Source organism: Pectinophora gossypiella, chromosome 17 (genome assembly GCF_024362695.1).
Source record: "Pectinophora gossypiella chromosome 17, ilPecGoss1.1, whole genome shotgun sequence".
NCBI classification, from domain to species: Eukaryota; Metazoa; Arthropoda; class Insecta; order Lepidoptera; family Gelechiidae; genus Pectinophora; species Pectinophora gossypiella.
Window position 1 is genome coordinate 3,957,715 of NC_065420.1, and position 102,702 is coordinate 4,060,416.

A 102,702-nucleotide genomic window follows, 5' to 3' on the forward strand; every position below is an offset into this window, starting at 1 on the left:
TGGAGCTGGATGGATGACCTACGGGCGATGGGCTGTCGCTGTCTGTCACCATAAGGTCCATTCACCATATGCGCGGAGAAAGATTGCTAGAGACAGGGCGAAGTGGAAGCTCAGAGGGGAAGCCTTTGCCTAGCAGTGGCATCATCATCACCAGCCCATTAACGACCCCACGACTTTGTGACATTTACTTAGTAACATAAATATTATAAGATCTAGATTTCGATGAACTTTGTAATGAGCATAGTTGGAGTCCTAAATCAGGGGAGTTATAAAAGCCACATCAAAACAAATTGGGTCGTGTACTAGGTTCAAGATAAATTATGTGATTACTAAATAAAGACAGATCTAAAACTAGCGAAAAATATTTTCTTTTTTCTATTTAACTTCATCATCACCAGCCCATTAACGTCCCCACTGCTGGGGCACGGGCCTTCCCTATGGATGGATAGGGAGATCGGTCCTTAAACCACCACGCGGGCCCAGTGCGGATTGATGGTTATTAACGACTGCTAATGCAGCCAGGACCAACGGCTAAACGTGCCTTCCGAAGCACGGACGAGCTCGCGATGAAAACTTTTTTTTGTGGTCACCCATCCTATGACCGGCCTATGCGAAAGTTGCTTAACTTCAACAACCGCAGACCGAGCGCGTTTACCGCTGCGCCACCGAGCTCCTCAGTTTAGCAGTGGCATAATCTAGGCAATATTTTAAGTGTATTTTTTTTTATAATAGAAGCTTACCAAATAGCAGAAGACTCTCGCCCAGTTGAAGCCTCGTTCTCATCACACTCAAAGGTTCCCATAGCGCATATATGTATAGTGAGTGGGTCAAGCAATGGTGGTCGAGTTTACTTTCTCCAATGGTTGATCTCGTTCGGAATGCCCGCAAGTCGCCGGGCGCGTCTACCACGCTGGAGGGCACAGATTACGTCACTTTCGCAGATGCGTACGTAGGTATAATATCTGAGTATTTAAAAAAGCAAAAACCTTAACTTATTTATTCAACATTATAACTGCAACAGACCTTAAAACAGAAAAAAAGTGAGCATTGAAGACTTTTCAAGAGTCAAGTGGACGAAAGAGAGAACCAGAATTATAGCAAGTGGTCTATGAATACAAATAGGTATCATCTTATGTAAGTATCTATTTGTGTACTTATAAAGAAGGAGCAAAATTAACAATTAAGAAGGAGAAAATACAATTTTGGTGCTAGACAAGTCAGCCATGGATCTACTGACTACAGAATAAACACGTCACAAAACTTTGATTCCTAATAAGTAATAATAAAACATCAATGGATGTTATGTTGGTCTTTAAACTTTGATTGAAGGCTACCTACCTTAACTAGGTAATTTACCTTTTTTTTTTGCCGCAGATGGCATTAACTACTTGGCCGGACAAATGGGGAGCGCTGAAGGCTCTCACCCGGTACAACGTTTAAGACAACAGGCCTGAGGGTGCCCAGTTGGGCGCGAACCTCGGCTCAGGGCGTCGTCTGAGAGGAAAAATATTTGAAAGAATTAATCGACCCTAGTGGGTCGATAGCGATAAGCGCTGAATGAGGGAAATCGTCGACCACGCCGGCGGGGTCGGTATCGGGGACGCCGGCGGGGTCGGTATCGGGGGGTAATTTACCAGGGTTCCACGTAAGTAATTGAAAAAAATGTGTTAGAACCGCATAGAAACACAACACGTGTAACCACAATCCGACTCTATCCATCGTTACGCATTTGTCTACTCTATGACAAGTAACCGCAAAGTTGGCGGTAAACAACCGAAGCAGTCGCCCGCCAGACCCCGCGCGCGCCGTCAGTGCCTCCCCGCGACAGGTGCCGTGCCATTAAAAAAACAAAATTGGAAAAAAAAAACAAGATTCGTTCGTTCGAAAAATTAAAATCGAATTTCGAAGTACCGTTGCGTATTACTTTTTCTGTCGCGTGTGCCAGTGATGTGTGCTTCGAAGATTATGCAGATACAACAAGAAAGTTGTAAATTAAGGCCCTATTCCGTGGAACCGTTGTAAATTTGGCTAAAGAACCTCGTTTGGATTACTGGAAACTGTATTCTGAACTTACACACCGCTTCTGTTGGCTTACCTGTACCTACCTACCTTAGTATGCGTGTTAATAACTTGTATTTAAGTAAGTAGTAAACTCAAACGAGCACCTACTAATGCAAAATAGCACTTATTAGCGTTTAGTAACAAGCTTATAGTAATGTTTAAAGCAAGCAAAGTAACAGTAAAGTAAACGAAACATGGATATTACTTAGTTTAACATAAGTTTTAATATAACTGTAGTTATACGAGGCGTCGATGTGAGTTAATTGAAGCTAGCGTACCGTTCTGGTTGCTCTATGGGAGAGTTGTTACATTCTATGGGATTGTTTTCCATACATAAACTTACATTTCCTCGTACTAAAGTAGGCAGGCAGAAAATTGTAGGAATTGTCTGTAAATCTAGACCTGCTATTGGTTTAAGTGTAAGTATTGTACCTAATCTAAAATGTAATACACATATTGGCACTCTTATCTTGAATATTAAAGCATACCTCAAAGCCTTCCCTAGTTTAGGAAATAACCGTTTTTATATCGCCTGCCAATTTACCATAAATAATGTTGACCTAAGGTACTTATCTGCCTTCTACACAGCATCACGCCAGTATTCCCGAGGAGGTAGGCAGAGGTGTATAGTAGATACATCCACTTCTTGCCAGCTATGTTTTAAGTCCCATGTACCTAAGAAGGAGCGAACAAACCCTGGAAACTACGTGATATAAATAATTTATGACCCAAAGATGAATTTAAGCTCATAAAGTTTAAAGCCGGGATTCAAACCCGTGACTATACCATGCAAGTCACGCGTTCTCCGAACTGAGCTGTCACGGATCCCACTTTATACCTAATATATAGGTACTTTACAATATAATTAACAAGTGTCAAAAAAAAACTTCGCCAAGTGTGTGTCGCCTCTACGTGACAGGGACCGCTCTAAAGAAAGATGCAGGATCTGGCAGGAACGGGTACACCTCCCAAAACCTTTTGTTCCGCCGTCCGAGCGACCTCCGCCAGGTCTTGATTTGCCTTGGCTTACCTGGAAGTCTATAAAAAGACTTCGGACTCAGGTGGGCCGAAGTAAGGACAATCTGTTCAGGTGGGGTTTCTCGAATGGCTCGGACTTAAAGTGCAAGTGCGGCACTGTTCCCCAAACGATGGAACATCTTACATCGTGTCCTGCGTGCCCGAACACCTGTACGTAGGAGGATCTGATGAGCGCTGCAGATAGCGCCATACTTGTTGCCAAGTTTTGGGCCGATACAATTTAGTTTGCCATCGACACGATAAGAAGAAGATTAACAGGTTTGATCTCATTCGTGATGGAGTAGGTATGTGTTGATAAAAATAAGCCCAATATAGATGCAGGTACCTAAACACCAAAGCTGTTGTTTCTTGTACGTAATATAGGTACGGTCACTTTGATACCATGTCACATTAGCTTTTTTGACAAATTAAACAGTAAGTCTCATTAAATGTCAAATATGATAGTGCGACAGGGTTCTAAAGTGGGTACACGATATTACTCATCACTGTACTTATCGTTTGTACCAAGTTTAAATATGCTAAACACCCCCATTCGCCGTACATAAAGTTGGTCGCTAAAGTTTTTAATAAAAATCGCCATGGTAACAACAGCACGGTTAAATAAACTAAAACACTATTTTGCTGACATATTTTATTTGCATATTTTGATTGAGAATTGAGAAAGTGATGCTTAGATGGTGCAGACGTGTAGAGAGTGTTTGGCTCTTGGTGTGTGTGGACTTTAGGTCTAGTAGATGGTGAGAGTTCGAGGATTCTAGTTCCAACTGCAAAACACCAGTTTGATCATTGTCACTATTTAATAACTTTTGTAATCGTTAAAATACACTTTCGCGGGAGGCGTCGCCGTCGCCCATTCAATTCCGTACAATATTGCCATGCAAAAAATATTATTAATTATTTTATACTTGTGTTGCTAGCATCAGAGAGAATGAATCAAAAGAGATTTACGAAAAATATTTATGACGCGGGTGTAGCGGGTGGGTGTAGGTGGTGCGGGTAAAATTGGAAGAGGAACTTCTAGGTGTTTTAAAGGAAGGCCAAGTCAAGATTACTCTAAACCGGCGAGCATGTTTAAACCACTGAACCGATTTTGATTAAATTTGGCTGGAAGATAACTTGAATTATGACGAAGAACATAAATTAACTCTCTCTCTCCTTGGCATTTATTATTCCCATCTGATGGTGGGGTCTACCTTCTTCGTACTTCTCTTCCACTTCGCTTTATCAGATGCGTCGTTTTCGGAGACATTGCACATGCACAGGTCCTTTTTGACCACATCCGCCCATCTTGTTTCTGGTCGTCCTCTTGGTCTAAGCCCTGGTACGTTTAGATTAACGTTCGAAGAACATAGATTACCGTGCTATCTAAATTATCCAAGCTATCTACGATTAGTTACGGCAAAGCATCTCATTCCTGTTTGCTAATAAATCACACTGGTTATTCGCGTATTACAGTCGAAATGCCTGTAGATCACCTTCGGCCGCGTGTGGGCATACGACATACTGCAGTGTGCGCCGGCGCAGGAATTGGTTCACGATTGAGATCGCGACAAGTTGTATGCTAATCGGGCTCAAGGAGATATAAATCATCGCCTTATAGTGGAAACCACGTAACCGCCTTTTTTAAAATTCACAAACGAATGTGATTTTCCATCAAATTTTAATGAGTGATCTGTGTGTATGCCTGGTGAAGTACTATTTGATGATACTCAATAAAATTTAACATCTATTTGTCACCTAAATACCCTGCACAGAAATAAATTTCATTTTTTTTATTTAACAAAACTAGCGACCCGCCCCAGTTCGCTCGGGTGCAATGCTGAGGAAAAAATCAAATTATTTACGACATCACATTAAAAACCCCAAAAATAACAGTTTTTGTCCAGTATTTAATGCATGTTATTATACATATAAACCTTCCTCTTGAATCACTCTATCTATTAAAAAAACCCGCATCAAAATCCGTTGCGTAGTTTTAAAGATTTAAGCGTACATAGGGATATAGGGACAGAAAAAGCGACTTTGTTTTTTTTTTATACTATGTAGTGATGTCGCAATGAAAAAGCTAGTTTCAATCCAGATAAAAAACTAAATGTGATTAAAACACATAATACCGGGTTCTTACCGCGTTAGTCCGGGATATGAGACGCGGTAAGAACCCGGTATTATGTATTTTAATTACGATAATAACCGCGTAAACCTCAAACAATGAAAAAATTGTGGTCTCAATTTTTACCCGTAATGAAATTAATTGATACAAATCTAGGGATCAACAGCTTAACTTGCCTTCCGAAGCACGGTTTGCATTTGACCAATCTCACCGGACGGAAAGTGAAGATGTGGCCAAAGGTGGTGTATGCTTACCTAGTAAATGTTTATTCACGCTAGTTATGTTGATTCTAAGATTGTAATGAGAGGGAAACATACAGTCTTCGGCAGTTCATTCCATTCCTTTGTCGTTCTTTTGAAAAAGAAGAATACAAAGCGCTTCGGGTCGATTGATGGGATATCCACAAAGAATGGATGAAACTCCTGGTGATGTATGGGTGGGTTATCGTCGATGGAATGGCGTGGGTGATATCAGATCGTGAAGTAACTGCGCATAATACCCGACATCTTCTTAACTGCACGTTGCCAGCATCCAAACTGCCCACAAACTGCAACTCCTTAGCAATGCAATTGCAGTTAGTTAGCAGTCTCTACTACGGCAATTATTGAGAGCCTTTAGATGAAAGTTTTTCAAGGACAGTTTTTAGCCCGTAATGTAGCTGTAAATTTAAGATACAGTATTAATGCTGTATAAATAATCATAATGTAAGTGAGCAATATCATGTAGGTACCCACTTTAGAACTCTGTCGAACTGTCATATTTGACATAAAATGAGACTTACGGTTTAATTTGTCAAAAAAGTTAATGTGACATGGTTACAAATAGTACTCGTGACCATACCCATTTACCTATCACATCAAACCATCGGATATAGAACCTCTTTCTTAATTTCAACTTGACAACCTAGTCAAATGAGATACTTTTTACGAAACTTAAAAACAAGAAAGTTTTCTTTGGCGTTTGTATAGAAATTGTGTTCTGTGACGTCATCAATAAAAGCTATCAAACGTCGTACTCATTGTTATTTAATTCGTAAATAAAATTCGAAAATAAGTAGAAAAGTAAAATCAGTTTGATTTTTGATCATTTTAGACTGGCTTATATTTCTAATTTTATATATTATCTTTGACCCAGTCAAATATCCAAATACTTAAAAAAAACTTTAATTAAAAAAAACAACCAGAAATATCCAAGGAGAATTTATTTAAATCACTGTAAAAAAAACTCCTATCAAATACTCATAACCAAAGAGAATATAATCACTACGCGTAACCTCAAAACCTGTTGTTGCAAATGCTGTCAAAATATTCGCACATAATATTTGTTACTTGTTATCTTTGCGGCATTATTTTGCACCTTGCTTTCCTTGGAACAACTGCTTAGGTGAGTGAGTTCAATTCAGAAGTATTTCCATTCATGCGACGTATATAAAAGTGGCAGTCTACTTCATTGAGTAACCGGAGTAAAAGTGTTCGCTCAGCCTACGTTGTACCCACGCTCACCCATATATTATCGATAGACCATTGACCAATGCTGTCCAAAACCCTCACCTACATGAACAAACAAACAAATACACAAACAAAATAGATTTTCGACTTTAACGCTATAAATTTTAGAAGAAATAGCGTTTTTTCAACGGCAAAAGTAAAGTTTGTGCGCCACCCGTAGGCAGAATTTTCGTATTGTAAAAAGCATTTATATAGTTGCGAAATAATACTAAAGAACTTTTATGGCGGCCATTATTATGTAAAATTGTCTTATCCACTTTTATTTGGTATTAACTTTTGTATATTTTAAATATTGTCGACTTCCTATGAGTCAGTGTGAACAAGTTGAAAATTGTCAATCTCCTTTTATGATTCGTTGGATGCTGTTGATATGGCTTTCAAATGTTCCACTGATGATGTCATTGGATATTATATCTTAAATAATTATTAGTACTTAAGTATCAGATACGTGTCTTGATTTATGCTACACGATCGTTGATTTTATATCTGATTAGGAATTTAATTTGCTCTTAAATAACTCTATAGAGCACATAACATAATATACAGGGTGTTAGTGATATCGTAACTGAGGGATTATTTAGACCATGATTCTGAGTGATAAAGTGTAAAAAAAAGATGAATTTTGTGACGGAAAATTCTACTTGATATTAACTTAGAATCAGGGAATGAATCTTCCCACTCAGTATTAGTTACGATGTCACTTACACCCTGTATAAGACAAACTCATCTACAGATTCATCTTGTTTAAATTTTACTAAAATCGTCATAATCATATCGGTCGTCATCGTTTTTGTAATTTTAACTTGTTACGAAATACGCCTATAAGGGGTTTATATTATAATAAAATCAATAAAATTAAAATTTCGCTCAAACCACTTTCGAAAAATCACTTGCTAATGTTGCTAATAGGTCGCATCTGAAACTCATATTAATTACATAACACTGTTTTAAAGGCAAAATGAGTCTTAAAATGAGGTAATCATGGCCATTAGTAATTAGAAGCCAACCCGTCGGCACTTCTGAATATTTCGGAATAAAAACGATCCTATGCTCTGGGGGGATTAAAAACGCCACACCGAAGCAAATCATCTAAAAAACAATGTTGCAATTTGACATTTGCGCATATAAAAGTAAATGCGCAATGCACACGAAATGTCAAATAGCAATATTGGTTTTTTAGACGAATAGGCCAGTTTCCAACTAGTCAAATCAGTTACTATTCACTAAACGTCTAAACACGAAATGACTATGGAATTTGTATGAAAAAGCACACTGTGACGTCATAGAAAAACGTGATAAAATGTCGGACTTATTATTACGTTCTTCTTCTAATAATTCATAAATAAGTTAAATAGTGAGGAGCTCGGTGGCGCAGCGGTAAACGCGCTCGGTCTGCTATTATTGAAGTTAAGCAACTTTCGCAAAGGCCGGTCATAGGATGGGTGACCACAAAAAAAAAACATCTCGAGCTCCTCCGTGCTTCGGAAGGCACGTTAAGTCGTTGGTCCCGGCTGCATTAGTAGTCGTTAATAACCACCAAATCGCACTGGGCCTGCGTGATGGTTTAAGGCCCGATCTCCCTATCCGTCCATAGGGAAGGCCCGTGCCCCAGCAGTGGGGACGTTAATAACTGGTGATGATGAAGTTAAATAGAAAAAAGAAAATGTTTTTCGCTAGTTTTAGATCTGTCTTTATTTAGTAATCACATAATTTATCTTGAATCTAGTACACGACCCAATTTGTTTTGATGTGGCTTTTATAACCCCCCTGATTTAGGACTCCAACTATGCTCATTACAAAGTTCATCGAAATCTAGATCTTATAATATTTATGTTACTAAGTAAATGTCACAAAGTCGTGAGGTCACGACAGGTGATTTTCTAATGACAATCATTATGATGATCTCCGCTTGATGGTCAGCACACTTGTAGCACTTACTCTAGTATATTATGTGTTTTGCATGTGCTTTCTATTCTAATGTGGAGTGAAGACATAATTTGAGTCGTGCTTTCTTGCCGATTTCACACACATAGACCCACAGCCACAGTTATTACTTCTTCTTCTATCGTGTGGGTTATGAGGTGGATTACCAACCTCATCAACCTTAGTGTCAGGGTTACAATTGCGCCGCCAAAGGCCTCTACATAGCATGTCAGGTACTGTGATGATGAGACCTTTTCCAGGCACATCTCCGATACCGACTCCGCCGGCGTGGTCGACGATTTCCCTCATTCCGCTTATCGCTATCGGCCCATTAGGGTCGATTCAATATTTGAAATATAATCCTATCAGACGACTCCTGACGTTTTAAATTTTGTATCGGGTCGGAGAGCCTTCAGCGCTCCCTATTAGTCGGGCTAAGTATTTAATGCCGTTTGCGGCAAATAAATACGAATAAAAATATACAATCTGTACTAGATTGAAAATTATAAATATTATCTATCATTACAACTCCTGTTAGCCTCACTTGCAAATGCTTGCCTCCGATTTGCAAGTCACGATTCATAACACATAATCTATTCTCAAATAAGAGAAATATGTACTTACGCCTGTCTTCAACACGTTTTCTGCTAAGTGCGGAACCCCGTACACAATAAGACTAGAAATTGAACAAGTTAAAAATATAGACATGAAGTAAATAATTGTACCGGGCGAGAGCCCTCAACGCTCCCCATTTGTCCGGAAAAGTAATTAATGCACTTGGCAGCAAAACTACAACAAGTCACGTTAAAAAAAATGTTAAAAAAATGCTGGGTATTCTCATTGAACTACGGCATAACCGTCAGCATAGAATAAAGAAATCTATGTATAGAACGGCAAGTCTTCGCTCCCCACCAGCCGCTGAGCTAGGTTTACCTCACGCCCCCTCGAACATAGTTTAGGCTGCGTTTCCATTGACGCGGAGCTGGGCGGAGAGGAGCGGAGATGTGCAAGAATCCACCAATCACTGTAAAGGAGAGAGTGACAGAGCGTCTACGTTTTTCGCTCTCTCGAACGCTGTGATTGGTCAAATCCGCACATCCCCGCGTCAGTGGAAACCCGGCCTTAGACTTGAATCGTATGACGTCAGACTTCACATACACAGATGCGCGTGTACGATAACGTCAATGTGTGGTGTCTGTGTAAACGAGGTTGTTTGTATGAAGTGTCCCGGGTATGCCGTCAGTGAGCGCACGCGTCGTTTCGCTGCACCGAGAACTGCAAAATTAACGGTTGTTCCACAGTATCACGACTCCGTGCTCTATTGCCCACTGTTGGCCAACTAATAATCTGTTAGTGTAGAAATAGTTTAAAATTAATGTATTGCTGCCAATTCCCGATATCATTGAGTAATATAATAGACTAGCGATCCGCCCCGGTTTCGCACAAATAAGTAGTGTAATATGTGAGTTTGGAGTCAATAGCTTTAGAATTAAAATATTTTCCATACAAACTTTGCCACCCCTTTTTACATCTTTAAGGGTACAATTTCGCAAAATTAGAATTTAGTGAGCACTTGCATTCTAAAAGGAACCCACATGTCCAATTTGAGATTCCTAGCTCTTATAATTTCTAAGATTTCGTGATGATTGAGTCAGTTAGTAATCTTTCGCTTTTATATAATGCCTATAGATATTATTTAAATAAATATATCATCGTCATCATCATCATCCCTTTAACGTCCCCACTGCTGGGGCACGGGCCTTCCATATGGATGGATATGGAGATCGGGCCTTAAACCATCACGCGGGCCCAGTGCGGGTTGATGGTTATTAACGACTGATAATGCAGCCGGGACCAACGGCTTAACGTGCCTTCCGAAGCACGGAGGAGCTCGAGATGAAAACTTTTTTTGTGGTCATCCATCCTATGACCGGCCTTTGGGAAAGTTGCTTAACTTCAACAATCGCAGACCGAGCGCGTTTACCGCTGCGCCACCGAGCTCCTCAATAAATATATAACGACTATATGCTTACTAATTCTTAGACAGAGGCCGACTGTAGAACGTGCCCTACGAAGGGCTACATTATCTAGCTTCACATGTCCATGTGATTATAATAGGGTATTTGACTGGGTCAAAGATAAATTATAAAATTCTAATCTAGAAATAGAAGCCAGTCTAAGATGATCAAAAGTCAATCTCATTTTACTTTACGACTTATTTTCGAATTTTATTTATCAATTATGCAATGAGTACGACGTTTGACCGCTTTTATTGATGACGTCACAGGACAGTAATCCCACACAAAATCCAAAGAATACTCATTTTGGCGTTTCGTAAAAAGTATCTTATTTGACTAAACCAAAATCTTCTGACCGTTAACAGTTGTAATTTATTCATCACGCACCTTTATTGATTCGCGCCACCCTCGGCATTATTATTCCTTGTCCAGGGAAACCCTAATGTCCAAATATTAACAGCTGAATCACCTGTGTGATTCAAACCACCCCTACTACATACATTTTAGAATGTGTCAGGAATGTATTTATAAACACAATGAAGAATTTGACTTTGAACAAAAATGTTTTACTTAGATATGATGTCAAATTCAAAAACTATTGCTTTATACATACATAAACTCACGCCTATTTTCCACCGGGGTAAGCAGAGACTATGGAATGCTTCAATGCACTTCTCTTGCTTCCTCCGCATTCATCAATCGTTTCATGCACGCACGCCGCGCCGGTTCAGCACTAAACTTTTTCTAAGGACATCTCCAATTTGGTCAATGTGGGACCTAAGTCTATCCCATTTTTCACAGGATCCGCTTACCTAACCTGAAGATTTGATAGGTCCGGATTTTTACAGAAGCGACTGCCTGTCTGACCTTTCAATCTGAAGGGAAATCCAGCCCAATACAGGTTAGGTCACATACCTCCGAAATCACATTTCTCAATATGTTGGTTTCCTTACGATGTTTTCCTTCACCGCAGAGCACGTAATAAATAATTAAGATCCAAATATGAATTCAAAAATTCAAATATGGATTCGAACTTCGAATTCAAGCGTTCTTCTAACTGGACTGCTACGGCTCTCATTGCTTTATATGCCAATAAAAAAAGAATTTCATTTGTTCTTGAGTATTGATTTTTCATCGAAAAAAGTCATACCTTGCCAGTTTGTTGCTAAAATCTATGTAGAACAGACAGTGTTTGATGATTCATTTAGTTACAAAAGAAAATGTTCCCAATTGCTAATCTCTGTTCCCAATCTGTAATCTCATTGTAAAATTCACACGTTCTCATCAGCTGTACCCTCAGAGGCCTCTCTCAATTAAATATTTTCAAAAAGAACCGTTATACATTATATAGCTACATAACATCACGTCCGTAATCTCTAATAGGGTAGTCAGAGCCACGAGACATCAATAACAGTACAATCAGAATGTCTCGTATTTTTCTCTAGTACGGGTTGTGTGTGAGGTCTATGACTGACGACAGAGATTGTAGATTTGCCACAGATGGCATTGACTACTTGGCCGGACAAATGGGGAGCGCTGAGGGTTCTCACTCAGTACAAAATTTAAGACAACAGGCCTGAGGGTGCCCAGTTGGGCGCGAACCTTAACTCAGGGTATCGTCTGAGAGGAAGATTATTTGAAAGAATTAATCGACCCTAGTGGGTCGATAGCGATAAGCACTGAATGAGGGATACGACATCAACCGTATCGGCGCCCATGATTTTGATTGTTTTTTTTTTAATTCAATATAACAATACTTTTCTAAAAATGAAAACGAACGAATCTTGTTACAGCATTACCATCAATTTCTTACCAATTACTCTAAAAAAACATAAAAATAATCCGAAAAATTATTTGCAGGCACAATGAAGTGAAGTGCGACAACTATGACTGCGACTAGTCGTAAACCAAAAGTGTAAAGTGAAAGTGTTAGTGTAAAGTATGACTTGACTTTGGCACGTACTTTGGAACCATGTACCGTCCGAATTTCTACGAAAGCACATGCTTTAGGTGCAATGAGATTGTGTATCAAGTGGACAGAGTTGGACCGTTGAAGGACTTCACGTTTTTCCATAGTGGGTGCTTCAAATGTGCTGTCTGTGGCACCAAGCTGACTTTAAAGGTGAGTTTCCTAAATTTTATTTAAAACTTTTTAGCCTTTTTATATCCCGAGACTATGCCGTTAAAGCATAGAATTACGTATAGAACGGCAACTCCCCGCTCCCCACTAGCGGCTGAGTTAAGTTTACTTCACCCCCCTCGGGTCTTACTTTAGTCTTCAATAGTACGGGCGTCAGACGTCACACACACAGATGCGCGTGTACGATAACATCAATAGACACGTCTGTGTAAAAGGAGGGATTTTTTGTATAAAGTGTTCAGAGCGTGGTTTCAGGTAAAGTTACGAAAATATTGCATCAGATCTAGGTATGTTGATAGAAAGGTGTGTAAAATAATAAATGAGGTATTTAGCTACGCTACAAATATAAAACAAATATTGACTGAAAAAATCCTGCGAAGAAATAAGTTTCGTGTGGTTGTTTGTGTAGTGTTATTTTTTTTTTTATTTTTAAGAACTCCACGATGACTATGAATAAGCTTTTTGTCTTCTAAGTGTAGTCATCGATACATTTATGAATAATTCCCCTGCGTTAGTTACACAAATATTTTCCTTAGGTTACTTATAGTATCATAGACGGATTTTTCCAAGTAAAATATGTCAAGTAAGTATTTCTAGGAATAATATCTTTTATTCTCTATTTTTATTGACTTCGCTCGCCTCATTCGATGTGCTCTACGCTAACTTAACCTTAAAAATCTTAACATTAAAGCGTTAAAACTTATTTTTTTTTTGAGAAATTACAATTTTAGAGACACGTGCCATTTTCAAATTAATTTCTAATTTTTTTTTTTTGGTTTGTGTAAACTTTATATAAAAATATTTTTGTTTCCGAATATATATTAAATTCACGCTTCACCAAGTATTAAAATACACAGACCTAATACTTCCTTTATATTTACCTGATTCTTCCTTATCTTTATGACTTGCGAACGCTAAAAGCTTATAGCACACAGAATAAACACATACGGTATGGTCAGTGATATGCCGTTTCCGGGAATTATCCCACTTTAATATTCCCGGCAGTAAAAATGGGCAAAACCTTAATTCAAATAAGATCAGAGTACAAGAAAGAACAATTTGAAAACAAAAGCAACCAGTATCCTTACTATCAAAAGCGAGCCATTTGGGCGATTTACAAATTGGGACCCAAGATGTCACTTAGAAATAAATTTAAAGAAATTAATATTTTAACTTTGGCATCACAATATATCTTTGAAAACTTAATATATGTAAAAAAACTTATAGGATTATTTGCAAAAAATAGCGATCGGCACATAGTTAATACCCGGAATAAAAATAAACTTGCTTTACAAGTCAGTCGATTACACAAGGTTACTAAATCTTTTAAGGGGCAATGTATACGTTTTTCAATAAGGTTCCCATTGACATTCAGAATTTGCCTTTCAACTGTTTTAAGACAGTAGTTAAACAAAAACTTTACAAAAAGGTTATTATAAAGTTAGTGATTATTTAGAAGATATGAATGCATGGGATTAACTGTCTGAGAACTGATACTAGGCAGCTAAATTACTCAATTGTATACCAATATTTTATGTTTATTTTTATTTTTTTAAAGAACGTCTAGGGCCCTGTGCCGAGGTTTTTCTTGCAGCTTCTTTTCCCCGGCTATACAGGTTGTGAGAAGCTGCAGTAGTTTTAGGCGGATGAGACGTTCGTTATGTAAAATTGACGATTCAAAGTGTAACTATGTTACCTATTGAATAAAGATATTTTTGAATTTGAATTTGAATTTTATCAAAGAGTTTTTACAACGGGAACATTCCCGTGAACGGCTCACTGGGTATGGTATGTTTTAGAAGAAAATTCAAATTTAAAAATATCTTTATTCAGTAGTAACAAGGTATGAGGAGCTCGGTGGCGCAGCGGTTAACGCGCTCGCTCTGCGATTGTTGAAGTTAAGCAACTTTCGCAAAGGCCGGTCATAGGATGGGTGACCACAAAAAAAAAAGTTTTCATCTCGAGCTCCTCCGTGCTTCGAAAGGCACGGTAAGCCGTTGGTCTCGGCTGCATTAGCAGTCGTTAATAACCACCAATCCGCACTGGGCCCGCGTGGTGGTTTAAGGCCCGATCTCCCTATCTATCCATAGGGAAGGCCCGTGCCCCAGCAGTGGGGACGTTAATGGGCTGGTGATGATGATGAGTAGGTAACATATACGTAGTTACACTTTGAATCGTCAATTTTTACATAACGAACGTCTCATCCGCCTAAAACTATTATAACTTCTCACAACCTGTATAGCCGGGGAAAAGAAGCTGCTAGAAAAACCACGGCGCAGGGCCCCAGACGTTATTAAAAAATAATTGAGATTTGATTTTTCACACGTCACATAATGCTTCGGTGTCATTCAAGTGCATTGAACAAGTCCATTATAGACGGCGATACGGCTCACCACCTGTTACGCTTGCGAAGATAAGCAGCGAATTAAAATAAAAATGTTTTTATTCGCTGCCCGTTCAGCATTGAAGTTATCTAACTGCAAGTATATATATCACAGACAACGCTATAAGAGACAAATAAGCCACGTCAAATGTTATAAATGTCAGACGATGCAAGGTCGGTCACAATACAACACAACGTGTAACCAAACTTAATCGTTATCGCGTCTAGGAAATTAACTGTAAAGTTCGCAATAAAAACTGATGTATTTTCTTGATGTTTAATTTGACAAAAAAAGAAAAAAAAAATCTTTTTTCTTTCCTAAAATAATTATAAGCTCACTACTATATCCCGATTGGGGTAATCACAGTGTCAGAGGTATATCCATCGCGAGATGACCTAAGTATCCGTACTTCACCGAGCTTTATGTTAAACTAACGACTTTCTATTTGTCAATTTAGAAACGAACTTCCCTATTAGACTGGAAGTAAAGAAAAATAAAACATAATTCGTCCAAAAAACCTAAAACTAAGCTATGTCGAAACCAACTAATGGTTTTCTCTTAAAAAACTAGTAAGTTCTTTAAATATATCGTAAATCACAATATGCATGTAATAAATGTATGTACATAAATATATTTTAAACAAAGAATATCTGAAAATGTTTAATTAACTCGCGAAATAAAGAATTGAAACAGTTTCATTTTCACTATGTTTACCATAATGAGTAACACAACAAACACAGGTGATTCACAACCACAGAGCACGGAACCAAATCACGCTTGGCCGCTAGAGGCGCCTTTACCAGTATATCTCTATAAAGTTGTCATTTAGATACGCTGTGGTACGACCGCTACTAGACATTGCCTATATTATAAGCTAATAGTGTCGATTCTGACAAACACAAACTAATCTAATACAAATTATATTTAAATTTGACAGTTTTAATGCTAGCTTTATCTTTCTGAGACGTATCGTAAGTCAAGAACGGAATTATTTTTAAGATAAGTATATCAAATTAAAATGGAATTAAGTTTTCCCCGGTGTCGCCACTACCATGAGCCGTTACATTTTTTCATCTGTCGCTTCTAGCAGAAGCCGAGCGTAATATGGTTCTACGCTCTGTGGACAATGGATCAGATGTTACTCCACCAAACCACTGCGGTGTATATAGTTCACTTTGCCATGACTCACACTGCCATACCGACTGTTAAAACTGCATAATATGCAAATAACAGTACCTACAACACCTGGTCATTGTTATCAACTAAAAATGCATTTGAGTGTACTTATAACACTGTACTCTATAGTCTCACTAAACGGCCTCGGTGGTCCGGTGGTTGAGCGTTGGGCTCACGATCCGGAGGCCCCGGGTTCGAATCCCGGTGGGGGCATGACACAAAAATCACTTTTTGATTCCTAGTTTGATTAGGACATTTCAGGCTGAATCAGGTGATTGTCGGAAAGTAAAATGATCCGTGCATCGGAAGGCACGTTAACCCGTTGGTCCCGGTTACTACTTACTGATGTAATAATGTAGTCGTTACACGAGTCATGACAGGGGCCTTTGGCGACTCAATAATAACCCTGGCACCAGGGTTGATGAGGTTGGTACTCCACCTCACAACCCACATGATTGATAGAAGAGAAGAGGACGATGGCAGTCTGATCACCTTTCACCATACGGTTCATTATTCCTTTTATGGACTTCATATCAAAACTTGCAGTAGTTTTTTTTGCCTTCCGATTACTTGTATCTCTCAGAGTTTGTCTATGTATGTATCGAAGCAATTCATCTAAGAAAGCGATATTGCTATTTGACATTTGTTTGCATTGCGCACTTACTTTTACATGCGCAAATGTCAAATTGCAATATTGCTTTTTTAGATGAATTGCTTCGATGTGGCCTTTTTAAACCCCCTGTTAAATGTTTATGCTATGTAAATGATGAGAAATGTTCGTTGCTGGCGCATTACGAGTACAGTTCCTATTTTCACTCACACCATGCACTCGCTAACTTCATAAATACAATAATATCATTGTCACAAATTAACTGAGCATATCGCTGTGACATTATTAAGTTAATCTTTTGTGCATTTACCATTGTAATTGGACCTGTGTAACCCTTTTATTCGCTTGTAAAGTTCGGAACGAATTGATGACTATGGACGGGTCAAAATGAATTGGTTTATGATCGCATTGTGTTTTATGGTATTGAACGATGATTCGACAGATATAATTGCATCAATGCAGTGTAATTGAACGGGTTTGTATCGACAATAGAATGTTTATTGACGCTCAATGCTTTGGAGACTGGCTGGTAACAATTGGGTATGTAAGGTATTTTTTTTTTATTTTTAAATGAAATGTTATGCTATTACAAAAAACTAATTTGAATATTTTAGCTTTTCATGTAGTCGGTACTTTTTAAACTTTTTTAAATATCTCCTAAAGTAGGCTGAATGACGTTTATACCTTTGCCCCTGTTTAGTTTGTATTAACATTTTAATATTGACATTTTGTTAGGGTAATGCGCCCAAACTATGGGCAGTCCCTAAGAATACTCAGGTCCAATAAGATAGATACTTACAAGTAACATTTTGTTAGATTTTAATTTCTTTAATTAAGTTTCTATAGTTTATGCGTCTAATAAACATGACGGGAGTTAGTGATCCTCATTATTATTGAAGTTATTTCATTAAGTTTGTTAACCACACACTCGAAGGACTCCTTACCCTAGTGATGACCACAGATTATATTAAATTGTATTTATTATAAACGGTATTTGGCAACGACAATTTGGGTAAACAGTAAACAAGTAACAGACTACCTTTAGAGGTCACATTAGCCTCAAATAAATACACTATTATTGCTAAAATTAACATCATCTGGCTCTCTTGAGAGCTAAACATAGAGAAATAAAGCTAATTAGACGAAATCTAGAAATGGTTTTAGAATAAGCGTAACTTTTTTACCTTACATACCAAATTGGCCGGTTTTGTTTTTAATTATTTTTGAACGGAAATTTAGAATAGAATAGAATAGAAATAGTTTATTATGAAAGGACGCCACACACAAAAAGAAAGACAACAATATCATATCAAATTTCCACTAAAACAATTACAAAAAAGCAAGACGGATGTTAGTCGAAATGATCATAAGGTGGTGGTGGACGTCCTGAGATAAAAGGGCCTCACTCAGCACAAGTCGCAGCGCGAACCACGACGCTGGTATTATGTGGACCCTATTGGTTATTAATTTATGTATTTTACATATTATTGTAACGTAATATTAACAACAAAGTAACATTACTAAAGAATAAAGGTTTTACCTACTTACATACCTATCTTAAACCACATAAGTAACCAAAATAACCACCACCACCATCACCAGCCCATTAACGTCCCCACTGCAGGGGCACGGGCCTTCCCTATGGATGGATAGGGAGATCGGGCCTTAAACCACCACGCGGGCCCAGTGCGGATTGGTGGTTATTAACGACTGCTAATGCAACCGGGACCAACGGCTTAACGTGCCTTCCGAAGCACGGAGTAGCTCGAGATGAAAACTTTTTTTTTTGTGGTCACCCATCCTATGACCGGCCTTTGCGAATGTTGCTTAACTTCAACAATCGCAGATCGAGCGCGTTTACCGCTGCGCCACCGAGCTCCTCACTGAGGAAAATAAATTACATTCTTGTAACTCACTCCTCCTTTCCAGACATACTACAACAACCAGCACTGGACGGAGGACAAAGAGGTATACTGCTCGAGCCACGTGCCCAAGATAGGGCCAGGCCACCTGGACAACTCGTCAGTGGGCATCCGGTCAGCACTGAACGTACCGAAGAGCAACAACTACGTCAACGAGCAGATCCGGGGCATCGCCAGAAACAGTCATGACACTGAATGTGAGTATCCCTGACACCGACCCCGCCGGCGTGGTCGATTTTGTCCGGCCAAGTAGTTAATGCCATCTGCGGAAAATCTACAATAAGTCACGTCAAAAAAAAGGCGTGGTCGACGATTTCCCTCGTTCAGCGCACGCTATCGAACCACTAGGGTCGATTCATTCTTCCTTTAATCCTCTCAGGCGCCGCACTAAGTCGATATTCATGAGGTTGAATGAGTAGTATTAAACACGTTTTGTTATCCTGCTCAGTACATTATCGATTATCATATTTCAATAAGAATTTCACAATTGTCTCGAAGCTCGGTAAGAATTAGATCTGTCAAAATACGTAAGCTAGTGTTGGGAAGTTCATTAGCATAGTCAATATAAGGTCGGTTGACTCTTTTCTATCTATCAGTAGGTAAGTAGATACTTCTTTTTGGGATTTACAATCTGCGTTGGGATTCTCTGACTGTTGCAAGTCAATATATTATACTTTAGAAAACATTATAATATATATGTACACATAGATATATAAACTCGACTATGGAATTTCATTTGCTTCGATCCTGATCCTGACACACTTCTCTTACTCCACATTCATCAATCGTATAGGCATTGTGTGAAAAATAACTTTAAACTGATTTATAGTACTTATCTATCAGTCAATCATTGTTTATAACATAACACAAAGTTGTTTATATTTAGACAAACGACGACAAAACCAAGCCTAGATAAAGGTCATGCAATGTTTACAATGCACAATGCCGATAAATACTCCTCAAGGTCCATATTGATTTGCCTAATCGTTTTTCTGTGAGGAAGTGCCAAGATCAATACTAATAACAATGAAATAAAAAATGTTATCTTTCTATAGATCACACTTTTTGATATAGCTGAGTGACCGTTAGGACTTTAGACGATTAATTAAGTACATAGGACAGTAAATAATTAGGACTAAGGAATTTTAGGACAAACAAATATTAGGAACATCTTGAGGACAATCGACTTTAGGACAACTGGGCGCCCTCAGGCTGTTGTCTTAAAACGTTGTATCGGGTGAGAGCCTTCAGCGCTCCCCATTTGTCCGGCCAAGTAGTTAATGCCATCTGCGGCAAATCTACAATAAGTCACGTCAAAAAAGAAGACTTTAGGACAATAAACATTAGAGTATTCAACAGGCGCCCATACCCCCTCCGGTTGATTTAAGGGAGGCATGTGTCCAGCAGTAGGCCGATATTGGGCTAATTATGTTTTATGTTATATTAAGAAATCCTTTTCCTTTTTTATTTTTCACGCCATAAAAAACTTCAGCTTTATGCTTTATGGATGTTTCTAGACAACACACGAAGTGGGTAACATCTTCACTTTACTTTTCAACCGACTTCATCACCTAATATTCTGCCAAACAATATTGCGAATTTCTATAGAAATTTCTAAAGCCGTCAATCGGCCCGAAGACCCGTTAAAACACCTAACAAACATGAAGAACGCCGGCGCAGGAATCCAGTCGTACTTCCGAAGAAGGCACGGTCACGAAAGCTCTCGCGCTTCGGGTCACCTCGGCAACCTTCGGCCGTGTTCGGGGAAAGGGACAGAAGGTCATAGGTGTGAGAGAGAGGGCAGAACTTGTTGCAAAACAGGCGGCCGCATTCCACTGAGCAGCCCAGTGACCTAAAGCATACTGGACCCGCAGGTTAGAACTTAGGTTAACGAAATAACTGAATTCTTGTTGGCGGTCTCAGACCTGTAAGATTTTCCTTAATAATTAGATCTATGATACAAAGGGCAATAGTATAATCGCATGAAGAAGGAGGATCGCGATCGAAAGGCTGGGTCAATAGCGTCGAGCGCGCAAATACTAATAAAAGTGATCGAAGCCAAAAAATGTGTCAGGAACGTATCGTATGAAATGAAAGTAAATAGTTTCTTCCTACCTGTAGTCATAAGCTTGTTGTATTGTGTAACTTTAAAAAAAAATGCAGGACTTAAGTAATGACTGTTTAAACCGCAAACAGTTTACTAAGCTTGGTTAAGACGGGAAGCACTAAACGCTTACCCGGCAGCTGTTTTTACAATCTTGCATAATCCAATACAGAGTAGATAAGATACCTACATAGGAAATTCCACAGAGCATTAAGCCTCCTACAGGCTGTTTCATTAATCAGTCGTTGCCCAAGCAAAACACCAAAAAAAAGGTGCTTTTAAAATGAGAAGTGTACGATTTTACGCAACCTCCGTGTTCTTACGTAATAATATGCGCAGATGCGACATTCTCTATGAAAATAGAGTCATCCAATTGAATGAAAAGTGAAAATGCAGGGTGTTAGTAACACCGTACCGAATACTGAAGGGGATTATTCAGCTCATGCATAGGATTATTCTGAGTTTATATCGAGTGAAATTTTCCGTCGCAAAATTCATGATCTATTGTGTTTTTCTTTTTTATAAATTATTTTCAATTCCATGTTTTTGAGATTGAAAATTCCACTTGATATTAACTCAGAATCATGTATTCGTTACGATGTAACTTACGCCCCGTACAAGTATGTAGGTACGGTCACGAGTACTGTATGTATACAATTTGATACCATGTCACATTAAATCTCATTAAATGTCAAATATGATAGTGCGGCAGGGTTCTAATGATACATGATATTACTCATGATTGTACAAGTAGACGGTAAATTCCACTTGATATTAACTCAGAATCATGAGTCGAATCATCCCCCTGAGTATTCGATATGGTGTCACTAACACCCTGTTTATTTGTTTTAAATACACTTCTCATCAAAAAAATCGAAACACCTTGCAAGTTTACGTTTTGTCAGGATTATCAGAAAAATGTGTACATTTAGGAATAAATGTTAAATGTCGTTTAATAGTGAGTAATATGAGCTTATCAAATCTTAATGTTAATGTTCTAAATTTAAATGAATTTTTCATAGGTTTCGTATTTTGTTAAATGAGTCATTTTTATTCCGTATGGAGTATAAAGGAAATGGATAAAACAACACACGTAAATGAAAAAAAAAGCTAAAAAACGTTTATTTAATAACTTGTATTCCCTCCCCGAGCTCTAATTACTGCTTCCATACGGTTCTTCATCGATCGGATGAGAGTCACGATCACATGCTGTGGTATATTGTCCCATTCCTCTTGGATTGCATCTTGCAGCTGGCTAAGTGTTTCTGGGGCAGGATCTCTTGCTCGAATTCGTCTCTTTAATTCATCCCACAGATGTTCAATGGGATTCATGTCCGGGCTTCTTGCTGGCCATTCCATAATAGAAATATCGACTTCGTTAAGATAATCTCGTACGACGCCCGCGGTGTGAGCCCTAGCATTGTCGTGCATGAATATGAAGCCGTTGCCAATAAAATGTGCATAGGGCATCACATGAGGCTCGAGACACTCTTCGACGTACCGATGACAGTTTAGTGCAGGCAGACGTGGCCCAGACACGAAAGCAAGCTCTGTCTTACCGTCGGCGCTGATTCCTCCCCAAACCGTCCACGAACCGCCACCATAGCTGACCTTTTCTTCAATGCAGCATTGTGCATAGCGTTCTCCGTCTCTTCTGTAGACCTTGTTCCTTCCGTCGTTACCATACAGCATAATTTTACACTCATCAGAAAAGAGAACTTTGCTCCACTGTAGGTATGACCAATTTAGGTGCTCACGTGCAAAGTTAAGGCGCGCTCTTCGATGGTCTGCAGTTAATTTCGGCCCATTTGCTGGCTTATGCGGTACCAGTCCACGATCCTTCAACCTTCTTCTAATTGTAGAGTCACTTACAGCCACCCTTCGTACAACACGAAGCCGCTGCTGCAGTTGAAAAGCGTTAAGGCGTCGATTTCTTAAAGAAGTTGTTACAATAAATCGATCATCTCGCTCAGAAGTGACCCGATTCCTGCCAGATCCTGAACGGCGCGTGAACAAACCAGTCTCCCGATAACGTTTATAGACTCTATGAACAGATGACAGGCTTAGATGCAGTCTTGCAGCCACAACACGCTGACTAAGGCCAGAATCCAGCAATGCCACAACTTGGGCGGCTTCTGTGGGCGAAGTATCCATACGTTTTAGAAAAAAAACCTTTTTTCAGACGTCCCAAAGTCACAGTATTGAAATAAAAAACAAAAAGTTTAAGGATAGGCGCCAATTTTTAGTTTTTAAACGCTAAATGTACTCCAACCCTAAACACACATTTGTCTCAAAACAGTGATTCATTTCGTTTATAAGATAAACAAATGAAATTCTAATTTTGAATTTAGAATTTTCGCTTATTACTGTAATGGCCAAACTGCCAGCTATACATTTATGTATTTTTTTTCATCGTATGAATTCTTTTTTGTGTTAAATTCGGACAGAAACAATGAAAACGGAAGTGTTTCGATTTTTTTGATGAGAAGTGTAATAATATTATCCTTCATCCTTGTACTCAATCTTGTGTTAAATGTTACATCCTTTTATAGACGTCGGAAGTAAAGAAGTCAATCGAACGAAGATTGTTATACTTATTCGGGGACCGGATTCAAATCATACGTAAATATTACATTGACGATTATGTAATTCGTTTATAGATTGAAAATTGCTTATGTAGGCAGACTGCTTAAGATCAAGTCACGGTAAATAAGTAAAAAAATACGCCGTTAGTAACATTATAAGTGTGAACGTTACTTTAAATATTGTAACAAACTTACATAGTATACATTCCCGATCCCTAATGGTGTAGACAAAGCCACAAGTAATCAGTAGATAAGTTTCAGCGACTTTTAATACGAAACCGAAAGACGGATAGATTATGGTGCATGCATCCATATACAGGGCGTTAGTGACTTTAAGGGATAACAGAGTATGATTCTGAAGTGATATCAAGTAGAATTTTCGGTCAAAAAATTCAAATGTTTAAGTGTTTTTGTTTTATTTTCGCTGAGTGTGATGGCGCCCAGAGTAGTCTTTTTCAAAGCCGTACTAGGACTTCTCTCCTCCGCATCTAGTACTGATAGTTACTGCTGCCCTCTGTCAGGTTCCAGGTTACAATCCCTGTGACTCGCCTCTTCCGTCCTGCATTGCTGTGACGATGGTATATGCAGTATTATGGTTTATGCCTAAGCCCTAACGTACACTAGTACTTTGTACACCAGTCTAATCCAGTGTCCATATTTAGCGTGAAACAGCACAAGCTAGGACGTTACGCAAGTCTCGTTAGGCCCTGTTTAGGTCATTATGTGGATTTGTGGAATATTGCGACACTACTGCGGGAAAAACTGTCGAGCGCGGCTTAAGTAATGAGACAGTACTTACTTGAGTTTGTTTAGGGCAGGACTCCATGGTCTAGTGATTAGAGTGTTAGGCTCACGATCTGGAGGCCGGGTTCGATTCCCGATGGGGACATTTTCGAAATCACTGTGAGACTGTCCTTTGTTTGGTAAGGACTTCTCAGGTTTGAATCACCTGATTGTCCGAAAAAGTAAGATGATTCCGTGCTTCGGAGGGCACGTTAAGCCGTTGGTCACGGCTATTAGCCGTAAAAACACCTTCACCAACCCGCATTGGAGCAACGTGGTGGAGTATGCTCCATACCCCCTCCGGTTGATTAAGGGGAGGCCTGTGCCCAGAAGTGGGACGTATATAGGTTGTTTATGTATGTATGTATGGTATATACCGGTATCAGCACCATTATAAGTAAGTCATTTGTTTACAGGATTCTTCTCTATATCCCTAGTATGAGATAAGATACTCATGAACAGATTTACAGTATCCTTTAGTACATATAGTTATAAATATAACTTTATCAGGAGTTACGACCTAGCTCACAGATTTCGCTTTCGACCTTGAAGATGTCTTTCGACCTTGAAGATGTTAACTCTTTACTCGAGTTGAGACGTAAAGGTGGGTATAATGTGTTTTGTGCATCTTATTCTTCGCTTTACTTGTTATATCGAAAAAGATTCATAGTTATAAAGTTTCTACAACATGTCTGAAAGTTACTGTGGGGTCAATGATCGACCTCATCAACATTACTTATTTTACTAAACCTTAACATACTTTAAATATTATTTAGATAATGTTGCATAACGCCTGTGATGCCTAAGGGGTAGGCAGATGTGGTTACTCCACCGACAGCTCTTGAATAAATTAAGTTTTATTTAAGGTTTCTCAGACCCATATTTAATCTTACGGCTTAACTTATCTAAGATAAAACACAAAGGTAAAATATAAATAATAAATAAATAAATAATAAAAACAAACATTTATCTAATAGCTACAAGCTGTTTTTTTTTATGGATGGCTAATGCCTAAACTAAGGAAACTTGTAATATAAGACATAAATAAAAACAAAAACACCACAAAACATATATTCACATACAGCGTGTTAGTGACATCGTAACGAAAACTTCGAGGGGTGATTGAGGCCATGATACTGATATGATATCAAGTGGGATTTTGGAACTGAAAATAATTAAAAAAAACACAAAAATTTTCAGGAATATTCAGACTGAAAATTCCACTTGATATCAACTCAGAATCATGGTCTGAACCATCCCCCTCAGTATTCGTTACGTTGTCACTAACACCCATACCTACTTGTATGGCTACTGTATGTACTTGTGCGGGGTGTAAGTGACATCGTAACGAATACTAAGGGGGATGATTCAGCTGATTATTCTGAGTTAATATCAAGTGGAATTTTCCATCGCAAAAGTATAGAATTGAAAATAATTTAAAAAAACTAAAAAAAACATGAATTTTGCGACGAAAAATTCCACCTGATATTAACTCAGAATCATGGTCTGAATCATCCCCCTGAGTATTCGTTACGATGTCACTAACACCCTGTATATAAACACATACATATATCTGTAAAAATAATGAGTGAGGAAGAAAAAATGAGACCATAATTTTTACCCGGGTTGAAACTAATTTGTAATATTGCGAGATTAAAAAAAAAATCACATCCGAATATAATATTTAGTAATAAGACGACGGTATGCGGAGTCCCACAACATTACAATACCAGTATAGAAATGTTTATATAATCATTTTGCAATGATGTTGGAAGATGTAAATTGTTACCAACTTCGAAACATGTGGTCAGTCAAATACTGTGTGACTTATGGTGGTTGAGGTCGTTGCCACCATTCCACCTGGGTGCGGTGTTTACTATCCATTTTACACGTTATACAGTATGTTACCAACTCACACTCACGCAATAAAATAATTGAGTCGTGTACTAGGTTGGGCGGAAGGCAAGAGGGAAACCACTGCCCTATTTTTCCCTAAAAAAGTAGCATGGAAAATGCTGCACCGACAAGAGTGTGGCTCTTAAATTGATGATGATGATGTACTAGGTTCAGATAAATTATGTAATTCTGATTACTATATAAAGACAGATCTAAAACTGAAGAAAAACATTTTCTTTTTTCTGTTTAAGTTGTTTGTGAATTTTTATCAAGAAAAACGTAATAATAAGTCCGAGATTTTATCACGTTTTTCTATGACGTCACAGTGTGCGTTTTCATACAAATTCCATAGTAATTTCGTATTTTGACGTTTAGTAAAAAGTAACTGACTTGACTAGTTGGAAACTGGCCTATTCGTTATGCAGTTCAAATTCAAAAATATCTTTATTCAATAGGTAACATAGTTACACTTTGAATCGTCAATTTTACATAACGAACGTCTCATCCGCCTAAAACTACTGCAGCTTCTCACAACCTGTATAGCCGGGGAAAAGAAGCTGCAAGAAAAACCTCGGCACAGGGCCCTAGACGTTCTTTAAAAAAATAAAAATAAACATAAAATATTGGTATACAATTGAGTAATTTCTGCCTAGTATCAGTTCTCAGACAGTTAATCCCATGCATTCATATCTTCTAAATAATCACTAATCATCAATAATCACTAATCAGTCAGTATCTCGAAAAATGCATATTGATGCAAAAATGTCTGCTCCCAATCGATATAAAATTGGTAATGGTGCTAATTCCAGTACACACCATCTAATTTTATTTTTAGTTATATCTGTCACTTTCTTATCCGCAGCAAATGAAAGGGATAATCGAACGGCAAACAATTTATCTGGAGATCCTGGGTTCTAATGACTGTGGGGGCTATATATATCACAATAAATACTTTATGATCCCTGGTTTGGTTAGGATACTAACGATTGTCCGAAAGTAAGACGATCCGGGCATCGGACGATACGTTAAGCCGTGGGCTCCTGTTACCTCCCTCATTCAGCGCTTATCGCTATCGACCCAGTGGGTCGATTAATTCTTTCAAATATTCTTCCTTTCAGACGACGCCCTGAGCCGAGGTTCGCCCCAACTGGGCACCCTCAGGCCTGTTGTCTTAAATTTTGTACCGGGTGAGAGCCCTCAGCGCTCGACCAAGTAGTTAATGCCATACCGCGGCAAATGTACAATAAGTCACCAAAAAAAAATGGTCCCTGTTATTACTTACTGATAAGTAGGTAGTGGGTAGGTACATGAGCCATGTCAGCTTTTGGCGGCTTAGTAATAAACCTGATCAGTGTTGATGAGGTTGGTAATCAACCTCACAACTCACACGATAGAAAAAGAATTTCTAAACCTTAATAAATTAAAATTAAATTCTAAATATTTAATATATTCTACCAGCACCTTGTATAATGAAATATTTGTATTCAATAGTATGATTATGGTGGTCAATGGTTTCGTGTTATAGGAACAGGTTGACGGAAATTCCACGTACAGTTGGTCGCTTATATTTATAGGCTTATAAGCTTAGGCTATAAATAGCCTATTGAAACTTGTTTAAATATTTTACCCAGAAAATATCGCAATATACATATTTTAGATTTAGATTCATTTCACGATAATTAGGTATGTTAATTTGAAGAAAAAGCTTTAGATCATGCCTATAGAGGGCTTTGGTGACATCGTAACGAATACTGAGGGGGATGATTCAAACCATGATTCTGAGTTAATATCAAGTCGAATTTTTCCGACGAACCGAAAAGTATTGAACTGGAAATCATTTTAACAAACACCAAAATTGACATAATTTTGACACACTGTATATATAATAAGTATATTTAATAATTACGAATCTTGATTATTACAAAGTTTAACACTTAAACTTATGGATAGATTTATGTATTATATTTCCTTCCATTCGCCGTCACTGAGATGTATACTATAGTGTACTTAACGGCGTATCAGTCATTTTTATTACTTTAACATTAGAGTTAAGCAAATCATATAATGTAAACCATGTATCGGTAGCAGAAATCGACGCTACTTTTTATTAAATTAATTTCTCATTTCAAAAGAATAAAGAACACATTACATAGTGGCTTCCCCTTAAAAGAGACGGTAAAAAAGTGTTAGTGGACACATTCTTGCTCTCTTAAACTAAGTTAAAATTAAGTTACTCTTTAAAAATTAGAAAACCAGCCCAATACAGGTTATGTCACACGTGTAAATACATCCGAAACGCATTTCGGGTTTTGTCACGGTGTTCTTTTTCATCGCTGATCACGTGATAATCAATTACGATCCAAACGTGATTACGAAAACAAATTTTAAAATCATTGGCCCGTGCTGGGAATCGAACCTTCGACCTCACAGTGAGAATCAATCGTTCTTCCAACTCGGCTACCACGGATCCCCATTTGCTCTTAGCCACTTTTATTAACATAATCAACTTACATCTACATCACTAAATAAGCTTTATTTATCTTGTTCCCAGTTAATATGCAATTAATTATAGACCATTATCATATAATTATTCTCAAGGTAGACAGGACTGGAGTTTAGAATTCACAATGACCTAAACGGTCCCACACACCTCCTTATAGCTGTAGGACATTCATTATTATAACCATTTTATTGGATAAATATACCTATATGGATAAACGGAACTGAATCGATCGACTAGGAACGAATTTGCCACGCACATGTCACATCAGGGGTAGACCTAGGATAACTTTATGAAACAAATAAAAGAGAAGACCAAACGATGACCAAATTGGAGATGTCCTTAGAAAAGGTTCAATACGATCTACTCTGAACCGGCGTGCGTGTATGAAGCGATTGATGAATGTGGAGGAAGCAAGAGAAGTGTGTCAGGATCGAAGCAAATGGAATTCTATAGTCTCTGCTTACCCCGGTGGGAAATAGGCGTGAGTTTATGTATGTATGTAAATAAAAGAGAAGATGCAGATCGTGTCGTATCAGGAGGTGAAGGTTTTGGCGGGAAGAAGAGAGGAATGGCGATTACTCCACCGACAAGAGCGGAGCTCTTAAATAGAGAGAGATGTCACATCACTAATTTCCAGTTTGACAGTTCTATCTCCCGTGTGCATTGAAGGTTTTTGTAAAAGTTGACTGTCAAATAGCGATTGAGGTCACTATGCTCCTGTGGGTCACCAGCTTGCTTCTCAAACGGGGAGCGACGATTCGAACCCCGGATTTGCACCAATGAGTTATTAATTTTCACTAACACAGTTGGCTCGATCATTATAGACGGCGATACGGCTCACCACCTATCACGAAGCTCGGTGAGGTATGGGTAGGTAATTGGTTCATCTTGCGATAAATGTACTTCTGATTACCCCAATTAAGATATAGTCGTGAGCTTATGTTATGGATAGATAGAACTAAATCGATTGACTGAGAATATCGCTAGTTTTAGCCATGCGCATGTCACATCACTATCATGCAAGGAGATCCCTCCGTATCACAGGAAAGCTAAAAACCTTAGCATTGTCGGGTATTTATCAAAAAATACTTTTGCATGCAGTATCTTACGAAAAGTAATGTAAAATTACAGCCTGTCACATAAAATATACATTGCCAGTAAAGTGGCTATGGAATTTGAGAAGCAGTAGAGCTATTGTAGTTGTCTGTTTGCAGCCGAGTCTGCATGACGACCACGCCGAGCGCGGCGCGAATTCTATTGAGCGCTTGAACCAATAAACGATAGGAATGTGAGATATCCTATCCATATTTCTATCCATATTTTTAACGATAAATGTAATTAACGCGTGGTTTAATCGAAATACTTTCGATATAGCTGCGTCGCCACTGAGATATCCTTATATAACCGCCGTATGTATAGGGAGTAACAATGAAACGTGTATTACGGATCACGCCATTTATTTCTCTGTCGAATTGTCGGTAGCTCGCAAAACATCTATAAATAAGTACCATATCATTATAAAATATACTACAGAATGCTATCTACGTATCTACGTAGATGGATGTCAAACGGCTATTGGTCGAAGGCCTCGATATAATTCGCGCCGCGGTTGCCGTACGGAGCCCACAGGAGTAGTAGTAGGAAAAGAGAGCGGGGTGGAACCGGCGACAGCGGTTCTCATACAAAATGCGCGTTAGGGCCTTAAGTAATAGAGAGAGGTTGGAACCTCTCTCTATTCCGTGGTATATAAAGTACGATATAAAGTCATTCTAGTAGACTTAAACGCGTTACCCAGTGACGCGTGCGAATGAACGCTAATCATACATCTATTATACCATTCGCGTTACCGTTGTATGGACCGCGATAATGTGTAATGATGTTAACGTTTAATATGCTTATAACGATCGCTGAACCGAGATAGCAATTGTTCGCTTTGAAGAAACGAACGCGTTGATGTCTTTTGTATGGAAAATAATTTACTGTTAGATCGTTTATTTAGGATTGATGGGTAAACGAGATTAGTGTTTCTTCGTCATTTGTTAATGGTAGACTCACGCCTATAATTCGTATCGGGGTTGGCAGTACCTAGCTCGTAATCCGAGTGCCCGATTGAATTAGGAATACGAATTAAGTAAACAAAAGTACTTTTGTAACTGCCTCCGTGGTCCAGTGGTTGGGCATTGACCTCACAATCCGGGGGTTTAAATCCCGGTGGGGACATAATATTATCACAAAAATAACTTTGTGATCCCTGGTTTGTCCGAAAGTAAGATGACCCGTGCTTCGGAAGGCACGTTAAGGCGTTCCTTAACGCTTTCGGAACTTACTGATGTAAGTACGTAGTTGTTACATGAGTCATGTCAGGTGCATTTGACGGCTCAATAATAACCCTGACACCAGGGTGGAAGATGTCGGTAATCCACCTCACACCCACTCGATAGAAGAAGATTCGTATTACTGTGTTATATGTTCCTTCTGTGCAATAAAGTGTAATAATAATATTATATTGTATACACTAACAGTATCTTTTTCTGCCCGCAGTATCGCCAACCCGCGCGACAAACGGCGGCAGCGTGCACGCATCACCTGCGCGGGAGTTGTCGCGTGACACGCCGGACTACCAATACGGCAGGTTCGACGCGAGCGCGCTCCACATCGCGCATGCGCTCAAACAGACCGAGCTGCAGAAGGCCTACCACAGACCCAAGGAGAAACCCATTGATTGCTACTTGGTGAGTGATTTTTAGAGAAAAATGGTTGAAATGCGACATTCCATAATTAAAGTCTAATATTATAACCATTTACTGTCCGTCAATGCTTATTAGCAGTTAAGTTTTGCGAATATGAACTAAATCCTCCAAAAATTAAGAATCTGTCAAATAGCGGTAAGACACCAATATTACGAAGTATTCAATGATGCAGTATAGTAAGTACTTATATAAAAAAAAATGCATTATGTATCTTGTGTATGTGCGTCCGCGCAGGTGAGCTAAGATCGCGTGGACATAGTACAGGCGTGGTCGAGCAATATCAGCACATCTGATTCGCATTCTTGCCTCCTGGACTAGAACGCTCGCGTGTGCAAGCGGAATGCGCAGGCTTTATTATAAGCTGAAGCGGATTTGTTTAATTAAACGTGTAGATGATTCTATCTAGCAATATGGGCTTGACATGTCACCTTATGTCCATTCCATGGTATAATAAAACAAGTGACAGCTAACATTTCAAGGTTACCGCGCTAACGTCATCTCACTCTCCGTTGCCATTTGTAAAAAAACCAGAAGCCAGATAATCGCTGAGGTCGCTAACTGACGTATCTGAATTTTTTAATGCTATTGTTAATAAGACACAAATTGTTTTAGCAAAAATGCAAATACGTCAGTCACGACACGGCGGTATGATTTTGAAGCCCCCCGTCCACAGATTTTCGTTACGTCATTTTTGAGCCAGAAGAATGCTTCCATGTTCATTTCCGTTTACCGATCCTTAATCTCCGCAGCCCCTTGTGTTACGTGACTTCTTGCAGTCTTCCGCACTCCCTCCTTCCACACCTACATCACGATTTCTTTATTAACATTCCATCAATGACATGACAATAAGGCTGCAGGTACTTATCACCATAAATACCCTTTGCCATGCATCTTGTTTTCTATTCTTATACTATACCATAAACAATCGATTTATCATTAGTGAATAGCTATTCACAAGAACATACACGTCATCTTCACTAATTTAAAAGCACGCTCTTGTCGGTGTAGCATTCTCCATGCTACTTTTAGGGAAAAATATAGCAGTGGTTTCAGTCTTGCCTTCCGCCCCGCATTACTCTGTCTGAGGCGAGTGGAATGGCGCCCAGAGTAGCCTATTTCAAAGCCATACAAGGAGGTCCTCCGACTCTGAATAGTACTGACACACTCGTACTTGGCATAATTTTATGGTCATCTTAGAAAAAAAATACAGTGGAAATGTACTAATTCGAGTACACATCATCTAATTTTATTTTATTGTTATACCTGTCATTTTACAGAATTAAGTTGACAGCACACGTCAAACGGGTTGCATACCAGCGAGATACCTATTTGATTCGCTCGGGTTATTCTTTCATTCACTCATTCATTTTAAAATTAACATCTGTCAGTCATCTGTACCTTTCCTATTCGGCGGATAATAAAATGACAGGTGTAACTTAAAATAAAAATGGAAGGTGTCTGCAGGAATCGGGGGCAATGCGTCTATATTCTTATACCATGCACCAAACAACTTTATTGGTTCCGAAGCCATCGCTCGATGAGAAATCGCACCGATTACGCGATACTCTGTAAACAGACAACAGTACCAATTCATGTTAAAATAATTGGAGCAGAATCATTTGTCATGGCGTTATTATTATTAACAACTCTATCAAAACCACGCGGTTTGTTTTATAATGATGCGCAACATAGCCCTAATCGTGGCCGCGAGGTTTCATAACATTGCATTGTGTCTAATCTAAATCTGCGTGAAAAATTTCATTAAGTAGATATGATTATATCTGCTTCAAAGATGAGCATGCCACCTGCGACATTGTTTTATCTTAACTAAACCCTGACTACGGAAACATACATATATACACATAAACTCACGCCTATTTCCCACTGGGCTAAGCAGAGAATAAATATAGAATTAAATTTGCTTCGATCCTGACACACTTCTCTTGCTTCCTCCACATTCATCAATCGCTTCATACGCGCACGCCGCTTCAAAGTAGATCGTACTAAACCTTTTCTAAGGACATCTCCAATTTGGTCAACGTAAGTCCTTCTAGGTCTTCCTCTGCCACCCCTACCATCAACTTTCGCTTTATATACCGCTTTCGCAATTCTATTACGGAAACATGACGCTCTAGAAGGTATAAAACAAGAAAATAGGTATATTTCTCTTAAATTCTTTCATCTAAATCGGTTTAGCGATAATTAAAAACGAAAGTTTGTGAATGTATATACCCCATATAGAGCTCGCTAAAGGTAACCACATCCGAATACCAATATCGGCCCACGTGGTCGACGATTACCCTCAATGCTTATCGCTATCGGCTCAGTAGGGTCGATTAATTCTTATAAATATAATCCTCTCAAACGACGCCCTAAGGCCTCTTGTCTTTTTTTTTTACCGGGTGAAAGCCTTCAGCACAAACCTACAATAAATCACGTCAAAAAAAAAAAACACTGACCGCAACTGTCACTGGCTGGTGGGTTTACCGTACTGCGATTGAGCAAGTTCAGTCTGCCAATACACTTTACCACAACCACCTTGCTTATTGAAGTGAAAATCCATCAGCTGTCAATCAGCGATGAATCAATGTACGTATTGTAAATTCCACAATTCCTTCGGTATGTTAGGAGGAAGTTTCTATCGCAGGAGGTCCGGTTTTCACCTGTCGACTGCCAAGAATCGTGGTCACATTGGATTGATGCGCACGCGCCTGTGTGTAGGTCAGTAATGCATTATTCAGAGCGTATTGTCCTTACGCTTACGTTCGGTCTTGAGATGTACTCTGTATGTTATTAAAGGAGCTTGTAAAATTAGATTATATCAGTGGTTCCTAACCTTTTTAATGTCACTACCCCTGTGAACAAGTATGGAAATTAAGTTTACCCCTAATTTAAAATAAAACCACACAAATTCGAACGAATATATATTTATTATGTAAGAAGGAAAATGCACGTTTAGTTAACTAGTAAAGTAATATATATAAATCTCGGAGTTAACTAGTGTGAAGATTGGACAATATTAGTTCGGTTTCACTCAACGCGCATCTCATGTCATGCTCAACATTCAGACGGTCTCTGGCTTTTGTTTTTAATGTAACAAGAGTTATAATACTATTTCGTGCCACCCCGTGTGGGTAACACCCCTAGAATCTCCATTTTACCCCTGAGGCGGTAATTACCCCAGGTTTGGAACCACTGGATTAGATTAAACATAACATAAGCAAGTCAGAGGTACAGTCATGAGCAATATCATGTACCCATTTTAGAACCCTGTCGCACTATCATATTTGACATTTAAAGAGACTTACGGTTTAATTTGTCAAAAAAGTTAATGTGACATGGTTTCAAAGTGTATATATATTAGTACTCATGACCGTACATCCATCACAAGATGAACTAAGTACCCACGCCTCACCGAGCTTTCTGTTCGACCAACGTGATAGGTGGTGATGCGTATCACCGTCTATAATGATTGAGGCAACTGGTGCCATTGGTGCAAGTCCAGTACCGGGGTTCGAACCGACGCTCCCTGTTTGAGAAGCAAGCCGATAAACCACAGGACCACAGTGACTGTGTTCAGTGATGCAGTGCATGAAATATGGCCAGTAAAGTTCCCAAAAGTTGTCCAGTGGTTGAGCGTTGGGCTCACGATCCGGAGGTCCCGGGTTCGAATCCCGGTGGGGACATATCACAAATATCACGTTGTGATCCCTAGTTTGGTTAGGACATTCAGGCTGATCACCTGATTGTACGAAAGTAAGACGATCCGTGCTTCTGAAGGCACGTTAAACCGTTGGTCCTGGTTACTACTTACTGATGTAAGTACGTAGCCGTTACATGAGTCATGTCAGGGGCCTTTGGCGGTTCAATAGTAACCCTGACATCAGGTTTGATGAGGTTGGTAATCCACCTCACAATCCACACGAGAGAAGTTCCCAAAAAAAAAAGAAAACTAGTCTTACTTCGCGTGTAGATTAAACTGTAACCTGTAACCCAGTTGACAAGCTAAAGGCTGTGCTCACAAACACCGTTAACCATACGACTAATAATAGGTGCAGTTACAAAACGCGTGTTAAGACAAAACGGTGCAAGAGTTCCCGACTCAACATTAGGCATTATATCGGACGTAGAGCGTATCGCAGGCGAGTGCCAATGACAGGGTTTTGTGTTTAAACATACCTTCAACAGATCGCGTCCTCAATGCCTAGGGTGGACAGCCCGGGGGGGGCGACGTGGTTATGTGGGACTCCCCGGGTGTCGCCACCCGGTATACCCACTAAAACCCAACGGTGTTCCTCCTTGCCGCCGTGTGGCGGGGATACGGAAACGCAATTGCACACAACCGCGTCCCCGCTGGCGGATGCTCTTGCGGGCCCAGCGCCCATGGGAGCGCGTCAAGCGCCTCCCCCTCCGCCGAGGGCTGCCCGGAACACTGGGGAGCCCTACGGCACGGGACCTATGTTGTGGGCGGCGCTCCCCCAGGTGGACAGAGCCTCAAATAATCAGAAGACAACTTACACGCCACCTTTGAAAGGAAGTTTTAAGATATATTTTTTTAAAGACTGTTATAAATATCTGTCGACATTTTTTTTTCTTCCATAAACAGTTCTTTCTTTACCTCTCTACAAATAAGTGTACAATGTGTCTATTTACACAATATTGTGAAACTCGACTAACAAACCGGATCGCTTATTTAATAACACCTATTTTCTAAACCAGAAACATCTTTGTTTGCGATTAAAAACGTATTCAATGGTGCGATAGTATCGAACCCATAGTTAAAGTATCTAGTAGTGAAGCTCGGTTATACAATACCGAGGCTCCCATTGTCTGTCTTCCTCATGATAACGTCTTTTGTGCAACAATGACATGCTCTATCTCGCTCTCATCTCATTGACTGTTCTGCGCCTATTAAGAGTTGCAACATGGTTTCGACTGTCGAGTTTATGTTGTTGGTATGGTATGGCACTATTTTCCGCATTTAGACACATAGATGGCCCATTATGCGTGTAATAAGTCTTGGCTATACTAGCCAACCTGGTGTAGCGGACCCGACTAGTTGGCCACCTAGTTCCGCTCACATGCAACAGATGGCGCCACATTCAATAATGCAGTTTTCAAGCAGTCGTGAAACGCGATATGGAAGTTTTCACAGCAAGACGCATATATACAACTTTCAACATAACACCGTTGGATCGTCGATCCCTAGTCACACTACCAACTTGTGGCTAACGGGGTACTATGCTCTGTTCGGTACCCCGAAAACATCCTTTGGCGGCAGCACACCCTCGCCGCCAAACTAGCTCCTTCCAGAAGCTCAGAAACCTCCTGGGGCGCTCGCAGGCTTCACGGAGCGACCTTGTTTTCTGTAAGATTTGTGCCCGTTATGCTGCAACTCCCACGTATTCCAGGATGACGTGAGAGGCAGTTTCCTCTGCCTCCAGACAGCCTCTACAAAGTGGGCTGTCTGGAATGCCTATGGTGAATATATGTATATTAAGTGGGCTGTGACCAGTAATAGTGCCCACCACTATTCGGAGGAAACTAGATCATTCTAGAACACTCTGGATTATATTAAACTTCTTTGCAGAACTGGTAGCGAATAAAAATACTTTATGTCGCTCTCATCTCATTGACTGTTCTGCGCCTATTAAGATTTGCAACATGGTTTCACCTGTCGAGTCTACGTTGTTTGTTCCTTTTTTTTATTGGAAATGAGTTCCTGTGCCTCAGTGGTCCAGTGGCTGAGCGTTGGACTCACGATCAGAAGGTCCCGGGTTCGAATCCCGATGGGAAATTACTACAAAAATCACTTTGTGATCCCCAGTTTGGTTAGGACGTTGCTGGCTTATCACTCAATTTTCCGAAAGTAAGATGATACTAATTACTTAAGTAAGTAAGTAGTCGTTACATGAGCCATGTCAGGGGCGTTTCGCGGTTCGATAATAACTCTGTCACCAGGGTTGATTAGGTTCATCAAACCCACATGTGAGAAGAACATTAATATCAATACTCGTATAACCTTTTAACACAAATCAATAAACATAGTTTCATGTCTAAAACCAATTATGCGCAATTATGGCTATTTGATGATATGAAATCTGATGTTTTAACGTCAAATAATGAGAAACGAGCGAAAGTTGCTGACGGTAAGAGTGATGGAGATTCAACACACTGATAGTAACATAAATATTCATTAATGTAACACCTGAACGTGAATATTGATATAAATGCGCACGATTTTACTTTTTTAGTTACGAATTTAATAGCCGTCGTTGCTGCAAATCGTAAGGTGTTTAGGGTTGTGGCTACATAGCTACTCTTAATAGCCCCACTCTAATGCGACCGATGCTATCGGGTATTTAAAACAAAGTTCGGTTTCACCAGCTACATAAGAGCATATAAAACTTTTATAAGAAACAATTTCCATTCTATTCTATTCTATAAATGAATATCATTATCGGACACGAGAAGGAGTGGAATAGTTATTGAACTTAGATTAGAGTATAGTAAAATTAGAGTATAGTCCTCAAATACAAAATACAAATATACTTTATTGCGCCAAAATTAAAAGAAATAATTACAAAAAGATATATGCGATAGCTAGACAGTTGAAGTTGTGACAGACGGACAGACAGCGAAGTCTTAGTAATAGGGTTTTTACTCTTGGGTACGGAACCCTAATAAAAAATAATTTATACTTATAATCCAAAATTCGTATCAGCAAAATGCCCTGTATTTAAATAAGGTGAAAGTCCCCACAAAACAGTTACTTCACTTCAATAAGGCACATCGCAGCGGCTGACTATGCGAAAACAGCGGACGTTTTAATTAAAAAAGCACCTTAATGACTGCTTACATCCATTAGGGTAACAATAAGAGACTTAATTAGAGAAATAACCGGCAAGCACAATACTAACCCATTGACCTTATGAATACTTCCCACGTAAGCCGAAATACCGTAATGTTATTTTTTTTTATTCCGAATATGTTTCCTTTTGTCCGCCATCGGCCATTGCGCGATGGAAAGCAACGAACTGAGGGTACCCAGCCAACTGGGTATGATGATATGTTGTCCCAAGAGACAACCCCGGCTCAGGGCGTCGTTTGAGAGGAAGATGATTATTGAAATAATCAACTCTAGTGCGCCGATAGCGATAAGCGCTGAATGAGGCAATCGACGACCACGCCGGCTCTCCGACACTTTCCACACGACTTTACCTACCGAAGTTCACTTCACCTAGACACCCTGAGGTCTCTTATCTGATAATTACTATCGGGTAAAGTCTTAAAGTTCTTGGTAAAATCTAGATTCTAGTTGCACTAACAACATAAACTCACGACTATATCCCAACGGGATAGAGGTACATCCATCGCAAGATGAATTAACCCGAGTTTTCGGTTAGACCAACGTGATATCACACCCCGGACACATCATACAAACAACCTCGTTTTACACAGACACCACACATTGACGCGCGTATACGCGCATCTGTGTGTGTGACGTCTGACGCCATACGATATTGAAGACTAATCTATGTTCGGTGGTGGGGAGGGGGGTTGGGGGAGCGGAGAGTTGCCGTTCTACACGTAGTATTATTCCTTATTCTAAAGTGATAGGTATCTAGCGAATTAACAAGTTCACTCACCTAGTTAAAGGTTTATCTATAGGTCCAGTCTGCATACCAAATTACGTTATTAGTTGAAGATCTTCTTCTATCGTGTGGGTTGCCCAGGGTTACTATTGAGCCACCAAAGGCCCCTGACATGGCTCATATAACGACTACTTACTTATATCAGTAGTAACCGAGACCAACAGCTTAACGTGTCTTCCGAAGCACGGATCATCTTACTTTCGAGCAATCAGGTGATCAGCCTGTAATGTCCTAACCAAACTAGGGATCACAAAGTGATGTTTGTGATATGTTCCCACCGGGATTTGAACCCGGCATGTCCGGATCGTGATCCCAACGCTCAAACCACTGGACCACGGAGGCCGTCATTAGTTGAAGATGATTAAATATTAATGCTGTCATAATGGTAGGCAATAATAGGATGCATACCACGAACGGAACTGACCGTGGCGCCTATATAAATTATTTCTCTCAACGTCTACAATGCAGGCATTGTCCCATACTTGATCATTTACCCTACCGGTTTAGCTCATATGAAATAGTTCTTTGAATGTTAGTAAGAAGGTTTATAATTGTATGCTTGGAGATGATGATTTGAAGACTCCGCTTAGGTATTTTCAAATTCAAAACAATTTATTTCGGATAATACGTATACATCCATAATTTGTTAGTAACAATGCACTTACTTACTTACTAGGTTAGTTAACAATCAAATTAAATATTAAATATTAAAAGTGTTAGTAACAATGAAACTTAATTCTATGAGTAGTAGTGTGTTCTTTTGAATAAGTATGTTACTTCAAGACCAGGCAACAAGATTCCTTCCATTTTTCGTGGTCCTATGAGTGGTCTAGCCAGTCCCTCCGGCAAGCGTACAAACCGTGGCACCCACCATCTTTTTCGAGGTCTACCTCGACGCCTGTACCCGTTGTGAGGAAAGCCACACTCCCGAGAAATGCATTTTCGGAGGCATGTGACATAACCTGTATTGGTCTGGTTTTCTCGTCGCGGGTTGGAAGGTCAAACAGGCAGTCGCGTCTGTAAAAAACCGGACCTGTCAAATCTTCAGTTTAGGTAAGCGGACTTTGTGAAAAAACGGGATAATGCTAGGGAGATGATGATGATATTTTTTTTATTAATTCACCGGAGCAACTAAAAGAAGCTAAGTGAAACTGACTGCCAGTAGTGTGAATACATCAGTGCATAAGACATTCGCGCATGCGTGGGAATAGTCTAACGTCTCCGCGTAACTGTAAGCTTGAACCTCATCTATCGCACATAGCTCGGTGGGAGAACGTGTGACTCGCAGCCTATAAGGTCGCAGGTTCGAATCTCGGGAAAAGCATTCGAAGATTTTTGGGGTTTGAACTGATGAAATGTCAGATGGACTATCTCTCCTCATAAACTGCCTATATACGTCCCACTGCTGGGTACAGGCCTCCCCTCAATCAACCAGAGGGGGTATGGAGCATACTCCACCATGCTGCTCCACTGCGGGTTGGTGGAGGTAACGTGTTTCTACGGCTAATAGCCGGGACCAACTGCTTAACGTGCCCTCCGAAGCACGGAATCATCTTCGGACAATCAGGTGATTCAAGCCTGAAAAGTCCTTACCAAACAAAGGACAGTCTCACAAAGTGATTTCGACAATGTCCTCATCGGGAATCGAACCCGGACCTCCAGATCGTGAGCCTAACGCTCTAACCACTAGACCACGGAGGCTGTTATTTATGGGGTTTGAATTGATGAAATGTGAGATGGACTATCTCTCCTATATAAAAAATATTATTCACCTAGTATATGCTTTTTTTTAGATAAGTACAATCAAAGAGCAAAAGTTCAGTTACAGAGCCCAGCGAATTATTTAACAGTGGTGAAATTATGAATCATTAGTCATAATTATAAAATATATGTTTTTGTAGGCGATTTTGGTCTATCACAGAGGACATGTAACCAAGAGGTCTTAAATGCAACCAGTTAATTTATTACTTTGCAAGAAACTAATTGGACTTTTTATCGTACCTATTTTATGGGCACCTTTTGCGAGAACTAACTATAGGCAAAATACCTACTTGATACGATCTATTGACAGTTTTAACAGCTTACCACCTGAGTACGATCTAGACTTGTTTTGTTCTAAAGTATCCATGATGCGACAAAAAATTGCGAAAACTTTCTTTGAGACACAAGTGACTTATTAGCCCTAGTTTGAGAACATCAAATGTTTGTACCTACCTTACTTAACCTGCTTTAACCTACTTACTTAATTCTTGATTTTTATGATTGTAAAAGGGTAAATAACTTAGCCACTATTAGGTGGAGACTTGTAATTAGCCTTTAGTTATTGTCTGGTTATTATGTTAGAAAATGTATATGGCCGTAAGTCTTCCTCAAAATAAATAAATAATAAATAAAATAATAAATACTTATCAGCTGAAAGGGATTTGAACTCCTTATTTGACCACAAACTCAAGTTATATCACGTGGTTTCCAGAATGAATACCCGGTTAATGGCAATAGGCTTGCCCCCTATTACATGGGACTTAAACACAGCTGGCGAGAAGTGGATGTTAGTGACACCGTAACGAAAACTTTGAGGGATGATTCACACCATGATTCTGAGTTGATATCAAATGGAATTTTCCGTCGCAAAACTACAAAACTAAAAAAATTTCATGATTTTTCCGACAGGAAATTCCATTTGATATCAACTCAGAATCATGGTGTGAATCATCCCCCAAAGTTTTTGTTACGGTGTCAGTGTCACTAACACCCATAAATACCCATATGGCTACAAGTACCTGTACATGGTGTAAGTGACATCGTAACGAATACTGAGGGGGATGATTCGGCTCATGATTCTGAGTTAATATCAAGTGGAATTTTTCATCGAAAAAGTACAGAATTGGAAATAAATGTAAAACAATTCAGAAAAAGAGATGAATTTTGCGACGAAAAATTCCAATTGATATTCACTCTTCTCTCTTCTTAACTCAGAACCACGGTCTGAATCATCCCCCTCAGTAATCGGTACGATGTCCCTGACACAATGTGAACTATACACATCTGCCCTTGTAAAAGAATTTCACAGTCTGTTATATTCCGAAACGGCGCACAATTAATTCAAACAAAGAATGGGTTTTCCTAATAGTGTAAACAATACTTTAGGCGTTTTATGGTTATTTACGACAATGGCACATATGGTGTAGGCTATACGTAGGTCGTATTATGGCGCTATAGTGAGAATTGGCTACGCTATCCTACTTGTTTGACAAAGGAGACTCGTTATTTGTATTTATACTTATACAATAAAGTGACTGATAAAACAGATATCGCCATTTACTATGTCTGCTATTACACGTGGCTCTGCCCACCCCATTAAGGATTACGGGCGTGAGTTTATAGTGTGCATGTATGTGTTAATCTATATTTTATATTATACATAAAGCTTTACTATATAAAGGCTGACTCATCTCAGAAACTACAAATGGTAGGAGTCTCAAATTTTGCATGGGGATTCCTTTTAAGACATAGGTACTCACTAAGACGGGATTTTGTGAAATTCAACCCCTAAGGAAGTAAAATAGGGTGGCAAAGTTTAAATGAAATATTTATAATTTTTCATAGATAGATAAAATATTTATTTAGTGCTAAGACGTTACATCAATACGTACAGTCATGACTATGAGCAATATCATGTACCCACTTTAGAACCTTGTCGCACTATCATATTTGACATTTAATGAGACTTACGGTTTAATTTGTCATAACAAATAATGTGAAATGATCAAAGTGTATACATATTAGTACTCGTGACCGTATATGGTACGTGAGTATACGGTCGTATACGATTACGCTAGTAGGGTTTCTCGCGAACGAAATCACGGGTAACAGCTAGTAAAGTATATATGTAAATTAACAGTTAAGTATGATAGTAGACCACCACAAGCCACAACGTGGACAACGCAACGGTGCGTCGCGGCTCGGTGGCGCTTCCTATAGCATTAGTAATTAATAACGCTGCAAGTGGCGTGCACGCCGCGGCGCGGGCGCCGCCTCGCGCGGTATGCCATGCGTAATTGCCTATAGGGAACGATTATGTAGGGTGATACATACTCTAACAAGCACAGATGATGGCATTCGTTCGGGTCCAATGGTCTAAAATTTTGTACCGGGTGAGAGCCCTCAACGCTCCCTATTTGTCCGGCCAAGTACTTAATGAATTTTACGGCAAATCTACAATAAGTTATGTCAAGAAATAAAAACACAAAATGATAATATTTGAATACTGATAACTTAAACAGTAATTTCAATGTGTGGCGTTTGATAGAGTTCGTATCCAACGAACAAACTCAAACTTCAAACTCACAAACAAACAAACTCAAAAAAAAAACAAAAAATCTAACAAATAAATTTGAAAAATAGAAATCCTTTCGAAAATCGAATCATCCTCTTTCTTCGTAAGTAGGCACACTATACCGTCGCTGATGTCGGGAATTGACGTATCTGCAATATTTGGCGAAACTGATTTGCACCTTTTACAACTGTCAAAAAGACACAAATCACTTTAGCAAAAAAATACAGATACGCCAGCAAAGTCTGCCACATATTCAAGCTACGGAAATACCAATGGCGTGGCGAAAACCACTATCGTGGAGTATACACCGCAAACTTTGCACAGCTGTTTGTGAGAGACAATACTTGCAAGTATATCTTGATACTAGAGTGATGGTTTCCTTGAAATTTTGATGAGTCTTCTGTAGATGAGACTATAGTCTCATTAACTATACATACCTAACTTAGTTATTACAACTCATATAGGCTCGCGTTTGACCACAACCACCTGGGGCCTGTTTAATAAAACTTACAATTGTAAATTACAATGACAATTTGATGTACATTGCGGAGTTCGTGATCACAAATATTTTGCAGTTTCATATTAGCTACGTAATGAACATTAAATTGTCGTTGTAATTTACAATTGTAAGTTTTATTAAACAGGCCCCTGATGGTAAGTGACGATGTGGTCTGGGGTGGATCACGCTTAAGCCTTGAAGACTCACAGATTATAAAGGGTTGGAAAACAGACGACGGCAGACAGTTCCAATCCTTCGCTGTTCACATGAAAAAGAAAGAGGCGAAACATTTAGCGTAGATTGTTATAAACAAATTGATATATGAAGACAATGGCCTGAAGGATTAGTAGAGTAGTTTCTCGACTTTACAGAGCAGGGAGGGAGGTAAGTATAGAGAAAAATACACCAAAATGTCTCTAATTAGTATTTCTATATTATTTTCAATTCAATCAATTGCCTGAGATAAATAAATAAAAAATATTATATCTTAGATACAAACATACACACATACATAGACTCACGCCTGTATCGCTAATGGGGTGGGCAGAGCCATAAGTATTCAGATGACAACTTGCAGCCACTGTTACGAAGTGATACGAAGTCCGAAGATGGCTAACTATGATGATGGCTAGACTAGATGGATGAAAGTTTAAATAAATTGATTAATTTTATACTATAGGTAATGTACAATAATATTCTATAGGTACGTAAAGTAAAAGATCGCCTCACGCTTAGTAGGTGTAATCTTACAAACTGCCTACAAACTATAATTACAAAAGTGTGCACTAAAAACAACCCTTAAGAACAAAAGCGGCACTTTTTTTCCAATCACTTGATCAATGGAAGCTGTCAGTTCGTTGACTCAATGCCCGGAGAAAGTTGTTAATTAAGAGCGGGTGATTGGCGCTCGATTGTCGATTCTCGATTGTGTAACCGAACGCAACGGATCGAGCATGTGGCTGTACGGGGAAATGCCTTTGCTGTCGAAAGTCGATTGGCGCGCTTTTCAAATAAAAATAAGACGGTCGATTTCCCGTTGGGTTTTTTTCGCTTTTGTTTTGGGTAAAATGAAACTATTTTAGACAAATATTATAATTGTCAAAAATAAATTAAGAAATTCTGATTACAAAATAAAGAAATAGATTTATTTTTTCTTTTCAACTTATTTATGAATTTAATTAATGAAAAATGTAATAATTGCAACATTTTGTCACTTTTTTATGACGTCACAAGTTGCTTTTTCATACAAATTCCTTTTTAAACTCCTTGTTACAAATTCCTTTAATAAAAAGTAACCGATTAGATTTAAATTTTTTTATTTTGGTGTTTTGTCATTTTAGTTTTAATATTTTATGAATATGGGTAGCTTAAGGTATTTCATTAATTGTTATTTATTATACGTATAGGCAGAATTTAACGTAATGTAACTTGTACCGTCCGTTCTTTCATTGTGTATGCTTGAAAAAGTAAATTTTGGTGATACCTACTATTTTTATCCACTGTAATCTGCAATGTACCTAGCCTAAATTCATGCAATAAACGTTTATTATTTATTTATTTATTAGACTAGTCGTTGGTCCCGGCTATTAGCCGTAAAACACCTCCACCAACCCGCAGTGGAGCAGCGTGGTGGAGTATGCTCCATACCCCCTCCGGTTGATTGAGGGGAGGCCTGTGCCCAGCAGTGGGACGTATATAGGCAGTTTATGTTATGTATGTTAGACTAGTCGGAAACTACCCTATTGAGACTACGATGCGTCAATAAGTCACAAGTTTTCCAAACTGGGCTCGCACACTTTTTATAGCTTACTAATGGTGAAAGAATTAATGATCTTAAATAAAAAAAATCAAAATTAGTTACAAAGATAACTTCCTACAATGAAACAAACTTACAAACTGCCAAGAAGTAGTTTATATAAATATGTTATGGTAAAGATAATGTTAGTGTAGATGCAAACTAAATGAGAACCAGTTTAGTCCAGTTTAGAGTAAACGTGTTGAATTCATTAGAAAAACGACTGCAATTGTGCAATCACATAAATATCAATCAAAAGTACATGAATAGCGCTCAGCGTTCAGCCTCGTTCGCCAAATAAAGCGTGATGGATGACTGTAACTGATACTTTGAGGCTAGAAGCGGAATTGGCACGGGAACTGTATCTAGCTAGAACTACTTAGACTATAGTTTTAGAACTACACTGGCCCTGATTCCTGCAGACGCCTTCTAATTTTATTTAAGTCATACAAGATAGATCAATGGGTATTTCACTGGGTCGTAGATAAATTATAAAATGCTAATCTAGAAATAGAAGCCAGTCTAACATAATCAAAAATCAATCTAATTTTTCCTTTTAAAAAAAAATTTAAAATTATTATTTTTTTATTTTTTTTTTAATTTAAAATTTAAATTTATTTTTGCTTTTTTTTATTATTTTGGCTTGTTTTCTAAATTTAATTATAAATTAAGTAACTATAAGTACGACTTTTGACTGCTTTTATTGATGACGTCACAGGCCAGTATTTCGTTTTGACGTTTCGTAAAAGTTATTTCATTTGACTAACTTGTCAAATAGCCTATGGTTGCTGTTCAAAACAAAAAAAAAATAGAGGGGCTCCAGAAACCCCCATGTATGGAAAAGTACACAAGTACAGATAATTAGTATACCTTAATAAAGGTGTTTCTAGTAGCCAACGAGCCCCTCTATCAAATTTTTCATGGTGACTACCCTGTTATTATAGATTTGTATAGACTGATACGTGAATCTCTTGGGAGTAGAATTTCCCGTAATCTCCGTGTGTTCTCCATCCACTATTCCACCTGGGTATCCTCAGGCTTGTTAACTTCTTCCTGCGACGTCGTTCACGTGAAATACTATTTTTGTTGCATTTTAAACACCTGTGTTTGCTTTGCGCGGAAATTTAACTTTTACCTCACTGGTTTACGCTGCGCGCTCATCAACTCATATATATTCTACACTTATAGTCTTTATTTCCGATACATACATACATAAACTCACGCCCATTTCCCACCGGGGTAAGCAGAGACTATGGGATTCCATTTGCTTCGATCCTGACACACTTATCTTGCTTCCTCCACGTTCATCAATCGTTTCATACACGCACGCCAGTTCAGAGCCGGCGGTTCAGGTTCCGTTGTCGGTTCGGTTCCGATACAATAAATGCTTTATAGTACCAATACATAACTAAGGTACCTATAGCTCCAAGCAAATGATCGAGCATCTTTGACACCTCACGACGCTCATATACGTTAGCGCGCACATTTTACGCTTTCCACCCGCAACGCTATGCGCGTCGGTTTTTTCGAACTGGAATTCTTGCAAAGAAATCCCGCTGGTTGGAAACTATTAACAGAGTTAATTGGCGATCTATATGCCGATGCGCGGGCGCTTTTGGATATCTCAAGCGGTGATATACGTGTAAGTAGGTACGTTTGTAACTACGAGTAATGTGGGTTGATACAAATTAAACGCATTTTGTGTGCTTGAGTCACGCAAATGTGTTTTTTATTGAATTTTTAGCACTAAATTCTGAGAATCCTTCATTTTAAAAACTACTGCTATGGTCCTGCTTAGGAATACGTTGCTTGTGTGTGCTTTGATGAAGAGTCGGGTCAAAAGGACTTAAGTTAAGTCGCACAAGTTACTCATAGTGTTTTGAATAAATAAGATCGTTTGCCACCTGGCTAGGCCTTCTGCGGGATTAAATGGTCACATTGAAGTAAGCAATATTGCTATTTTACATTTGTTAACATTGCACACTGACTGTAACTTTATATACTTACGCGCAAATGTCAAATTGCAATATTGCTTTTTAGATGAATTGATTCAATGACTGAATTGACTTTGGTACTATGTCACATTAACTTTTTTGATAAATTGAACTGTAAGTCTCACTACATGTCAAATATGTTAGTGCGACAGCGTCCTAAAGTGAGTACATTATATTGCTCATGACTGTACCACTACATACAGGTAGCCATACAAGTAGGAATGTTAATATTCACGTGGAATTTTCGGTCGCAAAAGTATGGAACGGAAAATAATTTAAAAAAACACAAAAAAAAATCATTAATTTTTCGACAGGAAATTCCACTTTATATATAAATCATGAATCAAGAATCATTGCCCGAATCATCCCTCAAAGTTTTCGTTACGATGTCTGTCACTAACACCCTGTATAATCCCTTTCGTCAACTTTTTACGCAGCTACATAACATAAACATAAATAGCCTATATACGTCCCACTGCTGGGCACAGACCTCCTCTCAATCAACCGGAGAGGGTATGGAACATACTCCACCACGCTGCTCCACTGCGGGTTGGTGGAGGTGTTTTTACGGCTAATAGCCGGGACCAACGGCTTAACGTGCCCTCCGAAGCACGGAACCAACTTACTTTTTCGGACAATCAGGTGATTCAAGCCTGAAAAGTCCTTACCAAACAAAGGACAGTCTCACAAAGTGATCAAGACGCAGCCAATCAAGATTTTCTTTTCATAAAGAGGAAAGTGTTTATGATTATAAATCGTTAGATTTGAATCTTTCACATAAGATAGCGACTCTACATAGTAAATTATTTAATGCGTCTATTATAAAGATAAGTGGCGCGACCACCTCACGTCACCTTACAACAATTATCACGTGGAAGCGGATGAAAATACGCAATTAGGAACCATGTTACAACTGTGCTAAGGTTAATTATTACCTGGCCACCTCTGTAACCCTATGAAGGTAGAGGGCAAGAGCATTTTTACAAATTGTCTTAATTATTTATATACACGCACATAACGTGTGTGTGTGTGTGAGTGTGTGTAACAGAACCAGTATAATTATAGCCAAAAGTGATTTATTTTCGAACAAAATAACAAAGGAGATGGCATCAGATGATCTTTACAGCTGTATAGGTAGAATAAATTAAGTTCCCAAGAAGACAAATTAACAAGCGCAGCATTAAAACCGAACTACCTATTCAAACTAGATCCGAGTACACGCCCGGAAAAAAATATAAAACAATAGTGTAACAAAAAGTTGGTCGTGTCTGATAATTATGTAAATTGTCTGACCTCGCAAAGGTCAAGATTAGCGGAGCAAAAGTATGAATTGTACCACTCGCTTTTATTTATCACGATTATTAGACTTGGTAATACAGGTTACAATATTGTTGATAAAGTTGGGTTAGGTTAGTAGCCTTGCTCGGCGTCCAAGGCGCAGAAGGAGAGCGTTTGCTCGGGACCTTCCGCCCTGAACGAGATTAACGGCAATCATCTGCCGTGAAGACTAGAAGCGCCATGCGCTTGTGCTAGCGGTTTACCTCCTGTTTTCCTCCTGAGCCACTGGCGCTGAATACGGGGGTGTCAGCGTCACCACTGGAGCTCGAGAGGTGGCGTACGTCGTGTCGCGTGCGCCTCTATACAACGAAGGCATTCTCAAAAGCAAGCCAGTGTTTTTTTTTTATTATTTTCCGTTCCATACTTTTGATATCAACTCAGAATCATTGTGTGAATCATCCCTCAAAGTTTTCGTTACGATGTCACTAACTACAGATGCCTCACGTCATACAACGAAACCGTGCCTTCCTAAGTTGGGCCACACTGAGCAAAGAATAATACTGACCGGTCGTTAGATGACCACTGCCACCAACATAATAATTGAAATGTCATTCAATACAAGCAAATATGGTATTAGGCATATTTAGTGAGTTTTTAAAACATATCGGATTACAATGTCTACGTGCTAATAATAATATTAACTGCCTCTCAATACTTTACCTACATCTAACGAATTAGGCAGATAGGAAAAGAAGTGTGCACTACATGGTAAATTATGATTAGGAAATGATAGATCCTGCTAACAATAATCGTAACTGCTTTAATATTAGCTTAGATTGTAAAAATATCAAAAATTATACACCTAAGTAACAAGCATAAATAGTAAAAGTTTTCTTCGCAAACAATTTCTTTAACTTATTACGTCACATTACGTCAAATGAAATCAAAACGTATATTAGTAACAACGCTATCCACCAAAGATAAGATATCACAATAATTTAACAAACAAATCGTTGTCCTTATCAAAACAGCTTCATAGTTGAAATTACTTCATCACCCCACACACACAATATTAATGTCTCATTTTATCTTATCACATTCTTATTACATTCTGAACACACCAAATTTACTGTCCCTGAACGGAGCATTCAGTGCTGCAGATAAACTAAGTCCTATAACTTTCCTCGTATCTTTAGGAGCAACCACTCCATCGTCCCAAAGTCTTGCTGTGCTATAATAGGGACGACCTTCCTTTTCGAACTTCAGTTCTAAAGGCTCCCTTATTTTCTTTTCCTCTTCATCAGTCCAAGTTTTCCCATCCCTTAGTGCTTTATCTTTAGCTACTAACGACAATACTGTGGCTGCTTGTGGCCCACCCATAACAGATATCCTGGCATTAGGCCACATGTACATGAAGCTAGGAGAATAGGCTCGACCGCACATTCCATAGTTACCAGCTCCAAAACTACCGCCAACAACAACCGTGATCTTTGGACCCTTGAAGCAGCTCACAGCTGTGACCATCTTAGCTCCATTTTTGGCAATACCACCCGCTTCGGCATCCCTACCAACCATAAAACCCGTTATATTTTGTAAAAACAACAATGGGATCTTCCTTGCTGCGCAAAGTTGAATAAAATGAGATCCTTTCAATGCTGATTCAGAATGTAAGACACCATTATTCCCTATAACTCCAACTGGATGACCATAAAGACTAGCAAACCCACAGACTAGAGTATCCCCATACAGCTGCTTGAATTCATGGAATCTACTGCCGTCTACTATTCTTGCGATGACTTCTCTTATGTCGAAAGGTCTTTGTATATTAGCACCAACAATTCCATGAAGATCTTCAATATCATGTAGTGGTTCGTCTATTTTAGCAGTATGAATTCTAGTCTTCTGATCATTATTCCAATTTAAATTGGCTACAATATTCCTGGCGAGATGAAGTGCATGTTCGTCGTCTTGTGCGTAATGATCTGTTACACCTGACTGACGGCAATGTAAGTCAGCTCCGCCTAAATCTTCTGCTGAAACCGACTCTCCCGTTGCCGCTTTTACTAAAGGAGGTCCAGCCAAGAAAATAGTTCCCTGATTTTTAATAATAATGCTTTCGTCAGACATACTAGGAATGTATGCTCCACCTGCCGTACAAGATCCCATTACGACGGATATTTGCGGTATACCTTCAGAAGACATATTGGCTTGATTGAAAAATATTCTTCCGAAATGCTGTTTGTCAGGGAACACGTCGGCTTGATCCGGCAAGTGAGCGCCGCCGGAATCTACCAAATAAATGCAAGGTAATTTGCATTCTTGGGCAATCTCTTGAGCTCTTAAATGTTTCTTGACGGTCATAGGGAAATAGGTGCCGGCTTTAACAGTGGCGTCGTTGGCCACTATCATGCAATCGCGGCCGTGAACTTTACCGATAGCGGTGACGATGCCGGCACTCGGTAACTGGCCCTTGTACATGTCGGTGGCAGCCAGCGTGCTCAGTTCCAAAACGTCGCTGCCTTCATCTACCAACCGGTTAATCCTGTCGCGCACGAGCAGTTTTCCTCTCGCCGTGTGCCTCTTTACCGCTTCCTCTGTGCCGCCTTTGATCGCTTCACCAGTTTTCTGTCGGAGTTCCTCGACCAACTCGTCCATTTTGGTCTTGTTCTCTTGGTAATACGGATCACTTCTGTTCGGCTCGCTGCCCACAACAGTCGCGTGGCTCAGCTGCCGGCTTTGGGCATTCAACCGCCGTATTCCTCTTACTAGTTTAAGCATTTTTCTACGTTACTCGTATGTAAATGACAGATATAAAAACACGACCGGTCGACGCGCCGCTGCCGCGCTACTGACGATAGCGGGTCCCGTTATCTATACGATTCGAATCGTACAAAACAAATTCCTTGGCCGCCCGCGAACCAAGTTGATAAAAACACGCATAATGTATGAAATGATAATGCGCGACTATTGTCACGACTGTTGCCGTGTATTGATGTCATGTTTACGCTGAATCTATTACGGCGCATCCATTCAGATCACACACCTCTTTGCATAATACCACGAAATAAATGTCAGAACGCTTTAAGTATGAGGTTCTTAACTTTAATGCTAGCTTTGAATGGATATTCAATCATTCTGACGTGATATGACCTAGTTAAAGCCAAGTTTGATGTTAGGATTGGATATTCCAGGCACATAGTAAGTGTACCTTGAAATATACCTTGAATGGATATTAAGAATTTGTTAGATCCAGTACGTTCAAGGTTTATGACACTGATGTGGCGAGATATGATTTATGGTGTTTTTGTTAAGTGTGTCCACTGCTTGGTGTAATGGAATAACCGTGTCAAATTAGTGGTCGTGTCAGCCTCTCTCGATCTGCGAATCATTTTGTTCTTTTTGCGGGCTGCTATCAAGTGAGCCGGCAAACGCCTCGAGCAGCGTAGGTAATAGTGACAATAACGTTTACACTCTCCGATTCAACCAGAAGCGAATACATGACAGTCATTATAATAAATATACTTATCCATAGCAAAGAGGTCACATTGTGTTTTTTTTTAAACAGATGTACATTAAGATGTTGTTCTCGTATGAGAAAAGTACATACTCCCACAGATACATGTATACTGAATTTAGTGTTGCTTGATTCGATGATAGCCAGAACACATATCCTGAATCGTTAATCACCTATGATAGCTCGTTATAATGATGTCTCTACATTTTTGTTTCATACTCGTTTTCGTCTCTTTTTTTGCTAAACTAATTTGCGTGTTATTGACAATAAAAAATTCAAAAATATTTATTTTTCAAAATTGGCTTACAAAGTTAGCGCTTTTTGAACGTCAAACAAAATTAAATTACATATTATGTAACTAGCTGTAAAACTACTACCACATCGGAATATGTAACGCTGAGGGAAAGACGTGGCCAGAAAACCTCCCAGCACAGGGCCCTAGTCCTACTGTTTCATGTTTTCCTTTCTTTTCTTTTTTTTTAATCCAGTTTGTAAATAGCAAAAGGTACAAATCAGATTCAGTTAGCGACTATATGGCCTATAGCATTAACTACTTGGCCGGAGAATGCCTCAACAGCTAGTAATACTTAGCTACTTAAATAGCCTTTATAAGTTTATAGGTCATAAAACCCACAGATCATCTAAGTATAGCTACATATCAACCCACGCTAACATATCAATTCCACTAAAATGGCAAAACTATAATAGTTGCCTAATAAAATAGTAAGAATGTACTATAATACCCAATTTTGAATTAGGTATATTTCCAACAACTGCTAAGTTTCTGAAAGCCAAGATAATTATTATGAAAAGCGATAAGGCTACCGTAATATCTCAAGAAATAGCTACTCAAAATATGCATGATAGCTTATCCAAGTGGCTTTTATGTCTACTTGCAATCGCTAACGTACGCAAACGCAAGTGCATCCGAATTGGGACGACGACGCGTATAGACGATTATGCGATTAGCACGATTTATAATAGGTACCTACTTTAGCGAGTATATAAATAGTCAGGGGTCCAGTGGTTCACCAGCTTGCTTCTCGAACTGGGGTTCGAACTGAACGCCGGTTCGAACCCCGTTACGACCTTGCACCAATGAGTTATCACTGCAGTTTTCACTAACACAGTTCACTCGACCATTAGACGGCCACCACCTATCACGTGGCGTAACAGAAAGCTCGGTGAGTTGTGGGTAGATAATTCATCTTTCGATGGATGTACCTCTGACTATCCTTCTTCTATCGTGTAGGTTGTGAGGTGGAACAACCTAACCTCATCAACCCTGGTGTCAGGGTTATATAGAGCCGCCAAAGGCCCCTGACACGGTTCATGTAACGAGTACTTACTTACATCATTAAGTAAGTAACCGGGACCAACGGCTTAACGTGCCTTCTGAGGCACGGATCATCTTACTTCTTGGACAATCAGGTGATCAGCCTGTAATGTCCTAACCAAACTAGGAATCAGAAAATGATTTTTGTGACATGTCCCCACCGGGATTCGAAACCGGGACCTCCGGATCGTGAGCGCAACGCTCAACCACTGGACCAAGGAGGCCGTTGTCCCTGAGATATAGACGTGAGCTTATGTACTTTGCCACTAGACCATCTGACCATCTAATATAGAATATCGAATCGCACATTGTAAAACCGATCTAATTCGCAAGCGAGAGGCCGCGGTTTGCGCAGGCGGCGGCCGGCCAGCGGGTGAACGACACCCGTTTCACTTTCCGCCGTGGCCGAAAGGTGGCGACACTTTCCTTCCATGACGACAGGTGTATGAATCTTGACTCTTCAATTTTATTGTGCTGTCGAACTGATTACTTCCTCGTGCACTAACACCCAACACACACAACACAGTAGCCTCCGTGGTCTAGTGGTTAGAATGTTAGGCTCACGATCTGGAGGTCCGGGTTCGATTCCCGATGGGGACATTGTCGAAATCACTGTGTGAGACTGTCCTTTGTTTGGTAAGGACTTCTCAGGCTTGAATCACCTGATTGTCCGAAAAAGTAAGATGATTCCGTGCTTCGGAGGGCACGTTAAGCCGTTGGTCCCGGCTATTAGCCGTAAAAACACCTCCACCAACCCGCAGTGGAGCAGCGTGGTGGATATGCTCCATACTCCCTTATTATATTAAACATATTCGACAATCATTGGTTTAGGCCTGTCCTCGATTCGAACCTGCGACCTCAAAGTGAGAGGCAAGCGTTCTACCAACTGGGCTACCACGGCTCATTAGTGACATAAACATAAACAGCATATTATATACTTCAATAGCTGGGCACATGCCTCCCCTCAATCAACTTGGATTTTTATAAATTAGTGATTCAACGAAAATATTTAATAGAAAACAATTAAAATACTCATTCTAAATGAATATTAGCATTACAATAGACCTAGCAAACCGTTTCCAATTGAACAATAACGGCCGAATGCCAAACGCAATAACCTAGTAAAATAAAATTTAGAGCAAATGCCAAAATCATGAATGACTATGAAAGAATGCGGTCGCCAGCGCATGTTCTAACTCCATTATAACACGCTAAAATAAAAACGTTTTATATCAATTTTGTAATTCATACGTTTTAATTAAGTGTAAACTTTACACTCCAAATACTGCGAGATAGAGCTTACGACACGCGAATGTAAATGCGAAATTTTGGCGCGTGATAGATTATTTATTTATGAGAGTATTGTCCTAGTTAAGTAGGTATTTTCACTTTCTGCGCCTACTTGACAGGGTACGGATAGAAGATCGTGTTATATATAAGTGCCTATAGTGTTGAATTAAAAGCTTGGAATATTTTTAATTTGTACGTCGTCAGGGTTGACGGTTGCGGCATCTTAAAAAACTCCTGCAGAGTATAAAACTTTTGTCAATTAGATAATATTTCAATTTTAGCATTTTCGTAGATCTACAAAACTATACATAGAACTGTTGAAAGATAATTTATTGTTAACGCCTACTTAAGTCTTAACGACATTTACATAGTAGCTCTTGATTGCAGGTGCCTACGGCCAATTGGTATTCAGAATAACTAGGCAAATACTAACATGTAGGCAGTGTAAACTGTTCACTTTATTTGACTGATTTTAAATAGCATATTAATTCATAGACTACTCTGTGCGCCAGAGCCATTCCACTCGCGTCAGAGTACTGCGGGGCGGAAGAGGGAAACCACTGCACTATTTTTCCCAAAAAAGTAGCATGGAGAATGCTACACCGACAAGAGCGTGACTCTTGAATTAATTATATTTAGAACATACGACTAAGGATTTAACACGTGATCAGCACTAGTGACAGCCTTCGTGGTCTAGTGATTGGGGGTTAGGCTCGCGATCCGAATGTTCCAGGTTCGAATTTCGGTAGGAACATATCACAAAAAAAATATGTCATTCCTGGTTCGGTAAGGGTATTACAGGCTGATCACCTGATTATCCGGAACTAAGATCCGTGCTTCGGAGGGCACGTTAAGCCGTTGGTCCCGGTTACTACTTACTGATGTAAGTACTTAGTTACATGAGCCATGTCAGGGGCCTTTGGCGGTTCAGTAATAACACCCTGACACCAGGGTTGATGAGGTCGGTAATCCACCTCACAACCCACACGATAGAAGAAGACTAAGTATAACGCGACGATAATCGATATAATACTCAACTTTTTTTTTGTCAACAGGATCGAGATGAGCAAACAAAGCTTGAGATGAAGCACCGACAGGAAGAAGACGACTTGTACAGAAAATTCTCGAAACATCGAGAAGAAGAGAACAGAAGAATACGAGAAGAAATACAGGTTAGCCCACTTACACGACTCTCCTTCAACACCGACACACCATGAACACTTCATACAAAAAACCTCGTTTACACAGATACTACACATTGACACACATTGATTTGAGGAGCTCGGTGGCGCAGCGGTTAACGGGCTCGGTATGCGATTGTTGAAGTAAAGCAACTTTCGCAGAGGCCGGTCATAGGATGGGTGACCACAAAAAAAAAGTTTTCATCTCGAGCTCCTCCGTGCTTCGGAAGGCACGTTAAGCTTTTGGTCCTGGCTGCATTAGCAGTCGTTAATAACCATCAATCCGCACTGGGCCCGCGTGATAGTTTAAGGCCCGATCTCCCTATCCATCCATAGGGAAGACCCGTGCCCCTGCAGTGGGGACGTTAATGGGCTGATGATGATGATGATGACACATTGACATTATCGTAAACGCGTGTCTGTGTGTGTGGCGTCTGACGCCGTACGATTGAAGACTAAAGTTAGACCGAGCGGGGTGAGGTAAACCTAGCTCAGCCGCTGGCAGGGAGCGGGGAGTTGCCGTTCTACACGTAGTATTATTCCTTATTCTATGGTGGTGGTCCGTGACTTCGTTTTTCATCATCATCATCATCGTCCAAACAGTATCCTGCGACGGCGACTCCTAGATATCTATCCCGGGCCGTTGTTGTGGACTCTGATGTGAGACCGAACTTCGACTTAAAGATCCGGTGCCAAGGCACACAAACAACGCAATAAAGCTGGCCTGACGAATTGAGTGTGCTTCGCTTTTATATTAGTAATGAGAATCCTGTACACACCATCTAATTTTAAGTTATACCTGTCATTTTCTTATTTGCTGAAAAGAAAGGGACAGATAATCGACACACATAAAATTTATGGAACACACGTCAATGTTATGAAGAAATTTAAAAAAACCCTTCCAAAATTTTATATTGGTCAATTAACCAGCAGAATTAAGTTGACAGCACACGTCAAACGAGCGAGATGCCTATTTTATTCGCCCGGGTTATTTTAAAATTAAAAGTTATAAATCTTCCGGCCCTTTCCTTTTCTAAGGATACGAAAGTGACAGGTATAACTTAAAATAAATCGGGGCCAATGATAGTAATTACTAATTATAGCTATTATATTTTCCAGGACGAATGGGAAAGAGAGTTGGAAAGGCTGACGAACAGGTTTCAGCAAGAGATGCAGGTGAAGAAGAGACGGCCGGACGCGGAGATCGGGGCCCTCACACTGCGACACCAGCAGGAGAGGGCCGACCTGGAGAAGAACATGACCCTCCGACGAGACAAGAAGAAGGAGAGCCTTACCAGGAAGATGTTGGAACATGAGAGGTGAGTAGTCGCCGGGAAGGAAACGAGAATACATAATGTTAGATAAAATGAATCGATCAACCTAATCTCGACTAATACACCACTATGCTAATGAAGGTCACAACACTAGCTTACGTACCTACTTTGGTAGGTCTAATTCTTGCCGACGCGCGTCGACCTCTACCGTCGCCCTAGGCCATCCACCTTGCCTTGCTGAGTCGCCGAGTCAGCCAAGCCCTTTTCAATCAATCAATCAATAATACTTTATTGCACAAGAACATATATAAAGGACATAAACATACGAATAAAACATAAGCACAATAGGCGGCCTTATTGCTAAACAGCAATTGCCAGCAATTGAGCCCTTTTGCATATCTACATTAGGTTGTCTTTCTATTAAAATATAATCACTATTTGTACTTATATGAATTCAAAATGAAAAATATCTTTATTCATTTGGTAAAATAGTTACACTTTGAATCGTCAATTTTTACGTAATTATAATATTTTCTTTAGAACGTCTTATGCGCCTAAAACTACTGCAGCTTCTCACAACCTTTATAGCCGGGGAAAAGTAGCTGCAAGAAAAACCTCGGCACAGGGCCCTAGACGTTCTTAAAAGAAAAAGTATATTGTATACAATTTCAGATATTTGTTCCCAAACGGTTATTTGCATAAATTTCTACTTTCTAAATAGTAATTAACTTACATAAATTCACGCCCGTAATCTTTAATGGGGTGGGCAGAGCCATAAGTAATCTAGTACAATTTGCAGCAACTGTTGGTGCAAGTCCTAAGATGAATATGATGAAGCTTATGGTGACAAGAGAACAGCCAATTCCACCCTAGACTAGCCTACGAAAAGTAATGCGTTTGCAATATGTTAAGTCAAACGAATACTCAGTCCAAACTTAAATCCGACAGATTACAAAATCAAGTTGTAACTTCGGAATTTGCAAAATCAACTCCACCCTATTAGATAATCAAAAGTCGTTAAATATTTTACGACTTACCTAAATCGATAAACTTTTATTTATTAATGAATTGCAAATGTCTTTTAAACACGGGTTTTCCTTGCCTTATCAAATACGAGTTAATTCTTGGATGAGAATTGTATAGCCTACTCAAATATTTTTCCTCTCAGACGACGCCCTGAGCCGAGGTTCGCGCCCAACTGGGCACCCTCAGGCCTGTTGTCTTAAACGTGAGAGCCTTCAGCGCTCCCCATTTGTCCGGCCAAGTAGTTAATGCCATCTGCGGCAAATCTACAATAAGTCACGTCAAAAAAAAACTTACAGGTAACACAAGTGTAACAAAATACCTAACTTAAATTATAATAAGTACTTAGTATGTAATGTAGCCGTGGTAGCCTAGTTGGTAGAACGCTTGCCTCTCACTGTGAGGTCGTAGGTTCGAATCCAGCACAGGCCTAAACCTTCTTCTTATCGTGTGGGTTGTAAGGTGGAATACCAACCTCATCAACCCTGGTGTCAGGGCTATTACTCAGCCGCCAAAGGCCCCTGACATGGCTCATGTAACGACTACTAACTTGCATCAGTAAGTAGTAACCGGGACCAACGGCTTAACGTGACTTCCGAGGCACGAATCATCGTACTTTCGGACAATCAGGTGATCAGCATGTAATGTCCTAACCCCAAGGGGTCACAAAGTGATTTTCGTGATATGTCCCCACCGGTATTTTAACCCTGTCGATACTGTTATTGGCATCTAGGTACTCTAAGTACTCCATGGCGAAATAGAGTAATAACTGCGGTCCCTACACATACTGCACAAAAAGAGAGTCGGTGGCGAAATCTAAAATTGCATGTTTCTTCATCATCAGGGCAGCAACAGCAGCACTAGTCGAGAAACAAAGCCACGAGATGATGGAGCTGATCCAGGAGCGGAGATCAGAGTACATGGCCGGTTCATCGCTCTACGTGGACGGGGAGGAAGCGCCGCCATACCCTGCGCGTGCGCCGCCGCCGCAGCCGCCTCTTGTATCCAAGTTCCACATATACACCGACCCCATGGAGTTTGCTGATGTGGATAAGATTGCTATTTCGGTGCGTGGGTTTTGTTTTGCTTTTTTTATGGTTTGGACACCCGTATCACGGTCTTGGTCAGGTGTGTGACTCCATTGAAAACGGTTATTAGGTTGATATAAATGAGTAAGTACATAGTATCCTAGGTAAAAAATAAAATATGAAATTCTGATTAAGTACTAAATAAAGACAGACAAAAAGTAAAAACTAAACTAAAACATTTTTTTTTCTATTAACTTATTTATGGGTTTTTATTTTTTATTACGGAAAACTTAATAATAAATCTGTCATTTTATAATTACATTTTTCTATATACTATATTACGTCATAGTGTGCTTTTTCATTATAAATTCCATAGTAATTTCGGGTTTTGATATAGCACAGAATGATAGTGTAAATGCAACTTATCTCTATGAACTTGAAAATCTAATCTTAGCGTTACATCTTTTCTGAGATTCTAAACTTAAACAACCAAACTCAAGTGATAAAGATATTTTTGAATTTGAAAAGTCCACTAACGTTGGTTTCCCCAGGTGGCGCAAGAAGACCAGAAAACATTCACGGACCTAGTCCGGCAGCTAGTCGGCAGATGCGCAACGGACGTGGAGAAGGCGCGAACGATATTCCGCTGGATCACAGTGAAGAATCTCAACAACATACAGTTCGACGACAACCTCAGAGGAGACTCGCCGCTTGGCCTACTGAGAGGCATCAAGCACGGGACTGAAAGTTACCATGTTCTGTTTAAGAGATTGTGCAGGTGAGGTTTTTTTAGCGTTCCCAACCTCAAAACCCCAAACCCGTGTTTTAAATTATATATTTGTTTTGTATTTGTTACTGTGGTGTCCCTTTATAATAAACGTTTCATTCTTTCTTTCAAACCCCCCCCCCCCACCCTTTCCCCTAAACCCGTAAATGATAGATAAAATCTTTATTTAGGTTCTTCTTCTTCTTCTATCGTGTGGATTGTGTGGTGGATTACCAATCTCATCAACCCTGAAGAAAATAGGAAGGATTTATAATATTTTTTATTGCTGGATGCGGGCAGCGCAGGACCGATCGTCGTGGAGATCCTTGGGGGAGGCCTGTGCCCAGCAGTGGGCGTCGTACGGCTGATGATGTTTGTAGGTTCTCGAGACTTTCAAGTAGTGGCAAAAAGGTGTAGAGCGCATTTAGTTTATCTATGACAATTTAATAATTTCGATCACCGCTACACTTATGCCACTATTGGTGCTGAGCTAGGGTCCCAACACCTTTCTCAATCTTAGTCACTCTCGTCATCTACACCACATCTCTCTCTTATCACACTGTTTCTCACTCTATCACTAATAATAACTAATATCTCCGATTTAAACGTATTCATAGGCTTCGGTGTGAGATTCCCAACGCACCATGTCATTGATTGGTAGCAAACCAGTTCTACCGGCCAATGCAAGTGTCAATATCATAATTTGATGCCCGACAACGCCACAGGGGACCAACAATTTATGACAAACAAAGTATCTTATTTACAATTTTAATGTTGTGTCCGTTTGAAAGACCTGATTTTCTAGCATGCTAATGTTATATAAATACGCTTTTGCCCGCGGCTTCGCTCGCGTTATTTTCGGGGTACACACGGTTCCCCTTTTCTTATGTATCAATTTTTAGTTTCCTACCTTGAAAACTGCGAAAGGTCCCATTAGTATAAAATTTCACCCCCTCTTTGAACGGATTGGAGGCAGATTTCCAAAATATGCACATTTTTTGTATTCAATTCACATATTTGTGACGTTGTGGAATGCTCCATACAAATTCCACCCTCCATTTTAGGGAAGTGGGGGTTAGAAAGAGACAAAAAATTACCTATGTCACACTCCGTAACTACCTCCACTTAAAAAATCACGTCAATTCGTTGCTGTTTTGCCGTGAAAGACGGACAAACAAACAGCCACGCACACTTTCGCATTTATAATATTAAGTATGGATATTAAGTACTGCTTTTATGAGTGCGAATGACAAGCAGAAGAATAAATAAATAACTTATAAAGAAGAATCCACTATGCAAATTATTTCGACTTAAATTAAGTTAGATTAAGGCCCTGCGCAGACGACAGACTATCCGTGACGCACTTTTTAGTCTGTGAAAATATAACCTATGCAATTATATGCAGTAACGCGCCGGACTTTTTGCGCGTCGTGTGCGTTACTGCATATAATTGCATAGGTTATATTTTCACAGACTAAAAAGTGCGTCACGGATAGTCTGTCGTCTGCGCAGGGCCTTATGAATACTTTTCTCTTAAGGCCCTGCGCAGACGACAGACTATCCGTGACGCACTTTTTAGTCTGTAAAAATATAACCTATGTGCGTCACGGATAGTCTGTCGTCTGCGCAGGGCCTAAACTATTGAGATATGACTCTCAATATGCTATGCTATACTTTCTAGGCTACGTTTCCCCAAAACAAATATACATGGCGCTGTACAGTGTTGCCTTCGTTTAAACCTTCTAAATGGATAACAGAGATAATTATTATGTATCTCCACCTATCTTTGTTTTTGGGTATAAATTATGACACTTGTTATTACACCCAGGCACGATGTATTGTGGCTGGGTGTCTGGGCGTGTCTTTATTTTGATAAGAATAATAGTAGGTGGAAGACGCTATAATAGCATTATTACTATTATTACTATTCTGATTATTATTATTCTGGTCAAAATGTCATGAGCTGACATGAGCTCATTTGGGATTTACCACGAAGCATGGGAGGAGCTCGCCGATGATCGTGACCTGTGGAAGAAGCGTGTGCTCGATGGACGCGACACTCATGACCACACCTGGTTTGACACACTGGCGAGCAGGAGAATGAAACGCCATCAAACCAACAACAATCCACCAGTTGGAGACTTCTCCTGCAGAGTGTGCGGTAGAGTTTGCCGCTCTAGGATTGGCTTGCACAGCCATGAAAGAAAGTGCATTTCTTTGAGGCAATGACGTCATAAATCGTCTGAAACAGACGTATAAGGCCAATGATGATGATGATGATGGTCAAAATGTGTCCTCTAACATGATGGACTAATGTTATGGGCGATAGGCTGATCCCTTTTCACCATAAGGTTCATCATATCCAGCTTAAGACATCGTATCAACAGTGGCTGCAAGTTGTCTTTGATTACTTGTGGCTCTGCCCACCCCATTAGGGATAACGGGCGTGAGTTTATGTATGTATGGTCAAAATAAAGAGACGCAATATAGGTAGCAACATAATTTTATATAATTATGCCTCAGCCATTACTTCATATTTTTGAATAATTATGTACTTACCCAAGTAATGACAAAATAGGTAATTATCACACATAGCGCCATCTATATTTCTTTGGGAAACGTAGCCTGGAAAGTCCCAGTGACGTCATAATTATAATTCCCGGCAAACTTCTTGAGCATCGAGTGTCGTAGTGGGGGAAAGTTCGCGCACGTACACTTCCGTGCAAAAAAATGAACTTTTGATTATTTTCTTAACTTCATTAAAAAAAACAATTATTATATTATTTAATTATGTAAATAAAACTAAACTTATATTATTATATTTAATAAAAAACTAATCGTCAGGTAAGTATAATATTCCTTCCATGAGGTTGAAACCAGCAATACCAGAGCTAGTGCTAGGTTTTGGATCTGTAGACATAGACATCGTGCTAGTCACTAATTCTTAAACTTAAACAAATGAGCAATAACAAAAAAAAACTAACAAAAGAGCAATAACAGAAACGTGACAGTTTCACTGCACGCAAGTGTATTCGGGAGTCAAAGGGACGAAGACAGAGTGCGCGGGGGAAGTATCGACTGATCTACCAATAGCCGGTCGATGCGGGACTCACCCGCCCCCGCGCCCCGTACCGCACCACCAAAGAGATCTAAAATTCGGTTGTGCGCAGTCAAGGTCGATGCTCAAGAAGTTTGCCGGGACCTATAATACACAGTCGCAGTGACGTCACCTAGTCCAGAACATTCTCTGCAAACTAGCTACTATATAACTTCCCACAATCCAAAGCCCTATTCTTTCTCCATTGCAGCTACGCAGGCCTCCACTGCGTGGTGATCAAGGGCTACAGCAAGTCCGCCGGCTACCAACCCGGCGTCCGCTTCGAAGACAACAGATTCCGCAACTCGTGGAACGCGGTGTACGTTGCAGGCGCGTGGCGCTTCGTACAATGCAACTGGGGTGCGAGGCACCTGGTCAACGCCAAGGACGCTCCGAAGCCCGGCAACAGAGGGAAGAGCGACAGTTTGAGGTCAGTTTCTAATGTTACCAGCAACAACTTCATGACTATGACTCATAAATACTTTATTTACTTATTTATGTTTATTAAGAAATAACAGCCTCCGTGGTCTAGTGGTTACAGCTAGGCTCACGATCTGGAGGTCCGGGTTCGATTCCCGATGGGGACATTGTCGAAATCACTTTGTGAGACTGTCCTTTGTTTGGTAAGGACTTTTCAGGCTTGAATCACCTGGTTGTCCGAAAAAGTAAGATTATTCCGTGCTTCGGAGGGCACGTTAAGCCGTTGGTCCCGGTTATTAGCCGTAAAAACACCTCGGTTGGTGTCAGCAAGCTTCCCGCCATCGACTGCCCGTGCTCGGCTGTTTACCGCCAGTAGTCAAGTCACTTTGGTCTTCTTCTTCTATCGTGTGGGTTGTGAGGTGACCAACTTCATCAACCCTGGTGTCAGGGTTACCATTGGGCCGCCAAAGGCCCCTGACATGACTCATATAACGACTACGTACTTACATCAGTAAGTAGTAACCGGGACCAACGGCTTAACGTGCCTTCCGAAGCACGGATCGTCTTACTTTCGACCACTCAGGTGATCAGCCTGCAATGTCCTAACCAAACTAGGGGCCACAAAGTATTTTTTTTGTGATATGTCCCCACCGGGAATCGAACCCTCAACCACTGGACCACAGAGGCCGTTATAAGTGGGCTATGACCTTTACTCCTCTTCTCACTTTCCAGATACGAATACGACGACCACTACTTCCTGACGGACCCGCGCGAGTTCATATACGAGTTCTTCCCGCTCCAACCAGACTGGCAACTGTTGAAGACTCCCATCACTCTCCACGACTTCGAAGAGCTTCCCTTCGTCCGCTCGCTGTTCTTTAGATACGGCCTCTACTTCAGCGACCCCAACACCAAAGCCGTCATGTATACTGACTCCACAGGTCGGTGTTTGACTGGTAATAGTAATGTATACCTTCATGATTACTTTGTGCAAGCAAGTGTGGTTCTAATATCTATTCGACGTTATCCAACCTGAGCCAGTTTCTTTTTTACAAAACAAATATCTAGGCTAGATATTATTGTTATCAAGCAACAATTCAATCTATTCAGCCATTATCCACCGACTGCTGAGTATAGGCCTCTTCTCTTTCGTGTCATCTTTCCGGTCCCGTACAAGTCTCATCCATTGCTTTCCGGCGTACTTCACAATATCATCCGACGCATATCATGCTGTTACCATGTTACACCAAAAAGGATGACGTAATGTACGCGATACTAGGTATTAAAATAGGTAATGTGATGGAGTGATTAGATAAAGGAAGAGTCAAGAACTTATGGACAACCGTGAAGATTTACATCACTCGCTCCTTTAACTGTCTGAAGTTATTGTTCGAAACGAAGAATGCCAGCTTTGCGCGCGCATCCCCTTCGCTTTGGGATGATTTCGGAGAAAAAAATAGTGCTATATTTTTTCAATCTCAATTCAGCGCTTTAAGCGTAAAGCTTTGAGTAGTTTTTGACTTTTTTATTTGAAATATAATGAAAATTATGTTGCAGGTGCGGCGACTATGCGCATAGCCATGCCGGCACACATGCAGAGCTCGCTCATCTTCCACTACAACCTCAAATTCTACGACACGGAGGGCGACGGCTTCGACGGAGTCAGTCTCAAGAGATTCGTCATGCAGGTACGAGATATTTTACTTCATTACACTACTTGATGTGGGTTTTCTGAACGCAGTACTAAGTGCCGTGTCTCTAGAATATGTCGAGCCATCATATCCTTCTAAGTACAAGACCTGTATTACAGGATATTATGAAGATTCTCCGTTGAATAGTTCGACATACTTAATTACGTAATCAATCATGGGTATACTTCCACTGAAGTAGTTAAAAACCTTGCAAAATCAATCGACTAAAGTTATGGGACACCTGTTGATTGCCTGTTCAAATTCCCGTACTTTTATTTACTAGAGCTTCAAAGCACGAGGCCCAACTAACAGACTTGAGAAAAATGCCAATCTTTCTCCCTAATATTGTATCATTACAAATTTTTGCAATGAGGATAAAAACTGCCAATTTCCCCCATCAGATGGAGTGTTCTTAAATTTTGACAGTTCCCCATTTAAGTAAACAAACATTGTTTTGGTAATATTTTTACACTACCTATAAGCCTTTGCGCAGCGTTTAGGTAACTGCAAAATCAACACTATGATTTAATTCCCTAAAGAACGGAAAGAAGAAAACTTAGAAAAAGTTGTTTTCAATCAAAACTGCCTTTTTCCAACTGACGGCTTTTCTTTTTCTTCAGACGGGTTACACTTTACGTTGCTCCACATTTTCACGAACTTTAGTTGGACATTGTGCTAATTCCTCTAAATACCATCTAATTTTATTTTAAGTTATATCTGTCATTTTCTTATCCGCCGAGAAGGAAAGGGATGGGTAATCGACAAGCATAAAATTTATGGAACACACGTCAATTTTATGCACAAATCTAAAACAGCCGTCTAAAAATTTTACATCAGTCAATAACCCGACACAGTTAAGTAGACAGCACGTCAAACGGATTGCATACCAGCGACGTACCTTTTTATTTATCTTTTTTTGTTATTCATTCATTTACCTACTCATTCTTCCTAAAATTAAGAGCTGTGAATCATCCGTCCCTTTCCTTTTCGACGGATATGAAAATGACGGATATAACTTAAAATAAAATTAGGCGGTGTCTGCAGGAATCGGGGCCGAACTGTCAAAATTAAGGAACACTCAACAGTGCTGCCGCTTATATCAAGCTTCTAGTTTTTATCCTTATTATTTTGTTGTAGGCAGTTTAACTTTATTTTGTAATTTTTGATGTTTATAGTCTTATTTCCTTTTGTTTTTTTGTATACCTAGTTTAAAGTGGATTAGGTTACTCTGTAATTCTGTGTGTTCCTTTGTGTAAATAAATAATTCCCTATTCCAGTCAGTAGTTGGCAACGTGGTCTCATTCCGCGTGCACGCGCCCTGCAGCGGGGCGTTCCTGCTGGACATCTTCGCAAACGCTGTGACACCTCGCGAGTATCTCACAGGGGAGCCCATGAAGTTCAAGAGCGTGTGCAAGTTCAAGATCTGCTGCGCTGAGCTGCAGACCGTGATGGTCCCGTTACCAGACTGTGCTAGTGGCGAGTGGGGCCCTACCAAGGCGACGAGGCTGTTTGGACTGGTCCCTATTACGCACCAGGTAAGGATCCCTAGTAGTGTAGCCCATCGGTGGACCACTATTAGTGATGTGCCGTGCCCCACTCTGGGAAAGTTCCCGGCAGTAAAAATCATTTTAAACTGTTAAAAACTGGCCTACAACATAAAATAACTGTGTTTTAAGGGCATTATTTGGTCACAGTTTAATAGAATATCAATAGAAAGTACCCACGACGGACCAACTACAACTAAACACGCTAAGTATATTATTAGCAGCATATTAGACAATCAAAAATTCTTTACACAGTTTATAGGTAATCCGTTAAATCCCTACCTCGGTAAAATCATGAAAATGTAGGTACAATTAAGAAGTCATTAACAGCAGCCGTTTTAAACCGAAAAAAAAATGGTTGATTTCGGATTTAAACGGCTTTTTTCGTTTTAAACGGATTGGTTTAAATGGTTTTTAAAGCGGCCTCACATCTATAGACAGGACGCTGGTGAGCCAACTCACCAGTAACTTCTACATCTGACTCCGGCCAATTAATTAATACCATGTGCGGAAAACCAACCATACATCACTTCAAAACAAAAAGTCTACATCTGACACCGTATGTTTACTCTTCTAGGAGGCGCTAGTATTCGCAGGCCGCGAGCTGGAGATTCAGTTCCGCATGTCGCGCCCTCTGGCGGACTTCATGGCAACACTGCACAAAAATGGCGTCGACGAGAAACGGCTCTCCAAATACGTGCAACAAAACGTTTCCGACGATATAGTATCTTTCTATATCACTTTCCCCGAAGAAGGTACGTTCAACTGTCCTTTTGTCAAAATATGGGCCCGTTTTGCTGATAAACTGTCTGGTTGGCTAAGTTGAGTAAGTGCACGCTAGCAGGGCTTACTATCTGCCAGATAAGTTCTGGATAGACTGTCAGACACTTAGTAGCAGGTTTATAAGTAAATGTAAACAATTATCTACCTTGCGTTGTAGAATAAAGAACCATACTACGTATAGAACGGACACTCCGTCCCGCACTGATTCGTAACAGACGCCGCGATAAATTTACCTCACCCCATCTTACTTTAGTCTAAATGGCCGTAAGTCGCTAAGGAGTAAGAGGTAGCGCAAATGGACTTTCCATCTCGCTCGCACTTACGTGGTAAGACGGCACACTGTTAGAGACATGACATTTTCATATGAATTGTCCGGGGTATACTTGCGTACGGTCAAAAAAAAACATCTATTTTTTTTTATTATTAGTTTAGAAATGTTATAGTTAGCGCTTTACCTGTCCATCTGCACGACCTAAGGGTCAAACCACGTTTATCAGCACTTTCCTATACTTCTATCCTTTTCTGTCACTAAGTACCGTCATTTGCCAGAGCGAGAAAGCGACCGCACGCGGCATCGACGAGGCGATGTGGTCCGACCCTACCCTCCATCTCATCGCATTTTTTTCCGCATAGCATAACTCAAAATTCGTCTATTTCCAGGTCAATACGGCCTAGACATATACACACGGGAGCGCGGCGGACCCACAGCCATCCACCAGAACGGCTCCACTGAGAAAGAGAAGCACCTCCTCACACATTGTTGCAAATACCTCATCAACAGCAGCAAGAGGAATTAACTAACATTTAATTCGTGAAACCGAAAGTCCTTTTGAAACCCAAACTCCATAACTAAAAACGATTGCGTCTGGAAATCTCGCCCTTACGAGGTTAAGGCAAAATATACCCGAATTTTAGATGAAAATAACCCCCTCTCCAGTAGATTGAGGGGAGGTCTGTGTCCAGCAGTGGGACGTATATAGGCTATTTATGTTATGTTTAGATGAAATTGGTAGAATATTTTTGCATTGGTCAGATAACTTAAAGTATATGTGATTGGCTCAATATAAGTGCTACCAGACTAAGCAGCCTAATATATACGTAATTTCTACTCTATGCCAAACTGTACTTAAGGTGGTGTGTAAATCTGTCTTCCATTTTTAAAGCGTAGTATGATACAATGAATTAACGTGAGCAAAGTCTACATTTTTTATGATGGCAATGAATTATTATTATGAAAGAAGTAATTCCGATTAAATGGCAACCCTATTTGTGAATTTATAAAAGAAATGACTCTTTTTTTATATAATATATAACAAGTAAAAACCTAATAAAAATATTGAAGAGTGATACTAAAACGAATTGGTTGTATTTTAATACATTTTAAGCCTCGATTCTTAGGGAGTATAAATACGAGTATATTTTATAAAGATAGTTATACCCAAATGTAGATAATTAATAATAAATAATTATAAAACTCTATTTTATGATAGAAATAAAATCCGTCCGTTATAAATTGTCGTTTATTGAGAAATTATAAATTTGTATACAATTCTATGTCAAATTGTAAAGAAATCGGACAGTTTTATGTAACTTTAAGTTAGAAAGGTTGTGCTAAAGCAATCTGATTGCTTATAGATATTAAAACATACTTGTGGGTTATATATTTGTATAAACTAAGAATAACTTTAGATCGTGACAGTTGGCTCTGTATTCACAGTAATAATACTTTACTAACTTTTCGACTGTCACGTCCAGTGTTCATAGAAAACATATTTTAAATCTTAGGTGTACAGGGTCTAATTTTGTTAGTTGCCGATATTTTGCATTATTGAAAACCTAGGGGGTTAAAAGGCCACATCGAAACAATTCATCTAAAAAGCAAATTTCACATATAAAATAAGTGCGCGATATCAACAAATGACAAATAGCAAGATTGCTTTTTTAGATGAATTGCTTCAATGTGGCATGTTTAGCCCCTGTAGTCTGAAATATAAATTTCAAGAAAAGAACAGTGTCTCAATAAGAAGGATATTTTTGGAAAAGAAGTCGAACCCGCGAAACAAGGTGAACCCACAGCTAGACCGCAAAGGGGCCGCACGCACCGAAGTCGTTACATTAACGGCAAAAAGCGGGTCGTGAGGCGCGGATAGGTGCGCGACGTTGCATACGGTTTCATGACTACAGTGCGTGCGGCCCTGCTGCGTCTAGGTACGGTCACGAGTACTAATATGTATACACTTTGATACCATGTCACATTAACTTTTTTGCCAATTAAACCGTAAGGTCATTAAATGTCAGGTGTGCGACAGGGTTCTAAAGTGGGTACATGAAATATCATGAGCAATAGCTCATGACTATACACGTCCACCTTAAAGGGTCATTCTGCAAAATTTCGGTGAATAAGTACTGAAATATGACCCCATACTTACGCTTACTCATCAACACAAACCATTTAAAATATATTGCTCTATTTTATTCCAAGTCTTGTTACACACGCACAATGAAATACAGCAATTTATACATAATTAACTTTAAAATTAGAACTAAGAGATACATATATTTTTTTTAATTTATACTTGTAGTTTTTTATTTAATAAACACGGCAATATGTAAATTTTTATAAAATATATGGCATGTTACTTTTCTAAATGTTTATGTTTTATTTTAAGTCAGATCTTTAATTATAGTCGTAAGCACCTGCAGAGGACGGCACAGTTCTCTTAAATCTATATTTCTTCATAATATACAGAAAAATCGTAAAAACACAACACTCAAAGATCACTTGTAAAAAATCACAAAAGTCATAAGATATAATAAGCACAATAATTATTAAGTAGACGTAGAGTATGCTCTAAGTTTCTAGTATGGTACAAACATAATCGATTAATAGTTCAATCGATATTTTAATGCAAAGCAGTCTTCCATAGACAGCTACTAAGAAAATTTTGTATGAAAAACGGATTCCTTATACTAAAATATGCTAAGTAGACTCGCTCCCTATTACATAGGACTTTTAATGGCGAGAAGTATGTGTATCCAGGGTGTTAGTGACATCGTAACGAAAACTTTGAAATGATATTAAATGGAATTTTCCGTCGCAAAAGTATGGAACGGAATATAATTTTTTAAAAAAAAAACAAAAATTTTCATGAATTTTCTGACAGGAAATTAATTGCACTTGATATTGACTCAGAATTATGGTCTGAATCATCCCCCTCAGTATTCGTTATGGTGTCACTAACACCCATATCTACTTGTATGGCTACCTGTATATGTACTGGTACGGAGTGTAAGTGTTATCGTAACGAATACTGAGGAAGCTGATTCAGCTTATTATTCTGAGTTAATATCAGTGGAATTATCGATCGCAAAAGTATAGAATCGAAAATAATTAAAAAAAAACCTAAAAAAAATCATGAATTTTGCGACGGAAAATTCCACTTGATATTAACTCAGAATCATGGTCTGAATCATCCCCCTTAGTATTCGTTTCGAGATGTCACTAACACCCTGTAATATACACCTTTGCCTACCCCTAGGGGTTACATGCACGATGCTTTATTATGTTAAATGACGAACTAATCAAATGACATACTTTTTTAGAAAAGTCACAACGCAACTGTGACGTCATCTATAAACGTGGTCAAACGTCGTACTCATTATTACGGTACTCATAATTAAAATTCGGAAATATGTCATTAGTAATACTGATGATATTTTATCATCTTAGGCTTCTATCTCAAAAAAAAGCATAAAACATTTTAAGCATTTCATATAATTTATCTATGACCCAGTCATGTACTATTATTGCTCTTAAAGATTTTAGATCGCTCTCGTATGGATTTGTCACAGGTTTTTATAGTCGTTTTTTCCTCACTTTCAAAAAGGTTCATTTCCTTGTTGAGTATTGAATATAGAATATTGATAGTTATAAATTGATACCCGCTAGTTTACAAGAACTAAATTATATGAGTATTTATATCGCATTATAAAAATATTAGTAGAGTATCATTAATATTGAGAGTCATTAGCATAAAGATAGAACATAGAATTAGAGCCGAACTTACTGTCACATATTAATTATAGATAAAGAAAATGATATCGGTAGAATTCCAGAAATACACTTGGCTAATATGGTAATTATACAAACGTACGTTATATCGAAATTGTTACTGAAAAGGCCACATTGAATCAATCCATCTAAAAAAAGCAATATTGCTATTTGATATAGTTGCGCACTTACTTTTATCGTGCAAATGTCAAAATTACAATAATGCTTTTTAAGATGAATTGCAATTACGAGGCCTCTTTAGACCCCCCCCCCCTCCCCCCCAGAACAGTTACCCCTAAAATCTGACTACCTCATACACTATGGCATCGTTTATGGAAGCGCGGTAGATCATTTCTTGGTTATATAAATCGCGCGTGACAACCCTAGTACGTGAACCACAGATCATAGAAACAAGATATGCCGCCATAACTAAATTACACGTCCGCATGTTGCCTGTTAACTCAAGTCGGCGTGTGAAGCGGCCGCACCAAGACATTTCTGGCTAGACCGCTACATCGATTTCCTGCCGTTCATTGCGTAGTTCAGTAATTACCCTGACACCGATAAGAAGAAGATTGCGTAGTAACAAGCGCTAGTTGTGGTTGCGGGATACCAAAGAGGCAATTAACGATGTGGAAAATTTTATAATAATTCGTTGCGTCATATAATATGATCGTTTTGTGCATATTACGGTCTCGCCGGCTATGCTCCCGCGGCTTCTCTCTATTTCAAGAATTCTGTGGCGTAAACACTTTCATACACCGTCATGTGTTTGTATTCACCGCGCGTTGCATTTTCAATCTACGTGTCCTAATGATGTATGTCGAGCGGTCTCTCAACTCGGGTATCAATTACAAATTCAAATCCCTGTGTGCGATATATATTGAGGGTAATATGTGCTGATCACAACACGGCGCTTAGGCGCCAGGCCTTGTCAATGACATACGTCAAACGTAAAAAAAATAGCATTTACAAAATACATTGCTTATAAGTAATATAAAGGCACCTGCCCGAGAAAGGTACAGTTTGACCGCTCGCTTCTGACGCGAGGACGGAGCAGATCCACTCTATGTGTCTCTGTCTGTCGTTTATCATTACAACTCATGCTTTCTCTTTCCCGCACGTCTGTAGCGACTGAAAGCGCGGTATGCTAGCGGTCAAACTATATACCCCATTAAAATAACTTGGTTAGATAGAATGACAGAAGTCAGTCAATTTATATTCCTGTATGTCTCTTTCGCACTATTTGTACAATATTTTTGTCTAGCTGTCATTCTAGTCAAGCTATTTGTAATGGAGTATAGTAAGTGTATTTATTTATACCAGTCCTTTAGTAGCGTTGAGTGTGGCACGTTGCTCCACGCCGCGGATCAGAGTGCCGAGCAAACCTTCCATCTCATTCGCCGTCTCACGCAGTTGTGTGTTGTCGAAACACGAGTCTGGAATTAAAAAGATTGCATATTAAGATTGTGTTTAGACATTTCCGCAAAGACGAATTTATTATAGGGCTAGACGTACAGTCATGAGCAATATAATGTACCCACTTTAGGACTCTGTCGCACTAACATATTTGACATTTAGTGAGACAGTTCAATTTGTCAAAAAAGTTAATGTGACATGGTACCAAAGTGTATACATATTAATGCTCGTGACCGTACTCTTATTTTATGACGTGTTTTATTGTAGATTTGCTTCGAAACGCATCCATTACATGGCCAGATAAATGGGAAAGCTATGAGAGAGACTTTTTGTAATTAATTCTTTTTATTTTGGTGCAATAAAGTGTATTGTATTGTAAAGCTAAGTTATGCGCGAGTATCTGCTACAGGCGGTCGACCACAGAGTCGAGGTCCACGTTTTAGGGTTTTCACTATAAGAGTGCTATAATGAGTTTGTGATCTTAGGGTTCGTATAGTTAGGTCTTCTAGAGTTTGAAGATTGGCTCTACATGAGATCTGATAACTTTTTGATATTGTGATCGGTATAATCCAGCATCCATTTTGGCGACATTTTACATGTTTTTTGAGGGATTTCACTTCTTTTTTAGATGCTTAGCAAATGTTAGCACAGCAACCGCGCTGGGTTTTTCATACAAATGTCCATAGTAACTTCGTGTTTTGACGTTTAGTAAAAGTAAATGATTCGACTAGTTCGAAACTAGCCTCTGTGCCACAGACTTGGGATTATATTACCGTCAACGGCGAAGTTGTGAGCGAGTATCTGCTGCAGGCGGTCGAGCACTGTGTCGAGGTCCGCGTTGAGCTCCTTCATCTTGTGGTTGCTGTGCGCCACGCTCCGGATGTCGGCCGCGAACCGCTGCTCCGTCATAGAGATGGACTGCGTCGCGTCCGACTTTTTGTTGCGCTTGTCGGGAGCAAGCGATTCCGTTTCTGGAAACATATAACATAACATAAGGGAGATCCGTAGCTACTACGTGAGCCGGTGTTGGCAGGGAGCCAGTCTACTTACTTGCACTCAGATATGTTGAAGCGTAATAAGCATAAGCATAAAATTACATAAGCGCCAAAATATCTTAAAATAGTCCATGTTATAATACGTATTCCTAGATATAGAAAATGAAAAACAATGTAAACTTACGTTGACGTCATCTAAATTGGATAAATGGGTAAAAAGTAATAGTAAAAAAACGAAAAAATACTTTAAACGGCTTTTTCTTGAAATGGCATTTTGGCGCTTACGTAATTTTGCCTTTTCAGTGACGATATGGTAAAATAATGTCAAATATGTCAAGAAAATGATAAATGAAATGATGAAATCATCATAATCTCCCTAGCAATATCTCGTTTTTCACAGGGTCTGCTTACATAAATAAAATGATAAAAATAAATTAATAACTCATTGGTGCAAATCCAGTACCGAGGTTCGAAACGGCGCTTCACGTTTGAAATATAAAGAAACTTCTTATTAACAGACCATTAAGACCCTTAAGCCGTTAGTCCCGGTTACTACTTACTGATGTAAGTTAGTAGTCGTTACATGAGCCATGTCAGGGGCCTTTGGCGGCTCAATAGTAACCCTGACAGGGTTGATGGAGTTGGTAATCCACCTCACAACCCACACGATAGAGAGAGAGATTAACAGACCTATCATTAGGACACCCAAAAAATCACTCACCATTGTACCAGTTGCTAATATCATTCATAGAGACAGTAGATATGCTATCCGACGTTGCATGCACCACTATAGGCTTCAAAGCATCTCCGGACATAGTCAGTAGATTCTGGGTATCAGCCTGCTTCGAAGTCACTGAGAAATTGCCAGAGTCCAGACTTAGAACCCGTGGCTGGGTTTTAAGCATGTCATTGACCTTTGATTGCTTGTTTTCTTCTATCGGTATGGGGCTAAATAAGTCGAACGCTTGAGGACGGTCGGCCTTTTCTGGTTTCTGAGTCTCAGATTGAGGTTCTGGGGTTAGGGTTAAGTTTTCCTGAAACATACAAAATTAATTTTATCAAAAAAATATTTTTTTCAATTATAAAATTAAAGTATTTTTACTTTAGTTACGAACGTGTGTACATAGTTTTACTATATAAGCTTATATATTTCCTGTGGCAATCTTCTTCTATTGTGTGGGTTGTGAGGCGGATTACCAACCTCATCAACCCCAGTGTCAGGGTTACTACTGTAGTCATCATCTAATTTAAGAACCACGCTCTTGTCGGTATCATTCTTCATGCTACTTTTTTAGGGAAAAATGGGGCAGTGGTTTCCCTCTTGCCTTCCGCACCGCAATACTCTTACTACTGTGGTAATGACCCCAAAATTAGGGTGGCCGGGGTTGTTGGGTTGGGTTGGGGGGCCGTCATCGACTGTACAGCTCTGTACAACGGAAAAAGAACCCAGGTACAAAAGCAACTCTAATTACCTTCACGATCTTGAGCCTGCTAATTTGTGTAGATATCTGATTATAGTGTACATCAACTCGCTGCTTCAAATCTTCGTCTCCTTGTGACGACTTAGCAACACTCTCCAGTTGCGTTGAAAGCTCTTTAAGAGCCCTGAAATTAAATTTTAAAAAAAACATAAGGTTATATGTCCTAACTTAAAACTCAACCTAATTTTTCCGAAAAAAGTAACATCAATTCCGTGCTTCGGAAGGCACGCTAAGACCTTGGCCCCGGGCTACTAGCGCAAACAGCGTCAGTCAGTGACCTTTCGCTTATATGTAGAGGAATATTATACCATAACATAGCATCACGAGAGTATTCCCAAAGGGGTAGGCAGAAGTGTATTTAGTATATACACACTACACCTACACCTCACTATTTTTGTTTATTAGTGTTATGTAAGTTAAGTAATCATCGTTATTGATCAGCAGTGGGCAGTGGGTTAGTAATAATAATAATAATAATAAACCGCCTCGCAGAAAGCGGTGTACACCTCTCGACACCCTGAGCTGCTCACAACCATGTTGCTGCCTTGCCGTCCAGTCGCGTCGGCTAGATAGGTGGCCCATCCAGTGAGTGGCGAGTCACTCCTTGCTCATTTTATCCATGTTTACCAACATTGGTCGAGCAGGCGTAATAGTCCCCCATAGCTCCAGTATCCCGGTCCACTAACCCCCAACCCAATAGCCCAGTTCCCTTTGTTCCCATAATCTGCAATAGTCTTACACGAACCGGGGATAGTGTTTGGGTGCACTCCCATAATGCATACAGGGATAATCGTCGGTTGGTGTCACACCACATTTAGATTAAATTGTCTTAAGGGGCCTCTACGTGTTGGCTTCGGGCCCACGCACGCCTTCCAAAAGTCTGGGACTCCATAGGCTCGAAATATCCAAACCACATACATAATAATAATATGTTTAACATAACTTACTGGCTATATACGTCCCACTGCTGGGCACAGGCCCCCCCTCAATCAACCGGAGGGGATATGGAGCATACTTCACCACGCTGCTCCACTGCGGGTTGGTGGAGGTGTTTTTTTACGGCTAATGGCCGGGACCAACGGCTTAACGTGCCCTCCGAAGCACGGAATCATCTTACTTTTTCGGACAATCAGGTGATTCAAGCCTGAAAAGTCCTTACCAAACATAGGACCGTCTCACAAAGTGATTTCGACAATGTCCCCATCGGGAATCGAACCCGGACCTCCAGATCATGAGCTTAACGCTCTAACCACTAGACCACGGATAATATGTTTGAATAATAAAAATTTACATACTTATTCTGACTTTCCAACTGTGCAATAATATCCTGCAGCATAGAAGCAGGATTACTGGCCGCGTGCCCAGAAGCTTTGCCAACAGTGGACGTGAACATGGCTGGCTTGCCATCCTTCCTTCTTCTTGCTGTACCACTTTCCTTCTCTGTCTTCTTTGAGCTCTTTGTACATCTCGCAGTTTTCTTCTTTCTAGTCTTCGTGCAGAAGAAAAATCTCCTCATTGTTTTAATGAAGCTTAGGCATTGAGAGGGGTGAGTCTGGAAATTAATATGACAGGTAAGATTGATCATTATTATGATTATTGATTTTTATTTATATATTTTATGCTAGTAGGTAGTTGTTTGCTTTTCGTAAGTATTTATTTTATACTAGATGTTGCACCATCCCGCATTAAATTATGATAACTGTTTCTTTTTTTACCACTGGTTGCCTGGAAGAAATTGCTGTATTGCTAAGGCCGCCAGATTGTACTGTATCTTTCGTGTATGTTTTGTGTAAAACTTGTTTTGTATGTTGTGTGCAATAAAGTATATTTGTATCTTTATAATATGAAATGGATCCACACAAAAACATTATACTCCGGAAAACTGACTGAATACTGGCATGTCCTTCGTCTCTTTCGTACCAAGCTGCCATTAGTGCGAAGGAGACATATCTCTGTCTCTTTCGCGCTTGGCGATCTACTCTCTGTCCTGCTCCCATTCTAGTCATGCTACATTAAAATGGGATACAAGTTTTAAATCGCCAAATCCATGGTGTTATTTATAGTAAACTTTGAGGCTAATTGATCACCTCTCTTGGGTCCGTCCTTCATATCTGAGGATCGTTGTCAGAATCAGGCTTGCATCTGGAGCAGATGATCTGCCTCCACCGGTTTCTGTCCAGCGCTTCCCTTACGACTGTGTAGAGCTTGGATGATGAGTCTTTCACTTGATTGGTCCATCTAGTTGGTGAACGACCACGCGATCTTTTGCCTTCAGTGTTCCCAACCACAATCAGTTTTTTCTAAACTGTCATCACCTCTGCGCATCGTGTGGCCGATATAAGAAAGGGTGCGTTGTTGGCATGTAGTAGACAGACGAGTTTTTATTTGGGTCAGGATCGATGCACCGACGTTTCGCAGTCCAAGATATTTTTAGCATATTTTTTTTCATATTGGACCACAATGTTTGAGCCACCCTGTATATTATAATAAATAATACATACATAATGTATCAAAATTCCTTACCTCTCCGTCAATAATCTCATGTACAACATGCGTCTTCTTATGACCGCTGACTGCGGACAAGTCCTTGTCATATAAATAACACTTCTCGCAGAAGTAAACCTCGCTGCACTTCGAGCATCTGAATTTGAGCACCTGTAAGTAATGAAAAGTCAAGTTATATAATTTGTGAAAGCGTTCGAAACCAAAGGCACACTGATTGTTACAATGTGCCTCCAAAGGTGTAAGTGTGAAACACAAGCGAATCATAAGCTCTCTCGCTTACTCTTTAGTTGCAGCCACAGGATCTAGCCAACTAAGGCCCAAAATAGAAAGCGACACTGGTCGCTTACCTAAAATGATACCTATACACCACAAGAAGTGCTTATTATCCAAGGGTGATAGATTGCGCGCAAAAGGGAAGGAAAAAAAAAACTCCTTAGCGGGTTACGGACATTTAAGACCCAGGGGGCGAGCTCCGCGCAAGAAACGATGATGATAATCCTTCTACGCCGAAGAGAACATCGAGCTTAGGTCACATAGTTACCTTAGGTCACTAATTTAAGAGCCACGCTCTTGTCGGTGTAGCATTCTCCACGCTACTACCACTCACCCACTACATCGCTCAGAAATTACTCTGTGATCCCTAGTTTGGTTAGGACATTACAGGCTGATCACCAGATTGTCCGAAAGTAAGATGATGCGTGCTTCGGAAGACACGTAAGCCGTTGGTCCCGGTTACCACTTACTGATGTAAGTAAGTAGTCGTTACATGAGCCATGTCATGGCCTTTGGCGGCTTAATAGTAACCCTGACACCAGGGTTGATAAGGTTGGTACTACACCTTACAACCCACATGATAGAAGAAGAAACAGGAGCTTCACTCTAAACAATTAACTCCTTAATTTTAGTGTATAAAAACATGCATAATTTTGTACTGCTATTAAATTGGCCATTATAGTAAATTACATTGTCAACAAGACAATGGATTGCATCATTTAACAGAGAAAGCTGCGTGAGAACGTAAACCTATGGTGTATGATGGTATAATAACCATTATGCGTAACCATCGTCATGTCATGGGAATCCTCTCGACCTGTATTTAAGAATTTTGTCTTGAAAACTACTCTGGCTAATGGCTTGGTTAATATCCCTAACCATGGTATAATAAAACAAGGTATGCACAATCCCATGAAAAGCCGTCATTGCTAGACGTTTGATGACGTAAGTGTTACATGAGTGTTACCATTAAATTGGTATCTCCAACATTCCAAGGACTTAATTTTATTACCTACTGAAAATGAAACGAGTTACTGACTAACGTACTTAATTACTATCACTTGACACAATATAAAAAAAAAACATTAAAACTATAAGTAAATCTTTTACTAAAAGTTCAAAATTGGCTTGCAAAGTAAATTAGAAAATATACATTATAAACACATGCTGGATAATTTATATTTTACAAAATGGCAATGGAGGATGAGATGACGTCAGCGCAGCTAACCTTGAAATGTTAGCTGTCACTTTTGAGCATACCAGTAGGCTGTGCACGGTAACCGCGACGCGCGCGGCGCGAATTATATCTACGTAGATAGCATTCGCATCGTTTATTGGTCGAAGCGCTCAATATAAACCGCGCCGCGCGCGACGCGGTTGTCATGCACACCCGGCTGGTTTTATTATATGGCCCTAACAATCTCCTTGGTTCTGTGGTTGAGCGTTGGGCTAACGATCCGGAGGTCTCGGGTTCGAATCCCGGTGGGGACATGTCACAAAATAAATACGTAGTGGCCTTTGGCGGCTCAATAATAACCTCGACACCAGAGTTTAAGATGTCGGTAACCCACACAATAAAAGAAGTATAGCCCAAACACCATCATTCCACAGTGGAGCAGTGTAATAGAGTATGCTTCAGGGGAGCCCTGTGTCCAACTGATTGACCGTATTATACTGTCCACGTACCTACGTTTATGTTACTGTTCGTTGAATTTTAAGTTCGTTCGTACCTGTATGAGCGGCTGCGCACACGCCGCGCAAGTAGAGGTAGCGCTGGCGCTGTTCCTGCTGGCTGTGACGCGCTGTGCTACAGACAGCCACCGAGTACTGACGCAGTGCTGCGCACCCCACTCGGCAACTGCGCGCGCGCTTACCCCGAGCATGCCTGCGTTCTGGAAAAAACAAGATTTATGTATCTCACAAATATAATAGATATTTTTATTTATCCTCTTAACGCCGAGATTTCCAGACATAATAGTTAAACAATGGGTTTTAGATTTTAAAAGAACATTCGGTCTTACGACTATATATATATATTTGTTGTATACTCTTTGTGTAATCTACTATTGGTAATGTACCATGGAGCATTTGTAATAATGTGAGGGTCTTATTTTGGAATCTCTGTAGGATCTCTATGTTAGAGTGTGCAGCAGTTCCTCAGAATTGTATCCTGTATGACGAAATGGGTTTCAAGACACATGTGTGTAACAGTAGGTTGCTCAAATTCATATCTTAAATCTTACCTTGTCAAAACAAGCATCGACATCCACTTGTATCTGGTCCGTCTGGCATCCGAGGCACTGCGGGAGATCAGCGACATGTGTCAGTAGCACTGCCAACCTCCGCGGGGACACGCAGCCGTTATGATCCGCACAGCAATTGGCCAGGGCTAGCCATTTGTCAGTGACAGTCTCCTCACTTAGAATTATGAGTAGAGTCTTCGCTGCCAGAACCCTGATTGGTTCTTTCCGTTCTCTGCAATAAGGTAGTTTACAACTAGTCAAATCAGTTACTTTTTATAAAAAAGTAACCTGGGACATCATAGAAAAATGACAAATGTGCCAAAATTCGCACTTGTTATTACATGTTTCTTTATTAAAATTCATAAAGAAACATGACTAATTGTAATAAATTTACTTTAAATAAATAAATTAAATAGAAAAAGAAAGGGAGGAGCTCGGTGGCGCACCGGTAAACGCGCTCGGACTGCGATTTTTGAAGTTAAGCAACTTCCGCAAAGGCCAGTCATAGGATGGGTACCCCAAAAAAAAAAGGTTTCATCTCGAGCTCCTCCGTGCTTCGGAAGGCACGTTAAGCCGTTGGTCCCGGCTGCATTAGCAGTCGTTAATAACCATCAATCTGCACTGGGCCCATGTGATGGTTTAAGGCCCGATCTCCCTATCCATCCATAGGGAAGGCCCGTGCCCCAGCAGTGGGGACGTTAATGGGCTGATGATGATGAGAAAAAGAAAATGTTTTTGTCACCTTTAGATCTGTCTTTATTTACTAATCAGAATTTCATAATTTATCTTTGAACTAAGAAACTACCCAATTCGAGTTATTCTTATTTCCGTTTTCGCGTGATATTTTCCCATGGAATCAGCTCAGTTCCTGTTACTAATGTAGGTAAATTAAATACGAAATTCTGTCAAGTTTTATGTGACTATTGCAGTGCATTTTATGCACTACTCTTTAACCTTAATCCATAATGAAAATACAAAAATACAAAAGATGGAAACAGAGGTCCTTGCTCTGAAGTGGGACAAACTGCTATTAACAAACACAAATCAATACACATTCATTCACATATTGTAGGTGAAGTACAGAATTTATTTTGAATTTGAATTCAAAATTCAAAATTCAGAATTTAATTTGGAACAAATATTGGTGCCTATTCTGACAGACATTAACTTAATTTTATTTTTAAAGTAGTGCTGTCCTTCACCTACAATTTATGAAAGGTGAAATCAAATTAAAATAAAATTTACAGTTATCTGCCGGAACAGGCATGAATATTTGTTTATTTGAATTTGGAAATTCAATTCTGAATTTTGAATTTGAAACAAATATATTTAAATAACAACAAACAGGAACATACTTATCATAGACATTAAGTAACAAATTGATGAGCAGATCCACAGCCAGGTCAACATCTCCAGTGAACAATCCCTCCTTCTCCGCAGCGAAGTATATGTCTGCTAGGACAGACTCCAACTCTGCCGTCTCCAGAGAGAGGCTAGTCTCTGATAGGCTGAGCTGATGACGGGCAAATACTCCTGATGCTATTCTTAAAGGAGGTACTGTAGAATTATATAAATGAATTAGGGGATTAATAGAGTAGGGATAAACTTAATAGCGAGTTTTGGAAACCCTGAATACTACAGATTATTTTCCAAACGAATACATTTTTACCAATACAATTGTTCAAATGCTAGCTACCTAAAGGTCTAACCATGACTAATAAATACTGATTATAATTATGCAATAAACAAGGTAAATATTGTGTTGTGAATTTTCCTTACCTCTAAGATGCCTCTGTAATGCAAATATTTTGAATGCTATTCTATATGCACTGTACTTTATTCCATTATATTCTTCTAAGGATTCCATTATTTTTTGATATTCCGGATGGTCATTTTGCTGATTGCCCGTTGATTCACTAAAAATTATTCATATTATAGGTACAGATGTAAATGATAGGATTGCATTTATGTATGCAGAGAAAGTAGTAAAGTAACAATTTGGTAGTACTTACTCAATGTAACACGGGTAACCAGCTTCATTTTCAACCTTTCTCCAATTTTTTGATGCCATAGTGTTTTATAATTCAAATATCATCACGAATTGGGAGCCGAAAAAAGTTTAAACGAAATAATGAACTATCTCCCGACCGAATAACCGCCGTAAATTATTCAAAAAAAATAATTCACCAAATATTTCTTAAATGTCAACAATTCTAACCAATAAAACTTCTTGAAATATTTACTTATGTTATAACAACCAATCAACAAATTTATTATATTTTTGTACGGTATTTCATTGGCTAAAACCGATCCGCTGCTTTTTTTTTACTTTCTTTGGGATTCTAAGCAAGGACCATTGGTCTTTGATTCCAAGGACCAAGTATTCTTTAAAAAATCAAAAATTGAAAATTAAAAAATCAAGCATTCTGTGATTTATTTCGTTAAACTTTTTAACGAATGTCTTTTGTGGATTATTTTACTTGGTCCTTGTTTTATGTTTAAAATTCGAATAAAAATCATTATAAGTGCTTATTTTTATAATTATCATCATCATCAGCCGTATGACGCCCACTGCTTAATTATAACCGAACCGAACTTTAATTAAAATAACCATAATAATCAAACTGCGCGAAGCCAAAACCTAAACAAAAAAAAAATCTAACCGTTCCGTTAACCCACCTATATTTGACCTATATGTCATGTTCTGTCCGATATTATTTTCACGCTAACTAGCGTATAGAGGAACGTCATGAATTATCAGATGAGTTTGTTCTCTATGCTGGAAATAAAAATCTCTCTACAAAGGACCAATCCAAAACGAGCCCATTTTGTTTATCTGTCATATCAACCAATCACAGGTCTCTATTTGAATATAATTTCTGCTGCCATTTTCTCCACTGTAAAACAGACGCCATTTTGCAAGCGTCACTTGGCGGCGTGTGGAGTTTCCGCGTTTATTATCAATAATACGTCCACACAAAACATAATATTGTTTTGTTTTTGTGTAATATGTCGTATCAGTCTAGTGTAGCGCAGGATACTTTAGCTGCGGCACAGTTGGAAATGGCCGGTAACCCTAATGCTTTGGCCTTGCGTCGGCCGTTTGACCCGGTGGCACATGATCTAGAAGCTAGTTTTCGTTTGACGCGGTTCGCTGATCTCAAAGGAAGAAGCTGCAAAGTACCTCAAGATGTGCTTGGAAAACTCGTCGAGTCGCTGCAACAGGACTACTCGCAGCAGGATGACCAGTTCATGCATGTGGCGATCCCACGCATCGGCATCGGTTTGGACTGCTCGGTAACGCCGCTTAGACACGGTGGGCTATGTTTGGTGCAAACTACTGACTTTTTCTATCCCCTCGTTGACGACCCCTACATGATGGGGAAAATAGCGTGCGCAAACGTACTGAGCGATTTGTATGCCATGGGTGTCACTGAATGCGACAATATGCTAATGTTACTAGGCGTCTCCACGAAGATGACTGAAAAGGAACGTGACGTGGTCATTCCCTTAATCATGCGAGGATTTAAAGATTCTGCCCTGGAAGCTGGCACTTCTGTCACTGGTGGCCAAACTGTCATCAACCCTTGGTGCACTATTGGAGGGGTTGCCACCACTATTTGTCAACCAAATGAGTACATTGTTCCCGATAATGCTGTGATGGGTGATGTACTTGTGCTCACCAAGCCTTTAGGTACCCAAGTTGCAGTGAATGCTCATCAATGGCTTGACCAGCCAGAGCGTTGGAACCGCATCAAGTTGGTAGTGTCTGAAGAGGATGTTCGCAAAGCTTACCATCGCGCCATGGACTCTATGAGCAGACTCAACCGAATTGCAGCTCGCCTAATGCACAAGTACAATGCTCATGGCTCAACTGATGTGACAGGATTTGGTCTTCTTGGACATGCACAGAATTTGGCTTCTCATCAAAAGAATGAAGTGTCATTTGTAATCCATAATCTGCCTGTTATTGCAAAGATGGCAGCTGTAGCTAAGGCATGTGGAAACATGTTCCAGTTGCTTCAAGGTCATGCCCCTGAGACCTCTGGTGGACTGCTCATCTGCTTGCCTCGAGAGCAGGCTGCTGCCTACTGCAAGGACATTGAGAAGCAAGAAGGATACCAAGCCTGGATCATTGGTATTGTTGAAAAGGGCAACCGCACCGCCCGTATCATTGACAAACCACGAGTCATTGAAGTACCTGCTAAAGACTAGGTTGACTTGACATATACATTAAAACTTAAATAATTTTAATTACGACTTCAGAGCTGGATAAATCTTTAAATTTTATTTTAAACTAATTTCTTAACACTAGAAAAAATGAATTTGTTTATAGCTGTTTCTGAAGATAATCAACAGCAGTACTATGGTAAAATCAGTGTAAGAAAGCTTTTAAAAACTTAATCTAGTGATTGGTGTTTATAATTATGTTAAGGTTCACTATTAAAATAAGAGAACAATTCCATTAGGTACCCAGTTAACCTAAAAATTGTTTGCAGCTTGTTTTAAGGAAAACTTTTCTGCAAATTGTGAGATACATAAGTATAATAATTATTAGAATAAAGTTATTTTTCAGTCAACCTGTTGTTTTATTTCAACATTTTCAAGGATTCCTTTGTAAGAGAAATAACATACATTTTAAAATTAAATTTATTCTGTAGATATTAAAGTGTCATATCATAAAGGAAGGATAAAATTGTTTGATAACAAAAGTTACCTTTTGATGACAAAGCCAAGTGTATTCATGCATAAGATTTGTAATTGAAAAAATGGAGAATTATTAGGAGTAATCAATTATTAAACAATCGAGACTGAAAAGCTATGTTTAAGTTTGATTGATTTGTATGTAGTACACTACATACATAAGTAGGCATGTATCCTATTAATTTGCTATTTATAAAATTTGTGATAAAAAATATTATGATATGGTGTTGTATTTATATTGTACATGGCAATTTATCCTTTTCACTGAACAGTCAGTGATTAAATATACAAATTGTTTACTCTTATGTAAACAAATGAATAGAGATAAAAGTATAATAATGGACATCCATTATTTACTTTATTGCCCCTCCATTAAACCTATCCCTTGGTAGACAATTAAAACAATAGTAAAAAAAACCGTCACATTCAAAAAACTTACATTTACAAGTTAGATGCCATCTGAAACTTAAATGATAAATGGAATGAATTATATTCCAGATTTCTTTTACAACTAACAAAATCTAGTAATTGGGATTTTTGCACCTGCATTTACAATGCAAATTCTACATGGAGTAGGCACATTTATTGAATACAGAAATATATATTTGATACTGCAGATTTGACATGAGGCTCCCTATCATGAAAACCTCATTCAATTATTGCTTTTGTGTCACTACTTATAAGAATTAATCTTTCTAACTTCAATTCTGAATTCACTAGCTGGTCTAACAGTTATTAGATGTCATAAACAAACAAATAGGTATATCATAATGTCTACCAAAGCATCAAAAATAAATAAACCTCCGAATACATCAAATTGCTTTCGAGAAATGGCACTCCACTGACAAAATTGCTTTTGTAGTTCAAGATGTATTGAATATATCGACCTAAAAATGTTGTATAAAGGTAAATACAAAATGCCATACACTGTAAAGTCCAACACAAGCGAGGAACGAGACTGGGTTCAGTTTAGAGAGAGGTTGAGACAGGGCCTCTTGCGTGGCCGGCTCTCATCACCGTTCTGCTCAATGTGAGTTTGGTCACGCTTCTTAGGTGAGTTATTGTTCTGAAAAAGATTAAGGTCAGTTAGTTTCTAGTCAGACAGAAAATACTGGTCATTTATCTTATTAGAAAAGTATGAAACAAATCATCTCATAAACCATAACATCTCATAAAATTTCAAAACTATGATTTTACTTAGAAACATTTTACTTACAAAATAGATGAGTAAATTATAACCATAATGTTATATCTATTGAATGACAAGATAAACTTTTGTTACATAAATACAACTTTCATCTATTAAGTTATTAATGAAAATGTTTTTTTTTATGATAAAACAGTTAATATTACCTTTTTCTCCCATTGCTGATGTAGGTATCTAAGGAGGATGTTTGTCTTCTCTGTCACAATAACTGGAAAAAACGAAACTTGTTAAGCATTTGAACAACCATAACAACAACAACTAATATTATTACTGTTAGTAATATAAAAGTGTTTCTATTAAGTTCTAGATATATAAATATAGAAGCAAGAACTGTTTGATTTTCGACATAGAGGTACCATTGATGAAATAAAACCAATGATTTAGAACAACTGCCTTATTTACTATTCCATGTTAATAATAATAAAATGCAACATTATTTAATTTTTGGTTAAAGTCCTCATAAATTCATTGATAGGCTTTTCAAAATACATCAATAACGTGCACTGCGCACAGTTGCAAAACATTAAATTCTGTAGATCATCACTGAAATCAGGGACTTACTCTGTTCCGAGGGTATATCCTTAGTAGGTAGGTATATTGAAGGTCTCTTTGAACAGTTCCTAATGCCATGATCCGTGTTGAACAGTGTGAAGTTGTGCTCGTCATACGACGGCAAATCCTTCAGAAATTCCATCACCGACTGTGGAAAGAACACCCAAAATTACTCAATGCCACCAAGGACCTAAAGCATGCTGCGTAACGTACCCACTTTTACACAGAAATGTTAAATTATTTATGAACTCACCATTTGTATTTTGTACTTTTACGACCAAGGCGCGTTTATAAGCAATCAACAATTTGCTAAAGCAAACAATAAAGGGAAAATAATCAAAAATAAAGTTCTCAAAGATCGCCTGGCGCAACCAGATGAGAATGACAGTTGGTAATATTATTTATTGCCATTGTAAGATATAAAATTTTACCATTTTCCACCACAGCCGCTCCTGTTTTACTCAAAATGTAAGCGTTGAAAATATTATGCCAAACTTTATTTTATGTTGAATTTAATATAAAATCTTCTTTGCGATATTTTCCAAAGAAATGGCACTGGCACATAATTTTCTGACTTGGAAAACTGCAACACTTTTGAGCGGGACATTTGAAATAGGAAATGGAATTCGAATACTTTGAAAACTTTTCTAAATCATAACCGCCGCAAAATTAAAGTTAGATTTTTTCCAAAACATGTACACTCTAGTTAATTCTAATTTTAGTAGAACTTACAATCCTAGCGGTCGTCAAAATGCTTTATCTGATATTAAGAGATTATTAACTTCTCGAGACAGTGAGACACAAAATAAAGCTTGTGGCTATCTTATAGAAGTAATAGGACGGTATAATAGGAGTTCTAACGAAGGTGCTAGACTAGTGGAATATCTTCTTGACAATGACATCACGGTATTTCTTTGCGAAGCGACGTCAAATTTGGACTTCTCATTATTTAGGTAAGTCCCTACTGGCAATGTTGATTAAACAACTGTGAATTGCCACTCTACAACTCGTAAAGGTTCTACTTATATGTTGTGAATATACTTATGTGGATATGGATTATAAACATGATCGATAGGCTGGTATTTTTTTAACCTTTTACCATACGGTTCACCATATCCGTTTCACGACTCCAATTCCAAGTCTGTCGACAAGTCTTTTTCTGTGATTTGTAATTCTGCGCACTCCAATAGAGATTACAGCCCTGGGACCTAGGTCCTAGGTACAACGCCTGCGAATGAACTAGACTGCTCGTTGGTATCTACCTATGCTACCAACTCTATTGACGCGTTAAGTGTTTTCGCACGGGCAATAAGGAATGTCGTGTTTAAGTCCATAAAAAACGTTTGAATCTCTTCCCGCAAGGTCCATCCTAACCTGCCTGCGGTTGCTATGGCGCGAGCGGCGTTTCTTCGTGGAAGAGCACGCTGCCCAGGCCATGACGGCGGTCTTACGTGCTCTCGCGCATTATGTTAGCAGCGGCTCCCATGCCGCCGTCGACGCTTGCTTACATTTCCTATACGATCTCCTTACTGGGTGAGTCTATGTTCTAATAGTGGTATAGTGTGGTGGTGTAATACGGGTCTATGTAACTTGAAGTAATTAAGTAGTGCCTTCCAAAGCACAGGTTATCTTACCTTCGGACAATCGGGTGATCGCTTTGTAATGTCCTAACTAAACTAGTAGTCACAAAGTTATTTTTGCGATATTTCCTCACCGAGATTCAAACCGACGCTCGACTACTGAATCCTGAATAAGTACATTTAAAGGGTTTTAGACTCCAAGTCTTACACGTTCATTTTCCTTTCAGCGTCAGCGCCAACGAAGCCATATCACCATTATCCCACCAAAGCGCATACAGCGCTATACAACTCCTAGCTTGCCTAAAAGCTCTCGCCAGTCGCATCAACGCAAATCCAAACACTATCCTATCCAGCGGTTTAGTCCTACATTCCCTATTATCGTACCAACCAGATAACTTAGATATCAAAGGGGATATAGCTAACGCGTTAGTGGAGATCATCAGTCAATGGTTTGCATTGCTTTTGGGAGCGCTGAATCATTCTACTCTGGTTGGTGATAATACCAAATCTGGGATGTTTCTGGTTGTTACGTGCCATTTGGGTATTGACGTCTTAAGGTAAGTGTTTCTTTGAGTTGTTTTAAATTGTGTTTGAGATCTGTTTTTGGGAGTGCAGCAATACTTAGCCTAATAAATGTCATATACTTACTTAACTATTTTTTTCAAAAAACATAATCATATTTATAGTACTTAGTAAATGAATGGCGCGAAGATTTAAGATATTTACTATAGTAGTATGTAGTATATACAGGGTGTTAGTGACATCGTAACGAAAACTTTGAGGGATGATTCAGGCCATGATTCTGAGTTGATATCAAGTGGAATTTTCCGTCGCAAAAGTATGGAACGGAAAATAATTTAAAAAAGCTCTAAAATTTTCATGACTTCTCCGACAGGAAATTCCACTTGATATCGACTCAGAATCATGGTCTGAATCATCCCCTTCAGTATTCGTTACAGTGTCACTAACACCCATACCTACTTGTATGGCTACTGTATGTACTTGTATGGGGTGTAAGTGACATCGTACCGAATACTGAGAGGGATGATTCAGCTGATTATTCTGAGTTAAAGTATAGAATCGCAAAAGTATAGAATTGAAAAAAAATTAAAAAAACTAAAAAAATAACATGAATTTTGCGACGGAAAATTCCACTTGATATTAACTCAGAATCATGGTCTGAATCATCCCTCTGAGTATTCGTTACGATGTCACTAACATCCTGTATACTATTTTTTTTTTTATATTTTTCATTCAAAGTGGCTACACTATTGTTATTATGATAGCTTTTTTGATGACTTATCTTTTCAAATCTTTAGAAATCTGTAACATTATACTGTGAGTGTGAATTTTCCCAATGGCCGAAATGAAAATCACTTATTAATTTTTATTAATTTAAACCAATTGCATACCATAGGCACTTACCTACTTTACTGATATCTTAAATCTTATGAAATTACTGAAGAAAGTAGCGAACTAATTTACTTTTACAGACTTATAAAACTGTTACACGACGGTAAGCAGAAAACAGATTTTATTCAGACAATCTTGGTTGACGATCAAGAGATAGCCACGTTAAAGCAATGTGCCTTTGAAATGAAAAAATCAATCCATCGTATTATGACCGAACTTGTTGGTTTCATAAAGGTATGTTTAATTTCGTACCTTTAAGTGGCTATTTAAAGTAATTGAGCAATGCGCAATGAGCGTGGAAGCGCAGTTGGTTGCTTGGTTCTCACTTTGAGATCGCAGGTTCGAATCCAACACAGGCCTAAGCCAATGATTGTTGAATTTGTTTTCGAGTTCATGTTTGGATAATAAATTATCATCGCGTGCTCAGCGGCGAAGGAAAACTTCGTGAGGAAACCCACATGTGTGACCTAGCCTGTATTGGCCTAGTTTTCCCTTCTCAGGTTGGAAAGTCAAACAGGCAGCCGCTTCCGGACCTGTCAAATCTTCAGGTTAGGTAAGCGGACCCTGTGAACAACGGAATGACGCTAGGGAGATGATGAAGTGCCTATTTAGAATCAGAGCTATAGGATATACCTACCTAAGTTATCTAGGTGCTAGCTAAAAATCAACATTGGGGCACTACTTCTTCTTATCGTGTCGATGGCAAACTAAATTGTATCGGCCCAAAACTTGGCAACAAGTATGGCGCTATCTGCAGCGCTCATCAGATGCTCCTGCGTACAGGTGTTCGGGCACGCAGGACACGATGTAAGATGTTCCATCGTTTGGGGAACAGTGTCGCACTTGCACTGGCACTACTATTAATACAATAATCAACACATTTCCATACATACATAAACATCTCATCTCTCTCCTATACACGTCTCATTGCTGAGCACAAGCCTCCCCCTCAATCAACCGGAGGGGGTACGAAGCAAACTCCGCCTCATTGCTCCATAGCGGCTCGGTAGAGGTGTTTTACGGTTAATACCCGGGACCAACGGCTTAAAGTGTATAACACATTTACAGGAGAATCAAAATCAAATATCAACGGAAGAATACGGAGTGTTCTTGAAGTTTCTTCTCGCTTTTTTATACGAGAACGAGAATATTGAAGTTATGTCTGATTTCTGTGAAGTATTATTCTCAAAAGGATACTTGGCAATGCTGCCGCAGGCACAAATTGTAAGGTTAGTAAAGTGTTATCTTTAACTAAGTACTTCTTCTTCGGGTTGCGAGGCAGTGAACCATTCTCAACAACCCTGGTGTCAGAGTTACTATTGAGCCGCCATAGGCTGCTGACATAGTTCATGTAACAACTACTTAGTAACATCAGTAAAGTAGTAATCGGGACCAACGGCTCTACGTGTCTTCTGAAGCACGGATTATGTTACTTTCGGACAATCGGGTGATCATCTTGTAATATTCTAACCAAACTAGGCATCACAAAGTGATGGTTGTGATATGTCCCCACCGAGATTCGAACCCAAAGCTCAACCGCTGGACCAAGGTCGTTAACTGAGTAGTTATAGATAGGAATAGAATCGTACTCCCAACTGTAATACACGGTGTGGTTGTTAAAGATTTTATGTAAGTACTTACCCTCCGACTCAAATTCATGGTGATCACGGATCGTCTAGACGATTTGTAGTTCGAAACCCAAAACAACTTATTTATACATAAATTATTTTACTTTCAGAAAAGACGTAACAGTGCGTAAAGTGAGCACATTAGTTCTCGGTGAAATGTTGAAAGTGTTATCTGGAAAATACCTAAATGTCAACGATTCTGGAAATGATCATGGGACCTGTGCTAGAGACATACATGTAAAGTTGCTTTATTATTGGTTCCGCTAATGGACATAGGGGTTTAAAAGGCCTCATCTAACAAGCAATATTGCTATTTGACATTTTTTGCGCTTTTAATATGCGCAAATGTCGAATAGCAATATTGTTTTTATGATGAATTGCTTCTATGTGGCCTTTTTAAAGCCCTAATAGTTTTCTTACGACCACACTTCAAGTACTTTGTGGTATCGGTTTGATTTCTTATTAACAATTACTAATTATATTTCAGATGGGCCTAGTAGAAGTACAGAACGCAATAGAAAAGCCTCAAAACATAGGGATACAGCTACAGAAAAGACAACCTTATGGTCTTTTAATTTACATTTATTTCTACTGTCAATCGTCTGAAAAGTATGGTTTTGATTTACAGCTTTTAATTTAAAAGAAAGAAACATAGAAACATTTATTATTTAGGACACCACAGACACGGATTACGTATATACATACAATGACATCACATCAAAAGACAAATAACGCACACATGAAATATTTTCTATATAGGAACAAGCAAAACGAACACAGAAACTTATACCTAAAAATTAAATTTGATGACATGTCGACTTACCCATGTGTAGTGGCAATTTCCAATAGGTACACATCCTAGACCCTTTTTTTCACTTTATACTTCGAAATATTTCTTCTTTATTTTGTATATAATTTTATCTTTCAGTCCCGAAGAAGCAACGGCCCCATTACTCCCATATTTAGTGGAGCATATTTTGAGACTTCCACGAACATTTTTGCCACCGAAGTACATTATTAAAGCTTTATGGCTAGTCTTTGCTGTAAATATTTGTTCTACCTTTCAATCATAGAGGGTGTTAGTGACATCGTAACGAAAACTTCGAGAGATGATTCAGACCATGATTCCGTTGCAAAAGTATACAACTAAAAATAATTAAAAAAACACAAACAATTTCATAAATTTTCCGAGGAGAAATTCCACTTGATATCAACTCAGAATCGTGGTTTGAATCATCCCCTTCGGTATTCGTTACGATGTCAGCAATACCTTTATTACGTAACTTACTATTTAATGTAAACAAGCATCAGATAGTTGCAAGTGAATTAATGTCTTTATGTTTAGATGTCGTCAATATCAAACGGCTCTTTAGAGTCGCTACAAGAAAGAGTGTACCTAGAGAAAGCAACGGATCGCCTAATCAATATGTTGAAGTCAGACCCGTCGGTGTATTACACGCATAACCCCGCCATTTTGCTGTGGGTCTTTACTTCACTGCGGATTCCTAATTATATTCGATTACATGTTGTAAGTTTGTTTACTCTTTGATGGTGCTGACACCTCCTAAATTTATTTTAAGTACCTACACCTGTTATTTTTGTTATCTGTCGAAATGGAAAGGGACAAAATAATAGAAATTCTATCGTGTGGGTTAAGAGGTGGATTACCAACCTCAGCAACCCATAAAATGATAAAGTAGCGCCGCAGCTGCGGGATTTCTACCGTGGCGTGGACTATATTTTAACTTCGTATTATACTCAGTATATTACTGATGATAACCCTGCTGCTAATAATATTGTACTTATTGTTAGTTTTCGTTGTGCAGAAAGGCTGTTTATGTTTTATGCTATGTACAATTTCAGTTATCACAATGGCTTAAAATCGAGGACTCAATTCCCGAAGATTTGACATCAAAACCAATAGTCTGGGAGCTTCTCGTCAACATTCTTATTCAAAATAAGAACTCGAAAATAATAAACAACTGTATGAAGGTTCTTCACGAGTGTTTGGAGGAGGGTGATGATGAGGCCAGGGAAGAGTTCGCTGGTGCAGTTTGGACGTCGTTGCCTGGAGTCTTGTCTAAGACTCTGATTGATGATTTTGAAATTGGTAAGTTATAGTTGTAGGTATTTAGCTGCAAATCTACAATACTTGTGTCACGTAAAAATACTTTTTACAATATGTGACTACTCTTTCTCTTCTATCGTGTGGGTTGTGAGGTGGATTACCAACCTCAGCAACCCTGGTGTCAGGGTTACTATTGAGCCGACAAAAACCCTTACACGGCTCATGTAACGATTACTCACTTAGATCAGTACGTAGTAACCGGGACTAACGGCTTAACGTGCCTTCCGAAGGATCGTCTTACTTTCGGACAATCAGGTGATCAGCCTGTAATGTCCTAACCAAACTAGGGATCACAAAGTGATTTTTGTGATATGTCCCCACCGGGATTCGAACCCGGGACCTCCGGACCGTGAGCCCAACGCTCAACCACTGAACCACAGAGGCCGTGTGGGTGTGGGTACTTATCATCATCATCACCAGCCTATTAACGTCCCCACTGCTGGGGCACGGGCCTTCCCTATGGATGGATAGGGAGATCGGGCCTTAAACCACCACGCGGGCCCAGTGCGGATTGGTGGTTATTAACGACTGCTAATGCAGCCGGGACCAACGGCTTAACGTGCCTTCCGAAGCACGGAGGAGCTCGAGATGAAACTTTGAACTTTGAACTTTTTTTTTGTGGTCACCCATCCTATGACCGGCCTTTGCGAAAGTTGCTTAACTTCAACAATCGCAGACCGAGCGCGTTTACCGCTGCGCCACCGAGCTCCTCTACTACTACTTATGCAATAGGTAGCAAATTATGTAATTCATTTCAGATGCAAACATCTGCCATCTCCTAGAAATAGCTACGACTCTTCTGCCCAACGAAATAGACCAGACTACGTGTTTGAAGATTGCCGTGATAATTACGACCATGTTCGCAAAGAATAAGGACCATATGAATGAGATGGACTGGAGATGCCACTACGAATATGTGTGCTTGAAGTTGAGTTTGTATTTGCTGGGTTTGTCTAATAACCAGAATGATAATAGAGGTGAGTGTTTGGCTTTTCTAATATAAAGTTTGAGAGTTTCAGTTTGTTTCCTTTTCGGCGGATAAGGTATTACAGGGGGTTAAAATGGCCACATCGAAGCAATTCATCTAAGAAAGCAATATTGCAATTTGACATTTGTTTGCATTGCGCACTTACTTTTATATGCGCAAATGTCAAATTGCAATATGCTTTTATAGATGAATTGCTTCGATGTGGCCATTTTAACTCCCCAGGTATACTTAAAATAATGTTAGGAGGTGCCTGCTGTAATAAGCACCACATCATCAAGCAAAAAATATACCTAAGTACTTACCTACAAAGGTCGTATACAGAGTGTTAGTGACATCGTAACGAAAACTTTGAGGGATAATGATTCTGAGTTCATATCAACTGAGTTGACTTTTCCGTCGCAAAAGTATGGAACGGAAAATAATTAAAAAACACTAAAACTTTCATGAATTTTACGACGAAAATCCATTTGATACCAACTCAGCATCATAGTCTGAATCACCCCCCTCAGTATTTGTTACGGTGTCACTAACACCCATACCTACTTGCATGGATACCTGGTACTTGTACCGGGTGTAAGTGACATCGTAACGAATACTGAGATGGATGATTCAGCTGATTATTGTGAGTTAATATCAAGTGGATTTTTCCATCGCAAAAGTATAAAATTGAAAATAATTTAAAAAAAAAAACAAAAAAAATATGAACTCTGAATATACCCCCACCCCTTCAGTATTTGTTACGATGTCATTAACACCCTGTATACTGACCATTTTTACAGTATTGCTGACATACATAAATCGGCCGGGGTTTCTACCGAGTGTACTGACAGCAACCAACTCTTCAGACGACCGGGTCGCTTGCGCAGCGCTTCAACTACTGTCCTATGTCGTACATTACTTTACTAAGAACAAATACCAGGTAAATACTAGCTCTTTAATAAATCGATGTAATTGGGTAGTTTCCTAAGTCAAAGATAAATTATGAAATTCGGATTAAGTACTAAATAAAGACAGATCTAAAGGTGACAAAAACCTTTTTTTTTTCTATTTCTTTTTTAAAATTATTTATGAATTTTAATAAAGAAAAATTTAATAAGTGCGACATTTTGTCACGTTTTTCTATGACGCCACAAGTTGCTTTTTCATTTTGTATTTTTTTAAATATATAACATAACATAACAAATACTTTATTGCACAAACAGGAAAAAACAAAATACAAAACAAAAGAGAAATAGAATTAGTATTTAATTTGAATAAAGAAAAATGTAATAAATAATAAGTGCGTCATTTTGTCACGTTTTTCTATGACGTCACAAGTTGCTTTTTCATGCAAAGACCTTAATAATTTTGTGTTTCGACGTTTAGTAAAAAGTAACTGATTTGACTAGTTGGAAACTACCCTATTGTGTTTTGAACTGTACAAAAATGATTGACAGTCGCGACTTCGAGCCACTCACTATGAAGAGACTCATTGTAAAGGGAATCGACGTACGGGGACTCGCTGTCTACGCCAAACTGAATTCGACGTCTAGACAATATATATGGCAATAATGACCTAAATATTTAACCGGCTGGACAAATTGAGCTATTTCATTGCTTGCTGGAAAATAGCACTCAGTACTATATTGCTACTTATCCCATGCAATCAGATGTAAACAGTTAAGACAGCATATTAACAAATGGTGAAACTTGCCATTTTCTTTTTTCATTCCACTAAAATGCCGTGATAGCTCTGTTCGTAGAATGCATGACTTACATACTAGTGTCACGGGTTCAAATCCCGACTCGGGCTCTAAACCACTGCATTCGTCTAGAGTTGGACAGTAGGCTCACTCCTATTACATGGGACTTAAACATAGCTGGCGAGAAGTGGGTGTATTAGCCTACTTTACACATCTGCCTACCCCTTCGAGGATACAGGCGTGATGCTATGCTATGTTCTCTTCTTCTATCGTGTAGGTTGTTAGATAGAGTACAAACCTCATCAACCCTGGTGTCAGGGTTACTATTGAGCCGCCAAAGGCCCCTGACATGGCTCATGTAATGACTACTTACAGCAGTATGTAGTAACCGGGACCAACGGCTTAACGTGCCTTCCGAAGCACGGATTATCTTACTTTCGGCCAATCAGGTGATCAGCCTGTAATGTCCTAACCAAACTAGGGACCACAAAGTAATTTTTGTGATATGTCCCCACCGGGAATCGAACCCAGGACCGTGAGCCCAACGCTCAACCACTGGACCACGGAAGTCATTTATATGTCGTTTATATTATATGTTATGTTGAAACTGGTCCTTAAATTCAAATCATCTACATAATAATAATTCATTTTCCGATCCTAAGAAGTACTTTTATCCAATAAATGTTTCCAGCCAAAATCCATTCTCCAAATTCAAACACACTTGGTAATAAAATCCCTCCGTCGGGACAGCACTAGCGAGCGTGGAGCATCTCTACTCCAGCTAGTATACATGGTACTCAACTCTGGTCCCAGTACGCCACTGGTGTTGTCGTACTATGTGGAAAACCAACCGTCAGTGGTGGAGCAATGTGACGCGCTTAGAGCGCTGATGTTTCGGATACAGTTGATGCTATGTTGCAGGGTAAGCAAATCTTGCTTCTGGAAAATGATAGTAATTTAGATTATGAGTCCCAACGCACAACACAACCTATTGGTATTAAAGAGTCCCTAAAAACATGACGTAAGTACTTATACTTTGGGTGGTATTAATAAACTAATCTTAGCTCCGAGACTGCCCTCAAGATCATGTCAACGTGACAGTTCTTATATAAAAACAGGAACTTCATCATCATCTTGAGGGCAGTCTCAGCTGAGATTAGTTTATTAATACCAACCTTAGTTCTGCACTTACAGTCAATGCGATCTGAGGCAATTTAAAATATTTTAAATTTGTTTTCATGCAAAGGAATTTCTACAAGTTTACCGCAGACCTAAACAAAAAAAGAGGTTTCCGTATTTGTTGGAATGAGGGAATTTCCATTCTACGTTCCCCAAAAAAATATAGATTAAAAAAATAAGGGAAATAGATTAGGCGCTGTAGATTTTCCAGCGTTTAACCTCCTAATTTCATGGATTACAGACATAAGAGACTTTTATCTTTGTTTTCGTGTATAAAAGATGACCTAACCTTCTTCCACCCTTTATTATTATGATCAAAATAAAATGAAGCAATATAGGTAGCAACATATCTTTTTTTTTTATTCAAAGTAATAATAAACATTTTACAATCAAACACGGTGTCTCATAAACCTATCGACAGGTTTTTCTGTACACCGCAAAATCCACGCACAAATCGCACGTATCTGATCCAAATATCGAGCAACAATCATTTTTATATACTTATGCCTCTGCCTTTACATTATATTTTTGAATAATTTATGTAGCCCGAGCAATGATAAAATAGGTAACTATCACGTTAAATCTAAACAGGGCCATCTATATTTTTTTAGGAAACGTAGCCTATAGAGTCCCACGTTCAATGTGTTGTAAGAACTCACAGATATTTTCTGAAGGCGATGCATTGCACTTTTGACACGATAATACAACTCCATATTTACAGGACTCCAAAAACCAATCCCTAGCCGGCTGGAAAACCCTCAGCTCTATCTTCAAACACGCAATTCTAACGAAAAACGATCCAAAATTAGTCGCAACATTGACTTCCCAACCCTGGACGCTCACCTTGGTACAATTTCAACTGGCACAAAACATTACCGAGGAATTTTTAACATTCGTACAAAACTGGCTGACTCTCCTGAGGATTACGATAAAGAAGAGTCAAGAAGGAAAAAGAAGACAGCTATCGAAGTACAGTTTGGTAACGAGAACACTTCTTATGATGAAAAAGAATTTGGTGATCGATGAAGAATTAAAAGACTTGAAAGAGAAGATATTGGCGATTGTATGGGAGATGCTAGAACTTTCTGGAATACGAGTCAACTAACTTATTATTTTATTTATTAATAAAATCATAATATTTTCTTATCTGTTCCAATAATATACGATTATAATCTCCGATAATAAAAATATACGTAGTTACCTAAATCACACGGGTAGTGTGCAATAACTGGTAACGATCGTTGTAGAGATAAATAATAAAATAATGGCAATAAAATACTTCATTATTACTATCATTATGACGATCAGACCATAATAAGTAGTTTATTTAATATGCTTTAAAAGAACTTTTACTTACAACATTAAAACATTTTCTTTGGAATTGATTGTAAAATATATACTTACTTATTTGTTATGTTTATTCTGATTTCTTAGAAATTCAAAGAAACAGTATTCTAATCATAATCTTAAATAAAGGTATCATAATGAACTTTCTATTTTATCGATTGCCCAAAATATCCCGGAACCACTTTCAATAGCACTTTCCAAAGGACGGGAGAAATTATAGCGTCGCCCATATGCGCCTGCACAGCTTACGTTGAATAGTAATGAGTGTGGAAAGCAAACAATAGATATTAATTTATTTATCAATGCAATGTCAATGGAAATTCCAAACATCTGTATGCGAGAAACAATTTAAAAGGCATTTTGTCATTTTAATAAGATCACGATAGCGATCGAGCTTGCCTGCATACAGAAGTGATACTAGATGCAAATGAGTGTAATTAGCCAATGAGTAGGTAAGTATACCTAGTAGTGTCACGGGAAAGAAAGACTGGTAGTGCCAAGCAGTAGTGCGTAGGGAAACAAAGGGAATGATATGGACTACGAGAGAAGATTTTGTTTTTTGTAGATTTGCCGCAGATGACATTAACTACTTGGCCGGATCAATGGGGAGCGCTGAAGGCTCTCACCCGGTACAACGTTTAACACAAAAGGCCTGAGGGTGCCCAGTTGGCCGCGCACACCTCGGCTCAGGGCGTCGTCTGAGAGGGGAGAAGAAGATACATGAATGGTTACATTTCTATCCCTGTGTATCCCACGAGTGGGCAAAATCTTAACTTTCCCATTTTCCTTTTTCCAGTCGAAATTCATTTAAAGGTTTGCAGTCGTAACAAATATACAGCGATTAAAATATACGCATCTGCTTGAATAATTTACTTAATGGCCCCGATTCCTGCAGACACAACCTAATTTTATTTTAAGTTATATCCGTCATTTTCATATCTGTCGAAAAGAAAAGGGACGGATGATTCACAGCTCTTAATTTTAGGAAGAATGAGTAAATGAATAAATAACCCGGGCGAATCAAAAAGGTACGTCGCTGGTATGCAATCCGTTTGACGTGCTGTCTACTTAACTGTGTCGGGTTATTGACGGATGTAAAATTTTTAGACGGTTGGTTTAGATTTGTGCTTAAAATTGACGTGTGTTCCATAAATTTTATGCTTGTCGATTACCCGTCCCTTTCCTTTTCGGCGGATAAGAAAATGACAGATATAAGTAACTTAAAATAAAATTAGATGTTATTTACAGGAATTAGCACCAATATATTCGTAAGTGAATTATATATTCGCAACAGCCTCCGTGGTCTAGTGGTTTGAGCGATTCTCGATGGGGACATTGTCGGAATCACTTTGTGATACTGTCCTTTGTTTGGTAAGGTTTTTTCAGGCTTGAATCACCTGATTGTCCGAAAAAGTAAGATGATTCCGTGCTTCGGAGGGCACGTTAAGCCGTTGGTCCCGGCTATTAGCCGTAAAAACACCTCCACCAACCCGCAGTGGAGCAGCGTGGTGGAGTATGTTCCATACCCCCTCAGGTTGATTGAGGGGAGGCCTGTGCCCAGCAGTGGGACGTATATAGGCTGTTTAAATGTTATGTATGTATTCGTAAGTGACACTTCCATACACAACAAAACATTTATAGGTTTTGTCAATAATTGATATTAATTTCCAATTCTACGATTGATTAGAAGTCAGAGCCATAAAAACAAACTATTACATAAATATCTTGACAAAACATTTCACGCCGTTTTATGAATTTATTTAATAAACAACATATTCGTGCCAAGTCAATCTATTTAATACCGGTTTTACTACTTCCGACTTTTCCGGAAACTACGTGTATTATGTTACTACAAGTTTGATATTATATTATAATACGTTCAAGAACAATATGGTAATTTGAGTCCTCGAGTAATTATGATTACAATCCGTTTCTATTCAAAAGTGGTATAATTCGCGTGGTGTAATTTTTAGCAACGTATTCGTCCGTATTTAAGATAGGGTTGCCGTGTTGCTCTGTGGGTTGACAGTCTAATAATTTGTAGACGAGCTTGTAACCTGACCACTAAAAACATAAATTATTTATTCCCCTAAGTATTAATAATTATTTTTTCATCAACAACGTCGCGCCATCTCTTCCGTCTACCTTGTTTTTCGACGTAACTATAGCACCCAATAGATTTCAATTTCCTTCGTCATCCAAATTTTATTTAATATACAATTGCATTCGACATTCTGCTCCCAATACCGACCCACTAAGAGTCGATTGATTCTTTCAAATATAAGTAGGTAAGTACCTATATCGTAATTGAATTGTTTAAATTATAACAATTGTTTCTGTGAACAATAATAGATCATTTTAATATTTTTTGTTAATATAACGTAATAGTTTGCTTCCATGATTATATTACAAAATGAAACAATATGCTATTCTCATATTGATTACAGTATTTAATAGTTCTTATTCATCGGTTAAAACTATCGTAATCGCCAGTCAAAGGCAGTTCATCACATCGGAAACATGGATTCGTAAATATTTTTGAAGTTGCTAAATAAATCTCAAAATAATCTTAGACCACATCTTGCCTCTCATCAGGTGAAATCGTGTCTAAAACCTATAAAGTTATAAAAAATAAACTAGCCCCAAAGTATCACAAATTTCCTACACACACCAAATAGTCTTCAAGTTTTATCTTCTTTATGACGTCACATGCACCACCACTGTATTTCGGTAGTGGCGTGTTACCCCCAGCTGCAGCGACTCAGCCAGTAAGCAGTCGACCTGCACAGCGCAGTCGCTACTTTCGACCGCGACTCTTGCGCACGCATCGCGTCCTGTGAAAGACCGATACAAGTACTCATTTTACGGTGTTGTGACAGTGATGCTCTGTGTTTAATTATTTTGCTGTGGTCATGAATGTTCGGACTTTTGGTGGTGTTAGAATGAATGGTGAGTATCTTGTGTTTTCTGCATTTTGTGCTTTTATTTTGTGTTTTCTAAAGCATTTTACTTTAAGTAAAAGAAAAAATAGTAAATAAGTAGATATAGTTAATGATAAAATATAAAACAATACAAAGTTCGCTTATAACTTATTAAATAACAGTTTCAATACTCAATTTATTCATATAACGTATTTTTTCTTAAAAATCTATCTTATTTCTATTTGTTCTAATTAGAGATGATTTTATGTTTTTGTTTATGGAGGAAGTAAGAAAAGTGTGTCAAGTCGAAGCAAATGGAAATCCACAGTTTTTGCTTACCCCGGTGGGAAATAGGCGTGAGTTTACGTATGTTCACAACTACAGATGATAA

General features: G+C 39.1%; 6 protein-coding genes across 12 annotated transcripts; 3 read left to right on the forward strand and 3 right to left on the reverse strand.

Annotated features, from left to right (window-relative positions):
* The first annotated feature begins 1,767 nt into the window (after nucleotides 1-1,767).
* On the forward strand, nucleotides 1,768-71,139 carry LOC126374313 (hillarin). Of its 6 annotated transcripts, none has more exons than XM_050020864.1 (14): nucleotides 1,768-1,828; nucleotides 12,519-12,780; nucleotides 18,898-19,087; nucleotides 31,303-31,493; nucleotides 56,264-56,380; nucleotides 57,509-57,708; nucleotides 59,531-59,753; nucleotides 60,266-60,492; nucleotides 63,789-64,007; nucleotides 64,730-64,953; nucleotides 65,555-65,685; nucleotides 66,966-67,223; nucleotides 67,810-67,987; nucleotides 68,676-71,139. In XM_050020864.1, the coding sequence occupies exons 2-14, from the start codon at nucleotides 12,631-12,633 to the stop codon at nucleotides 68,810-68,812; spliced, it is 2,445 nt and encodes an 814-aa protein (XP_049876821.1). In that variant the 5' UTR covers nucleotides 1,768-1,828; nucleotides 12,519-12,630; the 3' UTR covers nucleotides 68,813-71,139. The 6 variants fall into 6 exon arrangements, with proteins under 6 accessions (XP_049876821.1, XP_049876820.1, XP_049876826.1 ...); XM_050020863.1 differs by lacking the exon at nucleotides 1,768-1,828 and adding an exon at nucleotides 1,844-2,140; XM_050020869.1 differs by lacking the exon at nucleotides 1,768-1,828 and adding an exon at nucleotides 1,845-2,140 and having other exon boundaries at nucleotides 64,730-64,938.
* LOC126374330 (uncharacterized) lies at nucleotides 39,971-83,155 on the reverse strand. 2 transcript variants are annotated; one of them, XM_050020901.1, is made up of 12 exons: nucleotides 82,995-83,155; nucleotides 82,762-82,898; nucleotides 82,338-82,539; nucleotides 80,983-81,214; nucleotides 80,470-80,631; nucleotides 78,485-78,616; nucleotides 77,257-77,513; nucleotides 75,953-76,085; nucleotides 75,202-75,514; nucleotides 74,259-74,456; nucleotides 73,390-73,505; nucleotides 39,971-40,183 (listed from the first exon to the last, which is right to left on the reverse strand). In XM_050020901.1, exons 1-12 carry the CDS (start codon nucleotides 83,051-83,053, stop codon nucleotides 40,166-40,168), a joined length of 1,959 nt encoding a protein of 652 aa, XP_049876858.1. In that variant the 5' UTR covers nucleotides 83,054-83,155; the 3' UTR covers nucleotides 39,971-40,165. The 2 variants fall into 2 exon arrangements, with proteins under 2 accessions (XP_049876858.1, XP_049876859.1); XM_050020902.1 differs by lacking the exon at nucleotides 39,971-40,183 and having other exon boundaries at nucleotides 72,368-73,505.
* Nucleotides 49,869-51,903, reverse strand: LOC126374353 (probable methylcrotonoyl-CoA carboxylase beta chain, mitochondrial). Its single transcript, XM_050020957.1, has one exon. It carries the CDS (start codon nucleotides 51,844-51,846, stop codon nucleotides 50,173-50,175), a length of 1,674 nt encoding a protein of 557 aa, XP_049876914.1. The 5' UTR covers nucleotides 51,847-51,903; the 3' UTR covers nucleotides 49,869-50,172.
* Nucleotides 83,156-83,884: 729 nt separating the features above from the next.
* Nucleotides 83,885-85,562, forward strand: LOC126374384 (inactive selenide, water dikinase-like protein). The gene has a single exon (XM_050021008.1). The coding sequence runs from the start codon at nucleotides 83,992-83,994 to the stop codon at nucleotides 85,195-85,197; it is 1,206 nt and encodes a 401-aa protein (XP_049876965.1). The 5' UTR covers nucleotides 83,885-83,991; the 3' UTR covers nucleotides 85,198-85,562.
* Nucleotides 85,563-85,616: 54 nt separating this feature from the next.
* Nucleotides 85,617-87,856, reverse strand: LOC126374505 (DET1- and DDB1-associated protein 1). The gene is made up of 4 exons (XM_050021181.1): nucleotides 87,699-87,856; nucleotides 87,455-87,593; nucleotides 87,040-87,101; nucleotides 85,617-86,752 (listed from the first exon to the last, which is right to left on the reverse strand). Exons 1-4 carry the CDS (start codon nucleotides 87,699-87,701, stop codon nucleotides 86,651-86,653), a joined length of 306 nt encoding a protein of 101 aa, XP_049877138.1. The 5' UTR covers nucleotides 87,702-87,856; the 3' UTR covers nucleotides 85,617-86,650.
* Nucleotides 87,857-88,340: 484 nt separating this feature from the next.
* LOC126374609 (uncharacterized) lies at nucleotides 88,341-99,148 on the forward strand. Its single transcript, XM_050021298.1, has 14 exons — nucleotides 88,341-88,351; nucleotides 88,808-88,978; nucleotides 89,253-89,582; nucleotides 90,519-90,672; nucleotides 91,507-91,667; nucleotides 92,177-92,303; nucleotides 92,554-92,675; nucleotides 92,995-93,109; nucleotides 93,412-93,594; nucleotides 93,930-94,176; nucleotides 94,953-95,171; nucleotides 95,962-96,101; nucleotides 97,556-97,786; nucleotides 98,765-99,148. The coding sequence occupies exons 1-14, from the start codon at nucleotides 88,341-88,343 to the stop codon at nucleotides 99,146-99,148; spliced, it is 2,595 nt and encodes an 864-aa protein (XP_049877255.1).
* The last annotated feature ends 3,554 nt before the right edge of the window (nucleotides 99,149-102,702 follow it).

Coding starts and splice junctions, on each gene's coding strand:
- LOC126374609 (XM_050021298.1), top strand. Junction 92,676..92,994: donor TACTGTCAATCGTCTGAAAA/GTATGGTTTTGA, acceptor TTTATCTTTCAG/TCCCGAAGAAGCAACGGCCC. Junction 93,110..93,411: donor CTTTATGGCTAGTCTTTGCT/GTAAATATTTGT, acceptor CTTTATGTTTAG/ATGTCGTCAATATCAAACGG.
- LOC126374313 (XM_050020864.1), top strand. CDS start 12,631: ATGTACCGTCCGAATTTCTACGAAAGCACATGCTTTAGGTGCAATGAG. Junction 60,493..63,788: donor CTGTTTAAGAGATTGTGCAG/GTGAGGTTTTTT, acceptor TCTCCATTGCAG/CTACGCAGGCCTCCACTGCG. Junction 64,954..65,554: donor CACAGGTCGGTGTTTGACTG/GTAATAGTAATG, acceptor ATTATGTTGCAG/GTGCGGCGACTATGCGCATA.
- LOC126374505 (XM_050021181.1), bottom strand. Junction 87,102..87,454: donor GGATATACCCTCGGAACAGA/GTAAGTCCCTGA, acceptor CGTTTTTTCCAG/TTATTGTGACAGAGAAGACA. Junction 86,753..87,039: donor ATCAGCAATGGGAGAAAAAG/GTAATATTAACT, acceptor AATCTTTTTCAG/AACAATAACTCACCTAAGAA.
- LOC126374384 (XM_050021008.1), top strand. CDS start 83,992: ATGTCGTATCAGTCTAGTGTAGCGCAGGATACTTTAGCTGCGGCACAG.
- LOC126374330 (XM_050020901.1), bottom strand. CDS start 83,053: ATGGCATCAAAAAATTGGAGAAAGGTTGAAAATGAAGCTGGTTACCCG. Junction 81,215..82,337: donor TTACTTAATGTCTATGATAA/GTATGTTCCTGT, acceptor ACCTTATTGCAG/AGAACGGAAAGAACCAATCA. Junction 78,617..80,469: donor GTGCGCAGCCGCTCATACAG/GTACGAACGAAC, acceptor CATTACTTACAG/GTGCTCAAATTCAGATGCTC.
- LOC126374353 (XM_050020957.1), bottom strand. CDS start 51,846: ATGCTTAAACTAGTAAGAGGAATACGGCGGTTGAATGCCCAAAGCCGG.